This window comes from Delphinus delphis, chromosome 1 (assembly GCF_949987515.2).
Source record: "Delphinus delphis chromosome 1, mDelDel1.2, whole genome shotgun sequence".
Taxonomy (NCBI): domain Eukaryota; kingdom Metazoa; phylum Chordata; class Mammalia; order Artiodactyla; family Delphinidae; genus Delphinus; species Delphinus delphis.
Genome location: NC_082683.1, coordinates 152,815,211 through 152,958,658, shown reverse-complemented (window position 1 = coordinate 152,958,658; position 143,448 = coordinate 152,815,211). Strand labels below are relative to the sequence as shown.

Sequence of the window (143,448 nt, the reverse complement as noted above, 5' to 3'; positions counted from 1 at the left end):
ACGCCACAGAAACCTGAGCCCCCTCTAAGCTGTTGCTGCACATCAAGACGTTTACAGTGGATTAGATGTGATTCCCCTTCCCTCTCCCCCTGTGCGCCCCCACCCCTGCCCCCAGCCAGCCTACCCCCATCCGGCTCTTGTGCACGGGTAGGGAGGCCATAGGGTGTAATTTGACTAGTTTTCATTTCTCAACAGCCTCCATGGGGGCTGGGGAGGTGGGGGAGGACACACATTCTCCTCTCATCTGCTCCTTTCAATTACTCCTAGCTGGGCGGCCTGCCTGCTTCTAGTCCCAAAGAGGCGGGATGGGGGTGGAGGGAGGAGTAAGGAAGGGGTAGGTTTAGGCTGGAAGGGGCCTTAAGAAGTCAACTTATTCATCCCCCTGCTTCCTCACAGCACCTTACCCAGACTATATCAGTCAGATGAAACTCTGAGAAAGATTCCCCTCCCAGAGGGTGAGAGTGCTTTAAATTTGGGGCATGTATTGATACTCAGTGTCCGAGGTAACAAGGATTGGCAGATGGATTCAACTTCTGGGTTTTCAAAGAAGCCTTGACATCATATGTCACTTAAGTCTCATGTGATTGGGGATAAATTGAGGCAAAAGGAATTTTTTGGTCTTATTTTTCTTTTTTGGTATGTGTCAGTGGAAGTTTTCTCTTTAATACAGCTGGCCGGGGTCAGAGCAGAGATTAGAACTTAGCAGTCTACACATCTCCACCTTCCCCACAGAGGCAAGGTCAAGATCTACTGAGCCCTCTGTCTCCTCCCTTTCTCACTCTGAATCATTTATCTGTCCTCCCATGGCACCTCTTCAGCTCTGTTTCCTGCCCCATTTAGACACCAGGATTTTCCTGGCTCCTCACTGTGGGTGGGGTAGAAAGGAGAGAAAGCAGAGACCTTCAAACTCAGTTTAAATATGCCCTCTCCTTGACCACTTGGCTTGGTTGTTCTGGTCTTCCCTTCTGAGCCATCAGCTTTACATATATCATGCAGATCTCAAATATCAGGTGGAGGAGGGACTACTTAATCTTCGGGCTTCTTCGTCCACGGCCATCTCTCAGCAGAAGATTTGGGGTCTGAGAGGACAGTGGTCCCAATATAGTAGGGGGGCCTCAGAAATCAGCAGTGAACAAGGCTCAATCTTGGGACTGAAGGATTACAGCAATGCTCAAGGCAGGGTCTCTACCCTTGAGGACCTTACCATCTAGTAGACCCTGCTGGTCACCTGGTTCTACCCAACCCCTGATGTCCGAATCCCCTTCCCAGGTGGCCATTGTCCGACATCTGTTGTGCTCACAAGGCAGCCCATTCCACTGATGTGCAGGGAGACCTTCTGGGTTTTGAACTGCAATCTGCTCCCTCTACTATCTTCTGTCCTGTGGTCCCAGTTTTTTTCCCTAGGACACTCTGGACTAAGTCTGATTCCTCTTCCTAAGACAGGTGAGGCTGATGTTATAAGTTCCAAGCAGTGGCAAGGATAACAAGAAGAAGAGGAACTGTGCTAGGGACTCAGGGAAGACTTCACAGAGAAGGTGAGATCTGAATGGAGCTTGAAAAACCCAGCTTTCCTCCGTCTCATTGTCTGTGGTGAGGAGCCAGGAAAATGCCGATGTCCTTTTGGGGTAAGGAACAGAGATGAGGAGGGGACATAACTAGACAATTTTTTTTGGTTTTTAAACCCAAGCATTTTGAGGGGGAGCAGCAAGGTCTTCATTTGGTTTTTGGCCTTACCACTGTGATACAGAGTGGCAGCCTGGGGGCTGTGGGTTGTAAACCTTGCTTTGAATCAGACCAGATAGGCTGAAGAAGAATCTCTATTTCTAACATACATCCCATCAAGAAAAGAAAAAATAAAAGAAAACCCTTGTCTCAGTTTACACTCTAATCCTCTGAGCGCTGAGAAAAAAAGTGATGTTGAAGTCACTATAGAAACCCAGAAATTGCATTATTTTGTCCTTTTGGGATCCAGTCTGCCTCGCCCCTAAACAATGTGCCCACATCCTCTAAAAATGGAAGCAGGAGAACTGGGCTTGTTCTGTGATTATTTCTAGGATCTTACTCTCTAGTTGATGAGTGTGGACACTGTGTGAATGTTAAATTACAATGCAAGAGAGAGCTATTTTAATTCAGCAGTAAACATGGGGGCCACGACCAATTGTAAATGAGTGGGTTCATCAAATGAGTGTTGAAGTTTACAGAAAATCAAAATCACCGAAGGCTGGAAGGGGAGGAGAGCCCTGGGCTGGGTCTTGGAGAAAAGGTAGGATTTGGATGAGAAGAGGAGAGGAGGGTGAAGGGAGCATTGGGTAGATGGGTTTGTATGGAGCTTAGGGTTCAGGTAAGTGGATGATTGGACAAGCCTGCAAAAGACGAGAGGAGGCCCACCTAGGCAGAATGGAGGGACTTGAAAATCTGAGGCAAGGAGATGGCATAGAAGACCATGACAATGACCCCGGAGTGAAGCGCTGAAGACCTGAACAAGCCACTCAGAGGCAAGGGGATGGATTCAGCTGGGAGAGGATGTATGTTTCAGCTGGTAAAGGGATGGTACATGTGTATTATAGGGGAGTGGTTGTTGTATTGATGAAAGGGCACCTGGCACATGGAAACACCTCCAAAACATTAGTCCCCTTACTTGCTTTGTCCTCTTCTCCACTCCTGGCCTCTCCCTCAGGCTATTTCCCTAGCTGTCTTCATTGCTTCTAGGGGACCAAAACAGCAGGGAAAACCTGGCCCCACCCCACGTGTGTATATATTTATTCATTCACTCTTTCATTCAAGGAACAGGTATTGTGCACCTTGTGCTGAGTGTGAGAGTCACTGATGTGAATAAGATGTGGTCTTTCTGCCTGCCAGGTACTCACAGTTGAGTGAGGAAGATGATTATACAAAGTAGGTGATAATAGAGTAGGCTAGAAAAATGCTACTATAATCCAGAGAAGGAATTTATTCATTTACTCCTTTCTCTGCTCAACTCAATTTCCTGAGAGCCCACTCTCTATTATTCCCCAGGCATGACTGGACATAGGCAAGAGCAGCAAATAAGATCAGTCCCTGCCCTCAGTCTGGGTGTGAGTTTGGCCTTAGATCTGTGTGACCTTTGCCTCTGACCAAATGTGAGGGCAGGACTGGGAGGTTAGGGGTGACCTTGTGTGTCTAGGTTTCAATGAATCCCTCCCTGTCTGTGGATGTGTTTGTGTATGTCTGTCTAAGTGAGTGGCTTGGGGACTATGTTAAGTCCCAGCTGTGAGGCACAGACCCTTCCAGGACTGAGAAGATAGGGTGGCCCAGGTGTCTCTCACCTCAGAACCCTAATGGAGCGATTGACCCTTTTCTCTCCTTGTTCCTCTCTTAGAACTGAGCTGAGGAAAAGCTGCCCCTAGAGGCTCCCCCTGCATATTCCTCCACCCCATGAAAACTGCCCTCTGATGGATGGGAACACATTGGTGCCAAGCACAGAACAGCCTTTGTGCTCTGCCACCAGTGGTGATCCATCAGCTCTAACTTGACAGCAGGGCGTCAGGCCTTAATCCTCACCCCTGCTGGCTTGGGCACTCAGGGCCCCCTGCTCTGACTGTAGCCTCTTCCTCCAGCAGTCCTGCTCCCTCCAGAGGAAGCCCTTATCCCTGGCTCGGGCTCCAGGGCCAGGTTGTTTGTGCCCCCACCCTGACTGTCTCAACTGGACTCTGTCTATTTGCATGCTGGGCTGATCTCATTTGCATGGTAGTGCTTGGATTTCAAAATGCTCAGCGATCCCCTTCACCTGCTCCTGACTCTATCCTTCCACATCTGCTGCATACCCAGTCCCAACCTTCCGACTCCCAGCATCTTCCAGTCCCTACTGACCTCACAGGGGGGCTGACCTGGGCTGCTAGTTTACTTGACTCGCATCAAAGCAAGTTTCCCATCCCAGAGTCTCACGTGCCTAGGTATAGAGGATCAAGGAGAAGGTTCTGGAGGAATGGGAGCCTCTGGCTTCTCCAAACAGGCCCCACATTTTGTTTGCCTAGGCTAGTTCTCTGGTATTATGGATGAGGACCAGGCGGGAGGTGGGTGGCGGAAATGCATGTAAATTTCAATAGGACCTAGATGCAAGAACAGGTCATGCAAATCAGCATTATTTGTGGGGCTTTGTAGCAGGGTGAGAACAGATCACAGAATCATAGAATGTCAGAGGTGTAAGGTAGTCTAAGGATCAGCTAGTGCACCTTCTTCCTTCTACATACTGGGTGCACAGAGCACCAATGTCAGAAGTGTGAACACGAGTGTTGGCTCTTGGACTACCTAAAGCTCTTGGACTGCCTCTTAGGCCTCGGGGCTGAATGAAGGTGCCTCCTCTCCCTCTCTGAGGCTGACAGGTGAAGAAGGGTGCTTCAGGTGAGTACATGCTTTCCAGGTGAGCCTGAGGCCACAGGTGGGAGGCAGTGAGGGAACTGGAGGTGCTCTAGGTTTCAAATGGAGCGTTGAGAGAGACATCAGGAGAGGTAGTGATGGAGAGATGAAAAGAAGACACAAGAGAAGGGTGAGAGACAATAGGCTGGGGAGACCAGGGGGAATCCTGAGGGCTTGAGACAGGAGGAGAGGTTTGGAGGCAGATGGGAGCCAGGGTGGAGAGATGAGGGGGAGGGGAGGGCTCCAGGCCTCCAGAGACCACACATTGTTTCCATTGAGAACTGCGCATCAAATAACCGCTGGGAAATCCGTCCCTGCCTGGAATCTGGAGCTCAGAGCCAGGCTCATTCATCAAGAATCTCTGGCCTTGGGGTGGGGAAGTGCAGGTCTGGAGGTGGAAGGGGATAGGTCCTCGGGAAGTTAGGGTCATGGAGAGGTGATTGGTAGACACAAAGCACAGAACTAGTTTTTTAAATAACCAGACCAGAGCTTAGGAGAGTGTGTGGCAGTGTGAACCTGAGGGCCTTTGGAAATATAGGTGAGGATTTCTTATGAAATCCCTATGAGGGCTGGAACTTCAGCTCCTGGTTGAGACAAATACTGTGAGAAAGTTCAGGGAAAGAGGAAGAAGAAACCCTGGATAAGGAGTCAGGGCATATTACTGTCATTTCTCCTCTCTGGTTCTCAACTCCCCTGTTTGTAAATCCAGATACTGGATTGAATGATTCAAACGGCCCTTTGAGAGGTGACATTCTTTTTCTGACTCAGCATGTGGGGCTGGAGGAAATGCTCCTGGGGTCGGGGGTAGGAGGGCTGTTTTGAGTGTTGTTTGAATCAGACCTAGCTCTGAAGGTGAGCTCATAGGATCAGAGAGGGCAGGTTTCCTTGGATATTTTGTCCCTTCCCATCTCCACTTCTGCTCCCATATTTAATCTCACTGAAAGGCAACTGGAATGTTCTCTGGACCCATTTCAGCCTACCTAGAACTGCCTGGCATGTATTTGTCATACTCATCTCTGAACCGCAGCCCCTCTCCTGTCTCCCTTCCCTTCCAGCCTCTCAATTCTGCCCTCCTTGTGGGCCGAGAGCCCTAGCATGCCACCCCACCCCCCTTCTACTCCCTGGACAGCTTCTATTTCTGCCTCTTTGACAAGTTGTGACATATTTGGGAGCAGCTGCTGACTGGGTGGAGGTGCCTTTGCTTTTCTCCCAGCTCTGTCTTCTCCTCCCCAATACCTCTCCCAATAGCCACCTCTTCCCAGAATGTGCTAGAAGACCCTCCCTGCATTCCTCTCTCTGGAACTCAGGCACCCAGCTTTTCCTAGGTTCCTGCAGGGGTGCGCAAGGCTCTAGACTGATATGGAGGGAACCTTGTGGGATAGGAAGTCAGGTGGCCGGGTGTACGGGATAGGATCTCTTCTGCCATGTCCCAGGCTGTATGGTTTGAGGCAAATCTCTTCCCCTTTGGGATTCATTTTTCTATCTTTAAAATGGGGATGATGAGTACTGTCTTCCTTGCCAACCATAGTGGTTTTGCCACCTATTTACTGTAGATGACTAATGCCACCACCCAGTAGTTCCTCTCTATCTCTTATCCTTCCAAATCCAATTAGTCAAAAGCCCCTCAACCTCTGTTCCCCTCTGTATCTTAACAATTCCTAGCTTCACATAAAGCCAGGAATTGTTTGAACTTCCACTAGTTTTAGCAAGAACCTCACAAAACAGTCACACCTTAGTAGTAAAATGAAGTAAAAGGTACTCTAGATCTGCTTTTAAAAAGTTTAAAAATAAGCCTCAAGCAAAGGGTCGAGCTAACTTAACTTCCTGCCAGAACAAAGTCCAACACTCTTCAAAGGAATATGATAAAATTCAACACTCAGTTATATAAAATTCACAATGTCAGTTATTCAGTCAAAAGTTAGTAGGCAGCAAAGAAGCAGAAAAAAATGTGACTTACAATCAGGAGAAAAACTAGTAAATTGAAATAGTCAGTTGACCCAGAAATGATAGAGATGATAGAATTAGCAGATAGGGACATTAAAAGAGCTATTATAAATATGCTCAATACGCTTAAGGATTTAAAGAAAAACATGAGCATAATGAAGAGAGAAATAGAAGATATAAAAAGAAATCAAAATTTCACTGGATAGGATTATGTATTAGTCTGCTTTGGCTGCTATAACAAAATACCGTAGACTGGATGGCTTAAACAGAATTTTATTTTCTCACAGCTCTGGAGGCTAGAAGTCTGTAATCAGGGTACCAGCATGGTTGGGTTCTGGTGAGAGCTCTCTTCCTGATTTGCAGATGGTTGCCTTCATGCTGTGTGCTCACATGACCTTTCCCTGGTGCACAGAAAGAGAGATCAAGCTCTCTGGTGTTTCTTCTTATAAGGGTAATAATCCCATGAGATGAGGCCCCCACCCTCATGACCTAATTAACTCTCCAAAGCCCCATCTTCAAATATCAATACAATTACGTTGATTATATTGAGGGATTAGGGTTTCAACATATGAATTGGGAGGGGGGGTGAATACAAACATTCAGTTCATAACAGATTAATAGCAGATGAGACATTGCAGGGAAAGAGTTCATTGAATCTGTATACAAAGCAATAGGAAAAATAAAAAATGAAACACAGAGAAAAATTATTTAAAAAAGAGCTTCACTGACATGTGGGACAATATCAAGTGGACTAACAGACACGTAATTGAAGTCCCAGAAAGGGACAGAAAAATATTAGAAGAAATAAGGACTAAAATTTTTACAGATTTAATGGAAACTATGAACTCACAAATCTAAGTCACTTAATGAACCCCAGAAAGGATAAAAAGAAAGAAAACCACACCAAGGAACATCATAATCAAACTTCTGAAAATCAGTGATAAAGAGAAAATTTTTAAAGCAGTCAGAGAAAAAGAGGCACATTATGTCTAGAAGAACAAAGATTTTTTAAAGCTACTGATTTATCATCAGATACTATGAGGGACAGAAGATAGTAGAACAATATCTTTAAAGTGCTGAAAGAAAAGAAAATCTATCAAACAAGAATTCTGTACCCAACAAAAAATATCTTTCAAGAATGAAGGTGAAATAAAGACTTTTTTTCAAATAAAGATAAGCTGGCAGAATTTATCATCAGGAGATACTCACTATAATAAACGTTAAAGGAAGTTCTTTAGGCAGAAGGAAAATGATACAAAATTGAAACTTGCATCTACATAAAGGAATGAAGAGCATCAGAAGTGGTAAACGTGGGTAAATATAAAAAGAATTTCCCCCCCTCATTAAAAAAATTTTTTAAAAGATAGTTGTCTATTTAAAGCAAAAATAATAACAATGTACTGTAGGGTTTATAACATAAAAATAAAATATATGACAACAATAGCACAGAGAATGGGAGGTGGGAAAAGAAGTATACTGTTGTTGTAGGGTTCTTACTTATATGTGAAGTGGTGTAACATTACCTGAAAGTAGCAGGTAATGCTACTTATATGTGAAGTGGTGTAACATTACCTGTAATAAGTTAAAGAAGAATATTGTCAAAACTAGAGCAACTACTAAAAAATAAAACATAGAGCTATAGCTAATAAGTCAATACTGGAGATAAATTGGAATATTAAATACTCAGTTAATCTGGAAGAAGACAGGAAAAGAGGCAAAAAGGAATGAAGAGTAATAGGATAAATTGAAAACAATTAGCAAGAGGGTAGATTTATACCCAACCATATCTATAATTGCATTAAATATAAATCAGCTAGATTAAAAAAAATAAGATCCAAATATAGGCTGTCTAGAAGAAACTAATGACACAAATACACAGATAGGTTGAGATAGAAAAATGATAGAAAAATATATACCATGAGAACACTAATCATAAGAAACCTGGAGTGGCTGTATTAATATCAGAAAAAGTAGGTTTCAGAACAAAATATTACTTGGCATAAAGGGATACATTATATAATGATAAAGGGCTCAATTTATCAGTAAAACATGTTAGTCTTAAATGTATATGTACCTAATAACAGACCTTCAAAATACATAAAGCAAAAATTAATGCATAAAGCAAAATACATAAGGACAAAACTGAAGGGAGAAAGAGACAAATCCAAAATTTTAGCTAGAGATTTCAAAAATCCTCTCTCAGTAATTCATAGAACAAGTAGATAAAATCAACATGGGACTAGAAGACTTAAACGACTTTATCAATCAATTTTGCCAATTGATATTAGTAGGATATTCCACCCAACAACAGCTGCACAAGGTTGAGATATGCTGGACCACGAAACAAGTCTCAATAAATTTAAAAATATTGATAATAGAGAGCATGTGCTCTGACCGCAATGTGATTAAATTAGAAATCAACAACAGAAATTTCTAGAAAACCCCCAAAATATTTGGAAATTAAACTTTTAAATAACTCATGGGTCATTACCTATTGAGCCCTTTCTTCCAGGCCCTATGTTAAGTGCTAGATAACCTGTAATTCATTTAATCCTCGCAATAATTCCTTAAAGTTACTATTACCACCATTTTGCAGATGAGGACCCAGAATTCAGAGAGGGTAGGCAGCTGGTGAGTCGTAAAGCTAGGACCAGAAACTCATATCTCTCTAATGCCAATGCCCAGCTCATGATCAGTATGTTATTTAGCAGTCAACTAGTTAGAGCATTTGAGATGGGTGCCTCAGAGAGAGGGCTTGTCGGGCTTGGGGTTAGGGGAGTATGTGGCTCAGCTGTTGACGTGCTGTTGTCTCCTTATCAACTCCCCATCCCCAATATTACTTTCAGGCTTGGTGCTCAAGAGCCTTCCCTATGGAAAATCTCCCATTGGATGTTTCCTTGTGTTCTCCCCAACCCTAATTCCTCTCTGTTCTGGGGCTCCTCTGTCCCTAGCCAGCTCTCTCCATGGCAGGCTCATGGGCCTTTCTCAGGTGCTCTATCTAAACTTTTCACAAGACTACCTGGTCTTCCTCCTCTAGGAGTCTCACCTTCACTGCCCTCGCTTCTGGCTTGCTAATCTCAGCAGCCCTGCTTTCTGCCCCAGGCCTGCTTTCTGACCCTTATCCCTGGGCCCTGAGCTCCAAACAAGCCTTAAGACTGCCCATGCTCCTGAGGCAGCCTTCTTGGACCAGAACCACTGTTGCTGGTCACCTGGAATCACCAGTAGTTAGAGTATCCCCAGACTGTCCAGCACTGCCTAGGGGCTTGCTTTTTCTTTCTCTTTTATTTTAGAGACCCTTGAGCCAGACTGCCTGGGTTTTAATCCTAGCATTATCACTTTCCAGCTGTGTAAGTGGCTTGACCTCTCTGTACCTCCATTTCTTCATCTGTTTAACAAGGATAAAAATAAGACCTCTCTCATAAAGTTCTTGTTTGGATTAAATGAGTTCATATTTATATGAATGCTTTTTCATGTAGTATGTACTCAGTAAGCTTTAGCTCCATAATTGTTATTGAACGTACCTTTGTCTGTGTGTCCCCCATCAGACTGGGAGCTCTCTAAGAGCACAAGTAGTGTTTATTCTATTCCTGGGAGCTCTCTGGGGAAAGGGGCTGAATCTCCCTAAAGAGTGAGAGCTACCTGATATCTCTCCCTTCACACAGGAACTGTGTCTATGCCTGAATTTCCTTCTTTGCCTGCCCCTAATCACTCTGGGTGTGAATATGTCAGTCCCAGTGGAGCTCCTGGGCAGCGAGGTTGTCTTGGAGAGTGGTCCTGGGAGATGTCTTATCCTGGTTGAGAAAGCCATGGGATTCTAGACAGAGATTCCTACCCAGGGCAGGGTGGCCCCCACAGCAAGCTCACAGCTCCAGGGACAAGGTCACAAGGCAGCCTCCAAGGACTACTTCTGCTCTTAGGAAGGGGCAAGCCGGGTGTTCTCCCTAGACCTTCTGTCCATGCACACCATTCTGAGGATGTCAGCCCCAGACACAATCTTACTCCTTTCTCTCTGTCAGAAGACAGGAGATGCAATGTGGTGCAGGGCAAAGATCAGATCGAGTTGGCATTGAATCCTAGTCCTGACACTTGCTAGCTGTATGGCCTTTTATTCATTTAATATCTTGGAACTTTCATTTCCTCATAGGCAAAATGGTAACTAGAAACCCTGTTTCTCTGAGCATATCATGTACTCAATAAACGTTTGTTGAATGAATGATTGCATATTCATTTCCTTCCTTTTGGGGGGTTTAGAGAACAGTATAACCAGCCCTGCCTCTGGTAAGTTGATTCCTGCATCTGTGAGCCAAACAGGTCATCAAGATGACATTTAGTTCACTCGCAGCCTTTAATCCATTCCAAGCACACACTTAAATAAGTTCCCAAAATGGAACCTTTGGTAATACATTCCCATTCTTTGGTCATGAGAAAATCCCTTCTAACATCGCTTTATCCCCTCCCTACCCCATCTCTAACGGCACATCACAGGCATGTTTTGTCTTCGACACTCTTCTGTAGCTGGATGGTAGAATGTGTAACTCATTGGGTCAAGAGTCAGGACATCTATACTCTAGTCCTAGGTCCGCTGATAACCCCAATGTGACCTTGAGAAACAGAAGCTAATATTTACTGAGTCTCTACTGTGAGTTGGCCACTATGCTAAGTGGTCTACATACATTACCTCACTCACTTCTTACAAGTGACACAGTCCCTTTACGAAGAAGAAATCTAAGGCTCAGAGAAGTTAAGAAATTTGTACTAAATCACACAGCTTTTAAGCGGTTAGTTCATGTTTCCCTGACTCCACAGCCTCTTTCAATTGTGCTATGCTGACTTCTCTAGGGGCCTTAGTTTCCCGATCTGTAAAATGAAAGAATTAGATTCGGTGTTCTGGAAGGTCCCATCCAGTTTGACCTTTTGTCACTACCTGCTCAAGGCCTCTGGAAGGATCCTAGGAAACTTCAGCACAGCTTCCTGGCTTTCCCTTTCCTGACCTTTTCTTTTGTTAGTCTGTCTCCAGGCCCTCCTCACAATCCTCTACAGTGAGTCAGTGTGACAAGGACCCAAATGTTTCCCCAAGTCAGGGCAGTTCCATCTGCTACGTTCCCTGCATAGCGAGCTGTGGGAACACTGCATTCCACTCTCCAGATCCTGGTGCCTGGAGTATTTTCCCTGAGCCATATTGCCTCTCTGCATTCCCCTCTTTGTGGGAGCTTGGGCCAGCCCAAAGCAGGACCCATTTGCTTTTCTGCCTCTGAAAGCATGTGGCCTCCTGGAAGTAAGTGTGTAGTTGGGTTAAACTTGCTTCCTGGGTCCAGGGACTTTTCCTCAGCAGGCTGTTTCCATTCCTAAAGTTCCAAGCCTCACTCTCAGACCACCCATGGAATTCACACATCAAAACATTCACCAGCTCGTATGTTCCATGTCCCCACCCCCTCTTGGCTCCATAATGATGGAGACATAGCCCTGACTTCAAATTTCTAGCCATAGCCACTTCAGCCTATAGTTTGCTTTTCTGCATTTATAGATGGGGAAGTCGAGGTCTTGGGAGGTGGGTCAGGGGACTAGACTGGGATAGGATCTCAGGCACCTGCCCTTCCCTCACCCTGTTCCTTCATCCCCGTTCTCTTAATAGGGCTGCTTTCACAAACCTGTGTCTGGCTTCCGAAGTCTCCAGTTGTCTTTCTCATCTTTCTTGACTGTATCCAGATTTCTGAAAGTGACAGTTTCCTTTGTTTGCTAGTGAAGGTCTCACGCTTCCTGGTCCAGGAGTGAGGGGAAATGTTTTCTTGTATTCCTGAACCCATAGCCAGCTGCATTCTCCATCTAGTATCACCCAGTGGGTGTTGGATAGTCAGGGAAGTACCCTGGGCCTGAAGTAGGATTGACTCAGGGGGGACAATGTGACCATCATCACCATGTCATCATCAACAGCTACATCATCATTTAGGACTTTCCTGTTTGCCAGGCACTATTTTGTCCCTACAATGATTCTATGAAGCAGGTATCTTACAATATTCAGACTGCGAGTTCTAGTTAAGAAATTTTCTAATGGTACTGACTGAGGATAGATGCAGGATTAGAACCCAGCCTGACCAACCTCAAATTCAGTGGACAGTCTTTTCCATTATGGTCTGCTACCTCAGACTCAGGCCTTGGATGGCCTTGGTAACCAACTCCTCTTCAGATTGGGTATATAGTAGGTACCCAGCAAGTGCACATGGTGGCTGCACACTACATGCTTACTAATTAGCTGAGCTAAACAATGAAACCCATCAAAGCAAGTCCCTTCTATGGCACAGAGTGAGAGTTCAGGGTCACTTCTCCTCTGGGTTGACCTGAACATCATGGCCCACGTGCTTTGTGACCTGGGGTGAATTCCTGGCCCTTTGGATGTTACTGATACCCTTTGGGGAATAAAAACGAAGATGTGACTCAGAGGGACATAGAATTGTAGACTAATAGAGGCAAGAAGCCCGACACCTTGACCTTAAAAAGGATTGTTGCATTCTGAGGAGTAGATGAGCTGCATCAAGTTGCCTTGGCGCTTTGTTTATTCTGAGACAGCCAGCCTCGCTCCTGGAGTCATGAATTTGGGAGCATTCTATCCACCAATTGGCGGGCATGCCTGGCACCAGCGCATAGCCCTGGGAGTGGATGTTGGCATGATCAGTGGTGCTCATGGCACCTCACTCCCTGCCACACAGAACAGATGGCGCCTCCTGACTTGTCTTCCTTTCGCTTTGCTCTTGCTGGCTGTTCTTGCCAAGGCTTGGTTCTTGGCCTTGGAGGTTGATAGCCAAGATCTTGACTTTTGACCTCCGATATCCCCAACACTCCTCTTCCCCACATTTGCTAACTACAGTGAAATCATAGATGCATAGATAATCAGAGCTGGGAAGAACCTTAGACCAACTGTCTTGTTTTAAAGAGGAAAGACTGAGAACTAGAGAGGAGGAAGTGGCCTGCCTGAGGTGACAGATGGCAGAATGGAATAAGCCATATTGGGCTTCAACCCCTGCCTGCCTTGTCCTCAAGAGCCAGGATTTATTTATTTAATAAGCATTTAATGTCTTCTACTTATAATCACACTGCCTTTATCTGGGTGATCACCTGGATATACACACACACGTGCATTGTTCAGAGCTGCCCTTCTGCGCATCTCCTGGGTTTGCTAGTTCCCTGGCCCCTTCCCCACCCCCATCAACGTTCCTGGTCCAGATTTCTATCCCTGTGATCTTGCCTCTTTAGGTTGCTAAGGGCTGATGTGACAGGGGAAGATATCTAGACCCTTTGCCTCTCCCCCCTCCCACACAAGCCAGGGTGCCAGACAGAGAACTTCACTACTTACAGCTATGAGGTCTTAGGATGGTTACTTACCCTCGCTAAGCCTCAGTTTTCTCATTTTACAAATAAATGCACTTACCTTAGTGCCTGGCACCCAGTCAGCTAATAACATGTTAGTTATTATTATTAGTGGGACTATTATTATTCCTAAAAGCAACGATTCTTGGGAGGGCTTCCCACCTAACCTGGAGGATGGAGCTCAGGCTCCCTAACCTTTCCATGGTGGAACACCCCCTCGCCAAATACACCAAAACCCACATTCTAGGAGTCCTTGTGGAGGTCTCAGTCCTTACCCTGGCTTCATCCATTGTCAGCCAAGCCACTGGCATTTCACGGATCTCAGCTCTGCCTGTTATAAGTTATAAATAACCCCCAGCCATCTGTTCTCTGAAACCCCAATACTGAGACCAAAAGCAGAAGCTTCCCTATCCTTCCCCATCTTATTCTGCTTCTGGCAGGATTTTAATTTTCTCTGCTTTGGAATTTAAATCTCTTCCCTTTTGTGCCTTCTTCCCCAACCCCAAGCCTGTGTGTGGACTTTCTGTCATTGCAAATATTGAGGAAATCTCTGGGGAACAGTTCTCTTAAGAAGGAAGTGCCCGTTTAAGGAAATTGCATGGAAACAGTGTACTCCCTCCTCAACCCTTGGCCGGGCAGGACCAGCAGCTGCAAGGCAGATGGAATGTGCACAGAAAATGTGAGGGGACTGTGAGACAGGTATCACCCAAGGCAAAGGGACTCAGAAGCAATGGCTTTCTAAGTCCCTAGAGCTAAGCAAGCCCTCAGCCTTGTTGGAGGGAATAAGGTGAGAGACCTTGAGATCTTTCTTCACTCTCATTCCCTACCCCTAAAAACACATATTCTGCATAAGGCCTCTGCGCCTCAGCTCCTCTCAACCTGCCAAAGTGATAATTAGCTAATCTGGGTGACCATATGTTATGGACTGAATGTTTTGTCCCCACCAAGTTCATATGTGAATGATATGATAATGTGATGATATTTGGAGATGGGGCCTTTGGGAGGAAATGTTAGATGAGGTCATGAGGGTGGGACCCTCATGAGTGGATTAGTGCCCTTATAAGAAGAGGTACCAGAGAACTTGCTTTCTCTCTACCTGCACTGAAAAAAGGCCATATGACCAGAGCAAGAAGGCAGATGTCTGCAAGCCAGGAAGAGAGTCTTCACCAGAATCTGAACATGCTGGCACCCTAATCTTGGACTTCCAGCTTCCAGAACTGTGAGAAAATAAATTTCTGCTATTTAAGCCACCCAGTCTATGGTATTTTGTTATGGCAGCCTGAGCCAGTGTTATATTCTATATAAACAGAATGGTTAGAACATTCCCTCTTCTTAGGAAGAGCATTTCAACAGGGCCTTCCTGGAGACAATGTCAACAACTGTGGTCTGCTCCTTAGTGAAACCTGATACAGAGGCAGCCATGTTTTTTCCATCATGAGCCACATGATGAGAAATCTGTATTAAAGATTTATATTTTATATATATTTATATGTAAATATATAATTTACATATATTCACATAAAAGACAAAGTTTTAATTGTATCAAAATTTACTAATTATAAATTATTATTTATTTATAAGGTATACAGTATAAAAACAATTTAACAAACACTTGTATTCCCACCATCCAGTTTAAAAAAGAAAACATGACAGCATTGCCTTTGAATGCCTCCCTGATCTCATCCATTCCCTCCTTAATCTGAGGTAACCCTCATCATTAATTTTGTGCTTATAATTCTTTTGGTTTTCTTTACAGTTTTATCATGTTTTTAATCCCTAACTGGCATAATGTTTGATTTTATGTGTTTCTGAATACTTTATCAGTGGAGTCAAAGTGTACATCTTCTCTTGTGACTAACTTCTTTCATCTGTGTTATGTGTACTGCAATTCATTTTCTTTTCTTTGTAGTGCAGAATTCCATTGTGTGAATACAGCACAACTAACTTCTCAATTCTATTGCTGATAGAAACTAATTGTTTCCCAGTTTGAGAGTACTGAATACTATGCTACAACGAATATTCTTCTTCATGTCTGCTGATGCATATGTGGAAGAGTTGCTCTAGGCTATATACATAGAAATAGAATTGCTGGCTCGCAGAGTATATGCATCTTAAACCTTGATAGATAATGTAAAAACTGTTTTCCAAGGTATTTGCACCAATTTATACTTCCACTAATGATGATATTTTCCGACTTAATTTTTGTTTGTTTGTTTGTTTATCTGGAGGGAACAAAATGGCATCTCTTGTGGTTAAAATCTGCATATCCCTGATGACTAATGAATATTTTTTGAGATTTTTCTTTGGCTATTCAGATTTCTTCATTTGTGAAATTCCTCTTCAAGTATTTTGCCCATGTTTCCATTGGATTGTTTGTCATTTTCTTATTGATTGTAGGTGTTTAAGGGCTCCTCATATATTCTCAGTAGGAGTCCTTTGTCAGATATATGTATTACAAATATCTTTTCCCACTCTGGTTTGCCTTTTCACTCTCTTAAGATGCCTTTCCACTTCTTTTCCTTTAGAGTTAATGCTTTTAGTTCCTATTTAAGAAATATTTGCCTACTGCAAGGTCATGAAAGTACTCTTTTCTGTTTTCTTCCAGAAATTTTATTGTTTAACCTTTACATTAGGTCTCTTTGTCTGGAACTGAGTTTTGTGTGTGATGTGAAGCTGTTGGTTACCTCAGTGATGAAAGCTGTCCATGTCTTCTGTGGAGCAGGCCTCTGAGATCTGTGACAATGGACACTACAGGGTCCTCTGTTGTGAAAGTTGTGGGGAGCCTGCAGCTGTCATGGGAGCTGTTGAGGTCCTTAGTGACAAAGTCTTCCAGAGTTCTCCACAGAGCAGGCCACTGGGAACTGTGATGACACTGATACTTATAGCTCCTTCCCTTCTCCTTTATTCCTAGTCATCTCCAGACATCTCAGTCAAGCCAATCTCCCTAATAATCTCCCTAGTAATCTGGTGTGGAAGATTATCTTTGTTTTTTGTTCCATGGTGTTGCTGTAGTTCTTAACTGGACTCTTGGGCCCTCCCAGAGCTATTTTTGTTTGTAGATAGCTGTCTGTTATTTGTTGGGAGAAAAGTGCTGCTATCTCTTACTCTGCCATCTTGCTGATGTCACTCCAAGGTTATTTTTGCTGTTTGTAAAATGCTACATATGGTTATTTGTTTTCCACACTTTAAAGATGTCATTCCATTGTCATCTGGCTTTCATTGTTTCTCTTGAAAAGTTCACTAATTGTACTATAGTTGCTCCTTTGCAACAATGTTTGTTTTTACTCTGCCTCCTTTTAACATATTCTCTTTGGTTTTGTTTTCTCTAGTTTACTATGATATATTTAGATTTGGGGGGGAGGGTGGTTTTATGGATGTTCTTCAGTCTGTGGTTTCATTTTGAAATATTCTAAGATTTGGAATACTTCTATGTGAAGTATCTCTTCATATACTGCATCTGTCTTATTCTTTTCCCTTTCCTCTGGCACTCCAATTACATGTTATGTTGGGATTTTAACTATGTACTATATGTCTCGCACATTTTCCACCCTTTTGGGGGTATGTATTTTAATCTGAATATTTTCTATTGCTTCATCTTCCAATTTACCAATACTCTCTTTTGCTTTGTCTAATCTGCTGTTAAACTCATCAAATTAATTCTTAATTTATGGTATTGTATTTTTCAGTCCCAGAACTTCCATTCAATTCAAATTATTTTCTTAAATACATTAATCATAATTATTTTAAAGTCTGTATCTGGTAAATAAAAAATCTGAATCACCTATGTGTCTGTGTTTTCTTTTGGAGGGAGGGGTCTTTTTCTTGGATTTTAATCTTTCTTATTTTGTCAGTTTTCAATTATTTGCTGGATATTGTTTTTCTCATAAACTGTAGAAGCACTCAATGATGTTAACTTCCTCCAAGTAAGGCTTTAATTGTCTTGTGGTAGGTTATGATCAGATTAACTTGATCCAATTGAGACTTATCTGTTTCCATGTTATCCTTAATTCTAGGCTATCTGGTGGCTAAACTGAAAGCCTGGGGCCCTGAACTCTAATTTTGTCTCCCCTGATCCACAAGCATTACCAAAAGTTTCTACTTGCTTTCTTTTTTTTTTTTTTTTTTTTTGCTTTTTATTTTATTTTATTTTTAACATCTTTATTGGAGTATAATTGCTTTACAATGGTGTGTTAGTTTCTGCTGTATAACAAAGTGAATCAGCTATACATATACATATATCCCCATATCTCTTCCCTCTTGCATCTCCCTCCCTCCTACCCTCCCTATCCCACCCCTCTAGGTGGTCACCGAGCTGATCTCCCTGTGCTATGTGGCTGCTTCCCACTAGCTATCTATTTTACATTTGGGAGTGTATATATGTACACGCCACTCTCTCACTTTGTCCCTTCTGCCTCCCCGTATCCTCAAGACCATTCTCTAGTAGGTCTGCGTCTTTATTCCCATCTTGCCCCTAGGTTCTTCATGACCTTTTATTTTTTAGATTCCGTATATATGTGTTAGCATATGGTATTTGTTTTTCTCTTTCTGACTTACTTCACTCTGTATGACAGACTCTAGGTCCATCCACCTCACTACAAATTACTCAGTTTCATTTCTTTTTATGGCTGAGTAATATTCCATTGTATATATGTGCCACATCTTCTTTATCCATTCATCTGTCAATGGACACTTAGGTTGGTTCTACCTCCTGGCTATTGTAAATAGAGCTGCAATGAACATTGTGGTACATGACTCTTTTTGAATTATGGTTTTCTCAGGGTATATGACTAGTAGTGGGATTGCTGGGTTGTATGGTAGTTCTATTTTTAGTTTTTTAAGGAACCTCCATACTGTTCTCCATAGTGGCTGTATCAATTTACATTCCTACCAACAGTGCAAGAGGGTTCCCTTTTATCCACACCCTCTCCAGCATTTATTGTTTTCTACTTGCTTTCTTGAAGCTTTTCCTCACATGTGTGCAACTTAGGCACATTTGTCTTGATAGAAAATTGTCTTTAGAGTGTTGGGCTCAAAGGAGCACATTTCCCTTTGCTTTGGACCTTGGCTCTTCAAGTCATGGCTGCCAGCTTTGTGCCTTCAAACACTTTAATCCAGCTTTTAAAGTTCTCAGTGTGAGGAGTAATCTGATGCCAGTTATTTTTCCAGAGGTAGACATATATTCCCTCTTAGATGAAAAACTCAATGAGAGCAAGTACCTTGTCTATCTTGTTCATCACTGTATCCTAGTGTCTAGAGCAGTGACTAGAATATAGTAGGTGCTTAATAAATGGGACAGCCCAGTCCTTGGCTTCTACATGGGTCACAGCAGTTATCTGATTTGCCCCCTGCACTGCAGGTGAACTTCAAAACCTTGTTGGATGCTGCACCTGAACCACAATGGCATCTCTTGGAATTTTTATTGGAATTGCATTGAAACTATAAAATAATTTTGAGGAGAATTTGGCATCCTTATAATTTTGAGGAGAACTGAAATATTTATATTTTGTGTATTCTAAACCATAAATAGGATGTCTCTCTCCATTTATTTTTTTATTTTTTTCACCAAGAAAGACAACCTAATACAAGATTCTATAGCCAAGCTGCTTTGGTTCAAATCCTACCTCTGTCACTCAGTGGATTTGTAACTTTGTGATATTTTCTAGTTTCCTTAACTGTAAATGGGATGATTATAATAAAAGTCCCTTTCTCATAGGAGTGGTTATGAGGATTTATTAGGTTAATAATTGTAAAGCATTAGAATTACTTGACATGCAGTGGGTTCTGCACAAGTGTTTGTTACATGAAATAATAATTTTCCTTTAATGTTTTTTCAATAAAGTTTTAAATATTTCTTCATAAAAATCTTGCAGTCTTTTGTTAGATTTATTCCTAGTTACTTATATTTTGATGTTATTTTAAATGGCTATAGTTTTAAAGGTTACATTCTTTATCTGTTTTTGCTGGTTCGTGGAAATAAAATTAAGTGAAATTGATCTTCGTATATTGATTTTTTTGGCCAGTAACCTGGCAAAACGCTTGTATTTATACTAATCATTTACCTGTGGATTTCTTAGGATTTGCCAATAGATGATCTTATCACCTGTGAAAAATAACAATTTTGGTTCCTCCTTATTAATTCTTATAACTTTCCTCTCTCTCTTCCTTTTCTCCTTTCCCTCCTCTGTGTCTTGCTTAAAACTTCTAGGTCAGTGGGGTGATAATGTACATTCTCCTCTTGTTCCTGGTCTAGTAGAGAAGATTTCAAGTATTTACCATTAAGAGTAATGTTCACTGTGAGGTTTTTTTTTTTTTTTTTTTGCGGTACGCGGGCCTCTCACTGTTGTGGCCTCTCCCGTTGCGGAGCACAGGCTCCGGACGCGCAGGCTCAGCGGCCATGGCTCATGGGCCCAGCCGCTCCGCAGCATGTGGGAGCTTCCCGGACCGGGACACGAACCCATTGTCCCCTGCATCGGCAGGCGGACTCTCAACCACTGCGCCACCAGGGAAGCCCCACTGTGAGTTTTAAAAAGCTATCTTTTATCAATTTCCTTCTACTTCTAGTTTGCTGAGAGTTTTTATCATGAATGGAGAATCAATCAAATGCTTTTTTCAGCAGCACGTAAGATGATTTTTCTCCTTTAGTCTGTTAATATGGTGAATTGTATTAATTATTTTTTTAAAACAATTATAAGGCAACTTTTATTTCTAGGATTAACCTATCTCTGTCAAGATGTAGTACATTTTTACATGTTGCTCTATCTGGTTGCTAATATTTTGTTTAGATTTTGCATGTGTGTTAATAAACAAAATGGCCTAAAATTCTGTTCTCATGCTTTTTTAAAATCTAGATTTGGTATTAAGATTATTCTAGGTTCATAAAATGAGTTCACAATTTTTCATTGTTTATATTTCTGGAAGAGTTTTTGTAAGATTGGAATTACTTAATTCTTGAATTTTTGGTAGAACTGACTCAATTTCTTTACTGGCTAAAAGACTATTCAGAGTTTTTTCTTCTTGAGTTAGTTTTGGTAAGTTTTTTTTTTTTTTAGAAAATTTTCCATTTCAACTAAATTTTCAAATATTTGGCACAAAATTTTTCTTAATATTATCTTCTTAAAGCCCTTGTAGCCTATGTAAATTTGTGTCCTCCCTTTATATTCCTGATATTTTTGAGTTGTGTCTTCTTTTTTTCACTTGATCATTCTTGCCAGAGTTTCAGCAGTTTTATTAGACTTTTCAAGAAACAAAATTTGATATTATTGATCTGCTATATTGTTTTCTATTTTATTAATTCTGGTTCTTATCATTTTCTTCCTTCAATTTCTTTGAGTTTATTTTCTATTTTATTAATTCTGGTTCTTATCATTTTCTTCCTTCAATTTCTTTGGGTTTAATCTATTGTTCTTTCTTGAATTTCTTTTATTTATTTTTTAATTATAGTTGATTTACAATATTATATTAGTTTTGGGTGTACAGCATAGTGATTAAATATTTTTATAATTTATACTCCATTTAAAGTTATTGTAAAAATTTGCTGTATTCCCTGTACTGTACACTGTGTCCTTGTATCTTATTTGTTTTATACATAGTAGTTTGTACCTCTTAATCCCTTACCCCTCTCTTGCCCCTCCCCCTTTCTTCCTCCCACCGGTAACCACTAGTTTGTTCTCTATATCTGTGAGTCTATTTCTGTTTTGTTATATTCATTCGTTGTTTCATTTTTTAGATCCTGCATATAAGTGATAACATAGAGTATTTGTCTTTTTCTGACTTATTTGCTTAGGAATAATATCCTCCAGGACCATTCATGTTGTTGCAAATGGCAAAATTTTCATTCTTTTTTATGGATGAGTAATATTCCATTGTATATATATACGACATATTTTTTATCCATTCATCTGCTGATGGACAGTTAAGTTGCTTCCATATCTTGGCTATTGTAAATAATGCTGCTGTGAACTTTGGAGTACATACATCTTTTCAGATTTGTTTTCTTTGTTTGTTTGTTTTCTCCTGACACATACCCAGAGTAGAATTGCTGAATAATATGATAGTTCTGTTTTTAGTTTTTTGAGGAGCCTCTATACTGTTTTACATAGTGGCAGCAAAAATTTACGTTCCCACTAACAGTATTCTAGGTTCCCTTTTCTCCACATCCTCGCCAGTATTTGTTATCTGTGGTCATTCTGACGATAGCCACTCTGACAGGTATGAGTGTGAGGTGATTTGAATTTCTTAAGTTCAAAGGTTAAAACATCGATTTTCAGTCTGTTTTCTTTTTTTTTTATTGAAGTGTAGTTGATTTACAATGTTGTGTTAATTTCTGCTGTACAGCAGTGACTAATGTATACATATATAGGTTCTTTTTTATATTCTTTTCCATTATGGTTTATCCAAGGACATTGAACATAGTTCCCTGTGCTATATGGTAGGAACTTGTTGTCCATCTATTCTATATGTAATTGTTTACATCTACTAACCCCAAGCTCCCAGTCCAGCCCTCCTCCATCCCACCCCCTTGGCAACCACAGGTCTGTTGTCTATGTCTGTGAATCTGATTCTGCTTTGGAGATAAGTTCATTTATGTCATATTTTAGATTCCACATATAAGTGATATCATATGGTATTTGTCTTTCTCTTTTTGACTTACTTCACTTAGTATGATAACCTCTATTTGCATCCATGTTACTGCAAATGGCATTATTTCATTCTTTTTCATGGCTGAGTAGTATTCACTCATATACATGTACCACATCTTCATTATCCATTCATCTATTGATGGACATTTTGGTTGTTTCCATGTCTTGGCTATTGTGAATAGTGCATGTATCTTTTCAAATTATAGGTTCGTCTGGATATATATCCAGGAGTGGGATTGCTGGATCATATAGTGAATCTATTTTTAGTTTTCTGAGGAACTTCCATACTGTTTTCCATAGTGGCTGTACCAACTTACATTGCCACCAGTGGTGTAGGTGGCAATACTACTACTTATCTCCACACCCTCTCTAGCATTTGTTATTTGTAGACTTTTTAATAATGGCCATTTTGACTGGTATGAGGTGATACCTCATTGTAGTTTTGATTTGCGTTTCTCTAATCATTAGCAATGTTGAGCATCTTTTCATGTGCCTGTTGGCCACCTGTATGTCTTGTTTGGAGAAATGTCTATTTAGGTCTTCTGCTCATAGTTCAATTAGGTTGTTTGTTTTTTTGTTTTTGTTGAGTTGTATGAGCTGTCTGTATATTTTGGAAATTAAGCCCTTGTCAATTACATTGTTTGCAAATGTTTTCTCTCATTCCATACCTCGTCTTTTTGTTTTGTTTATAGTTTCCTTTGCTGTGCAAAAGCTTGTAAATTTGATTAGGTCCCATTTGTTTATTTTTGTTTTTATTTCTATTGCCTTGGCAGACTGACCTAAGAAAACATTTGTACAATTTATATAAGAGAATGTTTTGCCTAAGTTCTCTTCTAGGAGTTTTATGGTGTCTTATCTTATGTTTAAGTCTTTAAGCCATTTTGTGTATGGTGTGAGGGTGTATTCTCACTTCATTAATTTACATGCAACTGTCCAGCTTTCCCAGCATGACTTGCTGAAGGTACTGTCTTTTCCTTATTGTATATTCTTGCCTATTTTGTCAAAGATTAATTATCCATAGGTGTGGGTTTATTTCTAAGCTCTCTATCCTGTTCTATTGATCTGTATACCTGTTTTAGTGCCAATACCACACTGTTTTGATTACTGTAACTTTGTAGCATTGTCTGAAGTCTGGGAGGGTTATGCTTTGTTCTTTTTCCTCAGGATTGCTTTAGTAGTTCTGGGTCTCCTGTGGTTCCATATAAATTTCAGGATTATTTTTTCTAGTTCTGTGAAAAATGTCATGGGTAATTTGATAGGGATCACATTAAATCTGTATAATGCTTTGGCTAGTATGGCCATTTTAACAATATTAATTTTTCCAATCCAAGAGCACAGAATATCTTTCCATTTCTTTGAATCATCTTTAGTTTCCTTTATTAATGTTTTACAGTTCTCAGCATATAACTCTTTCACCTCCTTGGTCAGGTTTATTCCTAAGTATTTTTTTTAGTGCAATCTTAAAAGGTTTTTTTTTTTTTTAACGTTCTCTTTCTGATATTTCACTGTTACTGTAAAAAAATGGAACTGATTTCTGCATGTTAATCTTGTATCCTGCTACCTTCCTGAATTCATTGATCAATTCTAGTAGTTTATGTGTGGAATCTTTAGGGTTTTCTATATATAGTATCATGTCACCTGCATATAATGACAATTTTACCTCTTTCCTTCCAATTTGGATACATTTTATTTCTTTTTCTTGTCTGTTGGCTGTGTCTAGGACTTCCAATACTACGTTGAAAATAAGTGGTGAGAGTGGGCATCACTGTCTTGTTCTAGATTTTAGCAGGAGGGCTTTCAGGTTTTTACTGTTGAGTATGATATTGGCTGTGGGTTTGTCATAAATAGCTTTTATTTTATTTTATTTTGATTTTTTATTGGAGTATAGTTGATTTACAATGTTGTGTTAGTTTCTGCTGTGCAGCAAAGTGAATCAGATGTACGTATACGTATCTCCACTCTTTTTTAGATTTCCTTCCCATTCAGGTCACCACAGGGCATTGAGTAGAATTCCTTGTACTATACAGTAGATTCTCATTAGTTATCTATTTTACATCGATATATATGTCAATCCCCATCTGTCTATACGTCCCACCCCCTTTCCCTGCCTTGGTAACCATAAGTTGTTCTCTACATCTGTGACTCTACTTGTGCTTTGAAAATAAGTTCATCTGTACCATTTTTCTAGATTCCACATATAAGCGATATTATGCAATATTTATTTTTCCCTTTCGGCTTACTTCACTCTGTATGACAGTCTCTGGGTCCATCCATGTCTCTGCAAATGGCACTATTTTGTTCCTTTTTATGGCTGAGTAATATTGCATTGTATATATGTACCACATTTCTTTATCCATTCCTCTGTCGATGGGCATTTTTGTTGCTTTCATGTCTAGGCTATTGTGAATAGTTCTGCAATGAACATCAAGGTGCATGCATCCTTTCAAATTATGTTTCTTTATGGATATATGCCTAGGAGTAGGATTGCTGGGTCATATGGCAGTTCTAGTTTTAGTTTTGTAAGGAACCTCCATACTGTTCTCCATAGTGGCTCTACCAATTTACATTTACACCAACAGTGTAAGAAAGTTCCTTTTTCTCCACACCCTCTCTAGCATTTATTGTTTGTAGATTTATGATGATGGCCATTCTGACTGGTGTGAGGTGATACCTTTTGTAGTTTTGATTGGCATTTCTCTAATAACTAGTGATGTTAAGCATCTTTTCATGTGCCTGTTGGCCATCTGTATGTCTTCTTTGGTGAAATGTCTATTTAGGTTTTCCACCCATTTTTTATTGGGTTGTTCGTTTTTTTTGACACTGAGCTGCATAAACTGTTTGTATGTATTGGAAATTAATCCCTTGTCAATTGCTTCATTTGCATGTACTGTCTCCCATTCTGAGGGCTGTCTTTTCATTTTGTTTATGGTTTTCTTGGCTGTGCAAAAGCTCTTAAGTTTAATTAGATCCCTTTTCTTTATTTTTGTTTTTATTTTCATTACTCTAGTGGTGGATTGAAAAAGATCTTCCTGTGATTTATGTCAAAGAGTGTTCTGCCTATATTTTCCTCTAAGAGTTTTACAGTATCCAGCCTTACATTTAGGTCTTTAATACGTTTTGAGTTTATTTTTGTGTATGGTGTTAGGGAGTGTTCTAATTTTATTCTTTTACATGCAGAAGTCCAGTTTGCCCAGCACCACTTATTGAAGAGGCTGTCTTTGCTCCATTGTATATTCTTGCCTCCTTTGTCATATACTAGGTGGCCATAGGTGCATGGGTTTATCTCTGAACTTTCTATCCCGTTCCATTGATCTATATTTCTATTTTTGTGCCAGTAGCATACTGTTTTGGTTACTATAGCTCTGTAGTGTAGTCTGAAGTGAGGGAGCCTGATTTCTCCAGCTTCATTCTTCTTTCTCAAGATTACTTTCACTATTCGGGGTCTTTTGTGTTTCCATATAAAAGGTAAAATTTTTTTGTTCTAATTCTGTGAAAAATGCCCTTGGCAATTTGATAGAGATTGCATTGAATCTGTAGATTGCTTTGGGAAGTATAGTTATTGTCATAATATTGATTCTTCCAGTCCGAGAATGTGGTATATCTCTCCCTCTATTTGTGTCATCTTTGCTTTCTTTCATCAGTACCTTACAGTTTTCTGAGTACAGGTCTTTTGCCTCCTTAGGTAGGTTTATTCCTAAGTATTTTGTTCTTTTTGATGCGATGGTAAATGGGATTGTTTCCTTAATCTCTTTCTGATCTTTCGTTGTTAGTGTATAGGAATGCAAGAGATTTCTATGAATCAATTTTGTATCCTGAGATTTACCAAATTCATTGATGAGCTCTAGTAGTTTTCTGGTAACATCTTTGTTTGTTGTTGTTTGTTATTTTTCACATCTTTATTGGAGTATAATTGCTTTACAATGGTGTGTTAGTTTCTGCTTTATAAGAAAGTGAATCAGTTACACATATACCTATGTTCCCATACCTCTTCCCTCTTGCATCCCCCTCCCTCCCACCCTCCCTATCCCACGCCTCTAGGTGGTCACAAAGCACCGAGCTGATCTCCCTGTTCTATGTGGCTGCTTCCCACTAGCTATCTATTTTACGTTTGGAAGTGTATATATGTCCGAGCCACTCTCTCACTTTATTACAGCTTACCCTTCCCCTTCCCCATATCCTCAAGTCCATTCTCTACTAGGTCTGTGTCTTTATTCCCATCTTGCCCCTAGGTACTTCATGACCATTTTTTTCCTTAGATTCCATGTATATCTGTTAGCATATGGTATTTGTTTTTCTCTTTCTGACTTACTTCACTCTGTATGACAGACTCTAGATCCATCCACGTCACTACAAATAACTCAATTTTGTTTCTTTTTATGGCTGAGTAATAGTCCATTGTATATATGTGCCACATTTCCTTTATCCATTCATCTGTTGATGGACACTTACGTTGGTTCCACGTCCTGGCTATTGTAAATACAGCTGCAATGAACATTTTGGTACATGACTCTTTTTTTTTTTTTTTTCTTGCTGTACGTGGGCCTCTCACTGCTGTGGCCTCTCCCGCTGCGGAGCACAGACTCTGGACGCACAGGCCCAGTGGCCACGGCTCACGGGCCCAGTTGCTCCGTGGCACGTGGGATCCTCCTGGACTGGGGAACGAACCCGCGTCCCCTGCATTGGCAGGCGGACTCTCAACCACGGCGCCACCAGGGAAGCCCCACATGACTCTTTTTGAATTATGGTTTTCTCAGGGTATATGCCCAGTAGTGGAATTGCTGGGTCGTATGGTAGTTCTATTTTTAGTTTTTAAAGGAACCTCCATACTGTTCTCCATAGTGGCTGTATCAATTTACATTCCCACCAACAGTGCAAGAGTGTTCCCCTTTCTCCACACTCTCTCAGCACTTATTGTTTCTAGATTTTTTGATGATGGCCATTCTGACTGGTGTGAGATGATATCTCATTGTAGTTTTGATTTGCATTTTTCTGCTGATTAATGATGTTGAGCATTCTTTCATATGTTTGTTGGTAATCTGTATATCTTCTTTGGAGCAATGTCTATTTAGGTCTTCTGCCCATTTTTGGATTGGGTTGTTTGTTTTTTTAATATTGAGCTGCATGAGCTATTTACATATTTTGGACATTAATCCTTTGTCAGTTGCTTCATTTGCAAATATTTTCTCCCATTCTAAGGGTTGTCTTTTGGTCTTGTTTATGGTTTCCTTTGTTGTGCAAAAGCTTTGAAATTTCATTAGGTCCCATTTGTTTATTTTTATTTCCATTTCTCTAGGAAGTGGGTCAAAAAGGATCTTGCTGTGATTTATGTCATAGAGTGTTCTGCCTATGTTTTCCTCTAAGAGTTTGATAGTGTCTGGTCTTACATTTAGGTCATTAATCCATTTTGAGTTTATTTTTGTGTATGGTGTTAGGGAGTGTTCTAATTTCATACTTTTACATGTACCTGTCCAGTTTTCCCAGCACCACTTATTGAAGAGGCTGCCTTTTCTCCACTGTATATTCTTGCCTCCTTTATCAAAGATAAGGTGACCATATGTGTGTGGGTTTATCTCTGGGCCGTCTATCCTGTTCCATTGATCTATATTTCTGTTTTTGTGCCAGTACCATACTGTCTTGATTACTGTAGCTTTGTAGTATATTCTAAAGGCAGGGAGCCTGATTCCTCCTGCTCCGTTTTTTGTTTTTGTTTTTGTTTTTTTTGTGGTATGCGGGCCTCTCACTGTTGTGGCCTCTCCTGTTGCGGAGCACAGGCTCCAGACCCACAGGCTCAGCGGCCATGGCTCACGGGCCCAGCCTCTCCACGGCATGTGGGATCTTCCCGGACCGGGGCATGAACCCACGTCCCCTGCATCGGCAGGTGGACTCTCAACCACTGCGCCACCTGGGAAGCCCTCCTGCTCCGTTTTTCTTTCTCAAGATTGGTTTGGCTATTCAGGGTCTTTTGTGTCTCCATACAAATTGTGAAATTTTTTGTTCTAGTTCTGTGAAAAATTCCAGGGCTAGTTTGATCTGGTAACAACTTTAGAAATTTTATGTACAGTATCATATCGTCTGCAAACAGTGACAGTTTTATTTCTTCTTTTCCAATTTGGATATATTTTATTACTTTTTCTTCACTTATAGCTGTAGCTAGGACTTCCAAAATTGTGTTGAATAAAAGTGGCAAGATTGGACATCCTTGTCTTGTTCCTGATCTTAGAGGAAATGCTTTCAGTTTTTCACCATTGAGAATGATGTTGGCTGTGGGTTTGTCATATATGGCCTTTATTATGTTGAGGTAGGTTCCCTCTATGCCCACTTTCTGGAGAGTTTTTTATCATAAATTGGTGTTGAATTTTGTCAAACACTTTTTCTGCATCTATTGAGATGATCATATGGATTTTATTCAATTTGTTAATATCATGTATCACATTGATTGATTTGCATATATTGAGGAATCCTTGCATCTCTGGGATTAATCCCACTTGACTTTGGTGTATGATCCTTTTAATGTGTTGTTGGATTTGGTTTGCTAACATTTTGTTGAGGATTTTTCCGTCTATGTTCATCAGTGATATTGGCCTGTGATTTTCTTTTTTTGTAATATCTTTGTCTGGTTTTGGTATCAGGGTGATGGTGGCCTCCTAGAATGAGTTTGGGAGTGTTCCTCCCTCTGCAATTATTTGGAGGAGTTTGAGAAGGATAGGTATTAGCTCTTCTCTGAATGTTTGATAGAATTTGCCTGTGAAGCCGTCTGGCCCTGGACTGTTGTTTGGTGGAAGATTTTTAATCACAGTTTCAATTTCATTACTTGTGATTGGTCTGTTCATATTTTCTATTTTTTTCTGGTTCAGTCTTGGAAGGTTGTACCTTTCTAAGAATTTTTCCATTTCTTCTAGGTTGTTCATTTTATTGGCCTATAGTTGCTTGTAGTAATCTCTTATTACCCTTTGCATTTCTATGGTGTCCATTGTAACTTCTCCTTTTTCATTTCTCAATTTTATTGATATGAATCCTCTCCCTCTTTTTCTTGATGAGTCTGGCTAAAGGTTTTTCAATTTTTTGTTTAGCCTCTCAAAGAAACAGCTTTTAGTTTGATCTTTTCTATCATTTTCTTCATTTCTATTTCATTTATTTCTGCTCTGATCTTTATGATTTCTTTCCTTCTACTAATGTTGGGTTTTGTTTGTTCTTCCTCTTGTTGCTTAGGCATAAGGTTAGGTTGTTTATTTGAGATTTTTCTTGTTTCTTGAGGTAGGATTGTATTGCTATAAATTTCCCTGTTAGAACTGCTTTTGCTGCATCCCATAGGTTTTGGGTCATCGTGTTTTCATTGTCATTTGTTTCTAGGTATTTTTTATTTCCTCTTTGATTTCTTCAGTGATCTCTTGGTTATTTAGTATCATATTGTTCAGCCTCCATGTTTTGTGTTTTTTACAGTTTTTTCCCCCTGTAATTGATTTCTAATCTCATAGCATCATGGTTGGAAAATATGCTTGATATGATTTCAATTTTCTTAAATTTACCAAGGGTTGATTTGTGACCCAAGATGTGATCTACCCTGCAGAATGTTCTGTGTGCACTTGAGAAGAAAGTGTATTCTTCTGCTTTCATATGGAATGTCCTGTAAATATCTAATAAGTCTATCTGGTCTAATATGTCACTTAAGGCTTCTGTTTCCTTATTAATTTTCTGTCTGGATGATCTATCCATTGGTGTAAGTGGAGTGTTAAATTCCCCACTATTATTGTGTTACTGTCAATTTCTCCTTTTATGGCTGTTAGCATTTGCCTTATGTGCTCCTATGTTGGGTGCATAAATATTTACAATTGTTATACCTTCTTCTTGGGTTGATCCCTTTATCATTATGTAGTGTCCTTCCTTATCTCTTGTGACAGTCTTTATTTTAAAGTCTATTTTGTCTGATATGAGTATTGCTATTACAGCTTTCTTCTGATTTCCATTTGCATGGAATATCTTTTTCCATCCCCTCACTTTCAGTCTGTATGTGTCCCTAGGTCTGAAGTTGGTCTCTTGTAGACAACACACATATGGGTCTTGTTTTTGTGTCCATTCAGCCAGACTGTGTCTTTCGGTTGGCGCATTTAATCCATTTACATTTAAGGCAATTATCAATATGTATGTTCCTATTACCATTTTCTTAATTGCTTTGGGTTTGTTTTTGTAGGTCTTTTTCTTCTCTTCTGTTTCCTGCCTAGAAAAATTCCTTTAGCATTTGTTGCAAAGCTGTTCTGGTTGTGCTGAATTCTGTTAGCTTTTGCTTGTCTGTAAAGCTTTTGATTTCTCAGTCAAATCTGAATGAGAACCTTGCTGGATAGAGTAATCTTGGTTGTAGGTTTTTCCCTTTCATCACTTTAAACGTATCCTGCCACTCCCTTGTGGCCTGCACAATTTCTGCGAAAAGATCAGCTGATAAGCTTATGGGGATTCCCTTGTATGTTATTTGTTGATTTTCTCTTGCTGCTTTTAATATTTTTTCTTTGAATTTAATTTTTGTTAGTTTGATTAATATGTGTCTCAGCATGTTTCTCCTTGCATTTATCCTATATGGGATTCTCTGTGCCTCTTTGATTTGACTGACTATTTCTTTTCCCATGTAAGGGAAGTTTTCAACTATAATCTCTTCAAATATTTTCTCAGACCCTTCTATTTCTCTTCTTCTGGGACACCTATAATTCGAATGTTGGTGTGTTTAATGTTGTCCCAGAGGTTTCTGAGACTGTCCTCAATTCTTTTAATTCCTTTTCTTTATTCTTCTCTGTGGCTGCTATTTCCAACATTCTATCTTCCAGCTCACTTATCTGTTCTTCTGTCTCAGTTATTCTGAGATCAATTCCTTCTAGTGTATTTTTAATTTCAGTTATTGTGTTGTTCATCACTGTTTGTTTTTTTCTTTAGTTCTTCTAGATCCTTGTAAACGTTTCTTGTATTTTCTCCATTCTGTTTCCGAGATTTTGGATCATCTTTGCTATCATTACTCTGAATTCTTTTTCAGGTAGATTGCCTATTTCCTCTTCATTTTTTTGACCTTGTGGGTTTTTACCTTGCTCCTTCATCTGCAACATATTTCTCTGTCTTCTCATTTTGTCTAAAATACTGTGTTTGAGGTCTCCTTTCCACAGGCTGCAGGGTCATAGTTACGCTTTTTTAAATTTTATTTAATTTATTTTTTTATACAGCAGGTTCTTATTAGTCATCAATTTTATACACATCAGTGTATACATGTCAATCCCAATCACCCAATTCATCACACCACCACTCCCATCCCCCCATGGTTTTCCACCATGGTGTCCATACGTTTGTTCTCTACATCTGTGTCTCAATTTCTGCCCTGCAAACCGGTTCATCTGTACCATTTTTCTAGGTTCCACATATATGCATCAATATACAATATTTGTTTTTCTCTTTCTGACGTACTTCACTCTGTATGACAGTCTCTAGATCCCTCCACGTCTCAACAAATGACCCAATTTCGTTCCTTTTTATGGCTGAATAATATTCCATTGTATATATGTACCACATCTTCTTTATCCCTTCATCTGTTGATGGGCATTTAGGTTGCTTCCATGATCCGGCTATTGTAAATAGTGCTGCAATGAACATTGGGGTGCATGTGTCTTTTTGAATTATTGTTTTCTCTGGCTTTATGCCCAGTAGTGGGATTGCTGGATCATATGGTAGTTCTATTTTTAGTTTTTTAAGGAACCTCCATACTCATACTGTTTTCCATAGTGGCTGTATCGACTTACATTCCCACTAACAGTGCAAGAGGGTTCCTTTTTCTCCACACCGCCTCCAGCATTTGTTGTTTGTAGATTTTCTGATGATGCCCATTCTAACTGGTGTGAGGTGATACTTCATTGCAGTTTTGATTTGCATTTCTCTAATAATTAGTGATGTTGAGCAGCTTTTCATGTGCTTCTTGGCCATCTGTATGTCTTCTTTTGAGAAATGTCTATTTAGGTCTTCTGCCCATTTTTGGATTGGGTTGTTTGTTTTTTAAATATTGAGCTGAATGAGCTGTTTACATATTTTGGACATTAATCCTTTGTCCGTTGATTCGTTTGCAAACATTTTCTCCTATTCTGAGGGTTGTCTTTTCTCTTGTTTTTGGTTTCCTTTGCTGTGCAAAAGATTTGAATTTTCATAAGGTCCCATTTGTTTATTTTTGTTTTCATTTCCATTACTCTAGGAGGTGGATCAAAAAAGATCTTGCTGTGATTTATATCAAAGGGTTTTCTTCCTATGTTTTCCTCTAAGAGTTATATAGTGTCTCGTCTCACATTTAGGTCTCTAATCCATGTTGAGTTTATTTTTGTGTATGGTGTTAGGGAGTATTCTAATTTCATTCATTTACATGTAGCTGTCCAGTTTTCCCAGCACCACTTATTGAAGAGACTGTCTTTTCTCCATTGTATATCCTTGCCTCCTTTTTCATAGATTAGTTGACCATAGGTGCATGGGTTTATCTCTGGGCTTTCTATCTTGTTCCTTTGATCTATGTTTCTGTTTTTGTGCCAGTACCATATAGTCTTGATTACTGTAGCTTTCTAGTATAGTCTGAAGTCAGGGAGTCTGATTCCTCCAGCTCCGTTTTTTTTCCCTCAAGACTGCTTTGACTATTTGGGGTCTTTTGTGTCTCCATACAAATTTTAAGATTTTTTGTTCTAGTTCCATAAAAAATGCCATTGGTAATTTGATAGGGATTGCATTGAATCTGTAGACTGCTTTGGGCAGTATAGTCATTTTCACAATATTGATTCTTCCAATCCAAGAACATGGAATATCTCTCTATCTGTTGGTATCATCTGTAATTTCTTTCATCTGTGTCTTATACTTTTATGCAAACAGGTCTTTTGTCTTCCTAGGTAGGTTTATTCCTAGGTGTTTTATTCTTTGTGTTGCAATGGTAAATGGGAGTGTTTCCTTAATTTCTCTTTCAGATTTTTCATCATTAATGTATAGGAATGAAAGATTTCTGTGCATCAATTTTGTATCCTGCAACTTTACCAAATTGATTGATTAGCTCTAGTAGTTTTCTGTTGGCATCTTTAGGAGTCTCTATGTATAGTATCATGTCATCTGCAAACAGTGACAGTTTTACTTCTTCTTTTCCAATTTGTATTCCTTTTATTTCTTTTACTTTGCTGATTGCCGTGGCTAGGACTTCCAAAACTACGTTGAATAATAGTGGTGAGAGTGGACATCCTTGTCTGTTCCTGATCTTAGAGGAAATGCTTTCAATTTTTCACCATTGAGAATGATGTTTGCTGTGGGTTTGTCGTATATGGCCTTTATTATGTTGAGGTAGGTTCCCTCTATGCCCACTTTCTGGAGAGTTTTTATCACAAATGTGTGTTGAATTTTGTCAAAAGCTTTTGCTGCATCTATTGAGATGATCGTATGGTTTTTATCCTTCAATTTGTTAATATGGTGTATCACATTGACTGATTTGCATATATTGAAGAATACTTGCACCTCTGGGATAAATCCCAATTGATCATGGTGTATGATCCTTTTAATGTTTTGTTGGATTCTCTTTGCTAGAATTTTGTTGAGGATTTTTGCATCTATATTCATCAGTGATATTGGTGTGTAATTTTCTTTTTTTGTAGTATCTTTGTCTGGTTTTGGTATCAGGGTGATGGTGACCTCCTAGAATGAGTTTGGGAGTGTTCCTTCCCCCACAATTTTTTGGAAAGAGTTTGAGAAGGATGGGTGTTAGCTCTTCTCTAAATGTTTGATAGAAGTCACCTGTGAAGCCATCTGGTCCTGGACCTTTGTTTGTTGGAGTATTTTGAATCACAGTTTCAATTTCATTGCTTGTGTTTGGTCTGTTCATATTTTCTGTTTCTTCCTGGTTCAGTCTTGAAAGGTTATACCTTTCTAAGCATTTGTCCATTTCTTCCAGGTTGTCCATTTTATTGGCATAGAGTTGCATGTAGTAGTCTCTTAGGATGCTTTGAATTTCTGCAGTGTCTGTTGTAAGTTCTCCTTTTTCATTTCTAATTTTATTGATTTGAGTCCTCTCCCTCTTTTTCTTGGTGAGTCTGGCTAATGATTTATCAATTTTTTGTTTATCTTCTCAAAGAACCAGCTTTTAGTTTTATTGATCTTTGCTATTGTTTTCTTTGTTTCTATTTCATTTATTTCTGCTCTTATCTTTATGATTTCTTTCCTTCTGCTAACTTTGGGTTTTGTTTGTTCTTCTTTCTCTAGTTCCTTTAGGTGTTAGGTTAGATTGTTTATTTGAGATTTTTCTTTTTTCTTGAGGTAGGCTTGTATGGCTATAAACTTCCCTCTTAGAACTGCTTTTGCTGCACCCCGTAGGTTTTGCATCATCGTGTTATCATTGTCATTTGTCTTTAGGTATTTTCTGATTTACTCTTTGATTTCTTCAGTGATCTCTTGGTTATTTAGTAACGTATTGTTTAGCCTCCATGTGTTTGTGTTTTTTACGTTTTTTTCCCTATAATTGATTTCTAATCTCATAGTGTTGTGGTCAGAAAAGATGCTTGATATGATTTCAATTCTCTTAACTTTACTGAGGCTTTATTTGTGACCCAAGATGTGATCTATCCTGGACAGTGTTCCATGCTCACTTGAGAAGAAAGTGTAATCTGCTGTTTTTGGATGGAGTCTCCTATAAATATCAATTAAGTCTATCTGGTCTATTGTGCCATTTAAAGCTTCTGTTTCCTAATTTATTTTCATTTTGCATGATCTGTCCATTGGTGTAAGTGAGGTGTTGAAGTCCCCCACTATTATTGTGTTACAGTCAATTTCCTCTTTTATAGCTGTTAGCAGTTGCCTTATGTATTGAGGTGCCCCTATGTTGGGTGCATATATATTTATAATTGTTATATCTTCTTCTTGGATTGATCCCTTGATCATTAGGTAGTGTCCTTCCTTGTCTCTTATAACATTCTTTATTTTAAAGTCTATTTTACCTGATATGAGTATTGCTACTCCAGCTTTCTTTTGATTTCCATTTGCATGGAATATCTTTTTCCATCCCTTCACTTTCAGCCTGTATGTGTCCCTAGGTCTGAAGTCGGTCTCTTGTAGACAGCATATAGATGGGTCTTATTTTTGTATCCATTCAGCAAGCCTGTCTCTTGGTTGGAGCATTTAATCTATTCACGTTTAAGGTAATTATCGATATGTATGTTCCTATGACCATTTTCTTAATTGTTTTGGGTTTGTTTTTTCAGGTCCTTTTCTTCTCTTGTGTTTCCCTCTTAGAGAAGTTCCTTTAGCATTTGTTGTAGAGCTGTTCTGGTTGTGCTGAATTCTGTTAGCTTTTGCTTGTCTGTAAAGCTTTTGATTTCTCCATCGAATCATTGCTGGGTAGAGTAAGCTTGGTTGAAGTTTTTTCCCTGTCATCACTTTAAGTATATCATGCCACTCCCTTCTCGCTTGTAGAGTTTCTACTGAGAAATCACCTTAACCTTATGGGAGTTCCCTTTTATGTTATTTGTCATTTTTACCTTGCTACTTTCAATAATTTTTCTTTGTCTTTAATTTTTGCCAATTCATTTACTGTGTCTCCGAGTGTTTCTTCTTCTGTTTATCCTGTGTGGGACTTGCTGCACTTCCTGGACTTGGGTGCCTATTTCCTTTCTCATGTTATGGAAGTTTTCAAGTATAATCTCTTCAAATATTTTCTCTGGTCCTTTCTCTCTCTCTTCTCCTTCTGGGACCCCTATAATGCGAATGCTGCTGCATTTAATGTTGTCCCAGAGGTCTCTTAGGCTGTCTTCATTTCTTTTCATTCTTTTTTCTTTATTCTGTTCTGCAGCAGTGAATTCCACCATTCTGTCTTTCTGTTCTTCTGCCTCAGTTATTCTGCTATTGATTCCTTCTAGTGTAATTTTCATTTCAGTTATTGTATTGTTCATCTCTTTTTGTTCTTTCATTCTTCTAGGTCTTTGTTAAACATTTCTTGCATCTTCTCGATCTTTGCCTCCATTCTTCTTCCAAGGTCCTGGATCATCTTCACCAACATTATTCTGAATTCTTTTTCTGGAAGGTTGTGTATCTCCACTTCATTTAGTTGTTTTTCTGGGGTTTTATCTTGTTCTGTCATCTGGTACATAGCTCTCTGCCTTTTCATCTTGTTTATCTTTCTGTGAATGTGGTTTTTGTTCCACAAGCTACAGGATTGTAGTTCTTGCTTCTGCTGTCTGCCCTCTGGTGGATGAGGCTCGGGTCGTAGTTACTCTTGCTTCTGGTGTCTGACCCCAGTGGGTGTGGTTTGTCCAGTCGCTTGTGTAAGCTTCCTGGTGGGTGGGACTGGTGCCTGTCTTCTGGTGGGTGGAGTTGGAGCTTGTCCCTCCGATGGGCAGGCCCACATCAGGTGGTATGTTTTGGGGTGTCTGTGGGCTTTGTGTGCCTTTAGGCAGCCTGTCTGCTGTTGGGTGGTTTGTGTTCCTGTCTTGCTTGTTGTTTGGTGTAAGCGTTCAGCACAGGTGCCTGCAGGCAGTTGGGTGGAGCCGGGTCTCGGAGTTGAGATGGAGACCTCTGGGGTTCCCTGGGGCTGGGAATTCTCTGGATTTCCAGTTTCCTGGACTTGGCACTCCAACCCAAGGCTCAGAACTGACCCCCGGCCTGGGAACCAAAACCCTGCAAGCCACACATCTTGGTTAAAAAGGGGAAAAAAATAAAAGAAAAAAGAAGAGAAAAAGGTCAGGATGAAAACAAACAGACAAACAAAACCCAAGACAAATAGCAAAGCAAAACAAGCAAACAGCATCAACAATAATTAAAAACAAACTAACAAAACCCCAGATAAATGGTAAAAGCAAAACTGAACAAAAACAAAAAAAACACACACATACAAAAAAGAAATATAAACAAAAACAGAGAAAACAAAAAACAAGAGAACAACCAGACAAACAAAAGGACCCCCAAATGAAATCAATTAAAAACAAAACATAAAAACAAAGAAAAGCAGAATGCAAACTGAAGGTAAAAGGAAAGAAAACAAAACTCTCAAAAATGATTAAAAAAGATAACACATAGAAGACGGGGAAAAAAGATAAAAACAAAATAGAACAAAGGAAAGAAAAAAACAAGGAAAAAACACAGAACAAAAAGTTAACATAGAAATAGAAATATAAAAAAATTTAAAAACTAAATAAAAACAAATAATAATTAAAAAAACAACAGCAGAACAGAACAAAGCATAAAAAAATAGTAAAAATTACATTTTTCTGGTGTTGCAGCTGTCCTTGACCCAACTGTGAGTCACTGCTAACTTCCACCTCCCCAGGAGGCCCTCAAAAACCTCTAGGTAGGTCTCTAGTCCCTCTGTGGGCACTATGGGTGTGTCTCAGACTCTGACGTGGCCCAACTTTCATGGGTACTAATCCCCAAAGTCCACAGCTGCTAGAGCTAGACCACTTTCAGTTGTGGGAACACTCATTGTCCATTCAGATATTCCATAGATGCAGGGTTTACCAAGCTGATTGTGGGGTTTTAAACTGCAGTTTGTGCAGTGTCACAGAAAGATTTTCATTCCTCTTCATTAGTTGCCCTGCCCCTGGGACTCAGCTGTGGTTTTAGCTCCACCTCTGCATGTGGGCCATACACAGGAGTCTGCTCCCAAGGCTGCCTGGAACACTCTGGTCTGCCCCGGTGAGGACAGAGCATGGAGATTGCATGACTGCCTGTGTCATAGGGTTCCTGGTGGCAGCAGGTATGCAGGAAAGCTGGCGGCCATGGATGTGAGAGATCCGGCCCTAGTGGAAGACTTTCCTATCACCTGGCAGCCAGCACGAGAAGGTCATCCCTGGTGGGGGCTTTTCCTAGTGCCTGGCAGCAAGTGAAAGAAGGCCAGCCCTAGTGGGAGCATTTCCTAGTGCCTGGTGGGGCAGGGGACTGACATGTGGGGAGAGAGAGGCTGCAATGGCAGCTCCACCCCCTGTGCATCACTCAACAGTGGCGCCTTGCTTCTATGGCAGTCTGGGTTTCTTCCACAAGCATTTCCAGTTGTAGATTTCCTCCCTCCCGTCCCCTCAGGCTGTCTCCTCACAGCCAACAGCTTTTCTCCCCTTGGGTTTTCTCTCTAGTCCCCATGTTCAAGCTCTCAGCCCCAGTGTGCACTGGTGGACACATGTCCCAGTCTGGGGCATGCAAGGCTGTGTCACAGACTGTCTGTGTAGGTCTCACTCTGTCCTGCCTGCCAGAGACTGTCCATTTCACCCTCCTCTGACAGCCACAGATATTCCCCTTCTGTCCCAACTGATTTCCCCATTGGTGAGGAGGTTTCCCTGAATTAGGGAACCTCTTCTCTGCCTCAGTTCCCCCCCAGGGGTACAAATTCCATCCCATTTCCTCTCCTCTTCTTTTTCCCTTCTTTCTTTTGTCCTACCCAGTTATGCGGGGATCTTTCTTGTCCTTTCCAGTGTCCAAGGTCTTCTGCTAGTGTTCAGCCGGTGTTCTGTGAAAATTGTTCCATCTGCAGATGTATTCTTGATGCATTTTTGGAGAGAGATGAACTCCACATTCTCCTACTCCTCCACCATCTTGGTGAAATCCAGCATAGTACTTTAGTGATTGATCTTCTCACTAAGGAAACCTCAAAATGCTGGACAAAATAATTAAAACCTATTTTTAAATGCATCAATAGACTGGGAAAAAATTACAGGTAAATTCAGAAGCCTTAACATCACATAAAAACAGAAATATAAGCCTGTACTAATTTCAGCATTTATAATGAGTTTCAATTTTCACAAATCTTGCAAGGCATGGAGGACTTGTCAAATGTAAAAAGTCTAACAGGAGCCCACACTCCCAGTATAATCCCATAAACCTGGAACCCAAAGGCTACAATTCATCATAAGGATGAATTAAAAATAAGTCTGTGCTCTACCAACCTGCCTTAAACCTGGCACTGAATAGAAGGGAGAAAAACATCTCTCTTGAGAATTAGTAACTACCAGCTAGCCCTTGTGCAGATTTGCTGCACAAAATTCACACTATCTTGATGGTTCAAAAAACCTACATCCAAATATTTATTTTTTGTGTGATCCTGAGCTGTCAGTGTCCTGAGGTGCCTGGCAGTAGCAAATGGAAAACAGTCCCAAAGGAAAACATTTCAATCTAGGCATCAGAGAATTCCCACAGATATAGGTTTAAGAAACATGAGCTTACCTAAAAAAAATCACAAAACTCAAGGAAACAAGACACCATGAGTGAGGTCCCATAAGGGAAAAAGTAGAGGACATATAGTCGTTCACAAGCTGGGGCAATTTTGCCCTCCAGGAGACATTTTTGGTTGTCGCAATTGGGAGGGGAATGTGTGTGCTCTTGGCATCTAGTATGTAGAGGTCAGGGATGCTGTCAAACATCCTCTAATATGCAGGACAGCCTCTTACAATAAAGACTTATCTGGCTCAAGATGTCAATAGTGCTAACGCTGAGAAACCCTGAGATATCAGAATCATGCCTGCAAAGCTTCTATTTTGGAATCATCTGAAAAAAACATACATAATAAGTATAAACTTAAGGAAAATGAAAGGAGAAATTTAAAATATGCATAAAGAGCAAGGGAATATATTATCAAGCAGATTTGAAGAATGCAATAAAATTTCTAAAAATGAATTAAGTAAAACAATTGAAATAAAAATTTCAGTGGAACAAACATTTTGAAAAATAGCTTGGAATTATCTAGTAAAATTAAAGGTATACATAACCTGTGACCCAAAAATTCCACTCCTAATACATAGCCTTAAGAAATTTATGCACATATGTTTCAATATACATATACAATGATGTTCATAGCAGCATTGTTGAAAATAGTCTCCACAAAAAGGGGAAAGAACTAATCCAAATATTCTTCAAAAATAGAATAAAAAATTGTAATATTCTCATGAACTATACTACTTCCCAGCAGGGAAAATTAGTGAACCACGGGTACAAACGTGGATTAATTTTTAAATATTATGTTGAATAAAAGATGCAAGACCCATAATACAGAGTGTTACATTAAAACAAACAAAAATTGATATATAGCTGGTAAACTATAAAGAAAAGCAAAGAAATGATTACACTAAAGTCACAATGATGATTATCTCTGGTGGAAGCAGTGGTGGTTGGGGATCAGAAACAGAGACACAAGGGACTTCTGGACTACTGATAATGTTCCATTTATAGGGTGATTATTTGGTATTTGTTTCATAATTAATTGTTAAGCTATACATTTATATTTTTGCACTTTTCTGAATTGTGTTACATATTCTCAATGTAAAAAAAAAGTTTAAAAAATGAAGTGGACAGGTTTAACAGCAGCTTAGAAAAAGCTGAAGTGAGAATTACTGTATTGGAAGACAGATCTAAAGAAATTGTCCAGAATGCAGTTCAGAGAGATAAAGAGATAAAAAGTAGGCAAGAAAGATTGCATTGGAATTCTAAAAGACATGAGACAAAAAAGGAGCAGTATTTGAAGGGGTTGATGGCTAAAAATTTCTCAGAACTGAAGAATAGATAACTGACAAAATTGGGAAGCCCAAGTAATCACAAGCAGTTTAAATAAAAAGTAATCCACACCTATAACACATCATAGTGAAACTTTCAGAATGTCTAAAATTTTTTTAAGAAGTCCACATATGGGAATGCTCATAGCTCTTGGTACGTGGCCCAGCTTCTGTCAAAATGTCTACTGCTTATGAAATTTTGTACAAGCCTAACCTGAAGGATGATTACATTACACCCTCAAGTACATACAGGTCAGTCAAAGCGTACAACTCTGATGCTGAGTAGAATGCTTTGAACATTGAAACAGCCATCAGGACCAAAGGTATAGATGAAGTTACCATCATCAACATCTTGACCAAATGCAGCAATGAACAGAGACAGGATATTGCCTACCAGAGAAAGACCAAAAAGGAACTTGCATCAACACTGAAGTCAGCCTTGTCCAGCCACCTGAAGATGGTGATTTGAGGCCCATTGAAAACACATGCTCAGTATTATGCTTCTGAACTGAAAGCCTCCATGTAGGGGCTGGGGTTTGATAAGGACTGCCTCATTGAGACCATTTTCTCAAGGACCAACCAGGGGCTACAGGAAATTAACAGTCTACAAGGAAGTGTATAAGATTGATCTGGAGAAGGACATTGTTTCTGACATATCTGGTGACTTCTGCAAGCGGACGGTTGCCCCTGCAAAGGGTAGAAGAGGAGAGGATGGCTCTGTCATTGATTTTGTATTGATTGACCAAGATGCCTTGGATCTCTACTGTACTAAAGAGAAGAGGGGAGGAACTGAGGTTCTCAAATGGATCAGCATCATGATCAAGTGTCACCTCCAGAAAGTATTTGAAAGGTACAAGAATTATGGACCTTATAACATGTTAAAGAGCATCAAGAAAGAGGTCAAAGGAGACCAGGAAAATGCTTTCCTGAACCTGGCCTAGTGTATTCATAATAAGCCCCTGCATTTTGCTCCATGAAAGGCAAGGGGACTCATTATAAGGTGTTGATTAGAATCATGGTCTCCAAATTGCTGTACTACTACATCCAGCAAGACACCAAGAGTGACTACCAGAAAGTGCTCTGTACCTGTGTGGTGGGGATGACTGAAGCCTGAGACTGTCTGAATGTCCAGAAGTAGTGCTTCTATGCTTCTAGCTAACAGTTCTAGAAAATCAGCTTGCTACTAACAGCCCCCTTGTGCCCATTCCCTGCGAGGATGATGTTAGTATTGCTCCCCTTGGCCCCAACCTTATTTTAGTTGCCTAAGCATTGCCTGCCTTTCCTGTCTAGTCTCTCTTTCAGCCAAAGAAATGAATATTCCAAGGAGTTGGAAGTGCAATCTATGATGTGAAACACTTTGCCTGTTGTGTACCTTGTCATAAATAGATGATAAACTAAATTTTTATTTTAAAAATTAAGAGAAAAGATATTAAAAGCAGTCAGAGAGAAAAGATATATAACCTTCAAGTAAATGACAATTACATTAACTCCTTTTTTCATCAATAGTGAAAGCTAGAGAACAGTACAACAATATTCCTAATGTGCTAAAGAAAAAGTAACTCTATTCCTAGAATTATTAAACTTAGTGAAAATAACATCCATGAAAGAAAGAGATCTAAAAACATTAAATAACTCATGGAGTAAAGAGTAATTGAAATTAAAAATATTTAGAAAGGCTTAGAGACAAAACACTACATGTCAAACTTGTGAAATACAATTAAAGTGGTACTTTAGAGAAAAATTATAATCTTAAATGCTTATATTAGAAAATAAAACAGAAGGGAGATCAATATGGTGGAGGAGTAGGTCGTGGAGCTCACCTCCTCCCACAAATACATCAAAAATACATCTCTGTGTGGAACAATTCTCATAGAATATCAACTGAACACAGGCAGAAGACCTCAGACTTCTGAAAGGGCAAGAAAAGCTCCATGTAACCAGGTATGACAAAAGAATAAAGAAAGAGAGAGAGAGAGAAAGGAATCGGAATAGGACCTGTGCCCCTGGGAAGGAGCCATGGAAGAAGAAATGTTACCACACCCTGGAAAGTCCCCTCACTGGCGGGGAGACAAGCCAGGATAGAGGGGGAACTTTGGAGCCTTGGAGGAGAGCATGACAACCAGTCTGTGGAAGGCAAAACAGAGAGAGACCTTCACAGATGGTCGATACCACCACTGTGCACTCCCCAGCCTGAGACGCTTGTCCCCGGTGTGGTCGGGGGCTGGGTGCTAAAGCGTGGGCTTCAGAGGTCAACTTGGGGAGAGAACTGGGATTGGCTGAGTGGAGACAGCCTGAAGGGGCTGGAGCAGGGTGTGGCTGCAACTGAGGGTATATGCAGAAGAAGCCTGAGCCAGCCAGAGTGGCAAGGCACCATTGTTGGGGGGTGCTCAAGGAGAGGGGTGGGACCACATAGGAAATTCTTTCCCCATTCAGGTTGTCAGGTAACAGGACGGCCTATACAAGCTCTGGGGGTGGGCATGAGCCCCCTCTGCCATCATGGGCTTCGGAGGTGGGTGTGGGTCCCTGCCACTTCCGAGAGAATTGAGAGTGAGTGCCAATCACTGTCCCCACCCTGTCATGGGCCCAGGGAGTGTGCTCAGACTGCTGCCACTGCTGAGAGACCCATGAGCAAGAGTTGATTGCTGCCCCTGCTGTTGCAGCCCCTGGGAGTATGCATGAGCCACCACATCTGCACACCCCCATCAAGGGGCTAACAGCCAGGACATGCTGAGGAAGGAGGTGGAAGGCATCCAAACTAAAAGCAGCTCTCATGCCAAAAATATTAAACCCACACAAGTTACACAGGGATGCTCCCACATATATCTAGCCTTCCAAGACTACAGTAGATAACTGTTTCTCCTAAACTCATGGAGTAAGGGAAACGGAAGTAAAATGAAGAAGCAGAGAAACCACTACCACTTAAAATACCAAGAGAATTTCCCTGAAGGAACAAACAATGAAACAGACCTCTTCAGTCTAATAGACCCAGAGTCAAAAAGGGGTAATGAAAACACTGACGGAATTAATAAAGGCTATCAACAGAAATGCACAGTACTGTAAAAAGGAATGAGAAAATATAAGGAGGAGGCAAGAAAAATTAGAAAATTCATTTGCTGAGACAAAAGCTGAACTAAAGGCAATGAATAGCAGAATGAATAATGCAGAAGAATGAAGAAGTGATCTGGAAGATAGAATAATGGAAATCACCCAATCAAAACAGCAGACAGAAAGACAAATGAAGAAATATGAAAGCCATATATAAGACCTATGGGATAATATAACAAGCCAATCTACACATAATAGGGATTCCAGAAGGAGAAGAAAGAGAAAAGGGGATTGAAAATGTATTTGAAGAAATTATAGCTGAAAATTTCCCAAACCTAAAGAAGCAAACAGATATCCAGATACAAGAAGCACAGAGAATCCCAAACAAGATGAACCCAAAGAGACCTACACCAAGACACATTATACTCAAAATGACAAAAGTTAACAATCTTTGAAAGGGAATAATCTGCAACCTAGTATACTCTACCCAGCAAGATTATCATTTAGAATAGAAGGAGAGATAAAGAATTTCTCAGACAAGCAAAAACTAAAAGAATACAGCAATACTAAACCTATCCTACAAGAAATAGTGAAAGGTCTTCTCTAAACAGAAAAGAAGGAAGAAGAAATAGGAAATCACAATTGGAAGTAAATCACTTAAATAAGCCAGTATACAGATCAAAAAGGAAAAAAGAAATCCATCTGTGAAAACAATGATAAACACAAGGAACAGCAAAAGGATAAACATGAAGATGTAAAAAAGGACATCAAAATCATAAAGTGTGGGGGAGGAGAGTAAAAAATGTAGATTCTTATTATCTTTTTTTAGAATTTGTTTGAGCCTACATAACTATCAGTCTAAAGGAAGCAGATATAGGAAGGGGTTAACATACTTGAAAAAAGAGGTAATCACAAACATAAAATAGATGCACAAAAAACAGAAAGAAGAGAACACAAACATAAGATAAAAGGAAATCATCAAACTACAAAAAGAAAAAGAAAGGAACAAAGGAGAAACAGAATCAACAGGAAAACAGGTTTAAAATGGCAATAAAGAGAGGGGGAAGGGCTTCCCTGGTGGCACAGTGGTTGAGAGTCTGCCTGCCAATGCAGGGGACACAGGTTCGTGCCCTGGTCCGGGAAGATCCCACATGCCACGGAGCCACTGGGCCCGTGAGCCATGGCCGCTGAGCCTGCGCGTCTGGAGCCTGTGCTCCGCAACGGGAGAGGCCACAACAGTGAGAGGCCCGCATACCGCAAAAAAAAAGAGAGAGTGGGAAGATGGCTGAAGAGTAAGACACGGAGATCACCTTCCTCCCCACAGACACATCAGAAATACATCTACATGTGGAACAACTCCTACAGAACACCCACTGAACGCTGGCAGAAGACCTCAGACCTCCCAAAAGGCAACAAACTCCCCACATACCTGGGTAGGGCAAAAGAAAAAATAATAAACAGAGACAAAAGAATAGGGATGGGACCTGCACCAGTGGGAGGGAGCTGTGAAGGAGGAAAGGTTTCCACACACTAGGAAGCCCCTTCGCGGGCGGAGACTGTGGGTGGTGGAGGGGGGAAGCTTTGGAGCCGCAGAGGAGAGCACAGCAACAGGGGTGCAGAGGGCTAAGTAGAGAGATTCCCGCACAGAGGATCGGTGCCAACCAGCACTCACCAGCCTGAGAGGCTTGTCTGCTCACCAGCCGCGACAGGCGGGGCTGGGAGCTGAGGCTCGGACTTTGGTCGGATCGCAGGGAGAGGACTGGCGGCGTGAACACAGCCTGAAGGGGCTAGTGCACCACGGCTAGCCGGGATGGAGTCCAGGAAAAAGTCTGAACCTGCCAAAGAGGCAAGAGACTTTTTCTTCCCTCTTTGTTTCCTGGTGCGCGAGGAGAGGGGATTAAGAGTGCTGTTTAAAGAGCTCCAAAGACGGGCGTGAGCCGCGACTATCAGCGCAGACCCCAGAGACAGGCCTGAGATGCTAAGGCCACTGCTGCTGCCACCAAGAAGCCTCTGTGTGAGCACAGGTCACTATCCACACCTCCCCTCCCGGGAGGCTGTGCAGCCTGCCACTGCCAGGGTCCTGTGATCCAGGGACAACTTCCCTGGGAGAACACATGGTGCGCCTGAGGCTGGTGCAACATCACACTGGCCTCTGCCTCTGCAGGCTCGCCCCACATCTCTACCCTCCCTTCCCCCGGCCTGAGTGAGCCAGAGCCCCCGAATCAGCTGCTCCTTTAACCCCGTCCTGTCTGAGCGAAGTACAGATGCCCTCCATGACCTACATGCAGAGGTGAGGCCAAATCCAAAGCTGAACCCCGGGAGCTGTGTGAACAAAGAAGAGAAAGGGAAATTTCTCCCAGCAGCCTCAGAAGTAGCGGATTAAAGCTCCACAATCAACTTGATGTACCCTGCGTCAGTGGAATACCTGAATAGGCAATGAATCATCCCAAATTGAGGAGGTGGACTTTGAGAGTAAGATATATTATTTTTCCCCCTTTCCTCTTTTTGTGAGTATGCATATGTATGCTTCTGTGTGAGATTTTGTCTGTATAGCTTTGCTTTCACCATTTGTCCTAGGGTTCTGTCCATCTGTTTTTTGTTTGTTTGTTTTACTTAAAAAAATTTTTTTCTTAATAATTATTTTTTAATCATTTTATTTTATTTTATCTTACTTTATTTTATTTTATTTTATCCTTATTCTTTCTACTTTTTCTCCCTTTTATTCTGAGCCGTGTGGATGAAAGGCTCTTGGCGCTGCAGCCAGGAGTCAGTGCTGTGCCTCTGAGGTGGGAGAGCCAACTTCAGGACACTGATCCACAAGAAACCTCCCAGCTCCACGTAATATCAAACAGCGAAAATCTCCCAGAGATCTCCATCTCAACACCAACACCCAGCTTCACTCAACAACCAGCAAGCTACAGTGCTGGACACCCTACACCAAACAACTAGCAAGACAGGAACACAATCTCATGCATTAGCAGAGAGGCTGCCTAAAATCATAATAAGGCCACAGACAACCCAAAACACCACCAGACGTGGACCTGCCCACCAGAAAGACAAGATCCAGCCTTATCCATCAGAACACAGGCACTACTTCCCCCCACCACGAAGCTTACACAGCCCAATGAACCAACTTTAGCCACTGGGGACAGACACCAAAAACAATGGGAACTACGAACCTGCAGCCTGCAAAAAGGAGGCCCCAAACACAGTAAGATAAGCAAAATGAGAAAACAGAAAAACACACAGCAGATGAAGGAGCAAGATCAAAACCCATCAGACCTAACAAATGAAGAGGAATAGGCAGTCTACCTGAAAAAGATTTCAGAATAATGATAATAAAGATGATCCAAAAGTTTGGAAATAGAATAGAGAAAATGCAAGAAACATTTAACAAGGACCTAGAAGAACTAAAGAGGAAACAAGCAATGATGAACAACACAATAAATGAAATTAAAATACTCTAGAAGGAATCAATAACAGAATAACTGAGGCAGAAGAACAGATAAGTGACCTGGAAGATAAAATAGTGGAAATAACTACTGCAGAGCAGAATAAAGAAAAAAGAATGAAAAGAACTGAGGACAGCCTCAGAGACCTCTGGGACAACATTAAATGCACCAATATTCGAATTATAGGGGTCCCAGAAGAAGAAGAGAAAAAGAAAGGGAGTGAGAAAATATTTGAAGAGATTATAGTTGAAAACTTCCCTAATATGGGAAAGGAAATAGTTAATCAAGTCCAGGAAGCACAGAGAGTCCCATTCAGGATAAATCCAAGGAGAAACACACCAAGACACATATTAAACTGACAAAAATTAAATACAAAGAAAACGTATTAAAAGCAACAAGGGAAAAACAACAAATAACATACAAGGGAATCCCCATAAGGTTAACAGCTGATCTTTCAGCAGAAACTCTGCAAGCCAGAAGGGAGTGGCAGGACATATTTAAAGTGATGAAGGAGAAAAACCTACAACCAAGATTACTCTACCCAGCAAGGATCTCATTCAGATTTGATGGAGAAATTAAAACCTTTACAGACAAGCAAAAGCTGCGAGAGTTCAACACCACTAAACCAGCTTTAGAACAAATGCTAAAGGAAATTCTCTAGGCAAGAAACACAAGAGAAGGAAAAGACCTACAATAACAAACCCAAAACAATTAAGAAAATGGGAATAGGAACATACATATCAATAAATACCTTAAATGTAAATGGATTAAGTGTTCCTACCAAAAGACACAGACTGGCTGAATGGATCCAAAAACAAGACCCATATATATGCTGTCTACAAGAGATCCACTTCAGACGTAGGGACACATACAGACTGAAAGTGAGGGGAGGGAAAAAGATATTCCATGCAAATGGAAACCAAAAGAAAGCTGGAGTAGCAATTCTCATATCAGATAAAATAGACTTTAAAATAAAGACTATTAGAAGAGACAAAGAAGGACACTACATATGATCAAAGGATCGATCCAAGAAGAAGATGTAACAATTATAAATATTTATGCACCCAACATAGGAGCACCTCAATACATAAGGCAAATACTAACAGCCATAAAAGGGGAAATCGACAGTAACACATTCATAGTAGGGGACTTTAACACCCCACTTTCACCCATGGACAGATCATCCAAAATGAAAATAAATAAGGAAACACGAGCTTTAAATGATACATTAAACAAGATGGACTTAATTGATATTTATAGGACATTCCATCCAGAAACAACAGAATACACATTTTTCTCGAGTGTTCATGGAACATTCTCCAGGATAGATCATATCTTGGGTCACAAATCAAGCCTTGGTAAATTTAAGAAAATTGAAATTTTATCAACTATCTTTTCCGACCACAACGCTATGAGACTAGGTATCAATTACAGGAAAAGATCTGCAAAAAATACAAACACATGGAGGCTAAACAATACACTACTTAATAATGAATTGATCACTGAAGAAATCAAAGAGGAAATAAAAAAATGCCTAGAAACAAATGACAATGGAGACACGACGACCCAAAACCTATGGGATGCAGCAAAAGCTGTTCTAAGAGGGAAGTTTATAGCTATACAAGCCTACCTTAAGAAACAGGAAACATCTCGAATAAACAACCTAACCTTGACCTAAAGCAATTAGAGAAAGAAGAACAAAATACCCCCAAAGTTAGCAGAAGGAAAGAAATCATAAAGATCAGATCAGAAATAAATGAAAAAGAAATGAAGGAAATGATAGCAAAGATCAATAAAACTAAAAGCTGGTTCTTTGAGAAGATAAACAAAATCGGTAAACCATTAGCCAGACTCATCAAGAAAAAAAGGGAGAAGACTCAAATCAATAGAATTAGAAATGAAAAAGGAGAGGTAACAAGTGACACTGCAGAAATACAAAAGATCATGAGAGATTACTACAAGCAACTCTACGCCAATAAAATCGACAACCTGGAAGAAACACACAAATTCTTAGAAATGCACAACCTGCCGAGACTGAACCAGGAAGAAATAGAAAATATGAACAGACCAATCACAAGCATTGAAATTGAGACTGTGATTAAAAATCTTCCAACAAACAAAAGCCCAGGACCAGATGGCTTCACAGGCGAGTTCTATCAAACATTCAGAGAAGAGCTAACACCTATCCTTCTCAAACTCTTCCAAAATATAGCAGAGGGAGGAACACTCCCATACTCATTCTAGGAGGCCACCATCACCCTGATAACAAAACCAGAAAAAGATGTCACAAAGAAAGAAAACTACAGGCCAATATCACTGATGAACATAGATGCAAAAATCCTCAACAAAATACTAGCAAACAGGATCCAACAGCACATTAAAAGGATCATACACCATGATCAAGTGGGGTTTATCCCAGGAATGCAAGGATTCTTCAATGTACACAAATCAATCAACGTGATACACCATATTAACAAACTGAAGGAGAAAAACCATATGATCATCTCAATAGATGCAGAGAAAGCTTTCGACAAAATTCAACACCCATTTATGATAAAAACCCTCCAGAAAGTAGGCATAGAGGGAACTTTCCTCAACATAATAAAGGCCATATATGACAAACCCACAGCCAACATCTTCCTCAATGGTGAAAAACTGAAACCATTTCCACTAAGATCAGGAACAAGACAAGGTTGCCCACTCTCACTACTCTTATTCAACATAGTTTTGGAAGTTTTAGCCACAGCAATCAGAGAAGAAAAAGAAATAAAAGGAATCCAAATCGGAAAAGAAGTAAAGCAGTCACTGTCTGCAGATGACATGATACTATACATAGAGAATCCCAAAGATGCTACCAGAAAACTACGAGAGCTAATCAATGAATTTGGTAAAGTAGCAGGATACAAAATTAATGCACAGAAATCTCTGGCCTTCCTATACACTAATGATGAAAAATCTGAAAGAGAAATCAAGAAAACACTCCCATTTACCATTGCAAAAAAAAGAATAAAATATCTAGGAATAAACCTACCTAAGGAGACAAAAGACCTGTATGCAGAAAATTATAAGACACTGATGAAAGAAATTAAAGATGATACAAATAGATGGAGAGATATACCATGTTCTTAGATTGGAAGAATCAACATTGTGAAAATACTCTACTACCCAAAGCAATCTACAGATGCAATGCAATCCTTATCAAACTACCACTGGCATTTTTCACAGAACTAGAGCAAAAAATTTCACAATTTGTATGGAAAGACAAAAGACCCCGAATAGCCCAAGCAATCTTGAGAACAAAAAATGGAGCTGGAGGAATCAGGCTCCCTGACTTCAGACTATACTACAAAGCTACAGTAATTTAGACAGTATGGTATTGGCACTAAAACAGAAATATAGATCAATGGAACAGGATAGAAAGTCCAGAGATAAGCCCACACACATATGGTCACCTTATCTTTGATAAAGGAGGCAAGAATATACAGTGGAGAAAAGACAGTCTCTTCAATAAGTGGTGCTGGGAAAACTGGACTGGTACATGTAAAAGTATGAGATTAGAACACTCCCTAATGCTATACACAAAAATAAGCTCAAAATGGATTAAAGATCTAAATGTAAGGCCAGAAACTATTAAACTCTTAGAGGAAAACATAGGCAGAACACTCTATGACATAAATCACAGCAAGATCCTTTTTGGCCCACCTCCTAGATTAATGGAAATAAAAACAAAAATAAACAAATAGGACCTAATGAAACTTAAAAGCTTTTGTACAGCAAAGGAAACCATAAACAAGACCAAAAGAAACCCTCAGAATGGGAGAAAATATTTGCAAATGAAGCAATTGACAAAGGATTAATCTCTAAAATTTACAAGCAGCTCATGCAGCTCAATAACAAAAAAACAAGCAGCCCAATCCAAAAATGGGCAGAAGACCTAAATAGACATTTCTCCAAAGAACATATGCAGATTGCCAACAAACACATGAAAGAATGCTCAACATCATTAATCATTAGACAAATGCACATAAAAACTACAATGAGATATCATCTCACACCAGTCAGAATGGCCATCATCAAAAAATATAGAAACAATAAATGCTGGAGGTGTGGAGAAAAGGGAACACTCTTGCACTGCTGGTGGGAATGTAAATTGATACAGCCACTATGGAAAACAGTATGGAGGTTCCTTAAAAAACTACAAATAGAACTACCATACGACCCAGCAATCCCACTACTGGGCATATACCCTGAGAAAACCGTAATTCAAAAAGAGTCATGTACCAAAATATTCATTGCAGCTCTATTTACAATAGCAAGGAGATGGAAGCAACATAAGTGTCCATCATCGGATGAATGGATAAGGAAGATGTGGCACATACATACAATGGAATATTACTCAGCCATAAAAAGAAACGAAATTGAGTTATTTGTAGTTACGTGGATGGACCTAGAGTCTGTCATACAGAGTGAAGTAAGTCAGAGAGAGAAAAACAAATATGCTAACACATATATATGGCGTCTAAGGAGAAAAAGAAAGGTCATGAAGAACCTAGGGGTAAGACGGGAATAAAGACACAGACCTACTAGAGAATGGACTTGAGGATATACACTGTGGTAGTGGTAGTGGTAGTATACACTACCAAACGTAAAATGGATAGCTAGTGGGAAGCAGCCGCATGGCAAAGGGAGATCAGCTCGGTGCTTTGTGACCACCTAGAGGGGTGGGATAGGGAGGGTGTGAGGGAGGGAGACACAAGAGGGAAGAGATATGGGAACATATGTATATGTATAACTGATTCACTTTGTTATAACGCAGAAACTAACACACCATTGTAAAGCAATTATATTACAATAAAGATGCTAAAAAATAAATAAAATAAAATGGCAATAAATACATGTTTGTCAATAATTACCTTAAATGTCAACAGACTAAGTACTCTAATCAAGAGACGTGGACTGGCAGACTGGAAAGAAAAACAAGAGCCTACATTATGCTGCCTATAAGAGACCCACTTTAGGGCAAAGGAGACACATAGATTGAAAGTGAGGGGATAAAAAAAGATATTTCATGGAAATAGAAATGACAAGAAAGCAGGGTTCACAATACACATATTAGACAAAATAGACTTTAAAACAAAGGCCATAAAGAAAGATAAAGAAGGACACTATATATTGATAAAAGGATCAATACAAAAAGAGGATTTTACACTCATCAACATATATGCACCTAATATAGGAGTGCCCAAGTACATTTAAAAAAATGCTAACATACATAAAAGAAGAAAATGACAGGAATGCAATAATAGTAGGAGATTTAACACCACACTCACATCAATGGACAGATCTTCGAGACAGAAAATCAGTAAGGCAACAGAGATCCGAAATGATACAATAGAACAGTTAGATTTAATTGATATTTTCAGGATATTACATCAAAAAAAAAAAAGCAGAATACACATTCTTTTCAAGTGCACATGGAACATTCTCTAGGATTGACCACATACTAGGACACAAAACAAACCTCAACAAATTTAAGAGTATAGAAATTATTTCAAGCGTCTCTTCTGAGCACAATGGCATGAAACTAGAAATCAATCACAGAAAAAGAAATGAGAAAAAAAAAGATTACTTGGAGACTAAATAACATGCTACTAAAAAACCAATGGGTCAATGAGGAAAGCAAAAAGGAAATTTAAAAATACCTTGAGACAAATGACAATGAAAGCACAACCATAAAAAAATCTATGGGATGCAGCAAAAGCAGGTATTAGAGGGAAGTTCATAGAGATACAGGCTTTCCTCAAAAAACAAGAAAAATCTCAAACGACCTAACCTACCACCTAAAAGAATTAGAAAAAGAAAAATAAACAAAACTTAAAGTCAGCAGAATGAAAGAAATAATAAAGATAAGAGAGGAAATATATAAAATAGAGATTCAAGAAAAAATCAATAAAATGAAGAGCTGGTTCTTTGAAAGAGTAGAAAAAATTGACAAACCTCTAGCTAGGCTCACCAAGAAGAAAAGACAGAGAACACAAACAAAATGAGAAATGAAAATGGAGAAATATCAACTGATACTGCAGAAATACAAAACACCATAAGAGGATATTATGAATAATTATTTGCCAACAAATTCAACAGCCTAGAAGAAATGGACAACTTTCTAGAAACATACAGCCCACCAGACTGAATCAGGAAGAAATAGATAATTTGAACAGACCAACCACTAGAAATGAAATAGAATCTGTAATTTAAAAACTCCTTACAAACAAAAGTCCAGGACCAGATGTCTTCACAGGGGAATTCTACCAAACACACAAAGAAGAACGTATACTAATCTTTCTCAATCTCTTCCAAACTCAAACTCAACCATCATGCTGACACCAAAACTAGACAAAGATACCACCAAAAAAGAAAATTACAGGCCAATATCTTTGATGAATATAGACGCAAAAATTCTAAATAAAATATTAGCAAGCTGAATCCAACAACACATAAAAACGATCATATACCATGACCAAATGGGATTCATCCCAAGTTCATGAGGATGGTTCAACATACACAAATCAATCAATGTGATATACCACTTAAACAAAAGAAAAGACAAAAACCACATGATCATCTCAATATATGCAGAAAAAGGATTTGACAAAATTCAACATCCATTCATGATAAAAACTCTTACCAAAGAGGGTATAGAGGGAACATATCTCAACATAATAAAAACTATTTATAACACAAACACATGGAGGATAAACATGTTATTAAATAATCAATGGATCACTGAAGAAATCAAAGAGGAACTCAAAAAATACCTAGACACAAATGACAAATAACATGACAATCCAAAACCTAGGGGATGCAGCAAAAGCAGTTCTAAGAGGGAAGTTTATAGCAATACAATCCTACCTCAAGAAACAGGAAAACTCTCAAATAACAACCTATCCTTACACCTAAAGAAACTAGAGAAAGAAGAAGAAACAAAACCCAAAGTTAGCAGAAGAATAAAAATCATAAAGAAGAGCAGAAACAAATGAAATAGAGATGACGAAAACAATAGCAAAGATCAATGAAATTAAAAGCTGGTTCTTTGAGAAGATAAACAAAATTGATAAAACTTTAGCCAGACTCATCAAGAAAAAAAGGGAGAGGATTCAAATCAATAAAAGGAGAAAGGAAAAAGGAGAAGTTACAATGGACACCACAGAAATACAAAGGGTCAGAAGAGATTACTACAAGCAACTATATGTCAACAAAATGAACAACCTAGAAGTGGAAAAATTCTTAGAAGGATATAACCTTCCAAGACTGAACAAGGAAATAACAGAAAGCATGAATAGACCAATCACAAGTAATGAAATTGAAACTGTGATTAAAAATCTTCCACCAAACAAAAGTCCAGGGCCAGATGGCTTCACAGGCAAATTCTATCAAACATTCAGAGAAGAGCTAACACCTATCCTTCTCAAACTCTTCCAAATAATTGCAGAGGGAGGAACACTCCCAAACTCATTCTAGAGGCCACCATCACCCTGATACCAAAACCAGACAAAGATATTACAAAAAAAGAAAATGACAGGCCAATATCATTGATGAACATAGACGGAAAAATCCTCAACAAAATACTAGCAAACCAAATCCAACAACACATTAAAAGGATCATACACCATGATCAAGTGGGATTTATCCCAGAGATGCAAGGATTCTTCAATATATGCAAATCAATCAATGTGATACACCATATTAACAAATTGAAGAATAAAATCCATATGATCATCTCAATAGATGCAGAAAAAGCATTCGACAAAATTCAACACCCATTTATGATGAAAACTCTCCAGAAAGTGGGCATAGAGGGAACCTACCTCAACATAATAAAGGTCATATATGACAAACCCACAGCCAACATCATTCTCAATGGTGAAAAGCTGAAAGCATTTCCTCTAAAATCAGGAACAAGACAAGGGTGCCCACTCTCACCATTATTATTCAACATAGTTTTGGAAGTCCTAACCATGGCAATCAGAGAAGAAAAGAAATAAAAGGAATCCAAATTGGCAGTGAAGAAGTAAAACTGTCACTGTTTGCAGATGACATGATACTATACATAGAAAATCCTAAAGATTCCACCAGACAACTACTAGAGCTAATCAACAAATTTAATAAAGTCACAGGATATGCTGTTAATACAGAGAAATCTCTTTCATTCCTATACATTAATAACAAAAGATCAGAAGGAGAAATTAAGGAAACAATCCCATTTACCATTGCAACAAAAAGGAATAAAATACCTAGGAACAAACCTACATAAGGAGGCAAAGGCCTGTATGAGAAAACTGTAAGATACTGATGAAAGAAATCAAAGACTACACCAACAGGTGGAGAGCTATACCATGTTCCTGGATTGGAAGAATTAATACTGTGAAAATGACTACACTATCCAAAGCAATCTACCGATTCAATGCCATCACTATAAAATTACCAACAGCATTTTTCACAGAACTAGAACAAAAAATTTTACAATTTTTATGGAAACACAAAAGACCCTGAATAGCCAAAGCAATCTTGAGAAATAAAAACAGAGCCAGTGGAAGCAGGCTCCCTGACTTCAGACTCTACTACAAAGCTACAGTAATCAAGACAGTATGGTACTGGCACAAAAACAGAAATATAGATCAATGGAACAGGATAGAAAGTTCAGAGATAAACCCATGCACCTATGGCCACCTAATCTATGACAAAGGAAGCCTGAATATACAATTGAGCAAAGAGAGCCTCTTCAATAAGTGGTGCTGGGAAAACTGGACAGCTACATGTAAAAGAATGAAATTAGAACACTCCCTAACACCATGCACAAAAATAAACTCAAAATAGGTTAAAGACCTAAATGTAAGGCCAGACACTATAAAACTCTTAGAGGAAAACATAAGCAGAACACTCTTTGACATAAATCTGATGTTTTTTTAGCAAGATCTTTTTTGACCCCCCCCAGAGTAATGAGAATAAAAACAAAAATAAACAAATGCGACCTAATTAAACTAAAAGCTTTTGCACAGCAAAGGAAACCATAAACAAGACAAAAAGACAGCCCTCAGAATGGCAGAAAATATGAAGCAACTGACAAAGGATTAATCTCCAAAACATACAAGCAGCTCATGCAGCTCAATAGCAAAAAAACAAGCAAGCCAATCAAAAAAATGGGCAGAAGACCTAAATAGACACTTCTGCAAAGAAGACATACAGTTGGCAAAAAAACATATGTAATGATATTCAACATCGCTAATTATTAGAGAAATGCAAATCAAAACTACAATGAGGTATCACCTCACACTGGTCCGAATGGCCATCATCAAACCTTCTACAAACAATAAGTGCTGGAGAGGGTGTGGAGAAAAGGGAACCCTCTTGCACTGTTGGTGGGAATGTAAATTGATACAGCTATTATGGAGAACAGTATGCAGCCACTATGGAGAACAGTATGTAGCCACTATGGAGAATAGTATATAGGTTCCTTAAAAAACTAGAACTACCATGTGATCCAGCAATCCCACTACTGGAATTTCCCACCCAGGGAAAACCATAATTCAAAAAGACACATGCACCCCAATGTTCATTGCAGCACTCTTTACAATAGCCAAGACATGGAAACAATCTAAATGTCCATCAACAGAGGAATGGATAAAGAAGATGTGGTACATATATACAATGGAATATTACTGAGTCATAAAAAGGAATGAAATTGGGTCATTTGTAGAGATATGGATGGACCTAGAGACTGTCATACAGAGTGAAGTAAGTCAGAAAGAGAAAAAGAAGTATATTCGCACGTATATGTGGAATCTGAAAAAATTGGTATAGACAATCTTATTTACAAAGCAGAAATAGAGACACAGATATAGAGAACAAACATATGGATGCCAAGGGGGGAAGGGGAGTGGGTGGGATGAACTGGGAGATTGAGATTGACATATATGCACTATTGATACTATGTATAAAATAGGTAACTAATGAGAACCTACTGTATAGCACAGGAAACTCTACTCAGTCGTCTGTGGTGACCTAAATGGGAAGGAAATCCAAAGAAGAGGGGATACATGTATACGTGTAGCTGATTCACTTTGCTGTACAGTAGAAATTAACACAATATTGTAAAGCAACTATACTACAATAAAAAAAATTTTTAAAAACAACGTATGATGCTATACCTCAGAACATGAAGTCCATAACTTAAAAATTAATAACAATAGTGAAGCAGGATGAACAAATTTATGGATTTTTAACAACACAAAAGCAGTATAAAAGCAGTTAGATTAACATAATTTATACAAAAGTGCACTCTTATAGGCCTATGCTAGATGTGGGTTGATTTGAGAGCATTGATGAAGTCCATGAGGACAGGAATTTAAACAAATGGAGTTGTGGAGGGTGCTGCATCAGGGCACCTCTCAACACAGTCTCCAGATTTACTTACTAGTGATGTTTCTCAGCACTGCCCTCAGTGGTTTCATGAGAAAAAGAAAATGGACCCAATTGTTGCCCAGAGCTAGACCACAGAGTAGGATATTTTAGACTCTGGGATTTATCCAGTGCTTTCTAAAATTCTAGGAAAATTGAGTCTTCTTGGTGAGCATAATTCACTTTCACTATAATCAGTTCCTTGGAAATGAAGCCCCACTGATAGGACTGATGCTTGGTGATTAGACACATCTTCAAGTTTGCACAGAGTGGTTAAGAGCACAGAAGTCAGACTGCCAGGGTAGAGTCCAGGCTCCCCCACTTAAAAGTCTTTCTTCTTAACCTCACTGTTAATATCTGTGAAATGAGAATAATGCTAGAAACTACCTCTTAGGTTTGTTGTGAGGCTGGAATGAATGAGTACATGTAAAACACCTAGGCTAGTCCCTGGAGCATATAAGCACTCAATACATGTAAATTTCAAAAAGGTAAAAAAATATAAAACTTAAAGCAAGGTTCATACTTACCCAAATCTGAGAATTTCTCTTAAAAAGTGACTTTATGTCCATCAAACAGCACCGCATTTCTTCACTGTTGGTGATTTCATTGCACTTAATGTAGTGAAGCAATAAGAAATGAAAGCAGGTTCTAGTTGTCAGTCACTTAGTCCACATGTCCGGCTTAAGCTCAACGTGAGCACTTCCTCCATCCAATGCATCAACAGTGTTTCACTTTCAAGATTAGAGTGTTTACAAGTCTTGTCACATCTGGAAGACATGAGCTGCCTGAGGTCTGATGAGTTGGGTCCCTCAAAGCCTTTTAATTCCCTGTGGTGGAGAAGCAGTTCAGTAAATCTTTCAACAAGTTTTCCATGACTTTACTACCCAACAGCATCGACATAAACAAGGTCTCCATACTCTGCTTCATCTTTTTCTAAAATTTCAGTAAAGCGACAATAGTAAAAGCACAAGAACAAAGAAAATTCACAACTTCGTTGACTTCCTCCATGGTATCATGCAATGAGGTGGGTTTCAAAGTTCACAGTACATATTCTTCAAACAAATGATGCAATGCAGATGCCTTTTGATGGGAATAAACTGCTGAGATCCCTCTGCCGCATCTATCCTTTTCTTTGTGGGAGCCCAATCTACCAACAGTGAGCTCAGTTTTTGCATATTTATATCCGTACTCTCTTTAACAACCTCTTCTTGGGAGGCTGAGGTTCTGTCAAAAGTCTCTGGTGGACTGCCTTTCAGGGCCAGTGGGCCACACATCCCTCAACGGTTTTATGGAGAGAGGCAGCATGGTAAGTATGAATCTTGCTTTAAGTTTCTGCACTTTTTACTAGTTTTCTTTACTTAACATTTATTGAGCACTTACTACATGCCAGGAACTATACTAGGTGTTTTCCATGCAATTCTTCCAACTGGGAAGGCAACAACAGGTTCCCTAAACCACAATTGGCCTTTCTCAATGGGGTGGTGGCAAAGGAAGAGTTGAGAGAACCAAATCAAAATGACCATGTGCCTCCAGACACACACTTACCCTGTGCTCCTCACCTTAGCCAGTGGTTCAACTCTCCACTCAACATCTGAGGTGGAAACCTGGAAGTCATCCTAGACCCCTCCTCCCTCCCTTCCCATATCCCATTTATTCCTGATCTCTCAAGGCCTCTCCCTCACTGGCTTATCTCTATCATAGCACTTTTCACACTGATCTGTAAGCAGCTGTCTCTCTGTCTATCTTCCCCTCTTAAGACAGACACTGTCTTTGATCACTGACTACCCAATGCCATAGGAGGTGCTCAAAAGTTGTTCACTAAATGAGTTAATGAATAAAGTTCTATTATTTCTACATAAAGATTTATTGAGTTAATCCCTCTACCTTATGCCATTAATTGCCCCAGTTTAGGGTCTTACTCCTTATCGAACTCTTACAATAACCTCCTAATTTATGTTCCTTCTCTCCACTTTGCCCTGCTACCACCCACTTTCCTCATTGCCTCAACAGTCATCTCTCTAAAGCACAAATTAGAGTGTGCTATTCCTCTGATTAAATGCTTTAATCCTTCTCATTGCCCTTAGGATAAATTCAAGGCCTCATCTCTTGCCTCTGTTCCTCCTGAATCCTATGTTTAGCCATACTAAATGGTAGTATATGTGGGGTGTGTGTGTGTGTGTGTGTGTGTGTGTGTGTGTTTAGGCCCTGATGCCTTTGCACTTGTGCCTTCTCCCTAGGATGTTAGGATGCTACCCCCCCCTTTCTCTGTCTGATAATCTCCTGCCCAGTTTTTGAAACGCAGCTCAAATGTCGCTTGCTCATGAAGCCTTCTGCGAGCCTACGGCCTCCACCTACAGAGTTTTAGACCTCTATTTGAGCTTTTGTTGATTGGCTGTAATTGTTTGCTCACACATCTATGCCCCTATCTCTCTCTAGCCACTAGAATCTGAGTTTCTTGAAATCCTGAGCTTGGTATCCCTAACTCCTTAATAGGCTTTAAAAAGTACTGAAGGGAAGAGGGTGGGAGGTGAACATCTTCTGTGTACAGTGAAAACTGTTTTCAGTCCAAAGAGCCTGGAAGAAGAGCCTGAGTCAATACTATGGCTGAGGTGGCTGCTAAAGATGGCCCAGCCCTCAAAACATGGGCTTTACTCCAATCCCTCTCTTTTCATCTCTCTTCTCCTCTCATTTCTTCTTCCATGCCCTTCTCCCCTCCCTCTCTTCTTCTCCTTTTTTTAAAATTCATTTTCCTTTCCTTCCTTCTTCCTGTTGCTATTTAACTTTAACGTTAATCATATATTGCAAAACAATATTATGACAATATTAATGTAAGTAAGCAATAATAATAGTATGCCCACAATTCTGCTACTACAACAAATCAAATTGTTTTATTTGCCTATATTCCCTTCCCATCATTTTTCATGGTTGCCATCATAATGCAGTTTTAATTTTGTACTCTACTCTTTAACTTAATATCAGAAGCATTTTTCATACTCCTACATAGTCTTCATAATTATCATTTTAATGGCTACATAATATTCTGCTGAATGGATATGACAAATTTTACTTAACTGTTTCTTTTCCAGTAGACATTTCCAGTTTTATCCTGTTGCAGAGAGCACTGTCATATATGTGCCCTTTTACATCTTTCTCTTTCTTGCTCTTTTCTGTTCACTTTTCTTTCACTTTCTACTCTCTTCACTCTCTTTTGCCTCTCCTTCTACCTCACTGGGTGCACTCTCTTTCCTAGAGCAGTAATTTGTCCTCAGGTGGATGTAGAGATCATCTTAATAGGACCCAGGATTTTTTAAATTACTAAACATTTGTTATAAAATACTCCTAAGGACACTTTTGCCATTTCTGCACCCTTAAAACAGTATAAATGATAAATTTTCCTCTTCACAGGGGTAGGAACATAGGACCAGGCAGGACCAGGTTGGAGAAGCCTCAAGCATGTGACAGAACACAATGTTTATAATGGGAGAAAATGACAGAACCTGATGTCTATCAATAGGGAGATGGCTAAATAAACTGTGATGTGTCTATGCTAGGAATATCATGTAGCATTTAAAGAAATTGTTGTAAATCTATATGTACTGACTTAGATAAGACCTTTTTTTTTTCTTTTTTTTGCAGTACGCGGGCCTCTCACTGTTGTGGCCTCTCCTGTTGCGGAGCACAGGCTCTGGACGCGCAGGCTCAGCGGCCATGGCTCACGGGCCCAGCCGCTCCGCAGCATGTGGGATCTTCCCAGACCGGGGCACCAACCCGTATCCCCTGCCTTGGCAGGCGGACTCTCAACCACTGCACCACCAGGGAAGCCCAGATAAGACCTTTTTTAGTGAATTTAGTTGCAAAATATTTGTAGTTTACAATTTATGTAAAAAATAACAGCAAAACCCAAACCCACACGATAGAATTATATATTTTCTATGGATATATTATGCAAATATATAGACAAGCTGGTAACAGTGGTCACCTCTGTGTTTAGGGGAAATGGTCTGGATTTAGAGGATTGATCAAAGGGAATGTGAGCCTGAACTGCAATGGTTTCATTCTCCCAATCAAGGAAAGTGTATTCACATATTGCTTGTATAATAAGAAATTAATTTTTAAAATGTTGCCACTGTGTCTCTTTCTGTTCACATTGTACACTGACCAGCCCCTGATTCAGGCCCTGGCCACGAATAAATGCAACATAATAAGAGAATGTTATGAAATATGCAAATGTCCTTTTGGAAAAAGTGGGCTTCTTGCTTTTTCTTCACACTGCACTGCAGGTTGTTTCAGACAGTGCTGGTGGGTCGGGGACAGGCAAGAACCAGGCCTGGTCTTCCAGGAGATGAGGGTGCCCCTACTCAGACTCTGCCTCTCAGCCAGTCCTCCCTACCCCAGTCCTGGCAGGTGGAAGTTGGGAATTTTTAAGTTTAGTCTCTTGCACTGGGTCCTGGATGGAGGACAACAGATGAGGCCACACTGTCCTGCTGTGCAAACCAAGGGGAACAGGTGGAGACCCTGGAGCCAGAGTGTGAATAGTGGCAATTCATGAGTGGTACAGGCAGGCAGAGTGCCCAGCTCAGGGCCAGTGACAGCTGGGCAGCACATGGGTGGGGGAGGGAGCAGGGGCATGGGGGTGGGGTGGGCGAGTTCAACCATGCGGGAGGAGGCATGAGAGGGCAGAGGACAAGGGAGGGAAAGAGGGGGAGCACCTCCTGTCCAACCCCCAGGGTGGAGCAGGCATGAGGTCAGAGGTCCCAGGCTGACCTGAAAGGCTTAGGAAGCTGCAGGGTAAGTGGACATAATGAGAGAAAAGAGTGTTCCTTATCTGGCCCTTCACCCTCTTCCCCCATCCTCAGCTGTCCTCTACCTAGCCCTAAATCCAAGGCATTTGAGCCGTTCCAGCAGCTGTGCCAGTCCTTTGGCTGGGTCAGGGCCTGGGCAGGTGTGGGGAGAGCAGCTGTCACCCCTCCCTTTGCAGACAAGGATAGGAGCAAAAGGAGGTGACCAGGTTGGGGACATTTCAAGCACATGACAGGATGCGCCACACTTTTCTGTCCAGAACTCCTACCTGACTACTGTACCCCTCATCCCACTCCTCTTTAGTTAAGTGATAGAGTAAGAAAGGTAAAAGAACTATGAAAATAATAATAATTTTTTTTTTTTTTTTGCTGTACGCGGGCCTCTCACTGTTGTGGCCTCTCCCATTGTGGAGCACAGGCTCCGGACGCGCAGGCTCAGCGGCCATGGCTCACGGGCCCAGCCACTCCGCGGCATGTGGGATCCTCCCGGACCGGGGCACGAACCCGCATCCCCTGCATCGGCAGGCGGACGCTCAACCACTGCGCCACAAGGGAAGCCCAATAATAATTATTAATAACATTTACTGAACACGCTATATGCAGAGTGCTATTGATTTTATGATATATCACTGAATATTCCCAACAACCCATTATGAAAGTTAAGCCCATTTTATAAGTGAGAAAAATGAGGTTTCTTGGTTTTGTGCTCAAAGTCAGACACTAAGAAGGGACAGAAGTGAGATTTGATGCCAAATTTGTTTGACACTACAGACTAAACTCATAATCCTTGAGGAGGATTGAATTAACAAAAATCCAGTGGAAAGCCAGCAGACCCACCATCTCCAGAAGGAACAAGAGGTGGATGGGTCTAAGCTAGCCTTTCTCACTGTCAGAACTGAGAGCTGCTAGATGAGGTGTGGTGAAAAGTAAAGGAAGCTGGAAAATCCTCTTCTCTAGAGATTTCTCTGGATAGGAGCCATCCCATTGCTTTGGGCTGGTTTAGAAGGCTTTGCCTAGAAAAAGGGGAACAAAGTACTTTGGATTGGGCGTCAGGAGAGCTCAGTCTATGCATTCCCTCTGGGTGGGCTCTCCAGAGGAGATGGGCAAAGCCTAGAAAGGTTAGGGGGCATGAGCTCTGTCTGTCTCCCACAGGTCTTGTCCATTCTACCCGGGAGCATCCCACCTGAAGCCTTTCACAGTGCATCTGATGGTCCCCCTAGGCTTGAGCCTCCTCCCAGCCTCAGGAACCCAGCCCAGAGCCGGCCCAGGGAGGGAGCCTCTGCTGCTGGAGTGGAAGCCGGCCCTTCCAAGATCCTCACCCCATACCCAGGCTTCCGGCAGCCAGCAGGGGGACCCTGAGCCCCAGGCAACAGTCCTGAGCTGGGTGGCTTCTTCTGGCTCTGGATCCCTTCTCAGAGCATATCCACACACCTCCCTGCACCACAGTTTCCTGCTCTGGAAAAGGGAAAATAATTATACTTACTTCACCAGCAATGCTGTGAGTTAAATGAGTTCTAAATAAACAAGAAAGCATTGCTAGACTTCTTGTTGTTGTAGTCTTGTACTATATTATTCTGAAAATTCAGCATTCAATAAATGCTTCTTGAGCTCTACTGTGTACCAGGAGTGATTTTAAGCCTTAGATGGAATCCCTCCAACCCTTGGGCCAGGGACAGTGGTTGAAATAGAAAAGTCCAGCACCTGGAGAGCTCTTCTGATCAGCTGGATGGAGTGGATGGCTCTTAGGTATAGATGGACACCTCTGGCAAGCTCCTGTTTGTTCTCATGGCCTGGAATTTGGCACTTTGGGGTGGGCTCACAGAGGGGCCAGGGAGCCCAGGGCACAGCCTACCTCTCCATCCATCCTGACTTCAGGAAAATATACTTAGCGCAGAGTCTTTTCACACTCCCAGTGCTCTTTGGTGAAAGGGTCTTAGGCTCAGGGCAGAGGGGCAAGGCAGATGTGAATGGAATATTAAGAGCTCTGCTTAAGATCAGGGAATTAGGGCCAGGACAAGACTGGAGCTGAGAGAATGAGCTGAAGCCAGAATAAAAGTCTCCTGTCCATTCTTTTCCCAGAGCTGTTTCCCAGGAATATTGTCTCCTCAGTGTGATGGGGTGAGTGCCTAGTGCTTTGACTCCTGGCTCCTGACTCCTGGCTCTAGCCTTGATTTTTCCTTCTGCCCACTGAGGGAAGGGGAAGCAGAGAATCCTTGCCTTGCACCCTTAGAGGTGATGTTTGAGGGGTCCAGGAAATTGGGCATGAATATTCTGGCCAGGATGGGGTGGGCTGTGCCGGGAGGTGTGAGCTCTCATGGTAGTCAACTCCAGGTCTTCCAGCCTGTGGTGGGGTGGCAGATGGATTGCCCAGAGGCGCCCTTTTGGCTGCCGTCAAGGGCCAGAGAAGCCAAGAAATTCATAGCAAGTACCCTGTGGGCTGGGGTCAGGAGTGGGGGCTGGGCCAGGGGCCCAGATGAAGAGGAACCGATGCCGAGAGAAGGCTGGTTCTTTAACTGATGTGCAACATGGCAGGGCAGACTGCTGGCTTCCGGTCGGGTGTGGGTGGGGGCAGGGGAGTGGAGGGGCTTTTCGGAGAGACTAGGCTGGGGCAGGAGACCTGGGAGCCTCCCCTCAAGATTCAGTGGGGGCAGGGGCTTGGAGCACTAGTACTTCCAAGTTTCTGAGCATCCAAAACTCTGTGCCCAACAGCCATCATTAAGCACTTAGGACCTTGACAAGCAGGGTCTCTTCTCAGTCTCTCTTCTCTCTGATTTCATCTCTTCCTTGCCACTGCATCCCTCCCTCAGGCTGTGAGCATGCTCAGTTCTCCCCATCTAAAACCAACCTCTTTTTGACCCCACTCTCTTGCAGCTAACAGTCCATCTTTTATTCTCTTCCCTGCCAAACCCTTTCAAAGCCTCATCTACACCCACACCCCCACCTTTTCCTGCCTGCTCCAGTGTTAACCTGTGAGATGGTACTTCTACCCCACTCTTCCCCCTTCTTGTCACAAAATCTTACCACTTCCCCCTCGTATCATTCACAGCTGCTCTCCAGCCCTGAACCCCCCCAGGACCCTTCTTCCTGAAATACCTGCTAGCCTGCTCCCCACTTTGGCTGCTCTCCCTCCCTGGTGCTATGGGCACAGCCCTGCTTCTTTCCAACTTCTCTTCTACATCCTCTCCCTGAGTGATCTCATCTCTCCCAGAACACACTTGAGATGACCCAGACATCAAGGGGAGTTCCAGTTGTCCCCTTCGCCATTTCCACAAGCCTGCTGGACCCTGTGCCTGGATGTCGCCATAGGCACATCCCACCAACCTGTCCAGGAGTGGACTTCCCATCCTTCTCCAGGCCCCACAACCAGCTTCTGCTGCTCCCTATCTCCCTTACAGGCCTCAGCATTTGCCCAGGAGTTCAAGCTTGAAATCCAAGGGTGATCTTTGCCTGGCTGTTCTGCTCTACTGGCCAAGGAGCCCGGGAATCCTATGCGACATCTCTCTTGTTCATCTCCTCTGTTCCCACTGCTTCCTCTTATGTTTGGCTTTTAATCTTCTTTGACCAAGACTGCTGTTACCTCTGACAGGTCTCCCTGCTTTTACCCTTTCCCTCTTCCATCTCACTCTGCAGAGTCACAGAATGATCTTTCCAGAGCCTCTTTCAGATCCTTCAGTCTCCTGCTCAAAAATCTACAAAGTCTTTCCATCACCAATAGAATAGACCATGATATCTGCCTAGTGATTTACAACCTGAAAAACGCTTTCAAATAAACAAAATAGGTAATGTGATTGTCCCTCCTTTATGCGTAAGAGAACTGAGGCTCAGAGAGATGTGGTGAATTGCGGGGGTTCCCTCAGGGCTGAAGTGTGGAGCGGGGACAGGCACCGAGGCCTTCCAGCTTTACTTGGGTGCACCGCCCACTGCAGTCTTCTCAGCCTCCCCTGGGAAGCTTTCAGAAACATAACCCCTCACTATCACCCATCAGCCCAGCTGGAGACCAGTGCTCTCGCCAAGCCCCTGGCCTTGCCCAAAACATACCTCTCTTGCTCAGGCTGTTTGCTCTTGCTGTCTGCCCAGATTACTCTCCTCCATGCCACCAGCCCCTCTGCATAAAAACAGAGCGTCTTCCCCATCTTCCAAGGTCGCTACTAGCCCTTGCTGGCCCCATGTGCTCTCTCTTTTGTCTATGGCACTCAGAACACACCCCGGAGCAGACTTGACACTCCAGTCCCCGAGCTTTGAGCTCTTGGATGGCCCCCTAGAATAGTGTCATCTTCATAGGAGGTCCATAATAAAAACCAGCTGAGCAAGTAAATGAATGGATGGGGCTGCTGGAGTTTCTCCTCCTCCAGAAACCCCTCTCAGACCAATTGGTTCAGTGGTTCTAATCACCCCCTGACCCTCACACACACCTCCCTGAGTAAAGCACATCACATCTGGGTCAGTCCCATCTCTGCTGCAAGGTTCTCCTTTAACTACCCTCAGCCTTGGTTTCCTCATCTATGATTGGGGTCTAATAACATACCCTTTGCTATTTCCCAGGTGTGTGGTGAGCATTAAATGAGATGCTGTTATGTGAGGCATAATGTGTGTTTGTGTGAACACTAAGGTGCTGTGCAACTGTGAGGGGGATTAATTATTGTAGAAATGTGTGTCCACCTGTGTATGTTCACAGCCTGCCTCCCTCCCATGTGAGATGGGGAGGGTGTGAAAGCCAAAACCCTCACTCAACCATGTTCTGAGTTTGAAGCGCTGGTGCTTGAGGGATTCTCTGAGCATGGCTCACCTCCAGACATCTCCCCAGGCACCAGGCTCTGCCTCCCAACTCATGGATGGGTTGGGACAAGTTTGTTGTCTTTCTGGGTCTCAGTTCTCTTATCTATACAATGGACAGGTTGAGTTGAAGCTCAGATTTTCAAATTTTTTTAAAGTTACATGGCTAATAAAATCTTATACCAGCAACCCATATGTCATATAAGTCAAAACAGGAACAGCTCTATGAACCCCTAAAACCTGACCCTCCTTCCCAGCCTTTGGAGGCTCCTTTGCCAAGCCCTGAGTGGATTCTCTGTTTATCGTATCATAGAGATCCTTCTAGCACTGGCGTGAGCTCTTTTCCATGCCTGCTGAAATTCAACAGGAGGAAGTACTCATCAGTGGGGGTAGAAAGACTGAGGTTCAAAGTAGAAAACATCTTCCCCAATCCTGACAGGAGGGACTGTGGTTTGGGGTCGTTTATGCCTTCTGTTCCCCACCTGACTGGGAGGTTTTCTTATCTCTATATCCCCAGTGCTCATCTCACTGTCTGATACAAAAAAAGGCGTTCAATAAATGTCTGTTGAATAGAATAGGTGAATGGATTAATGAACGAATGAACAATGGGTTTAAGAAGAAATGAAGGTGACATCCTCAGGACTTAGGAACAGTTCCGTGCTGTCTGGAGGGACTTGGACTAACTGGCCCTGACTTATCCCATGCCCCCCTGACCTCACAAACACACCAATCCACAGGGAATACTCAGCCTGAGTCGACACTACTTCCTACGGACCCAGCATCTCCCCCCATAGGAGCCTCTGATCCTGGAAAAGGGAGAGAGGACGAGGGAGGGAGAAGGAGGCAGAGAGACTTAGATTCCAAATCTGAAGCGGGAAGGGTAGAGGAAAAAAGGAGAGGAAGGGAACTTCAGGAAAGCCGCTGCAGAGGCAGACTTGGCTTGGGGTGGGCCCCGCTGGGGAAAGGCCAGGGGCTTCCCTGCCATCCAGAAATCTTTTCCTTCCAAACTGCCTGTCGTTTCCCAGCCCTGCTCCTCTTCCTCCTTCTCCTCGTACACATGCTGCCCAGAACAATGCTGAAAAATAAGGCAAGGACCAAAATAACCTCCTGCTGTTGGGAAGGGGAGAATCCTAAAACCTCATTTACCCACCTGGAGCTGAGCCGAGCCTTGACACCCCCCTTCCCTGCTGGTGTCCTGAGGGGTGACTGGGAGAGCTTCAGCCTCCATGGGCAGGCCCCTTCCTGACTTGGGGTGTCTAGCCCAGTTTGGAGAACTCAAGGAAGGAAGACATGCAGGGCTGCCCCTCAGGAGTTGCTTCCACATCAGCCCTCCCTCTCCCCTATCCACCCTTTCCCCCAGTGCAGAGACTGTAGGTGTGAAGGGTCAGTGGAGAAACCCGGGACAGGGGCCTTGGGAGGACAGAAGCAGGACAAAGAGGGGGTGAGGGCCAGGCCCTGGGGGTCTTTAGACCCTCTGTGATGTTATCTTGCTCCCAGAACCACATGCCAAATAGGAGCTTTTCACTGGGTACCTTTAAGGACACCCAAACCTGGTACCTGTGGGACTTTAGCATGACTGGCTGCACAGAGCAGATTCCAGAATTTTTCACTCTTCTACTCTTTCCACCCCCAGGACTCCACCTGCTTGGTGCTGCCTACTTGCCTTATTGATAAAATATCTGTGCTAGACACACCGTAAGTCAGCTCATTAAGCCCTCGTAACCATGCTATGGGTTGGTTTTCCTACGTCAATTTTATGGATGAGGAAACCAAGCCTGTGCTGTTCAAGGCAGGTGAAAGCGTGGAGGTGACATGTCTCCAGAGCATAAGTGGACCCTGGCCATGGAGAGGGTCATCTAGTCAGGGTGTCCTGGACATACTGTGAAAGCCGGAGTTTTTGGCTCAGTGTAAATTCCAGACACCTTTGTTCCACCTGTTCTGCCTACACCTCTCCACATCATCCTCTTGCCCACTATAGACCTCTGACCCCCTTCTCTACTTCCCCCACCACAAACCGCCCCTCCTCTCAGCCCTGGAATCTGTCCTAGATGCGGTGGCCTGGACTTAGAAGTTTCTAGATGGAAAAATCAAGTGCCCAAGGGCTCCATCTTGGCATTTTTTCCGCCTTGGAACAGACTTACCGGCTGTCAGAGCAGGACAGGATGATAGATGTCAATTGTCTGAGATGACTGATGGATAAACTGAAGCCAGGAGAGGAAAATGAACTTGTCTGGGGCCATGTAGCCAGTGAGTGGCAGAGTATGGTCCAGAAGCCAGCTTCTAGCTCTTCTGACTCTCAATCAAGTGGTCTTTTCACTGCACCAAAGGGACCTGATGCCCAAGAGCACTGTGTTTACCACTAACACCCCCACCCTCTCCCGCCCAGCAGACTCTGAGGAGATGGTGTGCTTTTCCCAGAGCAGCTCTCCAGGACAGACTCTGACTGAATCATCTCTGTTCTCAAAGAGGCCAGTCCAATCCCCCTGACCCTGGAAACAGACAGGGGGTGGAGGGAGGGAGGGAAGGAGGGAGGGAGGAGAGAAGGGAAAACTGTTTTGGTTTATTTTACCCAGAACTGAGGAACAAACACATTACCTACAGGTATTATGCAAATGTATCTACTACATGTCAACAATCCATGGTGAGGTGAGAAGAATTGTGTGTGTGTGTGTGTGTGTGTGTGTGTGTGTGTGTATCTCTGTTGTCTCCAGAGCTGAAGTTGCTGCTGAAGTTTAGATAGGGTGACCCAATCATACACCCCTTGCCCCAAGCCAGGCCTGCCTGGGTCTTTGCAGGTTTTTATGACAGCTAGATGAGTGAAAATTAGGAAGCTAAGTGAAAATTAAGAGAAAGCCTTGAACCAAAAAGAATTTGGGCCAAGTAAAGGGCTGAGAGGCAGGGGCATGGGACAAAAGCCTTGTATGTTCACATGACATGGGGAATAAGCAGACCTTCAGGATGCCATCAGGAGTGTGGAGGAAATCTGTAGGGGAAGTAGAGGGGAAAGGCGGGAGGAGAGTTGACATGTCCCAGTTTCTCCAGGTAGGCTCTAGGGAAAGATTGCAATTTTGATATTTGAGGCATAGATTCTTTTCTCCCCGTGAAGGTAGAAATGGAAGTTAGCTTTCCCCATGCTGGGCTTCCTCCTCCCCCAGGAAGATTCAACCCACCCTTACCCTTTTCCTCCCAGCTACTCAGGTTCAAGCCCCACCCTAGGCCTCACTGTGACTCAGCACAGACTCCCAGCAGAAGCTGTGTGTTCACCCTTGTTGACTGAAAAAAATGCACAACATGAGAGTTGTGCATTAAGTTTTATTTGGGGCAAAAGGAGGACCATAGCCTGGAGACAGCTTCTCAAATAGCTCTGAGGAACTGCCCCAAAGAAGTGTGGGAGAGGTCAGTATATATGTGATTTGGGTAAAGGGGGATACGTGCAATCAAGCACACATCTTGGCAGAGGGCTGCTGCTGGTCACAAGGAGCAAATGTCTCCATAAATGATTTTAGTGCTTTTCTAGATATGAGAAAATATAAGAAATTGGGCTCATACAATCTTCTCCTGAAAATAACTATCTGAAGGCCTATTCTTCCAGTTTTTCCCAGAACACAGAGTTCCTCATTCCTGATCTCTGCCCTGAACTCCTGGGTGAAGGTCAGAGACTGCAGTGGCTAGTGACCTAATTTTTGTAGAGGCAGATGGCAAATGACAATTTTTAGCTAGCAGGAACCCCTCATGGTCCTAAATTCGACCATAGTTTGGGAGGCATTTTATGACCATTTTGTTCCATGGTGCTAGGAATGCTCATTCCTAGGTCAGGTGAGGATTTCGTTGATAGGCTACTCAATGTGCTATTTTTTTTTCTTTACATCTTTATTGGAGTATAATTGCTTTACAATGGTGTGTTAGTTTCTGCTTTATAACTAAGTGAATCAGCTATACATAAACATATATCCCCATATCTCTTCCTTCTTGAGTCTCCCTCCCTCCCACTTTCCCTATCCCACCCCTTTAGGTGGTCACAAAGCACCGAGCTGCTCTCCCTGTGCTATGCGGCTGCTTCCCACTAGCTATCGGTTTTACATTTGGGAGTGTATATATGTCCATGCCACTCTCTCACTTTGTCACAGCTTACCCTTCCCCCTCCCCATGTCCTCAAGTCCATTCTCTAGTAGGTCTGTGTCTTTATTCCCATCCTGCCCCTAGGTTCTTCATGACCATTATTTTTTTTTTTTTTTAGATTCCATACATATGTGTTAGCATACTGTATTTGTTTTTCTCTTTCTGACTGACTTCACTCTGTATGACAGACTCTAGGTCCATCCACCTCACTACAAATAACTCAATTTCGTTTCTTTTTATGGCCAATATTCCATTGTATATATGTGCCACAGCTTCTTTACCCATTCAACTGTCAATGGACACTTAGGTTGCTTCCATGTCCTGGCTATTGTAAATAGAGCTGCAATGAACATTGTGGTACATGACTCTTTTTGGATTATGGTTTTCTCAGGGTATATGCCCAGTAGTGGGATTGCTGGGTCCTATGGTAGTTCTATTTTTAGATTTTTAAGGAACCTTCATACTGTTCTGCATAGTAGCTGTATCAATTTACATTTCCACCAACAGTGCAAGAGGGTTCCCTTTTCTCCACACCTCTCCAGTGTTTATTGTTTGTGGATTTTTTGATGATGGCCATTCTGACTGGTGTGAGGTGATATCTCATTGTAGTTTTTTTTTTTTAAATTTTATTTATTTATTTTGGCTGTGTCAGGTCTCCGTTTCTGTGCGAGGGCTTTCTCTAGTTGCGGCGAGCAGGGGCCACTCTTCATCGCGGTGCGCGGGCCTCTCACTGTCGCGGCCTCTCTTGTTGCGGAGCACAAGCTCCAGACGTGCAGGCTCAGTAGTTGTGGCTCACAGGCCTAGTTGCTCCACGGCATGTGGGATCTTCCCAGACCAGGGCTCGAACCCATGTCCCCTGCACTGGCAGGCAGACTCTCAACCACTGCGCCACCAGGGAAGCCCTCATTGTAGTTTTGATTTGCATTTTTCTACTGATTAATGATGTTAAGCATTCTTTCATGTGTTTGTTGGCAATCTGTATGTCTTCTATGGAGTATTGTCTATTTAGGTCTTCTGCCCATTTTTGGATTGGGTTGTTTGTTTTTTTGATATTTAGCTGCATGAGCTGCTTGTAAATTTTGGAGGTTAATACTTTGTCATTTGCTTCATTTGCAAATATTTTCTCCCATTCTGAGGTTTGTCTTTTCATCTTGTTTATGGTTTCCTTTGCTGTGCAAAAGCTTTTAAGTTTCATTAGGTCCTATTTGTTTATTTTTGTTTTTATTTCCATTTCTCTAGGAGGAGGGTCAAAAAGGATCTTGCTGTGATTTATGTCATAGAGTGTTCTGCCTATGTTTTTCTCTAAGAGTTTGATAGTGTCTGATCTTACATTTAGGTCTTTAATCCATTTTGAGTTTATTTTTGTGTATGCTGTTAGGGAGTGTTCTAATTTCATTCTTTTACAAGTAGCTGTACAGTTTCCCAGTGCCACTTATTGAAGAGGCTGTCTTTTCTCTATTGTATATTCTTGCCTCCTTTATCAAAAGTAAGGTGACCATATGTGCTTGGGTTTATCTCTGAGCTCTCTATCCTGTTCCATTGATCTATATTTCTGTTTTTGGCCAGTACCATACTGTCTTGATTACTGTAGCTTTGTAGTATAGTCTGAAGTCTGTCAGGGAGCCTGATTCCTCCAGCTCCATTTTTCATTCTCAAGATTGCTTTGGCTGTTTGGGAGCTTTTGTGTTTCCATACAAATTGTGAAATTTTTTGTTCTAGTTCTGTGAGAAATGCCAGTGGTAGTTTGATAGGGATTGCATTGAATCTGTAGATTGCTTTGGATAGTAGAGTCATTTTCACAATGTTGATTCTCCCAATCCAAGAACATGGTATATGTCCTCATCTGTTTATATCATCTTTAATTTCTTTCATCAGTGTTTTATAGTTTTCTGCATACAGGTCTTTTGTCTCCTTAGGTAGGTTTATTCCTAGGTACTTTTTTCTTTTTGTTGCAATGGTAAATGGGAGTGTTTCCTTAATTTCTCTTTCAGATTTTTCATCATTAGTGTATAGGAATGCAAGAGATTTCTATGCATTAATTTTGTATCCTGCTGCTTTCAATGTGCTATTACTGGACTAGACCTTGTTAATGGTAGCCAAACGTCTCTGGACTGCCTGTCTTACTAGTCTGTTACTGTCCAGGAAATGATTCATTATTGTTGCTTTTTCCATATTTAGAGTTACACTATTACAATTGTTCATATAGAACTATGTGATTGGTCAACCGCTTCAAGTCGCCTAGTCATCATTTTATCAGAGGCTCAGTCATACATTTGATAATGCAAGAACAACAATTTTGTAAATCAGGCAAAATACAAATGCCAAGAACTTCCATTAGGTGCACCCCAGTATATCCCCAGTCATCTCAGTCAATTCTGTACCTATCCTTATCTTTAAGGGAAATTATATATTGGTTTTATTCATAAGGCACCCAACCCAGTTTCCTAGTGTTATTATGCTGGTTGTCCTTAATATGGTTCCCAACTTAAGGGGGACCTTAAACTTAAACAATTATAGCCTGGTGTTAGCCATATAAATCCATCCCACAACTGAGGGAGTTTATATTCCTTGGCTGAAATCTTAATTGTTGCTCTGACTGAGCTTGAGTAACTTTAGAAGAAAATTCATATTTATGGTCAGAGTCAGAGTAGGTATTATTAAGTGGCCAGGTGAGGGGATCCCACCTAGTAACACCAGATCAGTAATGAGCTGAACAGAGCTATAATTTCTTTCTTCTAGAATAATTCTCTAAGGGCCTTCCAATTAGAGCCTTGGAGTGGAGAAATCCACCAATGTAACCCAGAAATACTGGATATAGGTAATTGACCATAAACCTAACAATTGGATGAACTTTAACTCTGCATAAGATTGTGATATATAGTTGGTTCATAAGCAAAGGTGTGAGCAATTATCAAAGTAATTGGTATAGAGGCCTGGTCCAGCATCTTGGGTCAGCTCTCTACTTCAGATGTTGTCTTCCTCTTATCCTAGTCTGGTAGTTTCTTCTCTGCTTGAGCATTGTTTTAAGGTGATTTTAAGGTCTGAAGTCCTCTCTATAGGCTAGTTCAGTGCAGGAGCCCTTTCTAAGAGGACATACTAATCCAAGAGTCAATTCTCTTCAGTTTTGCTGTGCACAAGCTACTTAAGAGTACTTGATAAGGGTCCTTCCATCTAGGTTGGAGATAGTCTTTTAAATTATGTCTTTTCCAGTATGTATACTCCCCTGGTTTCAGGTCATGGGGCATCTGATCTTCATCCAAAGATAGATTACTGAGATAAGCTTCAGAAACAAACTTAGAGTGTTTTTTAATAATTCAATTAAACTTTACAATAATATAACATAACAGCAAAGAGCTATGTGTGAAGTCAGTCTTAGGCAGTGAATACAGACCTCTATTAACAAATTTAGAATTTAAAATCCACTGAAACATAATCTTTTCTCTCTAAAATTACCTTCATTTCTACCAAATACAGCCAAGTTGACTAATTTGTTTGCAAAATAAGTCTGGTTTCAATAAACTTGGTCTAATGACTCATATAATTGGTCATACAGGCTTTTTTAACATTTGGCTTTGTTGTAACTTGTCAGAAAGTTCTTACTATGAGTCTTCTTGAAGAGGAAGCATTTTTGCAGGCATAAGTGTAAAACAATAACTGTCTATGAATGACAAAGACTTAAGAAGGCACAGTTAAACACCTGATACGATGTCATTGACAAAGAAACTTGGTTACTGCTGTGACACAACATTTTAAGATAATAACTAGAATTATGACTGATAACATTTTACCAGGACATACCATAGTTTTAGAAATTCCATATAATTTCTAGAATATCTAGATTAAAAACATTTACCCATACAATATAACCTAAGAAGATTTATTACCTATTTGACAATGCTTCCCATGTAATTAACATACCAAACGAACCTAATTAGTTTAATATCTTTCTTTGGGATGTTTTAGGGCCCCTTAAAGCATCCCAAAGTTAGCTAGAGGTCAAAGAAACTTCATTAGAATTTGATTTGGGAAGTTTGTCAAAAAATAACAAAAAGGTTTTAAAACACTTGGTCAAATAGGATCATAGGTCATTGTGAAATAATACTTATTCACTTAACCAAAGTGACAATAAAAGATTTCAAAGACAAATACAGAACAAATCACTGAAAAGGTAAAGAAGCTTAAAATCTATTATCAAATGTAGATCGACATTTTAAGAAAACTTTGTACTCTTTACAGAGAGAAAAACCAAATTCAAGTTTTGCACCAACTTATTTTTAAAATTTATTTACTCGATTAAAGTTATTCTAAATTTAGCCAATTCTGACCATGCACGAAACTCTTCTCAAGGTTCCTTTCCACAAACCTTCCATCACTTTCTGTACCCATATTAGTTTTTCCCTTATTTTCCCCATCGAGAAACAACCAGCTCTAGGACAGAATTACTTTTCCCTTAGTGAAATGCAGTTCCATTCCTCATACCTTCCTTTAATGAAAATACACACCCTACTTTCTTGCTACATACTGAAATGTTTCCTTTATTATTTCAAGTAGCTTTAATGACATATTTAAATTAGAATCCTCAACTCTTAAACACCTTAATTTCTAGTGAGAATGAAAAAGTAAGCAATTGGGAACTGTCTTCTACATTAGCATTCTGTAGATTGAAAAACATAAATACCAATAATAACTTCTAAAAACAAATGTGCTTTTTAATAGAAAATGTCTCAGTGTGGCACCAAATACATTTATTAATAATCCTCAATACCTTTAGTTTCTCTGTAAAAGGAAGCCAATGTTCAGTAATTAATGTTTCAGTATCCTATTTTATTTGGGAATGACTTAGCTATTCAATAAACTTCTATCATTTAACTTAACTAAGCACAACTCTAAACTTTTAAGTTACCAAATATCTGGAGAGGTTTTTTTTTTTTGGCGGTACATGGGCATCTCACTGCTGTGGCCTCTCCCGTTGCGGAGCACAGGCTCTGGACGCGCAGGCTCAGCGGCCATGGCTCACGGGCCCAGCCGCTCCGCAGCATGTGGGATCTTCCTGGACCAGGGCACGAACCCGCATCCCCTGCATCGGCAGGCGGACTCTCAACCACTGCACCACCAGGGAAGCCCTGGAGAGATTATTTTTAAGTAGACATTCTTAAAATATAATTACTCCTAAAGAGTTCACCCAAAAGCTCTTATCTCACTTACACTTAATTTACTTATAAAAGTACTGATAAAAATTTCATCATACCAAGTTATTTTTCTTGCTGACAAGTTTGCAACGGATGTAATAAGATCTTATTTGACTTCTATGAAATCTAGGTATTGATACAATAAAAATATTACACTTAATGTTGATGACTCTAAAGACATATCTATATTAATTAAATCTACAAACTTTAACTTTAATACCAGGTATTATTTTAATACTGAATATTTCCCAGTTCACATGAACACAAAATTCATTCTGGCAAGTTTCCTTTCTGAGAAATTTATATAAGCACTTAATTTACTCTAAGCCAATTAAGTAGAGCTAATACCATCAAAGGTAAAGACATATATGCCAACATAGACATATAGACAGATACAACCAGAGATCTCATTTTAACACTTAGTCATGATTCAAGTATTACAATCTAAAACTCATTAGAGTGCCTCGTTCCTGATCTCTGCCCTGAGCTCCTGTGCTGAAGATCAGTGACTGCAGTGGCTAGTGACCTAACCCTTGTACAGGCAGATGACAAGTGGCAGTTTTAGTTGGCACCCTCCTCTCAGCAGAACTCCTCTCTTGACATCCTGAAACCCAACAAGAATGCAGTGACCTCAGTGACTGGGGTGTGGCCAGGTGGCATTGGGGTCTCCCAGCCTGACTCTCTTCGCCCTCATAGAGCTCTTTCCCAATATCCATGAACAAGGATTTCTCAAGTCGGGATCTTTGTAAGGCACCGGTCTGAGTGAGCATCTGCCGTGGGGTGGTCCTTAGGCAATACCAGTGGCCCACCTAAACTGAAACTGTGGCAGGAGACAGCCAAGAGTGGGATCAGGATGGAGCACAGTGGTGGAGAGCCCTGTGCTGGGAGTCAGGAGCATGGTTTCTTACTCTAGTTCTGTTAGGATTTGCTGTGGGAACTTATGAAATTCCCTTCCATCCCTGGGTCTGCCTTTTCATCAATAACATGTGGATATTGGACTGGATACCTATGGCTTAGGTACTGTGCTATGAAGAGGGAGAAGGAGGAAAGAAAAGGGGCACACGAGGAGGTGACACTGATGTAGATGACCTTGTGAAGCTAGGTAACTTCTCTGAGCCTCAGTGCCCTCTTCTGTAAAAAGGAAATTACTAGATAGAGGAGAAAGGAACATAATTACTCAGGATAGAGCCTGCAAAGCAATGCGTGCTGGACTATGCAGGGGCTGATTTCATGGGAAAGCAGGGTTTCAGGACTGAGGGGTCCGGGAGTGTGCCAGGACTTCCAACTGACTGTTGGGGGAAATGGAGAAGGGGGGCATCCTGGAGTCTTGCAGGTGAGATGCCTTGCTGTGACCGGTGGAGGGATCGCTGACACCCCACATGTGAGAAGAGAGGGAGAGTGAACACAGGGAGGCTGCTCCGCTGTCCACTCTTGAGACAGGATTCACACATCAAACCCTACGACAAGCTCACATTTCCCAGCTTTTCTCGCCCAGAATCACTGCCTTTGTTTAGAGGAGGGGATGGGGGAGGAGACAGAGGGCCAGGAGGGAGGGGCCCCGCGGTGCCGCCGCCGCCCCCACCCCCTCCGGTTGTGCGGAGCCCGACTGCCACTCAGCTCTGGCGCCGTGGGCGACGGAGGCGCCGGGTGCCCGAGTGGAGTCCCAGATAGCTGCCATCCCTCTGGACCTGACAGGCTGGCCCTGGATTCTTCAGGCATCCCTGGAGCAAGAGGCTGCCCAAGGCGTGGAGCTGGGAGGGCGCTTGGACGGAACCGTTCAGGTGGCTAGGAGCTCTGCCAGCTTTGGTCACCTTGGGTAAGTCTGTACCTCAGTTCGCCTCTGGGTCATCCCCAGTGGGGATGCAGGAAGGGGTTGAAAGAGGCGACTAGAATGCCCCCTTGGGGCAGGGTGTGTGCGAGGGTCCCTGGCAGAGCCAGGCCGGGACCGGGGACTGCTAGGAAGCAGGAACCAGCAGTGCCTCTGGTGGGTGGGCGCAGGGCATGTGTGCACTGCAAGCTGGGGAGAGGGGACCGCGCACCCTGGCTTGTTGCTGGGCTCAGTCCTCCAGACCCACGTCTGCCAGACCAGTCCCAGGTGCGAAATAGGGGCGCTACCTCTTTAAAAGCGTCCGGGCTGAGCCTCTGCCGCACCATGTGATTGCCTGAAAGGCCCGGCTAGGAGCTCTGCGGCGGGAGCCTGGAGGACCGTGAACTGCTACGCGCGGTGCTGAGAGCCCAGCCCTGCCTGGCGCGGCCTCAAGCCCTGAGTGGCACCAGGTGTCCGGAACTTTGGGCACAGCCTCTGGGACTCCCTGGCCACCAGCAGACAGGATGGTGAGCTCCCTGCATCCTGTTCTGTGGGCACGGGTAGGCAGAGCCAGGCACTGGGGACCCCTGTGGGGTGAGTGTGTGCTGGGAACTGCCTCACACCTGATAAAATAGCCGGTGGAGGAGTGAGTGCTGCTCTTTTATGTTGTCGAATGGATCCGCTGGGACTGATAAGGGGAGGGGACAAAGATCCGGCAGAGAAAGGGTTAGGGTACCCCACCAGCTTGGGCAGGCACTAGATGTGCCAAGTGGGGCACATCTCCAAAGGGCAGCTGGACTTCCAGAGCTGCCTGGGTTCCCCTCCCCTTCCCAGGCAGGCCTTCCCACCCCAGGCTTCCGTGACCACAGGTGCTTGCCTCCTGCCCCTTGGTGCCTGTCTGCTGATGTGCCCAGCCTGTGCCCACCATGCCGCCCTCCATCTCGGCCTTCCAGGCCGCATATATTGGCATCGAGGTGCTCATCGCCCTGGTCTCCGTGCCTGGGAACGTGCTGGTGATCTGGGCAGTGAAGGTGAACCAGGCACTGCGGGATGCCACCTTCTGCTTCATCGTGTCACTGGCAGTGGCTGATGTGGCAGTGGGCGCTCTGGTCATCCCACTTGCCATCCTCATCAACATTGGGCCACAGACCTACTTCCACACCTGCCTCATGGTCGCCTGCCCTGTCCTCATCCTCACTCAGAGCTCCATCTTGGCCCTGCTGGCAATCGCTGTCGACCGCTACCTCCGTGTCAAGATCCCGCTCAGGTGAGTCCAGAGCAGCTGAGGGTACCTGCTGTGCCCCATGCTGGGTGGCTTGAGGGCCATCTAGAGAGGATAAAAGGTAGAGCATAAGACCCCAAGTAAGCTGGATATTCTCTGGGCCGTTGTGCCCCAGCCCTCACTCTGCCTTCCTCTCCTCTGCCCTGCAGTATCAGGCTGAACTCAAGTTGAAGCAGGAGGGGGCTGGCTGGCTGGAGGAATGTGAACCTGGCAGTGCTCAGGACCCCAGAGCTGAAGCTCTGCTGTTCTCCTGACCCGGCCAGGGAACCTGAGGCTGCCTGTTCAGCCTGGCCTGGGGTGGGGCGGGGGCGGGGGGTGCGGGGTAGACAGTGAGCCCTGGTTGGGAATGAGCTGATCTCCACCAGTTCGAGGGAAGTGGAAGGGGCAGAGCAGATTGCTAGGGTGGGCTTAGGGTGGCACACCACGGACAGGAGTGCTGCTTCTCTAACCAGAACTGGGAAAGCTTCCTGAGGATACTCTTTCTTGTTCTGCAAATACGCTTGTGCTAGCCAGCTCCCTGCCCCAGGGCTATCCTGTTGAACCCAGACAGTCTGACTACCTCTGCCCAACTCCCACTTATGGGATCTCTGTTGCAGGCAGGAGGAGGCAGGCTCTTAATGTTCCTGTTGTGTTGCAAAACCATGTTGTCTTTCCGGTCACAGCAGAGGTGCTTATGCTATGTCCAGGCAGCACCAGGGTGGGTGACCTAATAGTGGCAGTCCTGTCATGCAAGTGTCCAGTCCACATTGGGGCTCTTTCCCTGGGCCTGCCAGGCCATAATCTTGTCACCAGGCAGTGCCTGGGCCACCAAGTGCCAGCAAATGCCTGGGCACACTGCCAGTGCTGGCCTCACTGGGACATTCTTGTGAGGCGTGCTTGCCCCCTCGTTAAATCCTCTCACCAGCAGATTCCCTTTCTACTACGGAGTTCTAGACGTCTTCAGCACCTGCTGTCCCTGCAGTAGCTTCCATACCTGGGACATGGAGCCTCTGGTCTCACCTGACAACTTGCCCAGGCAGGCCTAGGCACCCATGTTTCTCCTGTTTGCATTACATTTGTACACATTTAAGTTTTCAAAGATTTTATAATGCACCATGGTTTTCCTCTTTTCATCGTGATCCTATAAGGGAGGTGAAGTAGGAGCTGGTAAAGGGGAAACAGATCCAGAGAACCTCCTGAAGCTGATTGGGAGCAGAGGCTTGATTCCACTACTCCCCTTCCTTCCTGATTCCCCCAGTGTCCCAGCCCCCTGATGGCAGTGTTCCTGCCCTGTTTACCTCCTTCACAACCTCCAAGTTTCCCAGGGAAGGTGAGGTGAAGACTGCTGCTCAGGAGAGAAGGGAAGACAGGGAAGGCAGCCCAGAAACCCTGTAAGCTCAGCCACTGAGGGGCCTTCATGCTGCCATTAGCCCCAGGTTGTGGCTGAGCTATATACCAATGAACCTGATTTCAACCCATTAGCGTGGGCTGGGCCTCTGAGCCTGGTGATTATAACAAAGTGTTGCCACATTAGGAAAGTCATGCAGATACGTGAATATAGGAAGGCTGCTTAAGAAATCTGGTCTACTGAGTGGGTGCCAAGGCAAACCAAAGGCCTGGTCGTGATGTAACAGAGGTCACGGGCCCACAGAATGTGCCCTCCTTGTCCTGTGGGGATGGGGATGGCTGTGCTGGCAGAATTGCAGGCTCATTCTTCCAGAAGACAGCTTCTGTTGCTCCTTGCCCCAGCCTTGAAGAACTGGGGGTCTTTAGGAGCTATCGTTGGAGGGCCAAGGCAGAGGTATGCATAGAGGCTAAGAATGCAGGCCTGGGTTCAAATCCTTGCTGTGAATTCCTAGCTGTATGACCTTGAGAAAGTCACTTATTAACCTCCTTCAATTTTAACTTCCACGTCAATAAAAGGAGACATTAATGATAGTACCTTCTTCCTAGGGTGATTGGAAGAATATAATAAACTCCTACATATAAAGCACGTGGTACTGTATAATATACCTGGCGGTATATGCAAGCCATAAGTGGTACGTTTATTTTGTAGTTTTATTATCATTGTTAACATATGGCTCCAAGTGGGTCTGAATAGGCAAGCCCTGCGCCCTCACCCCCCCACACTGATGCTTTTACATAACAGCACATATGCCCTTATACACATGCACGCACACATGGGCACACAAGACATACCACATTTTCAGGGAGGCGTCAAAGTACTGTTAAGTTATATTTATACATGTTTTTCTCCCTTGCTAGACTGTCATGCCTCAAGTGCAGCGACCTGGACAGTGGCCACATTTTGTTCGTTTGTACAAATTCTCCAGAATGCCTAGCATAGTGTCTGGCGCATAGCAGACACTCAGTAAATGTTGATTGAATTGGATGAGTTTTCAGAGCTCACATGGTTGTGCCTCAGGCAGGCCTTCCAGGGGCCTAACCTCTAACCATCGTGCTGTGGCCTGTATCTTCCCAGCATTCTATCTCAGGGCCCTGACCACAACTGCCCTTATCAGCTCAGGTGGCTCCTTCAGAGCCACACTCCAGTAGTGCCTGAGAGAGGAGTCTTTCTCCTGAGTTAGAGAAAGGCTGCTGGGCCTAGCTTCCAAAGCTGGGATCCTGGAGGCTGGGCTGAGGTGACGGGTCACTCCAGGTGCCCCCGCAGGAGGAACAGCATGCGCTGCTGCCCTCTGGGCAGCTGGAGTCAGCAGGCTGCTGGGTCTGGGAGAACACTTTTCTGCTGGAGGTCCCCAGGTGCCTGGCTCCCTGCCCTGACAAGCCAGTCAGAGGTAGATGTGGCCTGGGAACCAGGGAGCAATGCTGCTCAAGCATTGGTGAGGCATATATGGGGCATTCAGTGACAGGAGTCAGCTGGGCCCCTCACCAAGCAAGGCATGATTTGGTCAGTCAACCACAAATTTTATTTCCTTCCACTTGGCAGAAAGCCAAGAGGAAAAAAGGTTCACTTGGTATAGTGTGATCCAGTTACAAAAAAAAATAGCTTAAATTGTTGACGCATCAATAGCCTGTGGTTATTTACATGTATTTTACAGGTTATTTGCCTGCCACCTCCACATGCTTGGTAATGGATACCCCATTCCCCTCAGCTCCTACTTCTAGGGAATCCCTGGGTTTTCTTGGGGGCACTCTGTGCCAACTTGATACCTACTCCAGGGGGCTTGTTATGGGGAGGAGTGCCACTCCCTGACCACCACAGCCCTCTCTGTGGGAAGGAGACCTGAGCAAGGTCTGTCTGTGACCAGATGGGTTGGTGTGGGGTGAAGGGGTGATGGGTATTTGGGAGTCAGAAATACCTGAGTTTGAACCTTGCTGTTACAAACTAGCTGTGCAACCTTCTTGGTTAGGTTATTCAATCCCTGAGCCTCCTCTTCGCCACCACACCCCCTGCCACCGTCTGTTAAATGAAGGGAATGGATTCTGGATTCGAGGTCTCTGAGGTTCCTTTCAGTTCTAACTTTCTATAGTTCTTCCTGACCATGACTCCTGCCAATACTGTGTTGAAATCCTAGGAAGATTGTGTTGTGATTTTTAGCTCCTAGTGCTTATGAGCTAGGCACAGTGCTATATATATATATATATATTTTTTTTTTTTTTTTTTCTTGCGGTACACGGGCCTCTCACTGCTGTGGCCTCTCCTGTTGCGGAGCACAGGCTCCGGACGCGCAGGTTCCGCGGCCATGGCTCACGGGCCCAGCCGCTCCGCGGCATGTGGGATCCTCCTGGATCGGGGCACGAATCTGTGTCCCCTGCATTGGCAGGTGGACTCTCAACCACTGCGCCACCAGGGAAGCCCACAGTGCTATATTTTTATAGTTTTATCTCATTTAATGCTCATAGTTTCTTGCTGGTAAAGGTTATTGTTATCCCCATTCTAGACACGTCTATAGATACACTGAGGTCTAAGCTCAGTCTAAGCTCAGGAAGGTTCAGTAATTTTCCCAAACATCTTATCAGGAGCCAAGACAGGATTTGAATCCAGGTCTGTCTACCAGAGATGCCTGTAACCGGTGAGCCCATATGTGTTTTGAATCAGCCTCGAGAAGCTATAGGATTTATGGAGCAGTTTCCTCACGGCTGTCAGCGGGGGTGATTTTTTCCCCTCTGATTTTTGCCATGGCCTCTGCACTCTGCTTCGAGCCCATGCTTGGTGCCTCTCCCTCCCTCCTTACCTTCACTCCAGTGGGCAGTTGAGCCCCTGGCAGCCCTGCCTCTGTCCACAGCTGGAGGCCTTCCCAACTGGGCTGCTGACCAGGGAAGTACAGCAGAGTGTGGGGGAGGCCAGACTGCTGGACCAGAGCTCTGGGAAAGAGATCTGGTAGATTAACATATGTTTGCTTTTAGGCATCAGTTTAGCCCTCTCCCCCGACCCCCCAGCTAGCTTGGGCTTTTCTGGACAACTAAAGTGCCTCCTGTGCTTGCACCGCAGCAGGTGACCATCTGTGGTCTCAGGGTCCCAGAACAGTTGCTCTCTGGTGGTACCACCTGCTTTCAGCAGAGGTAGGCCATCTCTAGCTCCTGTACGGATGGATTAGTCATTGGCCTAGAGTGGCTGAGATAGAAGAGGAGTGATAGCAAGCCCTGATGCCCAACTCCCTCACATTTGGACAAGAGGAAACAGAGGCCTAGAGTTCCAGCATGTTCAAGGTCACTCAGCCACAGGCTCTTTTCTCCTCCTAATTCTGACTCTGGCTCCCCAACCTTTGATGTAAAGGCTTACCTGCAAGGAACAGAACAGAGAAATTTCAGCCTCCACAGGTTAAGTCAGCAAATTAGTGGTGGGCTTAGTGGGGGAAAGTGATGGAAGGATGTCAACTTTGTGATTAAAAAGGTAATTTCTTTGTTTGAACTAGGGATAGCCTTCAGGTGGATTATGCTAAAGAGTGCTCTGGGCAATCCAGATTAGTATCAGTGGTGAAAGCTTCTCCCAGCTGACATTGGAATGAGTCCTTTAGGAGTGCTGCTTGGAAGCAAGGGAATGGCCAGGATACTTTCTGAAGAACCCCTCTACCCAGAGGTCATGGGGCAGAGCCTTGGAGGCTGTGTTGTGTTTGATATTTATTTCCAAGCATAAAATCAATCCATGTTTATTGTTAAAAATTTGAGAAATATAGAAAAGAATAAAGATGACAAAATAACCAGTAATTCTGCCACCTGCAGATCACTACTGTTAAATTTCTGGTGTTCCAGAAAATTTTCCAACATATATAGATGATAGATGATAGATAGATAGATAGATAGACAGATAGATAGATGTTAGATAATTATTTTTGCATAGTTGGGTGCATCTATGGTTTTATATCCTATTTTATACACTTAATATTACATTATAAGCATTTCCCCCATGTAAATAAAGAATATTTTCTAAGGATTTTTATAATGGTATAATATTGGATTGTCTTTTTATTCATCTTTTAGGTCTTAGCTAAAACAGCCCCTTCTTAGGGAGGCCTTCTCTGACCCCCTCCCCCGCTAGACCAGTTTCATTTCCTCTGTTAGTTACTCCAGGTGGATCTATTTTTCCTTCCCCATCTCTCCTGGCCCAGGTAGTTTTTCTGGGCTTGGTAAGCACCAAAAGGGCCAGGACCACATCTGCTCACATACCTGTGTAACCCCTATGCCTGGCACAGAGTAGGCATGCTATAAACGTTTTTTTGAATAAATGATTATCATATTTTATATGACTTTTATATTTTGTATGACTCATTTTTATAATTTTGACTAGATTGTTACTGATTTTTAATTTTTACAAATAACACTACAGTGATACCCACAATTCACATTGTTTGTAGGATCAGAGCCAAGCCTAGAACTTTGGGTTTTGCCTCCTAGTAGATAGCACAGCTTCTGTCTGTAAGGATTTTCTTATAAGGTTAAATATTTCCCAACTCCCTTTCCTCCAACTCTCCCTGCTCCTCCTGCCCAGTTTCACCAAAATTGCAAAACCCCAGAGATGCACCTGGCATTTCTCTGCCCATTTGCCCTTCTGGGCTAGGTAGGGCAGGACTGTCTGGGCCCCAAGTCTAGTCCATATTACCTAGTCTCTATTCCTCTTAGGCCTGGGCATCCTGTTTCTTTGTGTCTTAGTGAGGAGAGCAGTCCCTAGAGTAGAGGGCTTGGAGTATGGTACTTTCTGGTTGGCCTCATTTGGCAGGATGGTCACAGAACAGAGAGGAAGGAGGATACCTGGCTCTTTGAGCTGCATGAATCACCCCTTCAGCCTCAACCTCCTTCTTAACTCAAGCCCCAAGGAGGCTACCAGCTGCCCAGGCTACCTATAGATTGATTTTGCCTGTTCTTGAACTTTTATAAAGGTAATTGAGTAGTATATACTCTTTTCTGTCTGGCTTCTGAAACTTAAAATTATGTCTGAGATTCATCCATACTATTGAGCAAAATAGTAGGTTTTGCTTGTTTTTTTTTTGTTTGTTTTGTTTTTTCTCATTGCTGTTAGAATTCCATTGAATGAATGTGTCACGATTTTTAAATTCTGGATGTATTTGGAAGAAAAAAATTTTTTCTTATGGATTGGATATAGGGTGTGAGAGAAAGAAGAGTCAAGTATGACCAAACTTTTAGTTCTAAGCAACTGGAAATATAGAGTGTGCATTATCTGAGGTGGGAAAGGCTGCAGGTGATACAAGTTTTAGGAGCAATAAAAGGAGTTCAGATTTAGACACGTTGAGTTTGGTGTATCTATTAAATGCCTCGGTGGAATGTTGAGCAGGCAGTTGGATGGATATACAAGGATGGAGTTCAGGAGGAAGGTCTGGGCTGGGGATGTAAATGTGACAGCCATTGGCATGTAGATGGTGTTTAAATACGTGAGGCTGGATGAGATCCCCAGGAGAGAAAGTAGAAATAAAGAAGAGGATGAAGATGATATGATACTATACATAGAAAATCCTGAAGACACCACCAGAAAACTACTAGAGCTCATCAATGAATTTGGTAAAGTTACAAGATACAAAAGTAATATACAGAAATCTGTTGCATTTCTATACACTAACAGTGAAGTATCAGAAAGAGAAATTAAGGAAACAATCCCATTTACCATCGCATCCAAAAGAATACAATACCTGGGGATAAACCTACCTAAAAGGCAAAAGATCTGTACTCTGAAAACTGTAAGACACTGATGAAAGAAATTGAAGATGACACACGCAGATGGAAGGATATACCATGTTCTTGGATTGGAAGAATCAATATTGTTTAAATGACCATACTACCCAAGGCAATCTGCAGATTCAGTGCAATCCCTGTCAAAATAATGATGGCACTTTTCACAGAACTAGGTCAAATAATTTTTTTTTTTTTTTTTTTGCGGTACGCGGGCCTCTCACTGTTGTGGCCTCTCCCATTGCGGAGCCAGGCTCCGGACACGCAGACGTAGTGGCCATGGCTCATGGGCCCAGCCGCTCCACGGCATGTGGGATCTTCCCAGACCGGGGCACGAACCCGTGTTCCCTGCATCGGCAGGTGGACTCTCAACCACTGTGCCACCAGGAAGCCCCCAAATAATTTAAAAATTTGTATGGAAACACAAAAGACCCAGAATAGCCAAAACAATCTTGAGAAAGAAGAACAGAGCTGGAGGAATCACACTCCTTGACTTCAGTCTGTACTACAAAGCTACAGTAATCAAAAGAGTATGGTACTGGCACAAAAACAGTCACATAGATCAATGGAACAGGATAGAGAGCCCAGAAATAAACCCATGCACTTATGGTCAATTAATCTATGACAAAGTAGGCAAGAATATACAATGGAGAAAAGACAGTCTCTTCAATAAGTGGTGCTGGGAAAACTGGACAGCTACACGTAAAAGAATGAAATTACAACATTCTCTAACACCATATACAAAAATAAAGTCAAAATGGATTAAAAATGTAAATGTAAGACCGGATATTATAAAACTCCTAGAAGAAAAACATAGGCAGAACACTCTTTGACATAAATTGCAGCAATACTTTTTTGGATCCATCTCCTAGAGTAATGGAAATGAAAACAAAAATAAACCAGTGGGACCTAATTAAACTTAAAATCTTTTGCATAGCAAAGGAAACCATCAACAAAACAAAAAGACAACCTACTGAATGGAAGAAAATATTTGCAAATGATATGGCCAATAAGAGATTAAGAGTCAACGTATGTAAACAGCTCACACAAGTCAACATAAAAAAAAAAAACCCTGATTAGAAAGTGGGCAGAATAACTGAATAGACATTTTTCCAAAGAGGAAATGCAGATGGCCAAAAGACACATAAAAAGATAATCATCAGGGAAATACAAATCAAAACCACAATGAGATATCAACTCATCCTGTCAGAATGGCTGTCAACAGAAAGAACACACATAACAAATGTTAGAAAGGATGTGAAGAAAAGGGAACCCTCCTACACTGTTGGTGGGAAGGTAAATTGATGTAGCCACCGTGGAAAACAGTGTGGAGGTTTCTCAAAAAACTAAAAATAGAACTACCATATGATCCTGCAATTCCACTGTTGAGTATATATCTGAAGAAAATGAACACACTAATTCGAAAAGATACATGCGCCCCAATGTTCATAGCAGCATTATTTACAATTGCCAAGATATGGAAACAACCTAAGTGTCCATCAACAGATGAATGAATAAAGAAGATGTGGTATATATATACAATGGAATACTACTCAGCCATAAAAAAAACAAAATTTTGCCATTTGCAGCAACATAGATGGATTTGGAGGGCGTTATGCTGAGTGAAATAAGTCAGAGAAATACAAATACCGTATGATATCACTTATATGTAGAATCTAAAAAACACAACAAACTAGTGAATGTAACAAAAAAGAAGCAGACTCACAGATATAGAGAACAAACCAGTGGTTACCAGTGCGGGGGGTGGGAGGGGTGGGGGCAATATAGGAGTGGGGGAGTGGGTGTAACATAGGCTTAAGGGTGTATTGTACAACATGGGGAATATAGCCAATATTTTGTAATAACTGTAAATGGAAAGTAACCTTTCAAAATTTTATAAATTTTTTTTTAAAAGTTTAAGAAAGCAGAGGAGAGGACCAAGGACTGAGCATTGAGAGTTTGGGGAGATGATGAAGCACCAGCAAAAGGGACTTAAGGAGAGCTACAGATATAGGAAGAAACCCAGAGCCCCAGGTGTGGTGTCCTAGAAGCCAAGTAGAGAGTATATGAAGGAAGAGCAAGAGATTGGCTGTCAAGGGCTGCCAATGGGTCAAGTGAGATGAGGACTGAGAATTACCATTGGTTTTAGCAAGAGCAATGTTAATAGTGATAGGAGCAGAAAGTCTAGTTGGAGAGGGCTCAGGAGAGAAGAGGAATGGAATTGAAAACAGCTGGCGTAGATTACTTTTTTGAGGTATTTTGTTGCAGAGCGTAAAGGCATGGGGCAAGAGCTGTCAGGAGAAGTGGAAACAAGGCATTTTGCTTTGTTGTTTGCGAAGAAGGGACATTAGTATGTCTGTGTACTGACTAAGACCATCTAGTAGAGAGTGCAAAACTAATGATAGGGCAAAGGATAGAATTTCTGGATTGATGTCCTTGTTTAGGCAAGCAGGGCTGGGACTTAGGGCAAACACAGAGGGATTGGCTTTAGAGGAGCCTGGAGATCATCCAAGAGGCAGAAAGGCAGGGTATGTGGGTGCTGGTAGGTGACGTTCTCTTCGGAGTGTTTCGGTTTTCTTAGTGAAGTGGGAAGTGAGGTCATCAGCTGAGAGGGAGGAGGTGATGGAGAGAGTAGCAAGTGTGAAATAATTCTTTAGGAAGTAGGAGAAAGGCTAGACTCAGAAAGTCTAGTATAGTTGGAGGCAGCGTTAAGGGCCCACCTGAAGTTCGTGGTGATAAATTTGAGTGTTCAGATGCACAGGCCCAGGCATGGAGGAGGCAGCAAGTTCACTCCTTCACTAATTCAGAAGCACCAGACTCCATGCCAGACATTAGGTATCTTATCATGGCCAAGAAGTCGGTCCTGGTCCCTGCCCTCATGAAATTTAGAGACTATCTGGGAGAGAGCCAAGACACCGATCAACAAGGAGGTAGCTACAATTACAACTTGAGAAGTATTTGAGGAAGGAAGCCATCCTGGAAGTGACTGTGCCTGGCCCTTGTTGGCTTCTCTAAACCCTGTGTCAGTCCAGCCCTCACAGGGCTCAAGGACTAAGGTAGGGCCTTATAGGCCATGTGGTTCATGGTCAAGAGTTTGGATAGGATTCTAGGTACACATTGAAGCCTTTGAGTGCTTTAAGCAGGGAATGACATTATCCAGATTACATTTTTAAAATGTCAAGTCCTTAACCAAATATTAGCAAATCAAATCCAGTGACACATCAAAAGGATAATATATCACAACCAAATAGGTTTTATTCCATGTTAGAGTTAGAACCAACTGGTGATGGACTGGATGTACAGAGTGGGAGAAGGATCAAGTATGACTCCCCAGGATTAAGGCTGACGCCACAGGGTGGATGGGGTGCCAATTCTGGAGATAGGGAAGGGTGGGGAAGGGAGGGATGGGGAGAAGATTCAGATCCTAGTAGGTACTCAAGTGGTAGTGATATAATGGCGGGTCCACTAGTGGTCTCTCTCTTTGCTTGTTCCCCAGCTTCTGTCCCTTCATGTGGTCCAACAGATGGGCCCCCTTTTGCCTCATGCAGCACCAAAGAAGGAGTCCTTCAAATATCCAGCAAGTTTCCTGGGTGCCTCCAGCTGCCCCATCTACTGTTCCCACCTCACTTCTCAGCAGACTTTTGGCTTTCTTAGGCTGAAACCACAGCAATAAGGACATGTGGCTTTGGGCTCCCTAAAGCTTCCAGAAGGAGACAGCAGAGTTGGGGGTTCGTCCTTCTTGCCAGGCTTTATTCAGAATGAGACACAGTAGCTTCTGTGATAGCTAAGGCCCCCCAATTCTCTACCCATCCTCAGTCAGGTGGTCACTCTCCCTGGATGCTCTGTGCCTCCACAGCCTCATTTCCCACCCTTATCGCTGGAACCCACTAGTGGCCTGGCACTGGGGATTGTGTTAATCCCCTGCACAGTGGTCGCTGCTCCCCAGTTCCTCAGCAGGGTCCTCTCACAGCTGCTATATTGGGCACTGGGTGGCCCAGTTTCAGCTAATGTATCAGAGAAGATGGTCAGTCAATAAGCAGGCAGTTATCAAGTATCGGCTCCAGCCTAGCCCTGATGGGCAAAGCAGGAGGGCTGGGGGAGCCCCAAGGCTAGCATAGGGCACACGGGGACAGGGTCTCTGTCGTTCTGGACTGCTTGGTGGAGCACTGTCAGCTCTTCTGTGCAGAAACTATCTTTTGCCTTGTGTAGCAGAGAAAGCTTTGCAGTGCAGTTGGTGAGGTTGGTGCAGAACCTGAGGGTCAGACCTTGCAGCTCTCACCATGCAGCCTGCTCTCAGAGTCCACAGGCTTCCAATTCTCTGCTTCCCACCCCTGGGAGAGCAGGGGCCGAGACTACAGCAGAGCAAGAGCTACTTCTTAGCCCTTTTTTTCTAGCCCAGTGGAACCAAGAGCTCTGCTGCACACCCACCCAGCTAGAATGCAGTGTCCCAGGCAGTGATTCTCTTGGGGGCACCAGAGGGAAAGGTCTGTTGAAAGAAAGCCCCTCTACCCCAGATTTTTTGTTTCATTTTTTTATTGAAGTATAATTGACTTACAATATTAGTTTCAGTTGTACAACATAGTGATTTCATATTTTTATACATTACAAAATAATCACCAGGATAAGTCTAGTTATTGTCTGTCACCATACAAAGTTATTACACTATTATTGACTATATTCCCTATGCTGTATATTACATTCCCATGACTTATTTTACCCCAGATATTTTTAACGATCACCTTTTCAGAGACACGTCTCTCTCCCCCTGCTTTATGGAGGTATGCGAGTCGAATGAAGGGTAAGAGCGGTCTCCCCAGACAGAAAGTTCAGGTACTTGGAACTGTGTCATCTTGGAGTAGTTACCTAACCTTTCTGAGCAAAACTCTTCTGCAAAACAGGCTTCTTAATACTTCCTCTAAAGGTTGTAATGAGGCTTAGGGATGAGATACATTAAGAGCCTGGCGCATAGTAGGCACTCAGTAAATGGGGACTGTTACTATCGTCAAATAATCCAAACTTGGTTCTCACATACCACTTGCTGTGTGGCCACTGTAGTTCCACTGGGACAAGTCCTCATCGAGATGAGTTGCGTACTCTGTGAGAGCAGGGTGTGGTTCTCTCCATCTGCCTCGCTCATTGTATTTCAGTACCTAACAACACATGCCTGGCTGGCACTCAGTAGGTGGCTGAATCAGTGTCTGTGGGGGGAAGGAAGCCTTAGTGGGGCAGACTGAGTAGCCAGGTAGAGAAGAAGTTAGTTGGTTATTTTACATTCACCCACAGAGGGCAAACGCAGGTACTGGAGAGTGAAGGGTTATTTCATTAAAACGTCCCCAGGAGATGAGAGGAGTAAAGGGTCTCGCTCAAGCTTACCTGGCAAGTTAGGGGGGAGTATTCTGGCCTCCTGACCCCCAGCTCAGCTCCTGTTGGTCCCCGTGCTCCTGTTTCTATGAGGAAAGGGTGTGAATAGTCCCTCCTGAGCTCTGCTTGTCTTCCCAAGGCCTTGTCCAGCCCTTCCTGGACGGTTGGCCTCTGAGGGAGCCGAAGCAAGGGTTCCGCTGGGGGCTGGCAGCTCCGTAAATCCTCTCTGGGGAGGAAGACATTCAGTGTGTTTGGGGACTTGCTGTGCTCAGCAGACACACCTGCCATGGTGGCCCATCCTCTGCAGAGTAAATACAACACCCCTTACCCCACATTATGGGCTCCTGGGGCTGCCATTCTCAGATGGCCCAGCAAGGGCTGGGGAGAGACGCAGAAACCACTCAGCCGCTCTGTCAGGCTCAGGGGCTGACAGTCTGGGAGCAGCCAGCAAGCCAGAGAGGGGTGTGAAGGCATGACACCTTCCCTCTGCCGTCATCACCTGTAATCATGACAGGAGGCCATGGTGGCTTCAGGCTCTTAGTGGTGTGTGTGTGTGTAGGGAGCTATAGCTTTTTTTAAAGGTCAAAAAATTATATCCTGGGTTTTCAGACCTTTCATTCAATTCTGCTTGCTCACCCCTGCCCCCCGCCCATCCCAGTCCCTCATTCAAGGCCTTGTTGGGAAGAGTCCCAACAAGGCTAATCTCTTTCCTGTTTGTGCCCCACCCAATCCTCATGCCCTACCCCCACCATTAATCTTCCTTGACGTAGGAACACCGTTTATATGTTCAAGTTAAGAAATGTTTTCTGACAACACAAGTCCTGCCCTCAATGGCACAGACTCACAGTCTCTTGGGCAAGACTGACAATTTACCAGCTGCCACGCAGCAGGAGGCCTGAGCAAGCCTGGCGCACACACAAGCACACAGGGCCAAGGTTACTCCCCCAGCCTAGGATGCTCAACCCCACCCCACCTTTTACCTGTGCTCAAAACTCACCTTCCCTGCCTCCTAGCCAGTTATATCTTAACCTGTCCAGGCCTTGGAGTTGAGGAGAAAGATGAAAGAAGGATGTTTAATATCTAAGACCATGTCTAAAACACACACACACACACACACACACACACACACACACCTCAGAAATCTGTTCCCTATTCTTTCCTAATTCCTACTCATTCGTTAATAGTCAACTCAGATGACACCTTCTCCCAGAAACCTTCCTTGTTTTGGTGTGTTTACAGCTCCCCATGCTCCCCTGTAACACAGCCCTTGTCAGATTGCACCGAGGTAACCTCCTTCACTGGCCTGTGAGCAACTTGAGGGTGGGGTCCAAGCCTATTCAACTCTCCTTCACAGTGTCCAGCATGGTTTCTGCCCATTTTTGGTATCTAATGCCTGACCAGTAAGTGAATGGTAATAGTAGCAAGTGACTCTCGAACACCTAACGTTTGCTAGGCCTTTGCGAAATACTTTATGTGGATTCTCTTATTTAAATCCTTGCACAATTTTATGAAGAGGCACTAATAGTGTTTTCTAATAGTAATAATATTTTCCACATTTTCTGAGGAAGCTGAGGCTCAGAGAGGTTAAACAACTTATTATTAGTCACACAACATCTAAGTGTAACTGGAATTGTTGAATGAACAATTGAATGGATGAATGAAAAGACCTGCATTTGAGCCTTGACTCCAACCTTACTGCTGGGTGATTTTGGGCAAATCACTTACTTCTTTGGGTCTCAGTTTCTACACCTATAGAATGGGCACAATTCCTTATGCCTACTGCAGAGAGTTGTCTATAAAGGAGTGCTCTCAGAAGAGGAAAATGGCTGCATTGTTCAGGGATGAGTTGGTTCTGGGTGTGTGTGTGGAGGCTCCCAAACCCCCACCCCAAGCTGTCCCCTGGCCTGCAGAGTACCGCCCAAGAGCTGGCCTGACTGCCTGGCACTGAGGTGGCAGAAGGAGCTAATGTTGGCTGCCGGGCTATGGGTACATGAGTGGAGCAGAGACAGACACAACTGTCACCGGGAAGTAAGAAGGATCAGGAAGTGGGTGCTGCCGCACGCCTGGCAGAGGGGCTGAGTTTGTCTTTGGAGCTGACGTTTAAAGAGAAAACCTCTTCCCTCTTCCCCCTCGGGTGTCGTGCCACACTGTCTACCACCTGCTCGAGCTGTAGACAGCTCTCCTGGCTGCTGGGAGACGGTGCTGCATCTCCAGCACTCAGTGGAGTGGAGGCCCCACACCAACAGCTCCCTGACCACACGAGGTGGGCGGGCACCTTGGGCCTGGTGGGGAGGGAACTCACAGTGACTGGATGTGCGGGCTACTGCTGGGCTTTAACTCCTCCATGATGGGCAGCTCCAGGGCCTCAAGGGGTCTGCACAGGAGCGGTTGTCACCTCCCACCGCTGAAGCCCACGCAGGCAAGGAGGGGCCATTCTCTAGGCCGCAGTCTTCCCGTCAGAACATGGCCTGAGTCTGAGCTCGGTCTACTGTCAAGGTTTAAAGGAAAAAAAACTTGGGAGGAGAATCAAGAAAAGGGGAACCCCCTCCCAAACCAGGGAGACCTGATCCCCCAATTCACTCAGTACAGAGAGAGACCCGGAGCTGGAACTCAGAGGCTGGAACTCAGTCTGCCGCTGTACCCATCTGGACAAGCCACCTCACTTCCCCGGCGCTGCATCTTCCTCAGCAAAGGGGACTCACAGTCCCTGCCTGACTTCTCAGGGTTGCTGCAAAGATCCAGCACGCAGTGTGTGTGCTGAGTCTGAGGAAAGAAGGGATGCTGAGAGGCACAGAGCTCTGAGTGCCTTAGGCGTCAGGCTGGCAATGCTGGTCTCTCAGTCCTGACTCTGCTACTTACTTGTTCTATGATCTTGCCCAAACTCTCTGAGCCTCAGTTTTACACGTGTAAAATGGAAATAATGACATCTTCCTCATTGGATTGTTGAGGGGATTACACGTGAAAATAATGTAAACCCACCGTCTCTCTCCAGTATCACAGGGGCTTGTTCTTCCCCTTTCCTGCCGTTTCATGGGAGGGAAGACGATGGATGGGTAGCGCATGCACACGTGTGTCTCTCTGTCTCTGTCGCGGTTGGGGCAGACAGTTAATACAGCCACCCTCAACTGTGGCTTGAGAGGTTCCTTTACATGCATGCCATGGCCTAACGTTGGTGAGCTCCACCTGGGGAAGTGGCCGTGGCACGGCTCGGAGGTGCATAGAGCCGTATACACAGGTGAGGTGTGCTCTGTCACTGTTCTGGGTACAGTCCCCCTCTGCTTCAAGCTCCTCCATGAGTCCAGGGGCTGCCTGACAGGAGAGGATCCTGAGGAAGGAGACATGTGGTCTTGGGGTAGAGGGAGTACCTGCATGCTGAGTGTCCCCTCCATGTCAGGAACAGTGATGAGTGCCTTCTTTGGTAGCATATTTAATTTTATTTAGCCTTGCAAGGCTGGCATCAACACCATTTTTACAAATAAAGAAATAAGAGAACCAGGGAGGTAAAGGAACTGGAAAATAGTTATCCAGCTAGTAATTAGCAAAACTGGGATTTGTACCAGCTTACCAGATACCAAAGTGAATGCTGCTTGTGATATACCCACTAACCCAGCCACTCTCCTCAGGGATTTCCAGACTGTGGGGAACCACAGCCCCTGTCCTCAGAGAGCTTCTAGGCTAAGATGGAGGCAGAACACAAGATTTTGCAGTTAAGAGAAATTGGCACAGGCCGAGCTAAGAGGGCTGAGATTTCTGGGACAGAGGCTGCTAGTGGGCACAGGCCTGGCCTGACCTGCCATCTGGTTTCCTTTAGGCCCTGCGTGCTTTCTCTCAGGTTCTAGGGCCTGCATGTGCTCATTTGCACAGCTACCTCGATCACAAGTGCAGGGAAGTTAAATCAGGAGGTGTTGCTAACATCATGGCAGCAGAAATAATCCCATGAGGTCCGTGGAAGTGAGAATGGAGGAGGTGGGCTAGAGAGGCAGCCCAGCCGACCCTGGGCTGGGTCCTAGGGCTGAGTGTTGTGAGGGATTCCAGGAGACCTTCTCTGCCATCCACAGGTAGTAGCATGCATGCCGCAAAGAGCACTGGGCCAGGTTCAGAGGAACCTGGGTTCAGTCTCAGCTCAAACACTAATCAGCCAAGCTATAGCCTTGGGCACTCACTGAACCTTCTTGGGCCTCTGTAAAATGGCAACAACAGGGGCTTCCCTGGTGGCGCAGTGGTTGAGAGTCCGCCTGTCGATGCAGCGGACGCAGGTTCGTGCCCCAGTCCAGGAGGATCCCACATGCCGCGGAGGGGCTGGGCCCGTGAGCCACGGCCGCTGAGCCTGCGCGTCCGGAGCCTGTGCTCTGCAACGGGAGAGGCCACAACAGTGAGAGGCCCGCGTACCGCAAAAAAAAAAAAAAAAAAAAAAAATGGCAACAACAAAATCTGCCCTGTCTATGAGGCAAGCTGAAATGCATTGTGAGGAGAGCTGTGCGCCCCACTATCATTTTGCTGAGGTGGGGAGCCTCTTGCCTTCCCTTCTCCCACCCTGGCTCCCTGCCTTTCCTCTCTCCATATGGTGGAGGTGGCTGTCCATGAACAGAAACAAGTCACACAGGTGGTTTGCAAGGGACCTGGCAGGGATTTGAGTTCCTATTTCCTGCAGGGTCCAAGACAATGCCTTTCCTTTTTCTGGGCTCCTCAGACAGGCTTCTCCCCAAACAAGGGTGGGGAGGGTTACTTCTGGGCCAGCGTTAGGCTGAATGCCATTGGGCCTTGCTTCTCACACACATTGCAGTCTGAGAAGCTTGGACAATAAGGGGTACTGGGGAACATAAGACTATAATCCCTATTCTCAAAGTCCTCACAGCCTCATGGGGATATTATTGTGTGAAACACAAAACCCTGGTTTGGGACGCAGCTGACCTGAGTTGCAGTTCCAATTCTGACCACCAGCTCTGTGACCTTGAGGGAGTTACCCAGTCTTCTCATCTGTGGAGATGCTGCCTCCCTCCTAAGATGATTGTGGGAAGAGGAAAGGAGAGACTGTATGTAAAGCTCAATGCCAAGTGGTTACTATAGGAACACTGGGAGGTGGGCTAGGCAGATAGCAGCTCCATTTTGGATAAGGAAGCTAAGATTCTGAAAGGTGATGTAATCTGCTAACACAGCAAGTTTGAGTCTGATTAGAGCCCAGGCCCTCTAATGCCTGTCACACGCCTGCCAGTGTTGTGTTATCTGGAGCCTTTTGCTTCCTTGGCCAACTGGTGTAACTCTGTTGGAGATAGTGGATACCAGCTATGGAGGTCAGAGAGGGAGAGTTTTGGGTGGTCAGGCCTTTGTGGGATTTGAAAGTTGGGGACCCTAGAGTTGGACCTTCCAAATGGCCCATATTGTTGGTATTAATATCAGCTGGGTGAGGGAGGCCACTTTGGTGTCCCCACCCTGTGCCTGCAGTGCCTGTCCTACCTGATTCTTGCCTGGTTGAGTCCCCAAGACCCATTGTTGTCAGCAATCTGCATTTCTTTTTTGTGGCTCTGAGCACAGCACTTTGAAGTTTTTGTGAATGGTGGATGGGAAAAAAAGGCTTCGATATAATAAGCTTCCTCCGCTCCCACATACATCATAATGTGAGATTCCCGCATCGAGGGTCGTGGCAGATGTGAGTGATTTATTGGGCTTTGCAGAGTGGCAGAAGTGACTGAAAATATGGTCATTGATCAATGCTCAGAGAAGCTGCCTCTCCAGACCCCTGCTCTGGGATGCTGCCAGCGGCTCCATGCTGCTCCGTTATCCTGGCACAAATCACAGGGGTGTAGGGCAGCTCCCTGAGAACAGACTGTTCCCTACTTCCACCCAGGGACAGCTGTGAGGGGAAGGGCTGGTCTTGTAGTTAGAACCACCTAATTAAGTGGCTTAATGTATTAAGCTGGATGACTTATAATGGAAAGTGACTGGGTGACTGGGACAGAAACTGGGAATGGAAATCTCAAGGATTCTATGGAAGGTCCCTCATCTGGGTGGGCTGGGTGCAGGGTCTTCTACCTGCCAGGAGGGATGTTGTGGAGAGAAGCAAAAAGCTTCAAAGTGGCTTCCTCTTACCCTCCTTCCTACTTTACTCACATTTAAAGTGGTTATTGATATCATTGGATTAATGTTTACCGTGTTGGTACCTTTTCTATTCATTGGGTTTATTGTTTGTTTCTCCCCTACCTTCTCTTTTCCGCCTTCCCTGGTTTTAACTGAGCATTTTATATGAATCTATTTTCCTTTCTAAAAATATTATTGTGTGCCTTACTGTGTACCAGATACCACAGTGGGTGCTAGGAATACAACATTGAACCAGACCTGACTCTTGCTCTTGGGGTTTGGCATTCAGGGAGGAAACAAATAATTTTACTGATTGCCCCACATGGGGAAGAGGAGTGCATCAGCTCCCACCTTGATCCAGGGGATCCTGCTGCATGCTGTCCTGGGCAGGGGACTCTATGCCCAGCCTGTATCTACCTGGGCAAGACTGGGTGCTTCCCCACCTTCCACTGCATCAGGATCCCCCTATCCCCAGCTCATCTCTGGGGCTGGGGCAGAAAAGAGGAGGAAAACCTGCAGCAAATGCAGGGCGTTGGAGGGGCAGGGTGGGGCAGGGCTCAGGGCTGATAGCTGTTGCTAAACTCTTCTGCGTGATGCTACCTGAGTGGCTGCACTGGTTCCTGGATTGCGCCTGGCCTGCAGCTTCATGTAAATGGTCCCGCACACTGTGGGGCTCAGTGAATAGGCACGTGTTGGGACGTAAGACACAGAAAGCAACAAGAGGCACCAAGGAGGGATGATGGGAAACTGCTGGGTGCTGGGGTTCTTACCACTGTTATCTGGGCTCCAAACTCCACCAACCTGGATGTGAAGTGGGGAGAAAGTCCAGAACCTGGGAGAATATGACTGCAACTTCTTCCAGGTCCCAAGAGCAGGACTGCCTTGGGTTGTGGTGCAGCAAGAGGGACTTAAGTTAGATCCTGGGTAGGACTTTCTTTTTTTTTTTTTTTTTCCGGTACGCAGGCCTCTCACTGTTGTGGCCTCTCCCGTTGTGGAGCACAGGCTCCGGATGCGCAGGCGCAGCGGCCATGGCTCACGGGCCCAGCCGCTCCGCGGCATGTGGGATCTTCCCGGACCAGGGCACGAACCCGTGTCCCCTGCATTGGCAGGCGGACTCCTAACCACTGCGCCACCAGGGAAGCCCCTGGGTAGGACTTTCTGATGTAAAAGTACAAGCGATGGAATGGAGGGAGGCCTGAGGGTGAAGGTGGGACCTTTCTTTAGAAAGAGGACAAAAGTCTCCCTGTCTTCTCTGTCCTCCTCCCACATCCTGCCATCTGTTGCATCTTTTCTAGAATAGAGGGCTAGATGCTATGAACTTTAGGGAGCCCTGAAGGCCCAGGCAGCTAAAGCAGAGAAAGACCCCAAGCCCTATGAGAGCAGTTGCCTCCTCAGGGCGAGCATCCCTGTCCCCCAAGCTAGCCCCTGTGACTCCAGGCTCTGGGCACTAGGGCACTGGGTCTGCTGTCCGGCTCTCAGTGGACCACTGCCTTTGGGCTGCTCTGGAATCTATATAGTCTCTCTGGCCAGAGTTGGATCATGGTCCCTAGAGGGAAACAGGCCTTCAGGCAGATGTTGAGTACTCTGTGGTTCCAGACAGGCCAGGAGATATGCAGAAGGGAGGTGGGAGAAGGGGCATCGTGAGCTCCCCCTGAGTCTGCCTCGCCTGTCTCCAGTCTCTACACTGGCCACTTACTCAAGAGAGCTTTACTGCGCTTAACCAGGAAGTGTGGCTTCTCCAGGGCCCTGTGTGGGGTTTGTGCTGGGCTCAGCAACTCCCACATCCCTATCTGCTCCCCACCCAAGACTCAGATGCTAGGCAGACAGATCAGGGAACACAGACTAATTCTGTACCAGTCTTGAGTTAGGTAGGAGAGCTGAGTGCAAAATGGATACTAAAGCCATGTGACCAGTCTTTCCAAAGTGAAACAAATAACTTGTTGTTTGTCTGTGTCACTGCAACCTGTTCTGTATCTCTTCAGGAGCTGACTGTATTTTCTGGGGGAGTCGGGGACATCCTTGGGAGAGGGGTGGTGATAACACTAGGCACCAGTTGCCACTATTCACAGAGGGGCCTCATGGTCCCAGTGAGCCTGCCAAGCAAGTCTTCTTGTGCCATTATGCTGAGGACAAAAGCAAGGCTCAAGGGATTTTTACTTGGTCAAGGCCACAAGCTGTTAACTGGTAGAGCCACAGCTTGAACTCAGATCTGGCTCAGCAGCACTCTTCATTCCTTCACTCACAACAAATATTTATTTCTCTTTCCATTCCATGTTGCTCCCCATCTTCCTCTCCATGGGGCACATAGCTGGAGCATGAAATCCTTAGGGGGGGACTCCCTTCTGGGGAGTTGTATGTGCCTCTCAACTACTGCCCCTGGGATCCCCATCCCCAAACTGGTTTTTGGTGTTCCCTCCCTCCACTAGTGCCAAGCTCACCTCTTCGTATAAGATGATCTGACACATTTCAGAAGAGGGGAACTTGACCTGCCAGAGCTTGGGAAACATCTCATTCAGTCCTACATTATCCAGATGAGGATAGAGATGCCCCCAAAGGAGAGGAGTTTCACCCAAGGCCAGCTCATTCCCTCCCAACAAAGCCTGGACCAGAACCGAGGTCTGCTGGTTCCCACCACAGTGAGGTGCTCCAAGGGAGGACTGCCCTGCTCTGGGGGTCCTCATGTCATTGCTGTCCTTGCAGGCACCTTGATGGGCAGCGTGGGCCCCCTGCTCTCTCAAGCCTGGCGAGCTCTGCCCATTTCCAGCTCCCTCCTGCCCTCACCCTCTTGATGTGCCAGCCAGGCTGCAGGATTCCCTGCCACCTCTTAAAAGTGACCACTGTCTGCAAAGACCAGAGAGGCTGCTGGGGAATGATTCAATCAGCTCCCTTTTCCTATAATGTCAGGTCTTTCCACTTGGTTGGAAAAGAAATTTGGCCCCCTTTACTACAGTGGTCATCCCAGTAAGGCCTCACTGCGCCAGCCACTCGTAGGTCATTAAATCCATATGCAGACAGGAAAATTTTTTTCCATACTGCCGAATGAGTCAGAAAGTCTCCCACAGCAGGTGGGGTAATTTGCCCTTGGTATTTTCACCATCCTGGCCTTACCCCAAGAGCTGGAGAGAATCAAATCTCAGAGCAGGAAATGGCCAGGAATGCTGAGGTCTGGGTCCAGTTGTCCTGAGTTTACAGTTCAGGTCAGACACCCTCCTCCCTGAAGACCACTCTGTCACTGGGATGTGGGGCTGCACTGGTCTCAGGAGTTAGAGGACTGGGGCTGGGGAGGAGGTGGCTGCATCTCAAAATTACCTGGGGGATTGTGTCAAAGTGCAGTCCCTGGGCCTCCCATCGCCTGTGTGGGGACATTCTGATATGCCCCGGACTGCGGGAAAGGGTTGGGGATTGTAGGCAAGTATACTTTGAAAATATGCCTTCCCCAAACCTGAGAACCTCCCTCCCTACACTACCCCCTGCAGCCTCCTCTAGATCAGGGGCACTGGACAAATCCCAACGCCTCTTTGTAAGGATGAGAGGATGCAACCAGAGAGGAGAGGGGCTTTGTCACAGACACACAGGCCTGAGGTAGAACTTGCAATGTCAGTTACCTGTGCCACCTTTCAGTCTGGAGTTGACGCCAGGAACTTTGGCCTTGTATGTTTTATTTAGCCTGGGCTGCTCTCCCATCAGACTGGGCATTCCCTCTGCTCAGGGGCTATACCTTCCCCATCAGATGGAGAACTCCTTTAGGTCAGGGGCTATGTTTTTTCTGCTCACTCCCAGATTCAAGGAAGGGGCTCTGAATCTGAAGCAGGGAGAATAGAGGACGTTCAGAATAGAGGACGCTACTGGGTCACATACATAGACATAATTGTTTTTCCCACCAGGCTGTTGAGTTGTTTGTCCTCAGAACGTGACCAGGAGTTATTTCCAAGGCCCATTACACTACTAGCCTAACTAATTTATCCAGCTCTCTTCTTTCAAGGAGTTCAGTGTCTGGGCCCGCTCTCTATAGTTCTGCAAACTAGCCTTGAGGGTGTCCAATGGATCCCCCTTTTGGGGATTGGTGACACTGATATTTAGAGTTGGTGGGTGATGCCACAGGTCCCGAAGCAAGCAAGATTCAAGGCAGGATTATTAGGACCCAGACATCCAAGTCCCTCCCCAGGGTCCCTGATCCAGACTCCCCCGGGGAATGTTACCGTTAAATATTTGGTCCCTGGAGTGTGCCCAGTGCCTTTGATTGTATCCGGTTTCCTGTTTCCTTTGAGAGGGAGAATTTCTCTGAAGGAAGTGGTTTATAGTCCTAAAGCCTTACTTCCCTGGCCTTGAGATCCAAGTTTCCAGTTACAACTAGCTGAGATCAATGATAAGGAGGGAGGCAAGGAAGGAGGTCACCAGAGCTGTGGAATATCGCTCCTTCTTACAAGGCAAGAAAGTGGGAAGGGAAGATGGAGGGTTCAGTCCCAGACTATCCAAACTGCCCATTGCAGAAAGATGCAGACATGATCCGGTCCCCTACCCAGCCGCATGCCCAGTGCCTTGGTGACAATAAACAGGGACAGCCAGGCCTGAGGACCCTGCCCTGGTCTCAGCAGTTCACAGGACACTTCAAACAGAGCCTTCAAACAGAGCCATGTTTAGCCTTTTCCAAACCCATCCTGTGGATTCTCTCTCTCTTCTTTTGAGTCAACACATATTTATTAAGCCTCCGGTCAGTTCTCTCATCCCTCGAGGAGGGAGTTCTTTGTGATAACTACATTCAATTTTTCCTGCTCCAGCTTCACTCCTGAACCATTGGGATCTAACCAGGAACATGGAAATCGCTTAGGCGTTTACAGCTGAGGGCTTTTAATGCCAGGAATTGGTCACACAGGTGATGAAGCATCTAAGAAGTCAAATAGGGGATAATGAGGTAACTCAGACATTAGCAACAACAGGAAGCTACCCCTAGGCTGAAGGGCAAAGGAAGGAGGTGGTCCTGGAGCCCAGGGGGGCTACAGGGGTCTAGTGGAAGCTGAAACCATAGGGGGCCTGGCTGGTGGGAGGTAGAGCCAAGGAAGAGATATAACCGCTGCCTGAGACCCATCTGTGACAGAGAGAGGGGGGTGGAAATATCCTTCCACCTCCTTCCTCCAGCACTCCAATGCCTTCCATGAACCCAGCGACCCAGGAGCTTGGGAAATGCAGCCTGCAGGGGTCAGCCGCCCTCCCCCGCGACTCAGAGCAGGGCAGGAAAAGGAGGGGAAGCTGAGGACATACAGCTTCAGGACCAGCCACTCCAGTCTTGTTTGTACAGTGACAGAGCAGCTTCTCTGAGCACCTTCCTCCGTTGGTCAGTTCTTGGTCCACCAAGGAGAGTTTTTGCGGATCTCTGTGCCGCCTGCCCCCCTTCTCTTTTCTCTGTCAAATGCATCTTTCCTGCCTAGGTCCCCTGGTGTGTTCACCACCTGATGGCATTCTGAGCTTTTCCTGTTCTGAGGAGGCTTATTGTTCACGTTCTCAGAGTCAGCTTAAAAGTCAGTCCCCAGTGGTGTCCAGGAAGAGCCCTCCTGTGAGGCTGTAGGCAGACAGAGGACACCCCTCTGTGCAGTCAGGCCTCCGACTGGATTTGATCCCACCTATGAAAGGGGCCTCTTCATGAAGCAAAGGACCAATGGGGAGCTCAGGCAGGCTCATGGCTCCTGCTGGGGCTTAGCTTGAGTTGGAAATGCTGCTCCTCTGGAAGACTCTGGGGAGGCTAGTTCTGGCCCGGGGTAGCCTCTGCTGGTCTCACCGTATGCAGGTACAGAGTTGGGGCTCAGGGCTGCCATAGATGTGCTGGAGGCTGACTGGTGGCCTGGTGGCACTCACTCATACCTCTCATAAGGGGCCCTCATCAGAGCAACCTTATGTCACAGGACTTAAGCAGGGGACCAGTAGTTATCTGACTTAGCAGCAGATCCCCACAGCTTCTAGCCCAGTGGGTAATGAACAGGGGAAAGATTTTTTTCATCCAGGGCACTGTAATTGCTTCTGAGACTTCAGCTATGCCTTTCTAATCTGACTGTCTCTAATTGAGCACCTACCATTTAATCCTTATCTGTGGTTCCCTGACGTACTCACATGGTAGGTCCTCAATTAATCATGAATGATCGAATAATTTTCTTTATCATTTTTATTTATCATGTATTTATTTATCATTGAATAAAATGTATTTGTCATTGAATAAATCATAAATGATTGAATAAATGGATATATGGACTCATGTATCCATTTTTACGTCTATTTACTCATTCATTCAACAAATAATTATTGAGTACTTTTCTAGGTACTGGGAACACAGTTGGTGAACTTGCAAAATGAATCTCTGTCCTAATGGGGTTACATTCCACTGGAGAGAAACAGATAATAAATTCCTAAATACCTATATATTTATATCTATATCTAAACGAGAGAGGAAGCAGTTGTGGGGGGGGTAGATGAATGGATTCAGAGAGTCAAGAAGTGATAAGCTCTATCAAGAGAATTAAAAACAGCAGAAGGCTATGGAGTGAAGGGCTCCTTTTGCAGGGTGGCCAGGGAATCTCCTCTGAGGAGGTGACATCTAAGCTGAGATCTGGATGTGGGGGAAGGAGCCTCCTCAGCCCTCTCGGGGAGGTGAGCAGGAAGTGCAAAGGCCCCAGGTGGGAGGTGCACACAAAGAAGTGTCCGGCAGTGTGGTCTGGACTTCCTGAGTGAGTGCAACAGGACTGGGAGTAGGGGAAGGGCCCTTGGCCAGGGAGGGGTCAGGGTCAGGGAATGGCCCCACTCTCCCTTCAGTGGTCGGGATCAAAACACGAGAGTCATCCTGATGGTGCATTCTCTCACCTGGACATCCAAACTCAGCAACAGGTCCTGTTGGCTCTGTTCCCAAACACATCTGACAGCCAGGCACTCCTCCCCACTCCCCACTGCCACCCACGAGAGCTCACCACCTCGTCTCTTACCTGGATGGCTGAAATACGCTCTCCCCACGGTGTTCTTGCTTCCCCTGCTGCACACAACACACTCTCCACACGGCAGCCCGAAGTATCTTTTAAAAACAGAAATTGGAGATTACTCCTTTGCTTACAATGGCTTTCCCTGCACAAGAATAAAACCTTGGAACCTTTCGTGTGACCTGCCCAGCCCAGGTGGCCCTGCCCTGGCCCTTGCCTTCACTCTCCGGAAGCCCCCACTAGTGGCTCTGCTACCTGAGCCACTCGGGCCTCAGGACTTTGCCTGCTGGTACCTCATGCCTGGCTGTCCTAGGTGATCATGTCCCTCTCTGCTCAGTGTCTCCTCCCCAGAGAGGCTGTCCTGAGCACGTACACAACCTAAGCCAGCGGCACTCCATGCCCAGCCACTCGCTCTCAGGGTGTCCTATTTATTTCACTTGGTAGGTCTCAAACAGTCTGTTTATTGGTTTATCCCCTGCCTCTAGAATGTTACTTTCCTGAAAGCCTGTTCTCTTCGATATTCCTGAACCCGGCACTTGTAACCGGGCACCTAAGAGCCCTCCGTGAATATCTGTTTAATGAATGAAAAGGGAGGGTGCCTCAGCTGCCTACTTGCCCCAGCACTGACGACTAAACAGCTGAGCAGATCATGAACAGACCAGTCTGAGGGCTACAAAGAGGTTGGACTTGGAGGGAGGAGGGAGGCTCCCAGGCAGGCCTGCTGCCATCTTCAGAGCTGCCCAGTCCAGGGGGTTGCCTGAAGCAGGGGAGGTCCACCATGACTCCCTTCTTCTGTACTGGACCTCCACCCTCTGAGCCCCCTTGTCCTCCATCTTCCCAAAGTGGCAGAGCTGGGGTCCTTCATGGGCTTTGGACTAGGACAAATCTCAGTCTTAGAAATTCCATCTCTACCTCTTACTCACTGAGTGACCTTGGACATGTTTCATAATCTGAATCTCAGTTACTGCGATTAGAAAATGAGAATAATAATCATAATAATGCCTAAGTCACAGGGCTGTCTATAAAGTTGGTGCCAGCACATGAAAAGCGTCAATAAATGTTAGCTTCTATCAGCATTGTTATTACTGCTGTCAATCAGTTAACTATTATTTTTGAGCATCCCCCCTCCCTTAGCCTCCAGGACCTCCTCCCCTCCTATGGCAGCCCTGCCAAGGTGTCCAGGGAAGTAGCAAAGGCTTCCTCTGCCTTGCCCTATTTGGGTACAGGATTTGTAGCCCTCCTTCCCTAACTTTGACCTCTAAACCACACTTACTTATTCTTGCAGCAGCTATATTATGAAAAACTTGTCTGTTCAGCTAGGCCAGCTCTTGGCAACAGGAGACTCGTCGACCTCTTTCCTTAAGCTCTCCCTTTTCCTCTTGGAGTCTCTGCCACCCCAACTACTCTAGGTACCCAGTTTTTTCATTTTTCTCATCATCAATAAGAAGATACTGACAAAGTAATTCATACTACGGAGTCAGCGTTATCTTGGCTTTAAAAATAACACACAGAGAGGGCGATTCTTAACCCAAAGGAACATCTCACCAATGGGGGAATTTTAGGCACTGTGTGGGAGCTACAGGAGCAGGCAGGGCTCTCCCTGGTTTCTTCAACAACATCTTTAAGGAGCTGCCTGCCCTGCTTGCCTGTGGACAGGGCTCCACTTGGTGTTCCAGTGCCTCCATTCTGTTGCTTCCCCTTTGTCTGTCTGAGACTGCACACTCCTGAGGACAGCCATCTCTCTGGCTAGCTCTCACAGGGCTGTCTATAAAGTTGGGGGTTATGAGGCCTTGGACCATGACTTGGTGGGACAAGTGTTTGTGGCACATTCAGCACGCCCCACCCCATGTGCACTCTAGGACTTGCAGCCTCTGCTTCTCTTTCCCACGTGTAGGGAGAGGTAAGTTTTTCTCCCAGCTCTGAGAGGCAGCCCTTCCTGTGAGAGCCAGCCCTACCTCAGCCAAGGTCCTGGGTCCAGCCCTTTCCCACCATGGAGAAAATAGCAAGAAAAACAGATGAGAACTGATACCCTAAGCTGCAGGGTCTGCTGGGACCTGGCCCGGAGGAGCCCTAGGAAAGCTTTAACCCCCGGGGCTCCAGGCAGTTGGGAAGGGTGAGGGGAAGAGAAAAGGCGGTACCTCTCTAGCTAGAAGTTACCTCCTCCTCTGTCACCTGGGACACTGTCAGAATTCACCTCCTCTCTTGGTGGGTCATCACTGCCCAAATGTGGGTCCTGGGCGAGATACCCCCTCCCCTAGTCCTCAGGCTGGACGGCAATACCAGAGGTCACTTTGTTTACCCCCCTTTCTCTGGGTGGTACCACCTTTGAATAGGGTCTAGACATTCCCATTTTAAAGCTTGTAGGAAAGGGATGTTCCCAATCTGCCAGTCATCCACATCTAAACAACCCACAGTCAGCCTGGTGCCCTGAGGAGAGCTGGTCTTGGAGTCAGGAGATGTGGGCAAGTCGTTGCCCATTTCTGGACCTCGAGTTCCTAATCTGTAAAATGGGGATTCCATTTTGCGCTGTACTCACCTCACAGGGTGGTTACGGGGATTACCTGGGACATGAACGTAAAAGGACTTTGTAAATGATCAATATGACGTAAATCATAGCTGTGATGGGCCGTGATAGGGGGTACTTGGCCTACATCCTTCCTTCCGCAGCTGCCGCTCCATTGGGCTCTGTGGCGGCTCACCACAGGGACCTGCACCCTGCCTGTGACAGCTGTGGCAGAGTACCTTAGCCTTTTTTTTTTAATTTTTTATTTATTTATTTTTATTTTTATTTTTTTTACATCTTTATTGGACTATAATTGCTTTACAATGGTGTGTTAGTTTCTGCTTTATAACAAAGTGAATCAATTATACATATACATATGTTCCCATATCTCTTCCCTCTTGCGTCTCCCTCCCTCCCACCCTCCCTATCCCACCCCTCTAGGTGGTCACAAAGCACCGAGCTGATCTCCCTGTGCTATGCGGCTGCTTCCTACTAGCCATCTACCTTACGTTTGGTAGTGTCTATATGTCCATGCCACTCTCTCACTTTGTCACAGCTTACCCTTCCCCCTCCCCATATCTTTTGATAGAATGACCTGCGCTCCTTTCGTCTCACCCCATGGACTTGCCCAGAGCTTCTTTCACTATAGGACATGTGGGAAGCACTTTAAGCTCATCAGAAACAAACCTTGAGCCAGATGTTTACAGAGCCATTATGCTGTGTTTGCTGAGCATCTAGAGATAGCAGGGTTTCTCCGGTGCGTGTGTTTTCAGGGGCTTGGAGGGTTAGGAGCTCAGGCACAGGAATGTTGGTGGCGTGCTTACAGGGCATTTCCCATATGTTAGCTCATCTGAAGTGGGTCCCACAGTCTCACTTTACAGGGGAAGAACTGACCTAGTAAGTTGCAGACCTGGGGCCCAGATATGGATCTCTCTGACTCCAAAGTATGCACCAGGCTGGCTTTCCTGCTGGGGATTCAAGAGGTGGAAATAGGCTTTAGTTACAGCAAGAGAGCAAGGATTAGACCTAAGAAAACTTCAGGAAGGCAGAAGCAAACTGGCCAGATTTCAAGGCCCCTTGGAGCTTTGGGGACACAAGGACCGTATGATTACAGAGTAGGGGATGGGGCACCACACTGAAGGTGTTGGAGTCATCTAGGGGCCTCAGTCTCCCCACTGGAATGATGAGATTAGAAATGAGGTTGCTTATCCAGTGCTTGCTTTCTACATGGAGTGGGGGTGGGGTCCAATTTCTCCCATCCCTCACATCGTTCCCCTTCCCACTCCTGTAAAGCCTTCAAGGAGCAGTGGGCTTTGGTCCAGGGTGAGAGGGACCTGAAGAATCATTGCTGTGAAGGAGAATGCCGCAGATTCCACAGGCACGGGACAGAAGAAAACGGAGTCAGAGGGAGGCCTCCGCCTCCACACCTGTGGGTCTCAGTAGCTGTTCACATGCTCAAGAGGGGACTCCCTCCATCCCAGAAGCTACATTGGAAAATAACAACTGGGCAAGCTGCCGGGCTGAGCCAGCTCCTCAGCACAGAGCTGGGCGGGCCCCAGCCCTTGGCGCTAGCTCCAAGGCCAGTGCGTGGGCAGAGGACATGCTGGCTGCTGGCTGGATTGGTTTAAAGGGAAGTGGGGAGCCCCCCCTCGGAGGGGCATCCCCTCAACCCTGGGGGCAGGGGTGGGGGAAGAGTCACGGCCCATGGGCAGCCTCATCCATTTTCTGTGTCATCCAAATGTTTTCATCATCTGTGTATGTCATGGCATGAAAAAGCTTGGTAGCTCTGCCCCTTGACATCGTCCTGCTTATTTCCTTCAAAGGACATATCACAACCTCTAGCTGTCTTGTTTATTTATTTCCTTACTTTTGTGTTATCTATTTCTTCACCCAAAATGTGAGCTGCATAGAGGTAGGGATTCTTTATCTTACTCCTAGCACAGAGACCAATGGCACAGAAAGCACGCAAAAATGAATGAAGACACCCATGCATGCATGCATAAGTGGGAGTCCCTTGCGTGCAGTCCTCAGTGAACATCAGTTTTCTTTCCTGAGAATAATTCCCAATTAGCTTGGGGGTGGAGAGCTGGTTCTTGAGATCAGCCCTTCAGGAGATAAGTACTGTACATGACTGAAAGGGGAGGCGAGGTAAGGATGGAGGTGGGAGATGGGGGCACTGGCAGAGATGGGACGCAGCCGAAAGGAGGGGGTGTGGGAAGGCTTTTTATGATAGTGTGTCAGCTGGCCCAAGGGGAGGGGTGGTTTGTCAATCACCTTGTCGTTGTGGTCAGTTAGGAAGCACAGGACAGCGCTGCCACCCTCCATGTGGTCTCGGGCAGAACACGTGGCTACTCTGAACCTCAGTTTTCTCAGCTGTCAAATGGGCATTCATTCTGCTGGTGCTTTTCTACCCCATGGGAACTGTCATGAAGCAATGATAAGGTCACCAGTGGGGGTGTGCCAAGCACATGTGAGCAATTTTTACTTTGGTAATTTTAGTGAAACTCCTAAAGGAATTCATTTGTTATTTTCTTCTCTGTTTTTTCCCACCCTCAGCAGTAGACATGAACCAGTGCATCGCAAGTTCTGGCCTAAATTTTAGATCCCAAAGACTTGACCCTCTAGCCAAAGACATGCACCTCCCCACTCACTGGGCCCTGGCTGGGCCCTGAATCAGTTATAGAGACCCCCGGGGCCGGGTGAACTGAGGAGGGGGCCTCACACTCTGCCCTCCTCTCCCCCAGGTACAAGACAGTGGTGACTCCCCGAAGGGCTGTGGTGGCCATCGTTGGCTGCTGGATTCTCTCCTTTGTGGTGGGCTTGACACCTATGTTCGGCTGGAACAACCTGAGTGCGGTGGAGCGGGCCTGGGTGGCCAATGGCAGTGTAGGTGAGCCCGTGATCAAGTGTCAGTTTGAGAAGGTGATCAGCATGGAGTACATGGTCTACTTCAACTTCTTTGTCTGGGTGCTGCCCCCACTGCTGCTCATGGTCTTCATCTACCTGGAGGTCTTCTACCTGATCCGCAAGCAGCTCAACAGGAAGGTGTCGGCATCCTCTGGCGACCCGCAGAAGTACTATGGGAAGGAGCTGAAGATCGCCAAGTCGCTGGCCCTCATCCTCTTCCTCTTTGCTCTCAGCTGGCTACCCCTACACATCCTTAACTGCATCACCCTCTTCTGCCCTTCCTGCCATAAGCCGAGGCTCCTCATGTACATCGCCATCTTCCTCACACATGGTAACTCGGCCATGAATCCCATCGTCTATGCCTTCCGCATCCAGAAGTTTCGGGTTACCTTCCTTAAGATTTGGAACGACCACTTCCGCTGCCAACCTGCACCCCCCATCGATGAGGATCCTCCAGAAGAGAGGCCCGATGACTAGACTCCACCTCCTGCCCCCAGCTGCGCACATCTGGGGCATCTCAGCCCAGTACTCACCTCCCTGCTGTCCTGCTCGTCTCCCTTGTCTCCCTGACTCTTCCCTACTGGCCTTTGGGCTGTGAGTGCCCTGCACCTCGAGGTCCTGGAGGAGTTTTGGGAGGGCAGTCCATGGGGAAAGAACGAGGTAACCTGAGGGGACGAGGAAAGTGGGGGCAGCACCCTAACCCTAACCCTAACCCTCCCCACCTGCCTGACCAACCCACAGGCAGCCCAGCACATCAGGCTGAGTGGGGCTTGGGGACACTGAGACTGCCATGGGGCCATGTGGGCCAGGAGGGCAAGCTCAGCTCCCGTGGCGGGAAGGGAGGGGAGTCTGCTTGTCTTAGGTGGTAGTGGTGCAGCCCTGGGACCAAGTGTAAGGAGAGGAGAATATCCCCGCCAAGATGGAGGGAAGGGGAGAAACTAGATGTCCTGGCCTTGTTTTCTCTCCTGTTCTGTAGCAGAAGGTGGCCAGAGCCACTGACAGGCAGGAAGCAAGGAGCCTCAGTCCCCACCTCCCAGAACCCTGTGTTCCTGGCCATGCTGCATGCCAGGGTGCCTGCTCTCTTTGCCCTGGGGATCCCAGGGTTATACTTGGGAGAGGCCGAAAGAACGAGTCCAGAAATAATTTCCAGTATTTGCTTTATTCTCCACTAGCCCTTGGACCTGAGTGGGGGCTCCGAGCTCTCTGGAGCTAATGTGGAATGGTAGGTGTGGGCCTCAAACAGCCACTGGGAGACAGTGTTGAGCCCTCATTCTTGCCTTGAGCTTCCCAAGTAGGAGACTTGGAGTGTAACTGCCTGTCCTCTGGGCCACCAGCTCTCGGTGATGGGCATGTGCCCTCCTAGGTGACACCCATCTCTGTTGCTTCTGAGCCAGATGGAGAGGAAAGCCCCAGACATGCCAGCTCTTGGGAGCATTCTGCCTGCCTGGGGAGCGGATGAAGAAGGGAAAGTGGGCTGCTGTGGTCATGCTGGGATGAAGTGTGACAGGGTGGTCAGGCCAGAGGAGACTACCCTCCTGGGTGTATGGGCAGGAAGGTCTTACCAGAATTTAGGTACCCTCAGTACCCCTGACACTTAGCACAGTGTTCATGGGCTTTGAGGCTCTGTTGCAGAGTCTAGGCCTTTAGCCTAAACCCTTGGGGAAGGGTCTACTCCTGGCCAAGCCCAAAGCTCCTTATACAGAAGAATGAGGGGCCAGGTTCTAAGTGTGAATAGCAACTCCAGACATGATTCCAGGCCCTCCCCTCTCTCAGAGGTGGGATATCCCCTGGCTCCCAGGGCGGGCCACTTGACTAATAAAAGACTGTGAACCCTCATGGAGAACGTACCCCACCACCGTCTGAGGGCAACAAACAACCTCAACAGAGAAAAAGCAATGGTGGGGGATAGGGAGAGGTGAAGAGAGGGGGCACTGGGAGGCATTTGGAGCAAGGAGGGTTCCAAAGAAGGGTGTGTCTGTTCCTATAGTTATCCTCTGAGGGTAGCAAACGCTGCATGTGAAATGAGATCCTAAAAAATCTCATACCTGGAAAAGCCCCATGACACCGCAAGCCCCCTCCCACGGGCACCTTCCTCATGGTGTCAGAGGTGGAGACCCCCTCATGGTGACACATTCAACAGCCCCCTCGTGGTGACGCAGTGCCGCCCCCATCGTGATGATGCTCATTGTCACAGAGGCCCCTGCACTGTATCACCACACACCTTTATTCAAGTGCTTCTCGCCCAGTGTACAGCTCCCTGCAGGAGCGCTCCAGTCTCTGCACTTTCCAGGGCCCCTTGTATCCAGGAAGCCTGGCCTGGGGCCTGCTAGGCAGGTACCAAGGAGCAAAGCCATCAGTCATCACTATGGAGATGGGGACCTCTGGCCTCCGTGGAGCTTGATTCTGGGCCTGGCTGCCCTGAACCCTCAGGCCTGCAGCACCTAGCAGAGAACATGTTTTATGAGCCCCTGCTGTTAGGCAGAGCTGGGCTATACGTGCCCTGCTGAAGGGGTGATATGGGGAGGGCGAAGCAGTACCCCTCTTCCTTTCCCAGGCCTCCTTCCCCTTAGGCCCTTGGGCCCAAAGCCCAGGTCTCAGCTCTGCCCACTGCAGCTCCAGGATACATCCTCACTAGTCCAGGGCCTCAGAACCACCTGGGGAGGGCAGTCAGGGCAAGGATGTTGCCCCTACTTCTCTGACTGAGGAAACAGGTCCAAGGGAAGGCCCTGGCCTAAGGTCTTTCAGAGCCAGGACTAGATCCTGTCCTCTGACCATCCACTGAATCCCTTCCACTGAATGCCCATCCCTTCCAGGCCTCGCCAGCAGCACCCTGCCCTGCAGCGTCTGTGGAGCACCCCCAGGACTGTGTGCGTTCGTTGCCTGTGACTGCAGATTTGTACTCAGAGCTGGCTGCCCCCTTCCCTTCTCACTCCCACCCCTGCTCCTGGCCTCCACCCCCAGAGGCAGCGGAGGGAGTGCATGCAGCCACTTACCTTCCTGCTCATCACAGCCTCCACCAGTGGCTCTTCAGTGTGTGGCTGAGGCTGGGAGAGATCTGAAGGTTAGCGCTCAGGGAGGGGGTGGGTGTCTGCTGGGGACCCGAGTGGGGGGTGAGGGGGGGTGAGTGAGTCTCATGCCCTCACCCCAGTGATCCATCTGTCTACGAGGCAGACTCTACCACCTCCTTTACCCACATTAAGCCATCCTCCCTCTTAGAAAGTCCTTCTGACAGCCTGACCTCGATTTTCACTACCCCTGTCTTGCCTTGATTTTCAGCGCTCAGCCTCGTCTAGTCCAGCAGGAGAAGAGGTGGCTTCTCCTGGTCTCCCATCCATTGGAGGGTTCCTAAGGAGTGACCCCTCTCAAGTCCTCACCTTTGACCTCCAGCCGGCAGTCCACAGATGCCTCCCCCAGCACATTGATGGCCTTGCAGGTGTAGACCCCGGAATCGAAGGGGCTGGGTTTCCGGATCTCCAGGGTGCAGACACCTTGCTCAGAGAGGGCGCGGTATTTGGGATCACCCTGGATGTCCATCTTGTTTTTCATCCAGATGATCCTGGGCTGGGGAAGCAAGGTCAGAGGAGAGCTGGGAAGTTTGTGGGCCAGGACGAGGCTCTCGAAGGCCATCCTCCACTTAGGGAAAGATGCCTGGGAAGATTCTTCAACCCCGGTGCCCCTGCCCAAGGCACAGCAGGGCCCTGCCCCTCACCTTGGGTGACGCTCGGACACTGCAGAAGAGCTGCGTGCTGTAGCCAGGGGTGGACGTGTGGTCAGCCAGGGGCTGGGTGAACGAGGGGGCTTCTGAGAAGTCTCGCTCAACAAAACTTTTAGGTTTGGCAACAATATCTGGTTTGGAGGGAGAAAGTAGGGTGAATTTGAGGTTACAGGAGGAGACCTCTTAAGACTGACTTCATCCATTTTCTTAAAATCACTACAGCTTACACTTCGGTATGCCATTTAATCTACACAGCATTCCTTTGCAAGGATAAATTTGTCATCCCCAGTTGACAGATGGAAAACTAAGACCCTCCATAGATGAGGGACTTGCCCAATATCACGTAGTGAGTTTGCGGCTTACGCGATGGAAGGTCACATGATGACTATGGCTCTCTGAGCAGAGAGCTGGTGGTCTGGAGGAAAATTAAGGGCGGGAGACAATCCATTTCACCCCTGCCTCCTCATCTGGAGCCCCATGGCAGGACCCTAGGCTCCTGGGGTCTTTGGGAAGCCAGGCACAGCCAACATGCCGGAGCTTAGAGGCAGAACGTCTCAAAGAGGCAGAGGAAAGCCGGAACGACAGCTGGGTGAGTCACAGAGGGGAGGAGAGAGGGGAGTGGGCAGCAAAACCAAACAGATGAGATGATCCTGGCTGAGGGTGGAGACTAAAAACCCAGGGATTCTACATTTCATTTCTGTTTGTCTTTGGAGACTTGACTGGCTTTCTTCTTTTAAATGAAAATTTCTTCCTAATTCTGTGCAGTCCAGGCTAATGTGTGCTTTCTGCAGCCCGCACAGACTGTACGGGGGAGGGCCTTGGAGCACACAGCGGGACAGGGAGAAAGGGCTTGGAATTTCACATTTGACGCAAGAGGGCCATGTGCCTGTATAGAGACAGTAAATACCCATATCTCTCTTGTCCATCTATGTGGTGTTATATTAGGGTCGGGAGTTTGCTTTTAGCAAACTCACCAGTCTACCTATCCACACACATTGCCCTTCACAGTAGCTCCCTTGGGACACTGCACAGGCGACCCAATGACTGCTATGATGTTGGCAGCCATACAGCATCTTTAGAATAAGTGCACAGCCTCCCAAGGGGTGCTCCTCATTTGCATGGGTTTGCTCTGATGTGTTTGTTACAATCAATCAACCATGTCCATTTCTTTACAGTCACACGGTGTGAATGTGTGTGTGGGGGTAGCTGTGGAGTGGGTGTGGAGAGGGCAGCAAAAGCTCTGGCAAGTGGGCACCCATGAGAAGCACACAGGGAGGGGTGCTGACACACCAAGGAAACGTCAGAGACAGGGAGAAGGGTCAGCATGGCAAGGCCTAGCTTGGTTTCCGGGCTTGGACCCAGACCCACCTGTCTTCTGGATGTGGGCGAGCTCCTTGGTGACGGCCGCCGAGGCACTGAGTCCACACCGGTTTTCCGAGAAGACTCGGAAGGAGTAAGAGTTACCCACGATGAGGTCTGAGATAGTGCAGGTGGTCGGGTGGTAGCGCTCCAGCACTGTGAACCATTGCTGCAAGGACCCTGGGCCTGTCATCCTCACCTCCCCCCTGCCCTACCCCTCCCTGCTCCCCCTGTGGCCTCTGCCTCAGAGGGGCTTGTTCCACGCCCCAGCCCTGGGAGGCTGAAACATCCAGCTTTGGGTCTGAGGGACTTTAAATTGGGAGAAGGAACCCCTGGGAGAATGAGACCTTGCTGGGGTCTTCAGAGAATTCTAGAACTTTACTGGTCAAAATGTGGCCCGAGGTCCTGCAAAGTAAGAATCACCTGAGAACTTCATAGAAGTTCAGGATCTCAGTCCCCACCCCAGACCCACTGACTTAAGATCTGCGTTTTAGCAAGATTCCCAGGTGATTCATATGCACATTACATTTCCTGAAACACTGCTCTAGAGCTTGAAGGGCCTCCGAGAGCCACCCTTGCAGTCTTCAGGAGGAAACTGAAACCCAGAGATGAAAGAGATTTGCCAAGAGCCACACAGGGAGTCAGGTTAGTGGTAGGCAGACCAGAGCTCTTCAGTCCGTGGACTCTTAGTGGACAGGCCTTCCCAGACACCTAGGCCACTTCTTCCCCCACAAACCCAGCCCCAGTCAGACCTTCCTCCCCCCCTTACTCTGCTCCAGCGGGCCTCACCCCTGTCTTTTTGTCTGCCTTCTGCACTGTGTAGCCCAGGATCTCTGTGTTGCCTGTGTCCTGGGGTGGTGTCCACTCGAGGGCAGCGTTGCAGCCCCAGACATCCAGTAGCCTGATGCTGCTGGGGGATCCAGGTTTATCTGTAGGACCAGAGTGTGAGAGAGAGTGACGGGGAGGGCTGGGTTTGCTACAAAATCCCCCCACCCAAGATCTGGCTCTTATCACTCTCTCTTGGCCTGACCCCATTGGCCATCAGTTCTGGGGCAGGAGGTGAGGTCTCTGGGTCCCCAGCAAGTCAGCCCTGCCTCCCCTGGCCCCATACCGATCACCAGGATGTCGATGGCTGCCTTGGCCTCCAGGCCTTCCAGCTGTACCGTGAGCTCATAGCAGCCTGAGTCGGAGCGCTGGGCTGAGCGGATGAAGAGGATGGAGTCCTGGTCCCCGGTGCGCACATTCACCCGCTGGCTGTCCAGGGCGTGACCGTTGTGGGTCCACGAGGCCTGAGGCTTGGGATTCCCCTGGGAGGGAGGAGCCCTCAAGGTGAGCGCAGAAGGCGCCAGCACCCCACACCCACTCAGCTCCAGGGATCCCTGTGCCAGGGGAGCTGGCCCCATTGGCCCTTCTGAGCAGGGGCAGCAGAGGCTAGAGCCACAGGTGCTGCCTAGAGCCTCATTCTCTGGATGTCCCGCCAGCCCCGGGGCCACCTGTCCTGTTCACCGGCTGGAGAATCACAACTGAGTCACGTATACAACAGAGGGAGGATGAGGCCATCTTGGTGGGTGGGACTCAGGCAGACCTCCACGGGGATCCTGACATTTCCTGGGCTCCTCTAATACACCTCACACGGGGGCCCTTATTTCACCCAAGCTCTTATCCTGGGCAGGAGGCATACTCACCTGGAAGGGGATTTGCAGGTTAATCATCTCTCCCACCTGACGGACATAGGTCTGACGAAGGTGGCGGGGAACGCGGATCTTGGGGGCCTCTGCATTAAAGCGAGAGGCGAGGCTTAGCACAGCACGGGGCTGCTGATCGGAGGCTTCTGTGGCAGGGGCAGGGGACAACTGGAGAAGGCTGCTGGCTGGGCAGGAGGTCTGAGTGTGCTCTGAGGCTGCCTCCCTGTGGACAGGGCAAAGCTCACTCCCCAGATCCAGGGACCCAAATCCTCTGAGGCCCTTGGGGACTTGCGAGCCAGGAGGTTCCAGGAGGGCAGGGCCTCCACGGTGTGAACTGGTAGGCATCCGGGGCACTCCCTAGGTGCCCTGACCCTGCCAGGCTGGGATTTGCCCTGCAGCTCTGGTATTCCTGGGCTCCAGATGGGCCCCAGCTGGCTCCCTGGCTCCCCCTGGTGGGCAGCGTGTGCTGCGCCTGTGGGCCTGCATTCCCTGGAAGGGTGGCGACACTGTCTTCCCAGTCCCTCTGCCCTTCTGCTGTGAACAGCTCAGGCCTTCAGAGAAGCCCCTGTGAGACCCATTTGCCCACTGCTCTGTCTCCAAGCCATATGGGAGGACTGGGATCTTTCCCTTTTTAAATGAAGCCAGAGCAGACCTACCCCCCTTCCTTCTCTCTTACTCCTGCCACTACCTTTCAGTCTGCGGTGGGGGAGTCCTTCCAGACACTTTACTTCAGCCCCATGCTACAGTAGAGAACCACCTTCCTATCACCTAATCAGGTGCAACTGCTGAAACTGTCGGGCATTCCAAGGAAAGCTGCAACAGCCCCTGCCACTCTCCCCCTGGGCGGGAGCAGGGGTGGTGGTAGCTGAGGCTCCTCAGTGGCAAACAGGTGGCAGCAGTTGGTCAGTGGCATGCAGGGCAGAGAGGGAGGAGACAGAAGGAACACGGTGTCTCTGAGGATTAGCTGTGCAGGCACTTGGCCCTGGGAGCATCAGGCGTGGAATGTTCCAGGGGCAGCTGCAGGGGGCCAGGAATGCTTGGCAGCTCCAGGTGGCTGAGGAGGGACAGCTGAGCAGCTGAGGACTCTGGACAGGGTCCCCACCCTGCCCTGCCCATGAGGGGGGTCTGGCTGGCTGCTCCCTGTTTATTCACAGCCTTCTCCCCTCTTCTCTCCAGGAAATCCCCTTCTCTCCTGCCAGAGGAATTTTAATGGAGTAGAGGGCGCTGAGTCTAGCGGACTCCTCCAGTGTTCGACCTTGAAGTAGAGGACCCTGGCCCCTGCAGGCTCTCAGAGTCTGAGATCCCTGGGCCCTCAGAAAAGGTCCAGGATGCCCACCAACCCCACTCCCCAACAAGGAGGGCTTCCTGGCACTCCCAGGTTAGAATCGGTGAGTCCATATTAAGCTGCCAGGTGGCACCATGTCTCACCAAGACTCAAAGGAGGGGAAAGGCCTCTGGTTTTGAAAACCACCAGAAAAAGAGTCCCTGCTGCCTGGTAAGACATGAACTGGCCTGTGTGGGAGTCAGGTTCTGGGACTGCCACTAATAGGCTAGGTGACCTCAAGGGAGTCCTGGGTGCCTTTGGACCTGCTTGGCTTGGATGGACAAGCCGTGCCAGTCTACAGTTCTACACTCCCAACCCCCTGGTGCCCACATCTCTCAGGCCTTAGAGTTGAAAAGTATTTCCTTGAATCCAAACTTGACCTCCTTCTGTGGCCATGAAACCCCCTCTGTCTGGAGGCCTTGCCCAGAATTATGGGGTCAAGATGAGGAGGGGGGAACAAGGAGAAAGGTGGAAAAGGCCTCAGGCCACCTGCTGGCTTATGTCTCTTGTCACCCTGGGGCTCTGGGCTGTCCCCAGAAACCTTGGATCAGACCAAGTGACTCACTGCCATTAACAGACCGAAACCTGATCGGTCCTGGGAGGGCTTGAGGCTAATGCACCCTACAAATAGAAATCTTAGCAAGGGGACAGCAGCTGGCCTCCCAGGTTCCCAGGGCAGCACTGGCCTCTGGGGATGGAGAAACCTTCACCGGCCTATTGTAGGGCATTAATCTTCTTCCCACTAGGGACGTGGTACAGCAAGAGGCAAGCAAAGACTCCTATCTGGAACCCAGGCCATATGAAATGAGCAGAAAATGAGCTTCCATGGCCGCTGAAGGAATTAAGATTAGGTAGGAAGAATGAAATGACTCTAAGCATTGGGACTCTGAGGCAGGTGACCTGGGGAGCTTGAGCTCTCACTTCTGGAGGTCAGGAAGCTTGGGGGCTGGGCCATTCAGGGAAATGGCCTCTTTGACCTCTAGAGGCCCCTTGCTGCTGAGGAACCTGGGACTTTCTTAAGGCAGAATGGCGATAGCAGGTGGCTTGTGCACGTGAGTGTGGGATGGGGGGAAATGACTGCCCTGTTCACTCTACCCATTGGCCTCAGTTTCTCCATCCATTAGATAAGGTGCCTGGGAAGGGCTGGGGAGCAGGATTTACCAATAATCTCTTGGATGTGGACAGGCTGGTCCAGCACAGCTGGTGGGCCAGCCCCTGCAGAGCTCACTGCAGCCACACGTATGAAGAACTTGTCACCTAGAGCCAGGTTCCGCACGGTCTGCTGGGTCACCATCATGGGCCGGGAATTCACAGGCACCCACTCCAAGGCTGAGAGAAATGAAGAGAGTGCAAGGCCCTGGCTCCATGGCTGTGGGCACCCTTCTCAGTGGGGCTTCCCTTCTCGCTGATGATCTGAGGAAGCTGACCTCCCTTTCTGGGACTTATTTTCCCTTTGCTTCCTTGACTTCTTGTCAAATGGCATCAAAGACACCTGACGTTAGAACCCTTGAGTGGTGGCCAGAGATGGGTTTGCCCGGAGCCCAGAGAGGGTTGGGCACATTTGCCAAATCACACAGCAAGGTAGGGGCAAAGACAGCCACACGTATGAAGAACTTGACTGCCATGGAGGTGGATAACAGGATGCTGGCATGAGGAATTTGGCCAGAGCCGCCCGTCCCCTATTTCTCCTCACTCTCTTTTACAACTTACCCTCCCCCTCAGCTTCTTTTGCTCTCCACCTCCTGCTTGCCCTCCCCAAGCAGGGTCCTCTGAGACTTAGCACCTCCTTCATTCTCACAGAGGAGTGCCCCACTGTCACCTACCCTTTTATCTCTGTTACTCAGAGGCTTCCTGGAGCTGGAGGACAGGGGGCCTCCTAAGGCCGTTTGGACATCCTCCTGCTTTCAGAGGTGCGTTGGTGGAGCAAGAAGCTGTGTGTAAGTGGCCTGAGCGGACTGCTTCCTCTCCCTCTTTCTGTATCTCCCCTTGGACTGACCCAACTGCAGAGTCTGGGGGCTTGTCCCTGCTGCCCTCTAAGCCCACCTCCCCTGGGTGTATGCAGGGCTTAGCCCATAGCTCACCTCCCTCTCGGCGGAGTTCCAGAACATAGCCCTGGAGCCCCAGCTTCCCTAGCCTCTCCGGGGGTTCCCAGCTCACAGTCACCGAGCTGTCACTCACGTCCTCCACAGCCAGCAGCAGCGGGGCACTGGGGACATCTGAGGGAGAAGCAGGGGGAGATAAAGAAGTTCGTAGCCAAAAGCTCTCCCCGCACCACTCTCTGCCAAGGCTGCCTCCCTCCTCCACCTGCCCCGCCTCTTGTCACCTTCACTTGGAGGTGCGGGTTTAGAGGCTGCGGGGGCAGGTGCCTGAGGGGCAGGCTCCTGTGGTTTGGGAGCCTGCTCTTCCCCGGTAGACTTCGGTGCCGCCATTTCTCCAGAGGGCTCTGTGGTGGGCACATTTGCAGACTCAGAGGCAGTCTCCTCCGGACCACAGGCAAGGGCTTCCCGGGTGGCTTTTCCTCTCATTGCAAGGATTGCTGGAGGTTCGGGCTGGAGGGCGCAGGTAGTAGCACTGGAGGGTCTGTGCTTCCAGGGTGCCTGGGACACCCAGGTCCAGGCTTATATAGTCAGGGGGCTGCCCCACCCCCAGGCAAATGATTCCCAGCTGTGGGGTCAGGTCAGGCAGGGGGACTGGGGGGGTGCGTGGGGAGGCGCTGAAGCCAGGAATAGCTCTGGCGGAGGACTGCAAGGGTCCCTTGAGGAGCGCACGACCTCGTCCATCACCCCGACTGGATCTCAGCAGGCAGGGTTCTGGTGCCCAGATGGGAGGAGGGTACAGATCGGTGAGATGGGACATTGCCAGGAGCCTGCGCCAGGGGTCAGGGCAATGGGAACGAGAGCTTCCATCTGGAGAACGAACCCAGATCAGGCTCTGTGTGTTTGGCCTCTGGGGGACCACTTGTGCCCAGAGCTTCTCAGCTTGGGTGCTGGGGTTCCAGACAGCCTGGAAACAGCCTTCTCTTGGGAGCACTCCCAGCTTTGTCCCTAGGGTCCCACACTCCCCTGGTCCTCACATTCCCTGAGGTTGAGGGCCTAGAGAGGGAGGGAATTGGGATGCCCAAGGTGGGCCTGATTGGAGGAAGGTCTTCTAGCAATGGGACCCCAGGAAGGGAGTCTAAGGCCCCTGGTTACCCAGCCTCTCCAATCCCTGCTCTGGACCTCAGTTTCCCCATCTGTTACAGAGAACACTATGACAGTCCCCTAGCCCTTGGGGGTAAAATCAATTCATAAGACAGGTCTGGAAGAGACCTTGGAGGAGGACAGCACTCTGAGACTTGTATTCTTCAAAGCAGGACATCTGCATGCCACGGGGAAATGAGGCAGGTACACCCAAATTCCTAGTCATTGAGTCATTCATCCAATAAAACAGTAAGATTGGGAATGATTTAATAAGCCTGAAAATAACATGTGTCAGGGAGGAGGGGAAGTAACAAGAACTCTCATTGCTGGTGGGAGTGTAGATGGGAGCAATCTCTTTGGAAAAAGTGAGACAGTATCTAGTCAGATTGAAAATGTGCAAATTCTATGACCCAGCAGTTACACCCCCAGAAAGTCTCACACCTGTGCCCCAGGAGACATGCATGCAAACATTCACAGCAGCATTGTTTGTAACACCAAATCTGGAGAACACAGCCCTCCCTCAGCAGGGGAATGCCTAAATAACTGTGACATGTGTGTGCTCCTCTAAACCAAAAATGGAATATAAAATGAGCAAACTTCAGCTACATGGTTGATCTAACAGACATAACGGGGAGCAAAGGAGCCAGGCACAGAGAGCGATGAGACACCTTTCATATCCAATTCAGGCACGGGGAGCACCAGCTCTCTTCTTCAAGGGGTGTCTCTAGCGGGTGAGACCACAAAAGAAGGCAGGGAAGGTCAGGACAGTGCCTGCCTCTGGGCAGAGGGACAGGGAGGTATGTGACTGTGGAGTTTCAGGGGCACTAATGAGGTCTCATTTCCTGTCCTGGGTGGTGGTTACACAGGCTTTCACTGTATAGTAATTCTTTAAATTAAACAAATACATTTTACGCACTCTTTAGCTTGTATGATACATCCCATAATTTAAAAATCAATACACATGTAATTTATTTAGGTCCCTCAGTGGTATGCATGCTCTCCCCCTGCCCCAGGGCTTAGGGGCACAGGAGTGTGGCCACCTCTCACCAGTGGCTGTCCTTGTTGGGGAGAGGCAGTGGAGGGTCTGGGGAGCCTCCAGATCCTGTCCTGCTTGGGTGCCCGTGCCCTCTGCCGGGTGACTCAGTGTCCTGCTGGGCAGTCCTCCAGGACTGGAGACCCGATCTCTATCCCTGGCCTCTGACTCTGCAGCTATAAGTGAATGTGACTAACTCTGCAGGACCCTGAGTCAGCCCTCCAGAGACTGTCTCAGGATGGGGGAAGGGTGGCCAGGGGAGGTAGGGTGGGGGTTGACTTCCCTGGAGGACTCACAGCCCCTGGCTTTTCAAAGACCCCTGTGTGGTAGAGTAGGCAGTGGGCAGGGATGAGGGAATGCTTGGCCCATTGGCCAGCAGTGAAATGCCAGGTACCCCTGAAGCTCTGGCCAAGTTCTCACTCTCTTTTCCTTTAGCTTGGCAGTGACCTTGGGATCAGTTGCATCTGCCCTGCTCCAGCTGGTTCAGATTTCAGGGAGGCCGATAGGTATTTTCTTCCCCACACCTCAAACCAGTGTCACAAATCACTAGGCCAAGTCACAGATAATCCAAACACTAGGGAATCCACAGATAAATTCTCTTTGGTTTTGGAGCATGCAGCTGAACTCTCTTGGGATACAAGGCATGTTTGGGGCTCTGGGAGTTCACAGAAACTGCTGAGAACATCTCTACTTCATAAAGCCTGGAAGGCTGGCTGGTCTGCGCTCATCCCGTTTGACTCATCCCGTCCCATCTGGCCCCCACCTCATGTCCCAGGCTCAGCTGAGGAGTCTTGGTCTCTGCATGGGCTGAGGGCTATGTCCCAAGAGGGGAGAGACAGAGGGCTGGGTTACAGCCCTAGGACATCTGACTGATTTCAGTCCAGCAATGGAAAGGGTTCCTCTAAGGTAATGAGCAACTGGTCACTGAGAGTGTGGGGGGAGGTTGGAAGGCTAGCTCTCAAGCCCTGTAGAGACTCTAGGCCTGGGACGGAGGGAGAGTATGTGAGATAACATAGGTGTCTCCTTCTAGCCCTGAGAGTCCAGGGTCAGGGCTCTCTCTAACCTGACCCTGTGTTGGCTCCTACATCTCCCCGAGGTGAGAGGAGATGAAGGGTTGGTGTTAAAGGGTTTCCTTCCTAGTGCTTGCTAGCCCCTGGAAACAGAAAAGGCTTCTTTCAACAAGGAACTGTATCGAGAAGTCTGGACGACAATGACTTTAAGATCCGGAAGCCCATCAGCCCTCTTGGGTTAAGTCCATGACTGATGGGTCTGGCGATGCTTGCCTCTTTGGGGGACTTCTTGGGGCCCGGCAGAGGACAGGGTGGTCTCATTTTCCGCAGCTCAGGACTACCCAGCCTGAGAGAGAGGAATCCAGAAGAGATGGGGGAGGTGAGCCCCGTGGGTCCAGTGGGACCACAAAGATAGACTGAAGCAAGCGCTAGTAACTGGCGGGCCCCAGTGCTTTATTGAGCAGCTGCAGAATCAGGAAAGGGAAGTGGAGTGGGGACCTGATTATGGCCCTGAGTAAAGGTTTCAAGCTGGGCTTTGCAGAGGATATAATTAGCGTGGTCGCTGCTTCTTGTAAGATATTTCACTCTGCAGTGGTACAGCTTGCCAAAAGGGTGTCCTTAGGCATAGAGGCCTGGGGGTAAGGGAGTGGAAGAAATCTCCTTGTGTGGGGCCTGGAGGAGTTGAGCATGCTCCTTAATCAGCAGCTATGTGCTGACCCCGTGTCTTACACTGTGCTGGTCCCACAGCCCCACTCCTACCTGCCTGTCCACCGGAGCTGAGCTCAGATGGCAGAGCTGTGGCCCTCCGCATGGGCCCAAGGAAGGGAGACTGAAGCTCAACAGGGGACCCAGCAGGGCAGGTGATCAGGCTCCTAGCCAGTCAGGGCCAAGTGATCTCTGCCCCACTGTGTGCCCAAGAACCGAAGGCTACACCTCAGCAGCGCATCCTCGATAGCACTGGTGAGAGGGAAGTGCAGATTCTGTCCGCAGAAGGTGCCCTGAAAGTCATCCAAGTCCAGGGCCCACACCATGGCGCCAGCCAGCTCCCTGTTCCTCAGGTACCGCACCTGCTCTGGAGACCCAGAGCAGGCAGGGCTGGGTTCCCTGGGCCAGGGTGCTTATGGAGGGCGTGCTATCTGGACACCTCCCCATGGGAGAGAAAAGCAGACACCTGAGACCCCAAACACCTCTGTAGCCAAGCCCCACCCTCGGTGCAGGGGGCTTCCCTCCCCCTCTTCAACTTGGGGTGTGGCCTTAGGTACATACCTTGTTTTTGATGCTCTCCTGGTCGTCATACCCCACCCACTGGTTGCCCTTAGTGGCATAGGGGACCTGCTGACCAAGGAGTCTATGGACCGTGGCTCCGCGGAGAAAGTCACAGATCTGAACAGAGAACAGGGCAGGCGTGGTGTGGGGAGCTGTGCTGAGACTTTGCGGGTCACCAGGGGGACGCCACAGCCCAAATCTCTCAGCCCCTTGCTTCTTCCTGCAGGCTACATCTTCCCCTAGAGACTGCAGGCTTCGCACAACTTTACTTAAAACAGATGCAAAGATCCCAGGATTCTGTAGCTGCTGTAACCTGAGGGCATTATGGGGGCTCTGATTAGCTTCCTGCATCTTAAACAGGGATGTGGGAAATAGTGCTTTGACACTGAGGACCGGCCCAAGGCAGCACAGAGCAGCAGAGGATGGGCCGAAACAAAAGAACCTACCTCTTGGCCATTGCTTTTTCCTGGGCTAGAAGGAAGGCCCCCAACTTGGTGGCCAGAGGGGGTGCAGACAGGATGTGCCTGGCCTCCTCCTCCCTCTTCTCCAGAGTGCTAGGTCTGCTGGAACATTTTTTTTAATTTCCAAAGGAGTAAAGTGTGGGTGGGGTGGGAGGCTCATATTCCTCGGGGCTGCGGGTGCCCCGGGAAATCTTACCTTCTCCCCAGCTCATACCTCATAGTAGGTGAGGGTCCCTTTCTCCTTGGTGAACCGACCTGGTATTCCTGGCCCTGAGGTCGGGGCTCCCACATCTGTCTTGGAAGAGGCCAGGGTGAAGCTCCTCCCAAAAGTGGAGATACCCATCACCAGCTTATTGGCCTGGGCCCCCGGCCTCAACACACAGCTCACAGCGTAGTCCTGTGGGTGGGTAGGGCAGGACAGTTTGAGCAGTTAGATGCTGGTGGTCTAGGAGGGGAAAGGTTGTGCAGTTCCCACTGCTGCCTTGAAAGGTGGAGTTCCAGGTCTAGACGCGTCTGGAATTCCCTTCCTTCTGGGAACCTATTATGTCAGTCTAAAAAGCATTGTGTAATTTCAGTCTTGAAAAAAATCCTCTTAGGTATAGGAAGGGATTATTACTGTTCAATAGTTGCAGAAATCTGGCGATTGGCCCAGGTTACACAGCAAACAATGGCAGGTCTAGACTAGACTCTTGCCCTCTCAGCCCCCAGCCTTCTCTGTGCTCTCTTCAGTCTGCCCTCTGCCTTCACTAGGTCCACCCTACAGGTCCATCAGGAGATGTCCTGCCTCTTTATGGAAGTATCACCTCCCCAGTTCCCAGAGCTGTGGAGAATGCATAAACTTTGGGCCTCAGTTTCCTCATCTGTGAGGTGGGCCCTATAACCCCTCCCTTGCAGGATTACTGAGGAGTGGAGAGGTTGGTATCTGAGCTCTGGCAAGTGGCATGTCTGTGGTCCCCTCTCAGCCCTCCCTCCTTTGGGACACTCACAGCATTGCTGAATCTGTCAGAACTTGTATCTTCCCGGCCCCGGAATAGGGGGCTGTGATGTGCTATGGTCTGGCGCCACGCTCCATGAAAGTCGTAGGTCAGAAGGCTGATGAAGTGCAGGTGTCTGTGGAAGGGTGGATGCAGGGCAAGGCGAAAAATTGAAAAAGCGCGCCACCCTAGCAGGATGTGAGCTGGAGAAACAGGCAGCCAAGAGAAAAGCCATTAACCCCAAACCCAGCAGAACCCAGTGACCCGCTGTCTAGGCTGCTGGACCACGTCCCTTGTGCCACACTGGGACGTGGGCTCAGGGTCCCACAGGAGCATTCAAGGCAAGAATGGGGTCCTTCCAATCCGCCCCCAGCACACAGTTGGGAGCTGGCCTCCAACACACATCACCCCCTCCACTCCAGCCACATTCATCTTTGAGAAAGCAGATTACAAGTGGCATCAACAGCTAGCCTTGTCGGGAGAGAGCAGGACCAAAGGATGGCCTGAACCTATGATTCCTCCTGGTGGGAAGTAAGGTTTCCACACACAAAGGTGTAGGGTCTGCAGGTGGATTGCATGAACATGAGCTTCAGGTGTTTGGGGCAAATGGTTGAGAGCCACCTCATTCCCACCCTCTAAGTGATCAATTAAAGCACCAAGTCTACACTCCCTAAGACCCTAAAGAAGATTCTAAAGTCAGAGCGAAGAGCCTTTGTCTTTCACTCTTGGGTTTCCTAAGACCCATGCCGTTGTTGCACCGAGAGGTCAGCCTGCTTGGCTGGGGACCGCTCATTCTCACGCATGAGGAGGCAGGCGAGGAGGAGGGGCGGGGTGAACAGGAAAGGGAGGGGGCCACCTGCATGTGACAGCACTGTGAGGACTCCCCAGCAGCCTGGAAATGAAAGGTATCATTACTGCTGCCTTGCCCCTCCAGAGACTAGTGACTGGCTGGTTTGTATAACTTTCCCTGCTTCCTTTTCCACAAATACATACATTCATAACGACTTTCTCAACTGAGCAGCGCAATACCCCAAATGAAAAGGAAGGACAGGGATCGTTTTGCCCCGTTTGACAGATGGGGAGGCTGAGGCACACAGAGGGGAAGTGACTTGCTCAAGGTCACACATCTTTGGAGAAACTGGGACTAGAAGCCCAGTCTTCTGATTGTACATGGAGTGCTAGGGCAGAGTGCATCAGGAAGGAGATTCACCGGGATATCTGGGCGATGTCATAGCCTCTGTCAATGGCAATCTTCCCAGCAGGCACTGCCGCGCTGAGCAGGAGTTGCTCTGCTCCTGCCTGGGTTTCCCTTGCAAACTCAGCCTCCATTTCCTGTTGGGAGAGAAGCAGGTGAGTGACAGCAAGGCTTGAGGCGAAAGATCTCTGAGCATGTCATTGGCCTTCGCTGTCTGCTGTAATCTCCAACCTGACTGGAGCTCAGTGGGAACGATAAAGTGGTCTCATCCTCAGACTCACCCATCTTTTTCCTAAAAAACTGTTTGGACCAATCTCGTCCCTACACCCCGTGCATACTCATCAACACTCAATTATTCTCTGTCCTGGAGGGACCATGAGGATAGAGAGTGATCCCACTTGGTCCTCAGATGATGCTGGAAGATATTTACCTGTTGGTCTGTACTTTGTTCAAGCTTATAAAGGAGAACACAAAATTAAAGTGATTTATATTGTACCGTGAACAGTTTGTTTAAATGATCACTCTGTCCCTGGGGTAACTGAGTACCTCTGATGCAGTGCATGCTGGGGAGTGGGCAGTGTTGGTTTGGGAATGAATACAGGCAGTGAGGAATGGGTTCTCCGCTTAGTGACCTCTGCCTCTTAGAACCCCACCCTACCTCCCACTGTTGTCAAAAGATGTCTTCCTTGCTGTGTGAGATCTCAGGACACAGGCTTGTTTGTCTTATCCCTGGTCCAGATCTCAGGACCCTGCAGCAAAGAGGCCTCAGTCCCCCTTTGCCTGCCTCAGGAGAATATCTCTGAAGACAGCTTCTGCCCTCCCCACTCCCTGATGCTCCCTACCTCCCTGCCCTTTTCCCTGACCCAACCAGCACCTTGACCAGAGCGGTGAGATGCTGCTCGTCTCTCTGCCCGGGGTAGAGCCAGGCTCGGTCCAGTCCATCAAAGCCATGGGTCCACAGAAATGGTGGCACCAGCTTGATGAAAGTTCTGCGACTCCAGGTGTTGGAGGTTATTTTGGAAAATCTAGAACCGAAATCAGCCCAGTAGAGGGCTCAGTACCAACACGCTGGGTGCCTTAGCCCTCTGGAAGGGTCTCTGGGGCATGTGGAGCTGGGAGTCTGAACCCACACAGCTCTAGGAGGGCATGGTTGGGACAGGACCCACCTCCAATTATCTTAGAAAGACCATGTGCTTTGGAGCCAGATATCCCTGGCTCTATCACCTACTAGCCAAGCCACTTTGAGCAGGTTATAACCTGAACCTCAGTTTTCTCATCTGTAAAATGGGCATAAATGTAACATCTCATAGTGCTATTATGAGGATTACATGTGATAATGGTTGGATAGGATGCCTGACACATAGTAACAGCTCAGTAAATGAGAGCTGCTATGGCCATCTTTGCCCCCTTTTTAAAGCCTGCTCCAATTCTACCCACTCCAGGATGTCCTCACAGGGGCTCCACTCCCAAATTTCCCATTCATTCCATCTCTCTCCTTCCAGCCCTTAGGACAGTATCCCTCGCCGCCCCAAATTTCTTTGTTTTCATGTCTGAGAAGTAGTAAAAAGGGCATTGGCTGCCACCTTGCTGTGTGACTCTTGACAAGTTCCTTTCCCTCTCTGCGCTCTGATTTCGTGGTTGTACATGAGGCAGGCTCCTGACAACCATTCAGACCCCTGTGCCTGACCAGTCTGGGGTCCCTGTGACCCCCATCCAGTGGATGAGGAGAAAGCTATGCCTCCTCCTATTCCATCAACCTCTGGGGGATGAGTCATCCTACCTTTGAGAACCAAAGTTCCATCCTCCAACAGATAGAAGGGTCTTCAGGTTGGGATTCCTGTGGGGCACAGGGAGGCAGGAGGGCAGGGGTTGAGTGAAGCTGCTGTGACATGGGGTGGCCCCACATTTAGGAGGCTGTATCAGGCTTCTAGCTTTGGGTGGGAGGCTGAATCAGGCCTCTGAGGTCCTTCCAACCCTGAGATTCAGTTTCTAAGACTTTCTAAGCATTTGTGGCAGTTACTCTGAGATATGTTGCCCATATTTGTTCCCTCCAGTGGGGAAGCCAGGATATGGCAAAATAGAGTCATGAGGACCTTCTCCGTGGAGAGGCACCCTCAGAGGACGGAGAGGGGTCCTTTTCCCAGGGGAGCTCAGCTGTACCTTCTTCTATGGTCTTCTTCTACACCCTGACACCTGCCCTCATCACTTCTTCCCACTTAAGCCAAGGCCCTCCAGTTCTCCACCCAGAGGTGAGTACTGGGGACCTCGCCCACCCTCTTGAGCAGGAGTACGCTGCCCTGAGACCAGCCCTGCTAACCCTCCATCTTCCTCCTTCCCTGGCCAGCCAGTGGCCCAACCTGTTCTTGAGTGTGTTCAGTGTGTCATAGAGTGTCACATCATTCCACTCCCAGGTGTCGATCGCATTGTTGCTTATGTTGGCAAAGCTGTAGATGATGTGGGTACAGAGGAAGGGGTCGATGGCGTCTGGGAAGCAGCTCCCATCACCCTCCCGGTACTGGGACCAGCTGGTGTAGTAGCAGATCAGCTTGTATGCAGCACCTGAGGAGAAGGCCAAGACTGAGCCAGGGACCCTCTGGCTGAGCCCTGAGCTGAGCACTAATGGGGTTTTGGGGGGCGGGGTTGATGGGCAGAATTGTGAGCAAAGTTAGAATTCTAAATGCAAAGGGCTGGCTCAGGGGAGTCCTCTGTCTGATGAAAATAAGGTCTATTTTGAAAATGCTTAGAAAAGATCAAATATAGTAGATAAACATACTGCAGACTAAGAACAGAACACTGTATGGGGTGAGGGGGGTGCCTATGAATAAAGATGAAATGGGACTTGGTACAAGTAAAGAAGGCTTCCTGGAGGCAGTGACTTTGAAGGAGAAGAGGGACCCGACAGCCATATCAGAAGACCCTGGCCTTCAGGCGAGAGTCTTGCAGGACCTTCAGTGGAGTCCTTGATCTGAGAGGCTCTGGCCCATCTCTTCTCTGCCTTCCTGTGGGAGTGCCCCTAACTTGTAACCCACCCAGAATGGCAGCCCCCAGGCCCCTTCAGTCCATCCCCCGAGCTGGGGCACAATATCCCAATGGACCCAGAAGTTCCTCCTCCCTGCTCATTCTAATTTTTCCTGCTGCAAAGTAGGCCTTTTCTGCCCTCTTGACTGTGGAGGAATAACTGGGCATCACTCATCCATGCTGCTACTGGTCTCCTGTTAGTGGTTCCCAGTAAGCGATTAGTTGAAGCCTTCATTGAACCTGAGCCTTTGAAAGTTTTTAATTTTCAAAAATTTTAAATATACAGAAAAGTAGAGAATAGTATAATCAACACCTATATACTCATCACCTTGGTTTAACAAATGTTAATATTTCTGAACCATTTGAATCACAGAAGAAACTGGAAAAGCGCTACCTCAGTGGCAAGGTCCCTTCCACAGAGCCCTCACCACACCCCCACCTCCCGTGACTTAAAAGGGGTTACTTACAGCTCTGGGGCAGCACCAGGACCACAAAACCTGAAGGGAAATCCAGGGTGAGACCCCCTGCAAGTACCTCCTGCCCTTCCCCCTGCTCCCTGCACCCCCCACCATAAAGGAATCCAGGGCCTCCTCACACCCGCCTCCTCATCTCTCTCCCCGCCAACTCTGCTACCCCTCCCACAGTAGGTAGGAGGCCAGCCCCTCTGCAGAGCGGCTCTGTGGCCAACCCAGAGACCTGTCTGAGCCACCCTCAGACCCATCCTGGCTGCAGCAGAGGGGGGCACGGCATGGCCTCTTCCTTTGCCCTCAGGCTCCTGGTGCCCAGCTGCCTAGACAGGACGCTTCCCTGGGCGTCCAACTTCCTCTTATACCTGTCCCACTCCACTCCCCCGCACCCCAAACCATGCCATGTACAGGAACTGAGCTGTGTGTCAGTGAAGGAACTAGCAGGCTGGAAAGTGGCGGGGCGGAGCACTGCGGGCCGCCTGAGGTGGATTGAGAAACCCTGGGGAGTTCTGAAAACGTGGGCCAGGTCTTCCTGAGGCACCTGCCGGCAGAAAAGCCATCAGGTGGATGATCTGGGGGCTCCTGTGGCCAGTAACTCAGCCTCCCACTCACCTTCCTCCAAAAGCCAGCAGTTTCTGGGCTTTTCTGGCAGCCTCTACTTTTGCCTCTCCAGCCCTCTGTCTGGGCCCTTGGCCAGGTTGAAACTGGGCACAATTGAGTTCTGTAACCAGCAGTAACCCCCGCAAAAGGCTGTTATTTATTCTCTCCCTGAGCCCAGCAGCACCCTGCCTGACCCACTCCCCCTCGCCAAGCTGTTTCTCACAGCTGGCCTGTGCTGATTATTTTAAAGAAAGGCTGGAGAGGAGTGGGAAATTGCTGAGAATGCTCTGAGACCTGGTGCCCCTTTGCTTCCTTTTAGAAAGGCCCGTTAAAATGAGTATGAATCTGGCAAGCCTGGGGCTGCAGTGAAGTACCAAGGAGTAAAAATTCAGGGAACTCTTGATTTCCCCCAGGAGCAGACAATCTCAGGAGGTAAATAATCTCCACACTCTCAGCTCCTCTCTGTTGACACCTGAGTGTAATGATGCCACCCCTTTCTAGATCCCTCAGTGGTTTCTTATCGCTCTTCAGATAAGAACAAAACTTCTTAACAAGGCTCTGCATGATTTGTTCCCTGTTTGTGGATACTTTTTTTTGGCCAAAGATCCTGGACAACTCCATTCTTTGCAGGCTATAAATTAATTAATAGGCAGGGAGTGAAAAGTTCAGAACTCCAATTGCCAGAATGGGACAGAGGGCTTCTGAACAGGTACCTTTATTTTTACAATCATATTAGGTAATAATCCAATGTTAGCCACACTGATTTCACAGCCCTCTCTTGGTGAGGTCTCGCCCTCTGTCCCCCTTCTCTTCCTTCCTCTCCCTAGAAACATCTCTTTATTAAGAGAAATGGTCAGAAAGCAGTTTGTCCAGAGTCATACTCACGAATACTAAAGGGTCATGGCTTCACCCTCTTAAGGCAACTAGCCTTCTTTTGTACCCTAGATGATTGACAGCAATGATAGTCCATGACAACTTTCCCTTGTTTGTTTAGGGCACTGGGAAGTGGACTTCCTTGAATCTCTAATAGAAGTATTTCAAAGTAGTAGGCACGTAAAAATGTTCATAACAGGGTGCAGGATGTTAAGAAAACACCCAAGTTCACTCTTCCTTTGTTAAAAATTACTTCATAGGCACAAATTAGCCCAAGCCTTGTCCTGTGCTCCCCCAAACCCAGTTTATTAGTTCCACATGTCCTGCATGAAGGTGGCATTGTCATAACAGCCAAGACATCCCCTGGGCCTGCCCCAGCAGGATTGGCCAAGGGTCCCATGGCACACCACCTCTCAGCTTCATCTCACGCCATGCCCCCTTCACTCCCTATAACTCATCCATTCATGCCTTCTTTCTTATATTTGCTCTACTCTCTCCCACCATAGTGCCCTTGTATATGTCATCTACTAGCCTGTCAATAACTATGAAGGGCCTGAGATTTTATACTACTTGCAAGTTAATGAGACAGACAGAATCTCATTGATTCTGGCAGAAGACACAAGAACCCGAGGTCAGAGACAAAGGACTTATTCATGGCACGTCAAGCAGCATGAACTTCATGTTTGCATCACTTCCTGTGAAGAGGCAGCTATTTTGAGTTGCTGCCTAGGCATTTTACAGTATAACTCCGCTCACACCCAGAGTCTGGACATTTAGATAAGGACCTGAGTTTAGGATTCCAGCCACAAGGTCCTGCTTTGCATTTCCCAGGACACCTTTTAAAATAAGCACTTAAAGTTGAGCCCTGGAAAAGTTAGTGGTGCTCCCCAACCACCTTATAAGTAAAAGGCGCTTACTCTCTGTCTCCTGCTGGCTTGTGACCCAGGACAGAGGACTGCCCCCGCCCCCAGCTCAATGCACACCTCCCTCCTCTGTTTCTGGAATCTGTAAGTAATAAATCTTGTCACTTTACTTTCTTTGTGTGAGTGTATTGAAACTGTGCCTTCAATCAAAACTGCCCTGGGGTTTTCATTTCCCCAAAGCGGAAGCTCAGACAGTGAGGGAGTTACCTGCCCACTCTGTGTGTATGGTTTGTGCATCCTTATTCAGCAGGTCATACTCTGCATATGCTTAATTAAACACTCCTACTCATCCTTCAGATTGCAGCTCAGCAGGCACCTGTGGAAAAGGCAGACTCCCTAGTGAGGGATAACCCCTATTGGGTCTGTCAGTGTACTTTGTACCTCTCCTCCTAGCACGTGACTCGGTTATAATACATCTCGTGTGTCAGTGTGGATGTCATTAATGTCTGCCTCCCTCACTAGACTGTAAACTCAGTAAAGGCAAGGACTGTGTCTGTTTTATTCACCTTTGTGTCCGTCCCTAGTACTTGACACATAGTAGATGCTTAGTAAAGTATTTATTGAACGACTGAAAACATGAATGATCTCAAGATGGTACATAACTCCAAACTCTTCTATTTTGTTTGGAACCTGAAATTCTAGAAATTTCATCTCTTTCAATAGTTCTTGTCACCTTGTGAATAACCAACACAGGAGGTACGATGAAATCGCAAAACAAACATCCTGACAATTTTTCCCTGGTCCAATTGTTCTAAGCCCCCACGCTGCTCTTATCATTCGTTTACTCATTCAACCAATGCTTGCTGAGCAGGCACAGTTGCCTTGCACCGTGGGAGGTGGTGAGGGCAGAAAGGTGAGCGAAAACAGAGAATCAGTGCCTGTCCTCATGAAGTACATGGTCTGGCAAAGAATATGGACATTAAACAAAGGATCACATAAATTATTACAACTGTGAAAAGTTCAACAAGGCAATTCTGAGGGTTAGGAGAGTTTATAAAAGGCTACAGGTGGTCAGGGAACTCTTCCTTGGGAAATGATGTTTCAGCTGAATTGTGAAGGAACAGGTACTAGCTTGGCAAAAACATGTGAGGCAGGAGAAACAGAAGAAGCCTGGGGTGGGAAGAGGCTGCCATGTTCCAAGACCTGGGAGGATTCAAGAGTGGTTGAAGCATGAGGTAGGGCAAGAGAGGCACAGACGAGAGGGGTGGCCTCTTGGGCATAACTGTTTTGAGGATCCGTTCCTTTTGCATGGAGTGTCAGAGCAAATGAAGGTGGTGTTAACATCCCGCCAAATATCTGAGGGGAAGTTCTTTATTTACAGGCAGGTGTCTTCCACCAAGTTCATTTCCAAGTCCTCAGCTCCAGCATATGGTGTTAGTGTCAGCACATAGTAAATGCCATCAAAGACTCAGAGACAGAAACATTTGGACAAATAAACAATTTACTGCAAAAGCAAAAAGGGAGTCCAAGTTCAGAAAGAAAGATTGGTTTGTCAAATACAAATCACAACAAGTATTTAAAGGGAAAAGAAGATGACCAAGGCTACAATATTCATGGTAGAAATTAGCAGCTTTCTCACATGTCCATCATATTCACAGTTTATCTTCACTTGTTAGCATAGTAAAAATCAAGGAGAAAAAAATTGTTTTTGCCAGAGTCCATCTTTATGAGAAATAATCAGAGTTTATTATTTTGGAGTCCTGAGCCAGTCACGATAGCCTGTTGTTTTTGGATTATCTCCAGATGTAGAATGTCCCCACCCCCACCCCGCAGTGGTACTCAGTCATGAATGAAGCAGAGCAAAGTGTCAGGTTTTGCTTCTGCAGTTCTTCTTTTCCTGTGGGCAAGTTCTTGCCTTTGAGAAAACCTAAGCCGATTAACAGTTTTCTGACTCAGTGTTATTAAATTGATATTTTGTTTTATTTGACTAAAATTTATTTCCACAGGCATAACAAGAGGAGTTTATGTAACATATAAACACTTCCTTTTTGAGTGGCTAACAGAATTAGAGCCACATGACATTGAGGCTTGACAGTGAACTTCTGTCTGGAGGCTTGTAAAACTCCTAGGGCTGGGAATAACTTTTGTGTCAGAAGAAATTTTACCATCCTTATTAGCACTATTTTCTCTAAGATTCCCATATTTGTTAATATGCCTGCCAGGAAATGAAATTTTTACTACCAGTAAGGCTGGAATTTCATAAGTCATAAAGCCATCCCAGAGAAGTTTTCCTGGGAGGACTTCATAGATGTCATTCTCACATGTAAAATGTAGTCTTTGTTCCTTAATAAAGGGCTTATCACACCTAATTAAGTGGAATTTTTGGCATAGTGAATATTTAATTATATTCTGGTAAGAAAAAGGACAGATTCTTATTGAACCTATATAAATAATCTACATGACCATAAGTACCGAAATCACTCTAGAGGTAAATAAGGTACATCAATTTGGTTCCATTGCCTCAAACTTATAAAATCGGGAATTAGGCCATAAAAAGTATAGGAACTGGGGGGGACCTTCAAGATGGTGGAGGAGGAAGATGTGGAAATCACCTTCCTCCCCACAAATACATCAAAAATACATCTACAAGTGGAACAACTCCTACAGAACACCTACTGAATGCTGGCAGAAGACCTCAGACTTCCCAAAAGGCAAGAAAATCCCCATGTACCTGGATAAGGGCAAAAGAACAAAGAAAAAGCAGAGGCAAAAGAATAGGGACGGGACTTGCACCTTTGGAGGGAGCTGTGAAGGAGGAAAAGTTGCCACACACTAGGAAGCCTCTTCACTGGTGGGGACGGGAGGTGGGCAGGGGAGAATCTTCGGAGCCACGGAGGAGAGCACAGCAACAGGGGTGCAGAGGGCAAAGCGGAGAAATTCCTGCACAGAGGATCTGTGCCGACCAGCACTCACCAGCCCAAGAGGCTTGTCTGCTCACCCGCCGGGGCGGGTGGGGGCTGGGAGCTGAGGCTCAGGCTTTGGAGTTCATATCCCAGGGGGAGGACTGGGGTTGGCTGCATGAACACAGCCTAAAAGGGGCTAATGCACCACAGCTAGCCGGGATGGAGTCCGGGAAAAAGTCTGGAACTGCTGAAGAGGCAAGAGACAATTGTTTTGGGGTGCGCGAGGAGAGGGGATTCCTTCCCCATCTGCCCACAGAAGGCAGAGCACCACCTAAATGACCTCCAGAGACAGGCACCAGCTACGGCTGTCAACTCAGACCCCAGAGATGGGCATGAAATGCTAAGGCTGCTACCGCTGCCACCAAGAATCTTGTGTGCAAGCACAGGTCACTATCCACACCACCCCAGGAGCCTGTGCAGCACACCACTGTCAGGGTCCTGTGATCCAGGGACAACTTTCCTGGGAGAACACACACCATGCCTCAGGCTGGTGCAATGTCACACCGGCCTATGCCACCACAGGCTCGCCCCACATTCCAATTATGACTACTGTACCCCTCCCTCCCCCTGGCCTGAGTGAGCAAGAGCCCCCTAATCAGCTGCTGCTTTAACCCCCTCCTGTCTGGGTGGGGAACAGATGCCCTCAGGAGACCTACACCATAGGCGGGGCCAAAACCAAAGCTGAACCCCAGGAGCTGAGCAGACAAAGAAGAGAAAGGGAAATTTCTCCCAGCAGCCTCAGGAGCAGCGGATTAAATCCCCACAATCAACTTGATGTACCCTGCATCTGTGGAATACCTGAATAGACAACAAATGTTCCCAAAATTGAGGCGGTGGACTTTGGGAGCAACTGTAGACTTGAAGTTTGCTGTCTGCAACTGATTTGTTTCTGATTTTTATGTTTATCTTAGTTTAGTTTTTAGTGCTTGTTATCACTTGTGGATTTGTTTATTGGTTCAGTTGCTCTCTCTTTTTTAAAAAATTATTATTTTTTATGTTAATAATTTATTAAATTTTAGTTTTTTAAATTTTTAAAAAATTTTCTTTCCTCTTTTCTCCCTTTTCTTCTGAGCCATGTGGCTGACAGGGTCTTGGTGCTCTGGCCTGGTGTCAGGCCTGGGCCTCTGAGGTGGGAGAGCTGAGTTCAGGACATTGGACCACCAGTGACCTCCCAACCCCATGTACTATCAATCAGTGAGAGATCTCCCAGAGATCCCCATCTCAATGCTAAGACCCAGGTCCACCCAACGGCCAGCAACTCCACTGCTGGACACCCCATGCCAAAAAACTAGTAAGACAGGAACACAACCTCACCTGTTACCAGAGAGGCTGCCTAAAATCATACTAAGTTCACAAACACCCCAAAACACAGCACCGGACATGGCCCTGCCCACCAGAAACACAAGATCCAGCCCCACCCAACAGAACACAGGCACCAGTCCCTCCCACCAGGAAGCTTACACAAACCACTAGTTCAGCCTCACCCACTGGGGCAAGACATCAAAAACAGCAGGAACTACGAACCTGCAGCCTGTGAAAAGGAGACCCCAAACACAGTAAGTTAAACAAAATGAGAAGACAGAGAAATATGAAGTAGATGAAGGAGCAAGGTAAAAACCCACCAGACCAAACAAATGAAGAGGAAACAGGCAGTCTACCTGAAAAAGAATACAGAGTAATGATAGTAAAGATGATCCAAAATCTTGGAAATAGAATGGAGAAAATACAAGAAACATTTAACAAGGACCTACAAGAACTAAAGAGCAAACAAACAATAATGAACAACACAATAAATGAAATTTAAAATTCTCTAGAAGGAATCAATAGCAGAGTAACTGAGGCAGAAGAACGGGTAAGTGACCTGGAAGATAAAATAGTGGAAATAACTACTGCAGAGCAGAATAAAGAAAAAAGAATGAAAAGAATTGAGGACAGTCTCAGAGACCTCTGGGACAACATTAAATGCACCAACATTCGAATTATAGGGGTCCCAGAAGAAGAAGAGAAAAAGAAAGGGACAGAGAAAACATTTGAAGAGATTAGAGTTGAAAACTTCCCTAACATGGGAAAAGAAATAGTCAGTCAAGCCCAGGAAGTGCAGAGAGTCCCATACAGGATAAATCCAAGGAGAAACATGCCAAGACACATATTAATCAAAATATCAAAAATTGAATGCAAAGAAAAAAATTAAAAGCAGCAAGGGAAAAGCAACAGATAACATACAAGGGAATCCCCCTAGGTTAACAGCTGACCTTTCAGCAGAAACTCTGCAAGGCAGAAGGCAGTTGCAGGACATATTTAAAGTGATGAAAGGGAAAAACCTACAACCAAGATTACTCTACCCAGCAAGGATCTCATTCAGATTCGATGCAGAAATTAAAACCTTTACAGACAAGCAAAAGCTAAGAGAATTCAGCACCACCAAACCAGCTTTACAACAAATGCTAAAGGAACTTATCTAGGCATGAAACACAAGAGAAGGAAAAGACCTATAAAAACAAACCCCAAACAATTAAGAAAATGGTAATAGGAACATACATATCAATAAATACCTTAAATGTAAATGGATTAAATGCTCCAACCAAAAGACACAGACTGGTTGAATGAATACAAAAACAAGACCCATATATATGCTGTCTACAAGACATCCACTTCAGACCTAGGGACACATTAAGACTGAAAGAGAGGGGATGGAAAAGATATTCCATGCAAATTGAAATCAAAAGAAAGCTGGAGTAGCAATTCTCATATCAGACAAAATAGACTTTAAAATAAAGACTATTACAAGAGGCAAGGAAGGACACTACATAATGATCAAGGAATCAATCCAAGAAGATATAACAATTGTAAATATTTATGCACCCAACATAGGAGCACCTCAATACATAAAGCAAATGCTAACAGGCATGAAAGGGGAAATTGACAGTAACACAATCATAGTAGGGGAATTTAACACCCCACTTTCACCAATGGACAGATCATCCAAAATGAAAATAAATAAGGAAACACAAGCTTTAAATGATACATTAAACAAGATGGACTTAATTGATATTTATAGGACATTTCATCCAAAAACAACAGAATACACTTTATTCTCAAGTGCTCATGGAACATTCTCCAGGATAGATCATATCTTGGGTTGCAAATCAAACCTTGGTAAAGTTAAGAAATTTGAAATCATATCAAGTATATTTCCTGACCACAATGCTATGAGACTAGATATCAATTACAGGGGAAAAAAATCTGGAAAAAATACAAACACATGGTGGCTAAACAACACGCTACTAAATAACCAAGAGATCACTGAGGAAATCAAAGAGGAAATCAAAAAATACCTAGAAACAAATGACAATGAAAACACAATGATCCAAAACCTATGGGATGCAGCAAAAGCAGTTCTAAGAGGGAAGTTTATAGCAATACAATCCTACCTCAAGAAACAAAAAAAAAAAATCTCAAATAAAAACCTAACCTTAAACCTAAAGCAATTAGAGAAAGAAGAACAAAAGAAACCCCAAAAACCAAAGTTAGCAGAAAGAAAGAAATCATAAAGATCAGATCAGAAATAAATGAAAAAGAAATGAAGGAAACAATAGCAAAGATCAATAAAACTAATAGCTGGTTCTTTAAGAAGATAAACAAAATGGATAAACCACTAGCCAGACTCATCAAGAAAAAAAGGGAGAAGACTCAGATCAACAGAATTAGAAATGAAAAGGAAGTAACAACTGACACTGCAGAAATACAAAGGATCATGAGAGATTACTACAAGCAAGTATATGCCAATGAAATAGACACACTAGAAGAAATTGACAAATTCTTAGAAAAGCACAATCTTCTGAGACTGAAACAGGAAGAAATAGAAAATATAAGCAGACAAATCACAAGCACTGAAATTGAAACTGTGATTAAAAATCTTCCAACAAACAAAAGTCCAGGGCCAGATGGCTTCACAGGCGAATTCTGTCAAACATTTAGAGAAGAGCTAACACCTATCATTCTCAAAGTCTTTCAGAATATGGCAGAGGGAGGAATATTCCTAAACCCATTCTACACAGCCACCATAACCCTGATACCAACACTAGACAAAGATGTCACCAAAAAGAAAACTACAGGCCAATATCACTGATGAACATAGATGCAAAAATCCTCAACAAAATACTAGCAAACAGAATACCAACAGCATATTAAAAGGATCACACACCATGATCAAGTGGGGTTTATACCAGGAATGCAAGAATTCTTCAATATATGCAAATCAATCAATGTGATACACCATATTAACAAATTGAAGGAGAAAAACCATATGATCATCTCAATATATGCAGAAAAACCTTTCAACAAAATTCAACACCCATTTATGATAAAAACTCACCAGAAAGTAGGCATAGAGGGAACCTACCTCAACATAATAAAGGCCATATATGACAAACCCACAGCCAACATCATTCTCAATGGTGATAAACTGAAATCATTTCCTCTAAGATCAAGACAAGGTTGCCAACTCTCACTACTATCATTCAACATAGTTTTGGAAGTTTTAGCCACAGCAATCAAAGAAGAAAAAGAAATAAAAGGAATGCAAATTGGAAAAGAGGCAGTAAAACTGTCACTGTTTGCAGATGACATGATACTCTACCTAGAGAAACCTAAAGATGCTACCAGAAAACTACTAGAGTTAATCAATCAATTTGGTAAAGTAGTAGGATACAAAATTAATGCTCAGAAATCTCTTGCATTCCTATACATTAATGATAAAAAAATCTGAAAGAGAAATTAAGGAAACATTCCCACTTACCATTGCACAAAAAGAATAAAATACCTTGGAATAAACCTACCTAAAGAGACAAAAGACCTGTATGCAGAAAACTATAAGACACTGATGAAAGAAATTAAAGATGATACAAACAGATGGAGAGATATACCAGGTTCTTGGGTTGGAAGAATCAACATTGTGAAAATGGCTATACTACCCAAAGCAATCTACAGACTCAATGCAATCCCTATCAAACTACCAATGGCATTTTTCACAGAACTAGAACAAAAAATGTCACAATTTGTATGGAAACACAAAAGACCCCAAATAGCCAAAGCAGTCTTGAGAAAGAAAAACAGAGCTGGAGGAATGAGGCTCCTTGACTTCAGCCTATACTACAAAGCTGCAGTAATCAAGACAGCATGGCACTGGCACAAAAACAGAAGTATAGATCAATGGAACAGGATAGAAAGCCCAGAGATAAACCCATGCACATATGGTCACCTTACTTTTGATAAAGGAGGCAAGAATATACAATGGAGAAAAGACAGCCTCTTCAATAAGTGGCGCTGGGAAACTGGACAGCTACATGTAAAAGAATGAAATTAGAACACTTCCTAACACCATACACAAAAATAAACTCAAAATGGATTAAAAATCTAAATGTAAGGCCAGATGCTATAAAACCCTTAGAGGAAAACATGGGAAGAACACTCTTTGACATAAATCACAGCAAGATCCTTTCTGATCCACCTCCTACAGAAATGGAAATTAAAACAAAAATAAACAAATGGGACCTAATGAAACTTAAAAGCTTTTGCACAGCAAAGGTTACCATAAACAACACAAAAAGATAACCCTCAGAATGGGAGAAAATATTTGCAAATGCAGCAACAGACAAAGAATTAATCCTCAAAATATACAAGCAGCTCATGCAGCTCAATATCAAAAAAGGAAACCACCCAATCCAAAAATGGCATAAGGTTTAAATAGACATTTCTCCAAAGAAGATATACAGATTGCCAACAAACACATGAATGGGTGCTCAATGTCACTAATCATTAGAGAAACGCAAATCAAAACTACAATGAGTTATCACCTCACACGAGTCAGAATGGCCATCATCAAAAAAATCTAGAAACAATAAATGCTGGAGAGGTTGTGGAGAAAAGGGACCTCTCGTGCACTGTTAGTGGAAATGTAAATTGATACAGCCACTATGGAGAACAGTATGGAGGTTCCTTAAAAAACCGAAAATAGAACTACCATATGACCCAGCAATCCCACTACTGGGCATATACCCAGAGAAAACCATAATTCAAAAAGAGTCATGTACCACAATGTTCAATGCAGCACTATTTACAATAGCCAGGACATGGAAGCAACCTAAGTGTCCATTGACAGATGAATGGATAAAGAAGCTGTGGCACATATATACAATGGAATATTACTCAGCCATAAAAAGAAATGAAATTGAGTTATCTGTAGTGAGGTGGACGTACCTAGATCTGTCATACAGTCTGAAGTAAGTCAGAAAGAGAAAAACAAATATCGTATGCTAGCACATATATAAGGAGTCTAAAAAAAGAAAAAAATGGTTCTGATGAACCTAGAGGCAGGACAAGAATAAAGATGCAGACGTAGAGAATGGATTGAGGACACAGGCAGGGGGAAGGGTAAGCTGGGACGAAGTGAAAGAATAGAATTGACATATATACACTACCAAATGTAAAATAGATAGGTAGTTCGAAAGAGCTGCATAGCACAGGGAGATCACCTTGGTTCTTTGTGGCCACCTAGAGGGGTGGGATAGGGAGGGTGGGAGGGAGAAGCAAGGGGGAAGGAATATGGGGATATACGTATACATATAGCTGATTCACTTTGTTATACAGCAGAAACTAACACAACATTGTAAAGGAATTATATTCCAATAAAGATGTTAAAAAAAAAAAAGACATCACAAGTAAAGGGGAAAAAAAAGTATAGGAACTTAGTAAATGCACTTTCCATATTATTTAACCT

At 45.1% G+C, this 143,448-nt stretch overlaps 3 protein-coding genes and 1 pseudogene across 6 annotated transcripts; 2 read left to right on the top strand and 2 right to left on the bottom strand.

Annotated features, from left to right (window-relative positions):
• The first annotated feature begins 41,018 nt into the window (after window positions 1–41,018).
• On the top strand, window positions 41,019–41,947 carry LOC132424630 (annexin A2-like; annotated as a pseudogene).
• A 37,031-nt stretch (window positions 41,948–78,978) lies between these two features.
• On the top strand, window positions 78,979–114,061 carry ADORA1 (adenosine A1 receptor). Of its 3 annotated transcripts, none has more exons than XR_009519228.1 (4): window positions 78,979–79,746; window positions 110,523–111,279; window positions 113,499–113,746; window positions 113,962–114,061. XR_009519228.1 is itself a non-coding variant. In XM_060010478.1 (2 exons), the coding sequence occupies exons 1-2, from the start codon at window positions 79,406–79,408 to the stop codon at window positions 111,160–111,162; spliced, it is 981 nt and encodes a 326-aa protein (XP_059866461.1). In that variant the 5' UTR covers window positions 78,979–79,405; the 3' UTR covers window positions 111,163–112,268. The 3 variants fall into 3 exon arrangements, 1 of the variants encoding a protein (XP_059866461.1); XR_009519227.1 differs by having other exon boundaries at window positions 110,523–111,345; XM_060010478.1 differs by lacking the exons at window positions 113,499–113,746; window positions 113,962–114,061 and having other exon boundaries at window positions 110,523–112,268.
• MYBPH (myosin binding protein H) lies at window positions 112,690–121,293 on the bottom strand. 2 transcript variants are annotated; one of them, XM_060010465.1, is made up of 11 exons: window positions 121,092–121,293; window positions 120,850–120,984; window positions 119,930–120,097; window positions 117,445–117,533; window positions 116,871–117,066; window positions 116,549–116,688; window positions 115,769–115,928; window positions 114,395–114,531; window positions 114,060–114,246; window positions 113,679–113,729; window positions 112,690–113,126 (listed from the first exon to the last, which is right to left on the bottom strand). In XM_060010465.1, exons 1-10 carry the CDS (start codon window positions 121,291–121,293, stop codon window positions 113,713–113,715), a joined length of 1,431 nt encoding a protein of 476 aa, XP_059866448.1. In that variant the 3' UTR covers window positions 112,690–113,126; window positions 113,679–113,712. The 2 variants fall into 2 exon arrangements, with proteins under 2 accessions (XP_059866448.1, XP_059866439.1); XM_060010456.1 differs by lacking the exons at window positions 112,690–113,126; window positions 113,679–113,729 and having other exon boundaries at window positions 113,850–114,246.
• Window positions 121,294–124,862: 3,569 nt separating this feature from the next.
• CHI3L1 (chitinase 3 like 1) lies at window positions 124,863–131,625 on the bottom strand. Its single transcript, XM_060019097.2, has 10 exons — window positions 131,601–131,625; window positions 131,372–131,401; window positions 130,244–130,445; window positions 129,667–129,723; window positions 128,761–128,911; window positions 127,902–128,023; window positions 126,704–126,827; window positions 125,932–126,114; window positions 125,257–125,373; window positions 124,863–125,057 (listed from the first exon to the last, which is right to left on the bottom strand). The coding sequence occupies exons 1-10, from the start codon at window positions 131,623–131,625 to the stop codon at window positions 124,863–124,865; spliced, it is 1,206 nt and encodes a 401-aa protein (XP_059875080.1).
• Window positions 131,626–143,448: the final 11,823 nt, after the last annotated feature.

Bases quoted from the DNA above. Each gene is read 5' to 3' on its own strand.
- ADORA1 (XM_060010478.1), top strand. From the start codon at position 79,406: ATGCCGCCCTCCATCTCGGCCTTCCAGGCCGCATATATTGGCATCGAG. The intron at 79,747-110,522 runs GTGAGTCCAGAG...CCTCTCCCCCAG, and splicing joins CGTGTCAAGATCCCGCTCAG to GTACAAGACAGTGGTGACTC.
- MYBPH (XM_060010456.1), bottom strand. From the start codon at position 121,293: ATGAGAGGAAAAGCCACCCGGGAAGCCCTTGCCTGTGGTCCGGAGGAG. The intron at 117,534-119,929 runs GTAAATCCTGCT...GCTTTAATGCAG, and splicing joins CCACATCCAAGAGATTATTG to AGGCCCCCAAGATCCGCGTT. The intron at 116,689-116,870 runs GTATGGGGCCAG...CTGGTCCTACAG, and splicing joins CATCGACATCCTGGTGATCG to ATAAACCTGGATCCCCCAGC.
- CHI3L1 (XM_060019097.2), bottom strand. From the start codon at position 131,625: ATGGGTCTGAGGGTGGCTCAGACAG. The intron at 129,724-130,243 runs GTTGGGCCACTG...TGTGCCCCACAG, and splicing joins CTGAACACACTCAAGAACAG to GAATCCCAACCTGAAGACCC. The intron at 128,912-129,666 runs GTAGGATGACTC...TTTCGGTTCTAG, and splicing joins TGGAACTTTGGTTCTCAAAG to ATTTTCCAAAATAACCTCCA.